At 42.3% G+C, this 144179-nt stretch overlaps 1 protein-coding gene and 1 pseudogene across 1 annotated transcript; both read left to right on the plus strand.

The window, feature by feature from the left end:
- Nucleotides 1-7178: 7178 nt before the first annotated feature.
- PARM1 (prostate androgen-regulated mucin-like protein 1) lies at nt 7179-110738 on the plus strand. The gene is made up of 4 exons (XM_066384559.1): nt 7179-7459; nt 71535-72230; nt 97290-97368; nt 109099-110738. Exons 1-4 carry the CDS (start codon nt 7417-7419, stop codon nt 109181-109183), a joined length of 903 nt encoding a protein of 300 aa, XP_066240656.1. The 5' UTR covers nt 7179-7416; the 3' UTR covers nt 109184-110738.
- LOC136405547 (histone chaperone ASF1A pseudogene) lies at nt 89259-89870 on the plus strand (annotated as a pseudogene).
- Nucleotides 110739-144179: the final 33441 nt, after the last annotated feature.

A 144179-nucleotide genomic window follows, 5' to 3' on the forward strand; every position in this document is an offset into this window, starting at 1 on the left:
TGGTATGGTTTTATTGTAATTTGTACAGCTCAGATCTGAGAATAAAATTTTTCTGAATGAGAAGACTTGTCCTCAGTGACTATCACTGAACACTGAATGACTGGAAATTAGCATTTGCTGCCCTTTGCACTGGCCAATTTCTTTGTGTTGCGAGTGACAGAAACCCAATTTGAACCAGCTTGACCAAAAGGGGAAATTTATCAAAATGCTCACAGAGTGGTGAAAAGGGCAAGGGTGCAGTTACACCTCAGACAAATGTGACTAGAGACTAGAATGCCACCAGCTCTCCCTCCTCTTTCTCTCTGAGAGTCAGGTTTCTATATTCTACTTGCAAGTAGTTTCTTTCATGTGCTGGAGGGGTCCACCAGTACAGCAAAATTCTACCACTTCATCTCCAGAGAGCAGTTATTAGGGGAATTATCTGGTCCCAAGAGTAAAAATCTTGGGAGCATACACACAGTAGGGCAGCATCTGATACCCACCCCCTACCAATCACTGTGTCAACAGAGGCCTGCTGCATGGGAAGGTGCAGCCACCACTGGAGCCACCTGCAGAGAGAAGCAAAGAGCTTTTCCTGGAAAAAAAAAAAGTCTGCTCTGGACAGATAAACAGTTGATGTCCTTAACGATCTTCTAAGATACTTCACTAAGCCAATGGTTCTCAACATAGGGGCCTCTGCCTCCTAGAGGCCTCCAGGACCCTTTCAGGTCTGCAAAGTCAAAACTATTTTCATAATAATACTAAGATGTTATTTACCTTATTTATTTTTCTTAATTTTTCTTTCTTTTTTTCTTAATTTTTTTATTGGCATGTTTACTTTTGCATTGATGGTGCAAAACTAATTGTGGGTAAAACATCTGGTACCTTCACATCCATGAAGGCAGTGGCACCAAATCATACTAGTCGTCATTATATTCTTCACCGCTATGCATATTCAGTTTAAAGGGGGAAATAAAGCAAGTTTTACTTTAAAAGGTCTTACTAAATCTTGATCTTGAATACACATTTTTAAAATATCTATGGAAATAAATAGGATGAATATATAAAGCCTGCTGGCTGCTCATCAGAATGAGATGAATGCCTCAAAGAAATGCACTAATGTGATGACTTCAGTTGCAATCTAAACTAACCAGTTTTTCATGGAATGCAATTTTTTACTTGAAAAATGACTAACAGACAAACGATGGTTATATAGACTTGGATATTGGTATGACATAGTCTCCATGAAATTAGCCTGTCACTTCAAGTAATACAATTGATGTTATTTGGTGCCAATGATAACATTCAAGCTTTCAAGTGAAAATTAGAATTTTGACAAAATTTTCTCATCCACCATTAACTTTACAGCTCCCAATGTTTAAAGGTTTTTCTGATTATATAGGTGGAAATATTAACAAGTGGAATTTTTTGATGTTGTATAATGAAATGTGTTAAAATTTGGAAGATCTGCATAACTTGGTAAACCAATATTTTCTGTATGACCAATGCATGAGGTTACAGAATCATACAGGGGTAAAGTGCAGGACAGATCAAAGGATTTTAATGGAAAGGAATATGAAAGTTTTATTGAGATGCTTTCACATTCCACATTGCTGCTAACTTTTAAGTAACAACTGCTTGTTGAGTTTTGGAGCAATACAAAAAAAAAAAAAACTACAATTATCTGAAAGCCCTTAAAATGCTCCTGCCACATAAACAAATGTTTTGGGGAGTCCTTAATCAATTTTAGGAGTATAAAGTTATCCTGAGACTAAAGTGTTTCAGAAATGCTCTCCAAACTATGCATACATAGACTTCTAGTGACACGTGATATTGTCAATGTCTGTGTAGTGAGGAATTTCTAATACCAGAATGACAACTGGAAGACCTTTCATCATCATCATAATAATAAGCATACATTGAGGTTCTGCTTTGTCTAGGGCAGGGGTCCCCAAACTACGGCCCCCGTATGCAGCCCCCTGAGGCCATTTATCCAGCCCCTGCTGCACTTTCGGAAGGGGCACCTCTTTCATTGGTGGTCAGTGAGAGGAGCACATTGACCATCTCATTAGCCAAAAGCAGGCCCATAGTTCCCATTGAAATACTGATCAGTTTGTTGATTTAAATTTACTTGTTCTTTATTTTAAATATTGTATCAGTTCCAGTTTTGTTTTTTTACTTTAAAATAAGATATGTGCAGTGTGCATAGGGATTTGTTCATAGTTTTTTTTTATAGTCTGGCCCTCCAATGGTCTGAGGGACAGTGAACTGGGCCTTGTGTAAAAAGTTTGGGGACCCCTGGTCTAGGGTCTGTTCTAAATGCTTTCCATGCATTTAATCCTTACAATAATCTTTTAAAGCAAGGTACTATTATTATAATCATCATGTCCATTTCAAAGAAGAAAAAACTGAGAGAGAGGTTAATGAGGGTTAGAAGCCATCCAATCAGCAGGTGTTAGTCTTCCAAGCACTCCATTGTCAGTCAAGAAAGTCCCACCATCACTGCTCTGTATTCTTACAGAACATATCCATGAGGCAAGCAACAGACTGCGCCAATGCTCTATAGCTGCACTGCCCATTATGATAGCAAGTAGCCACATCTGGCTACTGAGTATTCAAAATGTGCCAAGTGTGAATCAAGATGTCATGTAGGTATAAAATATGTACTGTATATCAAAGACTTAGAATGAGAAAAATAATGTAAAATATCTTATTAATACATTTATTTTTTATTTTTATTATATTTAAAATGATAAGTAGTTTAGATATACTGGACTATATAAAGCATATTGTTAAATACGCTTCAATCGATTAATTAAATTCACCTGTTCTTTTCCCCTTTTTTGTGACAGAGACAGGGAGAGTCAGAGAGAGAGACAGATAGGGACAGATAGACAGAAAGGAAGAGAGATAAGAAGCATCAATTCTTTGTTGCAGCTCTTTAGTTGTTCATTGATTGCTTTCTCATATGTGCCTTGACCAGGGGGGCTACAGCAGACCAAGTGACCCCTTGCTTGTGCCAATTACTTTGGGCTCAAGCTGGTGAACTTTGCTCAAACCAGATGAGCCCGCGTTCAAGCTGGTGACCTCGGGGTCTCGAACCTGGGTCCTCCGCATCCCAGTCTGATGTTCTATCCACTGTGCCACAGCCTGGTCAGACTTTTTCTCCTTTTTAAAAATAAGACTTCTAGGAAAGTTTAATTTACATATGTGATTTGTATGTTATTTCTATGTATAACACAGGTGTGCAGTATCAACTCAAGCAAGTTTTAGACTTCTTCAAATTAGAAGTTTTATTATGTGAATCACCTCCAAGAAGCCTGTTTCTTCCTTCCTGAAATATTTTAAGGGCTTTCTTCTTAATCAAAATAAAAATTAGTGACCTGCGGTTTAGAGTCCTCAAAGAGCTCATGCAGCTCCTCACAACTTTAACTGCTCTTGTTCAAGCAAATACTTCTTGGCAAAGTTCCTAATTTACCCTTTTGCACATATTGCATAACTGTTTTAATTTTTTTTTTGCCATTAATATTTCTAAAAAGAGGGAATCAGAGTTAAGAAGAAAAAAGCAAAGTAATGTGAGGAAGAGTAGCAAAACTCCTGGAGACATTTTTATTAGGCAGCTTGGGAAGAGGAATGAAACCAAGTCAAAATAAACCAGGGTCTGGAGGCTGTGCGCCCTCTGTTCCTGCTCCTGCCGCTGGGGGAGAAGGTGAGGTGGGGAAGAAACTGTCTGTCAGACAGCATGGAGCTCTCCACTGAAGCTTAGTTGTAGCAGGAGTGGAATTACTGAGGGCAGAGCCCAAGCCACAGAACTGTGTGTATGAAGAACACATTGTTTTTTCCTTGTATTTTAGATCCAAATAAAAAGTTTTAAATGTATCCCAAAGTTTCTCTTCTAATAATAACATGCCAACCTTTTCACATGTGTAATCTTTTTAATCTTCCCAATAACGTCAGGAGTAAACTGAGGCATAGAGGTGTCATGTAATTAGAGTCACTCAGTAAGTAGATGGCAAAGGGCAAATCAGGATCCAGCTATCAGGGGCCATGGGCTAGAGAGCAGAACCCAGGCTCTAACCACTGCACTGCTGCCCCTGACTCTCTCAACCACGACATTCTGGCTTTCTGAGGACACGATGAACCCCAGAGTCCAAAGCTAATGCTTCTATATTATCTAACATTAATATATTATGGCATTATCTAGAAATTATAATAAATTCAGAATGTCAAAACTTAGTCAACTGAGGGCAATTTTTTGTAAGGTGTTGAGAGTCTACAATACTAGAAATTCATTTTAATAGTAATTTTTTAAAAAGTAGAAGTCAGTAAAAGACAGATTTATTTTAGATTTTATCCCAGTGGAACATCATAAAAGAACAAAGAGAATTCTATAAAGACACTAGCTTTTGCTGTAGAGTTGCATGCAAATTTTTTCTTTACAAAGATTGCAAGTCACCCTGCTATCATATCTCATAGCATCTTTCAATTTTCTTCATACTTAAGCTCTTTAAGTATCTCTGTGTATGTTTGTTGTTTGTTTGCTTGCTGGGTGGCTGGCTGGGTGGCTGGCTTGCTTTTTTAATAAAATTGGAATAATTTTCTAGACTGTAAAATTTAAGCAGATTACATAAAATGCTTGGAATAATTCCTAACACATAGCAGAAACTCAATACATGGTTAGTGGGTATTATTATCTATAGCATTTAACAGAAATTATTGCATATTATTTTGTGATCATTCATTCAGTGTTCGACTCCCCACTACTAGGATATAAGTTTCCTAATGGCAGGGACAATCTATTACTGTGGCTCACATCACAACTGCCCCCTGCTACCTAGCCTTCTTCTCCATCTTAACACCCAAGGAAATCGTGCCTCCAGCTTTCGTGGTTTCTTGAAATTGAACATGGCTACTGACTTGCTTTAGCAAGTGACATATGAGCAGAAACTTCCAGATGGAATATTTAAATGTTGCACTGGCTCACCACTTCTCTCTTTCTCTTTCTCAGTGAGAGTGGAAGCAGGTTTTGATATAAAGGTACAATACTGAGTCCTGACATGGAGAACAGCTACTCTGGGAAGTAACCAGGATCCACAGCAGACTTTGATGAGGGAGAAATAAACCATTATTGCTTAACCTTCTGAGATTTCGGGGTGGTTTATTATATCAGGATAACCTAGCCTACCTGGGCTATTACAACCTATTATATTCCCACAGCTTAGCATAGTGTCTGGCACCTCATAAGTGATCAAATGTGTTTTCACTAAATGCATAACCTAAATGTTTTGTTACAAATGATTTTGTTAAAGACATTATTTCAACTTTATTCTGTGTACAATAAAAAACCTTGGAAATTTTAAGTGATTAGTATGTGGGCATCACCATCCTTTGAGTACCAAACAGTCATCTGAGATATCCAAGTCAGCATCACACATGCTTTGCACTCCAGAGGGACTTCATTAAAGTTTTGTTGAATTTCAATTGAATCATTTTTTCTATGAAGTGGTTTTGAAAAAAATCTTCATTTCTGTCACAGAACCACTTACCTAAATGGCCCTATTTAAAAAGAACCAGCTCCTTATAGAATGGCCCTGCAAAAATTCATCTGTGTGTGGTCCCTGCCTCCATGACAACCACAACCCAGATGCAGAAATTCTTCATAATCACATAGATTACACTAGAAGCCAGAAAGACCTCAGGTCAAAAGCACTCAGAGAACGTATTTAACAGATTGAATTTGCAGTTTCTCCGGCCAGGCAGGAGGGAAGGGGGATGGGCCCTGGTTGTACTAATATCTTTTACTTCTTATTCCAAAATGAATCAGTTTATTTACCAATGCAAAAGAAAAACAATAAGCCCAGTTTTTCTTTCAGGTTATAGGAGCATGACAAGTTCTACAAGTGATGGTGGTCAGGCAGAGGAATTGACCTTGTCACAGAGAAAAGGATGAGGTAGAAAGTGTGAAAAGGTAAGACCTGAGGCTCTGGTACGTGAGAAAGAAGTCACAGAAAACAAAACTGTTCTCCAGTGCTACTAACGGACCTGAACAAATCAATTCCTTTGGAAGGCTCATTACTTCCTGGAGCTTCCTAGCTCTAGTGACTAAGGGACCACCTGATAGTCACATTAGGCAATGATCTGACATTTGGTCTGCTAGAGGTGTGAGAAATAAGCAAGTCAAAGATAGTGGGGAGGGTAAAGGAAAGATCACCTTTGATCTGTGTGAATACACAGAACTTTTGGGCTTTGAAGGAGTAGAGTACAGAGATGCTTTGGCAGGCATTTTACCTGTACCTTTAGCTAGTACCACTGTACCATTAGTGTGACCTTGGACACGTAGTTAAACCTCTTTGTGCTTCCATTTCCTCCCCTGAAAATGAAGCTATAACAGTGCCCACCTCAAAGGATTGTTGTGAGAACCTGCCTTGGCCAAAATCTGTACATCACAGTTGTCCCGAATGCAGCAATTGCTCAGGAAATGCCTGCCTTGGCGAATACTGTCCTGGTCCCAACACTGTTCAGTTAGGGACCCAGCCTTTGCAAGCTATGCAACATAGAACACATTACTTCTCTGCACCTTAGTTTTCTCACATGTAAAATGAAATAGTAATAATTATTATGGCATAGTGTTGTTAGAAAGAGTCACGATACAACACCTAGTATGATGCGTTGCTCATAGTAATCCCATGATCAGTGTTACCTGACATTAGTACTATTTCTTCTAGTAAGAAGCTAAATAGGACAGCAGAAATCCTGGCTCCGGCACCACCAAGTGCAGCAGGATTGAATGCGTGTGAGGGTTTAATACGCAGTCAGGAATGTTTGGAGAAAGAAAGGGAAAGGTTCTCATACTTGCAAAGGAATGTATGATCTCTTATAATAGTGGGTTTAGATCTTCGAGGTAACACCTAAAATGTAAGCTCTCGTTTAAAAAAAAAATTGAGATGAATTTTTGAAGGCAGAAATCCGCTCACCTTCTTCGCGTCCCTAGTCCCCAGCACAGCTCTAGACACTCAGAATACTGTATTTGCTGAACCCAGTCAAACCACAGGGCTCGCGCCGTGACTGTCCAGCAGAGGCCGCCCTGGGCCGGGGCTCCGGGGACCCGAGCGCTTGGAGAGGGACGGCCAGGGGGTGGCCTTGTCGTCGCCGCGGGGCCCGGGTGGGAGGGGTTTGGCCGCGGCTGGCGAGGCGGTGGAGGCGGTCGGGGCTCCGGCTGCTGGGATGGAGCAGAAGCGCGCCGGGCGCCGGAGGACACGCAGCTGACGGAGCCGCGCCGCGCTCGCCGAGCTTCCCCGCCAGCGCCGGGTCCTCGCCGGCCTCCCGGCTCCGGCAGCAGTCCGCTGGGCAGAGGAGCCCTGCGCGCCCGTGCGCTCGCTCAGCCCGACAAACTCTCCGGCTGCCGGCGCCGCGCTCGGCACCCAGCGCCAGGATACCATGGTCTGCCAGACACTCTTCGCTCTCTGCGTCTTCACGGCAGGTACTTCGGGGCGCCGTCCGTGCGGAGGGCCAGGCGCAGGGTGGGCCCCAGCGGCTAGCGCGGGGCTATAGGGGCTGAAGCCGGGAGCCTGGGACGCAAGTCCCCGCGCGCGGGCGGCCCGAGCGGTGCGACCCCCCGAGGTAGCGCAAAGGGGTGCGCACTTTTGGGTTGGGGGTGATGCGCCCCTTTGGAGATCCTGAACCAGGCGGGACCGAGGGGGTGGCAGGGTCTTTCCTGCCGTGGCACGCGTCCGCACAAACTCCGGGCTGAGTTTGTAGAACAGGTGGCTGCGCCATGCGTTCGAGCCCCGGGTGGGCGACACCGACTGCGACTCGGGCTTCTCGGGTCTGCAAGCACACACTGCCGGCGTGGCACCACGCTTCTTGAGGTGGCTGGACCCGCGGGTCGGCGTTCGCACCCCGCGGGCTGGTTTGCGTTCACCGAGTCTTAGCGACCTTTCGTTCCCTGCGTTCCTTCCTGGGGACGATGATGCTGCATTCTAGTCCCACGAGCTCCCTGACTAGGTTCAAGCTTTCGACCACCGCTGGGTTTTGCAGTTTTATCCAGTGGTCTGGAGCCTCCCAAAATGCGTGCCATGCCAGGGACTGTTAACTTGGCTAAAAGCAGCATGCCCGGTTTTACCCACCGCCCTGGACACGCACGCGCCTCCGGGGACAGCTGCCCCGCGCGCGCCTCGCAGGTGTCGCGACCCCGACAGCAGGGGCTGGAGAGAGGGGAGAGGGGGGACTTGGCACGGCCTGGAAGGGGCCGGGAGAGATCCGGAACGAGGCTTGGATTCTGGAGCTGGGGCGCCCAGTTTGTGTAGAAAATACCTCCCGACAAGGGACAGCCGCGTACGGACCAGGCGCGGGGGAACCGCAGCTCCGGTGTGCGGACACCGGCCCGTTTAACGTCCCCAGTCAAATACACAGGCCAGCTCGGCGCCAGCTGGCGGTCCGTGTTCGTAGTCCGTGTATATGTTTCCTGTTGAATTGTCTGGGCTGCTGTCATTGTGGACACAAGTCGCTACAATCACTTGAAAAGAAGCTAGGGGTTTTCTGAAAATAATGCAGTTTTGAGGAAAAGTTTCCCAACTCTCGGTTACAGCGTGCCTGTTCCCTTTGCTCGCCGGACGCCTGAGAAGACTTTTCCCTCTGGCGTCCGCGCAGTTGGCAGACGCGTCGGTAGACGGTTCCGGAATGGTCTCGGGCGACTTGGGCTGCGCAGCCCAGGGCTGGGCCAGGAGCTCCGGACCCCGAGGTCCCAGCAGGTGTGACAGCTGCACCCAGCCCCGGGCTTGCCCTGCGTGGCAATGCTCGTAATCCTCCAAACGAGAGGTGTTTACGAAAGTGACATTCAGGTGCCTTTACTTTCTTCTCACAGGAAATCCTTTCATGAGGCTCGAGGGGGGCTGAGGAGGGGGCGGGGGCTGAAGGGGCATTTGCTTCTTTTCTGTTTTCTTCCCTTTGCCTTGAGCGAGACAGAAGAGCTAGTAGTCAGGTTTGTTCGCTTATTTCGTGGCTTCTCCCCCCCCCCCCCCGCCCTCTCCCCACACACACACCAGCTCTGGCAGTTGACAAAACCAGTATTAATCCTACTAGGCAGTGTACGGTGACATTTTTCCCCCCTAAGGAGCTCAAGATTTTTTTTTTTTTTTTTTTTTTCTTAGCCTGGTTGAGCGTGTAGCTCCGTCGTTGCCGGGGGACGGGAATAATGCCCTAGTTCACTGCCAGGGTGGGGAGGCTGGGGGCTTAGGGACCTGCAAGGAGCGTCATCTCCATCCCTGCACCCTGTGGAGGTCAGAGCCAGATTACAGCCTCCCCGTTCTGGGGCTTTCCTGACCCCTGACGACCTCGTTCTGTTTCTGTGTCCATCTCCCCGAGAGAGTGACGTATCTTCTTCCTTCTCTCCGAGTTTGTACTTCTGAAGGAATCTCTTTAGGGGTCAGTGCGGTGTTAGAGATCTTTGACATAAATATCTCATGAGGTTCTTTTGCATCCCAAAGTAAAGTGTTTACAGAAACAAAAAGAGCACTTTTTATAGAACAGATAGATAGGTTGATACAGGAAAGAGAGCTGAGGGTTCTTGAGAGTGGCAGGCATGTTTCAGGCGCTTACCCCAGAGCTGCCTTGGCGAAGCTCAGCGTTTCACCAGGGACTTGTTCCTTTTCTCTTTTCTTCCTCCACCTCACTCCATCTCCCATCCCAACTTTAGAGGCTTCAGGATTATTTCTGTAAAACTCTTAAGGTGATACTGTTTTGAGTCCGAAATGAGGTTTGGCAGAAGACTTTTTTTTAGCTTAATAAATCAATATATACACAGCATTTCCTCCAACCCACATAATGGACACTTGCAAATATGTCTGCATTGTCAACCTAGCAAAAGTAGTTTCCATATTTACCCACTTGTATTTAAAGAAGGAAGAGAGAAACCATGGGCTGCCTTCAGTGCTCTGAAGCTAATCGCGGTAGAAACCTAGCATGGCTGTTGTCCAAGCTGTTCCCCAGCACCTCTAACACATACAGGAGTCCTGCCTCCAAACTAAAATACACGTCAGAACCTGTGAGGTTTGGCAGCAGAACTTGGAGCGAGGGAGGATGCCTGGCCCTGGACCAGAGCTTCCGTCTTCACCCTTCTCCCTCTGCCCTCTCTATTCTCTTCCTTCATTCCTACCAACATCATTGTCGCCCTCCTGTGTTCTATGACCTAATTCATTTTTTTTTTAAAGTCCCTCACTGAGACATCTGAGACATACTGGAACTCTCAAAAAACCTTTCCCAAATACTCAAGAAGGACAAGGGGAAAAGAAGCATAGGTCAGAGGGACATAAACCTTAGGAATCCAACTTCCCCTGCCCTAGGTTCTGCCCTCTCTGTCCCTGGTCTCACCCCTTGTCCCCACCCCCAGAGAGGGGATTGAGTTTTAGCTCACTACCCAGGCCTACTTACTCACTTCTTGGTGACCAAGACCAGGAGCTATATTCCAGTCTGCCACCCAGCTAAAGATTCTGTTTGTGTTCTGGGCTTGTCATACTTCTTCTCCAAGTGACTAACATCTAGAATGTCCTTGTCCTTGAAGGATGACTCCACCCTACAACATTTATGGCTCTGTTCTTATAACAGATCCTACACCTGTCAGGTCCTTATCGTAAGCTCATTGAAGCCTTATCATAAATCTTATCATAAACATGTTAAAAATAAACCAAAAATATGCCCACACATTTATAGCAACCTTTTTATACCTACCGCCCACTTTTGTATCTCTGTTAGTAGTAAAATTTTCTAACCACCCACTGGTTCCACAGTAATAGTGATTTATAAAGTAGGGAAGTAACTTTACTTTATAAAATTTATAAAGCAGAGTTACAGCAAGTTAAAGCATATAATAATAATTACTTACCAAGTACCTTATGTCGGATTTTTGCTAAGTTTGGCAGAATAAATCTTTATAAAACAACTTACTATAGTTAAATCTATCTTTTTATTTATACTTTGGTTGCTCTGCTACTGCCCACCATGAAAGCTGGAATGCCCACTAGTGGGCGGTAGGGACCAGGTTGACTACCACTGAAATTATAGGAACAGCAGGGTTGCCTATGGTTGTTTGGGAGTGGGGGTGAAGGGTTACTTGCATTCCTTTAGTCTAGTTACCTCCTGTTCCCCTGAAGTCTGTGTCACAGTTCAAGAAGTGACACCTTCACCTGAGAAGGTGGAAGCTCTTCCCTGTTATCTGATACTTACTAAGGCAGAGTTGCAAAGTGGTAAGCACAGAGATTCTGCAGCTAGATTGCCTAGGCGCAAAGCTAAGTGTTACTGCTTACTAATTGTGTAATTTAGGGCAAGTAACTTAACCTTACTGAGTTTTCTTATTTACGAAGTTGGGGGATTAAACCTCATAAGGTTGCTGATAGTATTCAATGACTGAAGCTATTACAGTACCTGAGACATAGTAAGCGCTCAATAAATGTTAACTATTGTTGTTGATGTTATTTTTATTAATAAAGTTTACTGTCTTTGGTACCGATTCAGTCTTCCTCTCCAAGAGCACAGTTGATATGTTTGCTTTTGGACAATATAAATCGAAGGATCTCAACTAATATTCCAGCATAGTGCCAGCTGTTCTGCCAAACCCTAACATGCAAAGTAAGAAAAGATTCAGTTCAGCCTACTAAATACCTAATTTGAAAAGGTTAATAACATACCAGCTCAGATTTAGCACAACAGTCCCCCAAAATGTTCAGTGACATATAAAAGGAAAGTCTCGGCCCTGGCCGGTTGGCTCAGCGGTAGAGCGTCGGCCTGGCGTGCGGGGGACCAGGGTTCGATTCCGGGCCGGGGCACATAGGAGAAGCGCCCATTTGTTTCTCCACCCCCCCCCCTCCTTCCTCTCTGTCTCTCTCTTCCCCTCCCGCAGCCAAGGCTCCATTGGAGCAAAGATGGCCTGGGCGCTGGGGATGGCTCCTTGGCCTCTGCCCCAGGCGCTGGAGTGGCTCTGGTCTCGGCAGAGCGACGCCCCGGAGGGGCAGAGCATCGCCCCCTGGTGGGCAGAGCATCGCCCCTGGTGGGCGTGCCGGGTGGATCCCGGTCGGGCGCATGCGGGAGTCTGTCTGACTCTCTCTCCCCGTTTCCAGCTTCAGAAAAATACAAAGAAAAAAAAAAAAAAAAAAAAGGAAAGTCTCACCAAGGACATTATTTCTTCCACAAAGTCTTTTGCGAACTGGTATGTTTCAGAAGCCCAACTCAGTTAAACCTTAAGGTCAGGTTTCCAGAGACACAAATTTTGGATAATTCAGATCAAATAACTTAGAAAAAGATGGTTCATGTATCTGAATGACCCAGAATGGCTCCCTCCAGTACCCCAAATCATATTGGCCAGATCACTATTTTAACTTGAGCATTTGGACCTGATCTAATTATGCTTATGTTTTTATAAGAAAAATATTGGCCAAGTATTTTCATAGTTTGAGCAGACCTTTTTAAGCAATATTTTTCTGTGCGGTGGTGGTTGGGGGTGTTGTTGTAGGGGGTAAAGCATCCACTGGAGACATTTAAATGGAGATGTTTAAAAAAATATTTTCTAGAGGGATTGGCTGTCATTAGCACTCAAATGAAAGGAATCCTACCATAGTGTTTACAACAGTTGGCTTTCTCTTGGAAGTATCTATCACTGAAATTGGATATGTTAGTTTAGGAACCAAATATTTGCTTTGCTAATAAGAGATTGAATGAAACAGTTGCTTGGAAAAATTAATGTTTCCTTTAGAAGACAGAGGCAGTTTAAAAATAAAAGGTGGGCAAACAGTGAGCACATGTGCCTTATGCAGTGACTATGTTTTACTTAGAAATGCAGGACTAACAGGTTATTGTCCTGTTAACGTGCAAGCAGGGTGACTATAAAATAAGACTGATTTGTGTATGTAGGTCATGACAATACATGTTAGTCACAGTTTAAATTATTTAAATGACAAAGATTGACGTGGTGTCAGATTTTCAAATCTGGGGATCTTTAAATTTTTCTCATACTTCTTTACAACAGCATAGCTTATTTCTTTAACCTGTTTTAGTGTCATTTACAAACCTTGAGAACTTTGCCACTTTATAAGTAATAGCAGTTTAAATAAAATAGACAGTTATGTAACCCATTTCAATTATATAATGTTTTTTTGTTGGTGCACGGTGGTATAATGTCGATTGAAAATAAGCTGTTTTCATTTTCCTTTGGCTAGTGTTGCCAGATTTAGCAAATAAAAACACAAGTTGCCCAATACAATTTGAATTTCAAACAAACATTTAAAATTCTGAGTATATCCCATTCAATACATAGCACACACTTACACTAAATAATTCTTCATTGTTTACCTTAAATTCAAATTTAACTGAGCATCCTGGAATTTATCAAGAAACCCTCACATTGGCCTTCATCTCTGCTGTGGGTTTGATATTAAGAATAGCTTTATTCTGAGCCATCACCTAGCTTGAGTTGCCCTGCACCATTTCACTAGCAACAGTCTGTTCACGGGAAGATGCAGACTTCAGAGAGACTCTCTCTGAAATAGCAACTACGGGAATGAGGATTCAAAGGCAGCGTTCCAATGAAGTATTTTGAATCTGACTGCATATTTAGTAACAGTTCATGTTGTGTGTTTCTAAACCACTGGTGGGATTTCTGTGGCCTCCCTGAGGCTATATTACCAGACCTCCCCCTGCCCTTGTCATCTTTCCTTTTTACAAAACAGTATATTTTAAAGGGTTAGCAGTGTTCTTACATAGGAGCTGGAACTAGATACCTTCTAGAATCTAGCTGGCAGCTGATTAAAAAAGGAAGTTATAGACGAGCTTTGGATTTCAGTGATCTCTTCTGTGCCAGGTTTTAATACAGCTCAGAAATATTAATTAGATAAGGTTTATATCATTCCTGCAGGAGAGGTCTATTGGTATCACTTGAAAGCTGTGGCTATAAACCCTGAAGCAGCATATTAGACAGAATTCCAAGGAAGCTGTTTTAAAAATAACTTAAGCTGTTGGACTGTGGTGGGAATTTGCACCTTTTATACCCAAGGCAAAATCTATGAGTAGGTTACTATTAAGTGGAAAAAAAATTGTGAGAAGTTACCAGACGTGATATTGAGAAAACAGGTTTATTTGATACTAAAAAAGATGAATGATATAATACAACTTTTTTTTTTTTTTTAATTTTCTGAAGCTGGAAACGGGGAGAGACAGTCAGACAGACTCCCGCATGCGCCCGACCGGGATCCACCCGGCACGCCCACCAGGGGCGACGCTCTGCCCCTCCAGGGGGAGGCTCTGCCGCGACCAGAGCCACTCTAGCGCCTGGGGCAGAGGCCAAGGAGCCATCCCCAGTGCCCGGGCCATCTTTGCTCCAATGGAGCCTTGGCTGCGGGAGGGGAAGAGAGAGACAGAGAGGAAGGGGGCGGGGGGGGGGGGTGGAGAAGCAAATGGGCGCTTCTCCTATGTGCCCTGGCCGGGAATCGAACCCGGGTCCCCCCGCACGCCAGGCCGACGCTCTACCTCTGAGCCAACCGGCCAGGGCCTATAATACAACTTATATGATAATATCTTCCAGTTACAGCCCAAATTCTGACACCTGATTTTCTTTTCCATTTGTGAGGAAATAGGACACGAGAACTTTAATGCAGGTGTAGAATGTGAAAGAATTAGAAAGAAGGTTTTGTTTTATTTTGGTTGGTTGGTTGTTTAGCCATGGTTGTAAACTTTCAGTTATTATTCTGACTTCCCATTGGTTAGAACATCTATTTTTTTTATATGGGGTTATTAAAATATGTCATCTTTTAAATTATGATATTCTTGCCGGCTTTTTATGGTCCAGAAGCATACCCTCATCACTGATGGAGTGGATTCACCCACTGCTGTATCCATGATGGATGTTGTCTGCTCCTTATGAAACCTTTTCAGTTGCTATTGGAAAAGCTTTTGTGATTCCACAGATAGACATCAAAATGATACCACTATCCTGGCACTGAACTTTTATTTGATTCTTAAACACTTTATATTACATGATTCTTGCTTTGTACAGTGATTTAGACCCTTTAGAAAGAACAATAATAATTATTATGAGGATAAAAAGAAGCTCTTCTTATTCACCATACAAAAGGTACAATGCACTATCTCTCTGTATTTATGGAGATCTCTAAGACTTCAGTCATTCTATTGCATTCATGTCATGTGTCATATTATGAGAGAACTTTCGTATGATTCGAAATAGGTACTTGGACCCCCTCGTACAACATGAGGGGGTCCAAGTACCTATTTATACAACAGAAGGTCCTAAAGAAATCTCGTGGACTGAACACCTCTCTTTTATCCTGGAAAAAGAAGTAAGTTACTGGTAGATCACACATTCTGCTGGTATTGGCAGTTCTTGCTGTTGATGGATCTGCTAGGTGAGAGGCAGGATCAAGATGGATACGGCCATTATCCAGCCAATGAGGAACCCTGGGTGTTTTGTCTTAAAGGTTACAATTGTTGATGGAGATGGCATTCAAGAGAAGAGTCCTGGAAATCTCTTTTATAATTTTATAAAGAACTGTTCAGACAGGTCCGAGCAAGAGAAAAGATGATCAGTTTTTGAGGCTAAATGGTCGTTTATCATTTACATTCTAGGAGGCATTGGTGGGGAAGGAAGTGTGATATTACATTACATGTGGAAACTGGATAAGAAATGGACAGTAGGAAGGAGCTGCGGCTGTTTCAGAAACTCTGCAGAGGATACGTGGGAGAGGCCGGAGGCCGTCTGGCGTAGAAGATGGAGGGAATATCAGGATGAGGGAGCGGGGATCACTGAAAATCACTCAGGGCTGCTCAAGACCAAACCATCCCCTTCATGATGCTGCTGGGAATGGAAAACTCATCAAGTTTTGTTTGTAGCGAGCAAGATAAAAGATTCCTCCTCAAATGTATGTGAATATAGAACCTATTTTAGTACACCTTTTTAGTTTTGTGAAAGATTGCAAATGGAGCCTTTTACATTAAACAATGCAATAGCCCTTAATGGCAAGCAATGAAAGAAGCCTGACCATTGTGAAAGGGGGCAAAGTGGGAGAAAATGCCCTGAGATGGCAATGGGAATTGTTCTGCATGGTGTTGGTCCATTAAGGAGGGCAGCGTGGCCTGGCATCACTCACTTTCTAGCAGCCTTCCTAGAACTGCACATCAAAACGAGTCCTATTTTGAGCATTCTCTCCTTTAAATGCTTACAGGAAGAGAAGCACAGCCCTGACATTTATCAGGTGAAAATGGGATTTGTGTTACTTTCTATGAGAAGCAACATGGTATGGGAGAAGAGTCTTTTAGAGTTAAGACAGGCCTGGCATGGAGTGCCAACTTTGGATCTTCATTTCTTCCTTGTAGGGTTATACTATACATGGAGTGCCCTGCAAATAAACATTCAGTAAATGTCATTAAGCAGGTCTACGAACAGATAGAAGCTTTATTTCGTTTTATTTTATTGCTTGTCTGCCTCCCACTATTAGATTTTAAGGTGTATGAGAGCAGAATTTTAGCTATTTTGTCCCTGCACTGTCCTCAGCACATAGAACAGGGAAGACGTGTTACAATTGCTTAGCATGTTATACTACCTTTTCATTGAGAACCTATATGTGCTATCCAAGGCTCTGGAGATACAGCATTGAACAAAACAGACAAAACTGGACCCTCAAGGAACTCACATTCTTTGGGAATGCTTAATTTTGACTTGGTCAGAAGAAAATCAAAAGTCAAATATCTAATCTTCATCTCAAACTCAACATGTCCACATCTGAACTCCTGGACCGCCCTCCCCAGGGGCTCCACCTGAAGCCTTCCTCGTCTTAATCTGATTAATGGCAACTCCAACTTTCTAATTGCTCCGGCTGAAAAGCATGAGTCATCTTTGAGTCTCTTTCTCTGAACAGCCTTACCCAATCCTTCAAGAAAATCTGTCCTACTTTTTAAATATGGGTGAAATTCAAACACTTTTTGCCACGGCCATTGCTCTTCCTCTGGTGGAAGCCACCCCCGTCCTTCTGGAATAATGCAGTGGCCTCCTCTCGGGTCCACCAGTGTTTACTGTCCCCCCTCAGGTCCGTCCTCTGCATAGCAAAGGTAGATCCAGTGGAAATGTATCAGATGATGTCATTGCTCTGTTCACAGTCCCGCAGTAGCTTCTCATTGCACTCAGTACAATTCCAAGTCCTTAGAATGATCGTCCTGACCCGCTCCAGCGGCTGCCCCTTCCGGTCTTGGAGCTGGCCATCTCCCTCTCCATGCTCACCCTACAGCGGCCACACTGGCTTCCCGATCACAGCGGATTGAGCATTCTTCCATCTGGGGCACGCTTCCTCCAGATGTCCACAGGGCTCATTCCCTCACCTTCCTAAAACCTTTATCAGATGTCACCTTCTCAGTGGGACTTACCCTGACCAACAATTAAAAACCGCATTCTGTTTCACCTGCCAATACCGTGTCCCAGCGCCCTTTATCCGCCCCTTGCCTTTGCTTTTTCTTTAACGTGAACCCCTCTTCATCCCTCACCTCCCCCTGCCCCCTGCCCCCCACTCAGATGTTGTCTCTTGTTTACTCTGGTATCCCCAGCTAAACACTGTGTGGCCCTTAAGGGGTACCCCAAAAATACTTGTTGAACTAAATGATTAAAATACATTTTTGAGGGCTGGCGAAATGAAAATGGAATCCAAAATTTTCCTTAGATCACCCAAAAATGAGACATTGAAAAAGTTGCTTACTGTCAGGTACTTATGTCTAGTGTTTCCAAATAGCGCTTTTTTTTTTTTTTTTTTTTTTTGAAAAATGAGCCAGGCATTTCATTTTCCTTGAGGGTTACTAAACCTAAACTTTAAAATCAGCTCTTTTAGCAGCGACGCACATACAAAAACTTCTCTTTCAAATGTACACCTTTTTGCCATGAATATCACTGTATAAAATAGCTGAAACTTCTGAAACTCGCTGGCCAATTAAGAAAATGTCACCTTTGAGCTCAGCTGGAGAAGATAAAGAAATCTCCGCTATTTAAACACTTTTGAGCTTTCTGAGCTCAAAATATTTTCTGAGCTTAAAACGTATTTAAACTTTCTGAATACTGAAAATAGTCTGCTTCTGAAAAGCGACCCGAGTCTGAAGGAAGCAGCACCAGCAACTCCCAGTCGTGTTGGAGAAAGTGAAGTCAGAGGCTGGGAGTGGAGGGCGTCATCAGCCACTAGTAAGCTGAAGACTAGAATGGGAGTTTTCCTGGCCCTGCAGACTCTGCATTTTGCTTCCATTGGTGATTCTGATATATTGCATTTTAGTCCAAGTAATCAATAGAATCAATAGACGTGAAATCCTGACTAAATCAAAGCTGTATCCGCTGAGCACCGTTATCAACCCTGCAGGGCTGACACCCCTCAAACGGCTGCAATTAAAATCACCCAACGTCATCATCCAACAAATGCTCATGGTACTTTCTGGCTTAAATAAGAATATTTAATTATTTAACAACTGCCAAAAAGAATATGAGCTTAGAAAATAACAACATATTCATCTGGTAGCCCTTAGGGATCATGGTAACATTTTAGATGATATCAACTTGAAGAATACCTATTCACAAACCAAAGAAGGGAAAACATGATACTTTACATTAAAAGCATGTGCCTTTCTTGGTCATTGAGGTCCGCCTGTCTATTCTAGAAGTGGGAAGGCAGTCAGTCGTCTTGAACTACAGCAGCATTGACGGTAAGCAAAGGAGTGGCAGAGGAGAATAGCCCTGACCTTGGACTGGGGTACCGACAGAGAAACGTGTCTGGTGTTGTGGGTGTGACGCTGGAGAACAGGCGACCGTTCTTCTACTTCTCCTCCAGCGGAGGTATCATGTCCCCTAATTAAAGTGAAAAGCAGGGCCTAAGAAGGAAAAGGAGCATGCATTGGAAATAGAAGGCTTGGGGGTCCCAAGGAATCAAAAGTAAGTGTCGCTATTGAAGCAGAAAAAAATTACTACATTACGGACAGCAGTGTTAGTTTGAAAGGTTGTTATAGAAAAAAGGGAGATGTGGTTTTTTAGAGTTAAAAATTCACAGCCAATTTTTTTTGTTGTTAAAAACAAAATTAAATGTTATCAAGTGACAGTTGTCTCTTGTTTTATAACAGTTTTTAAAAGCTTCACTCAAGCACTGATATTTAAAAATTTTTTTTTTTACTATGGAAACTCTAAACATACATAGAAATTGACAAGAATATATGTATCCTCTGTCCAAACTGGATGTAAAGTCTTATTGTTTTGTTTTGTTTAAGAACTCTTACAAATATTAGTACATTGGAAACTGAGTAAATGTCTAACTATGAATTTTTAGTCAGATAAACTAGAATACATTCAATGTTTATTCAACTGGGCAACACTAAGCAACTGCTAAAAGAATGAGGTGGTTCATTTATGTACTGACAGGTAAAAATGGTTACAATATAATGAACTAATTTTGTAACCTGATATGTCACAATACATTGAAAGAAGTAAGTTATAGAATAAAATGTTCGTTGCAATGAAATATTTAGACATTGTGTTTGTGTGAAGGATACAGTGGTTTTCTTTGGATCCCTTTCACTTTTTATGCTCTTTTGTTTTGCTTGAATTTTTAAAATAGTTTGTATTGCCTTTGTAATTAAAAATAAATATACTATCAATATTTTAACCCCTCTTTATAGTTGGCTTTATAGCTGAGAGATGGCTATTTCCATTTTCAAAAACTTGATTTAAAAATCCTTCTGATGGAGCACTCAAAAATAAGATCTTAGAAAAGCAAATAATCTCAGAAAGGTTTACAGGATATCATTGATTTAATGGGCAAGGAAGGTTCTGGGAAGAAATTGACTTAAAGCAATATTATATTTTTAAAAACCAGAGTGCTGCATAAATCATTGATCAGGACAAGCATCTTGGATAGTATATTAAGAGGTTCTGAACTAACTGATCCGTATTTAAGGTGCTTTCTTACTTTTTAATATCTTCAACATTTGTCACTTATGGGAGCAATTTTAAATTAAAACATTATTCTAAGCCAGCGGTTCTCAACCTGTGGGTCGCGACCCCGGCGGGGGTGGAACAACCAAAACACAGGGGTTGCCTAAAGCCATCGGAAATACATATTTTACTTAATAAACCACTGTTAAGCTTTTTAAAAATGAAATCTGTCAACTAAGATACCAAATAAGAAAAACAACCCCCAGAAGAATAGATGGTTTGTTTTTCTTTTGGCAACATTAAATTTGTTATATCATCTTTTCAATAAAATAATAAGATGTGGTTTAGACAAATGCTGGAGGATCCATTATTAATACTCCATGGAATTCTCAGAGAACAATGCAGGTGTGACTAGAGAGAGGGTTAAAAGAGATAGGCCGGGAAGAGGCTTTGTGGTCTGGAACAACTCCTTCATATTACAGACAAAACTAGACATGTTGGAGAAAGTGTTGGGGAGGGGGGATTTAACGTTTTTATTTTTTAGTTGTACTAGGTATCGCACCTTATACTATGTTCATTTCATCTGCAACCTCATCTAATTCTCCCAACAGCCCCATGAGATAGGCAGTACTATTCCCACTTAGTAGCTCAGGCCACTGAGTCTCAGAAGTAAGGAGATACCGATGGGAAAGAGCGAGGCTTTGAATCGGGTCTGACATCTCTTACCCACCACAACCCCTACTACCTTGAACTCCAGATCAGTTGATAAATCCTTTCGTGTAAATTTGGTTTCTAGAATATCTCCCAACTCTGATCCTCTTCCCCCTCCCACACTACTGCTTTGGTTGGGAACCTTATCATCCCTTCTTCGACTGCCACAGTAACTCCTAAGCAGTCACTGGCCACCCTTTTGGTTCTCACAGTTTCTTGCTGCCCTTTTGGGGCTCATCAGGTGAGGCCAAGGTGCCTGCTCTCCTCCAGAGAAAAGGAAGCAGACCCAGATCTGCTGCAGGGTCTTCGAGTGCTTGGATTGTGGTTGCTGAATTCCATTTCCACTGAAGAAAAATGAAGGCTTCTTGGAAAAGTGGTTAATTCCATGTCTGGATTAAGAAGTACAGATGACAAGGCAGAAATATCTTGTTATAGCAAATAGCAAGGGTGCTTTTAAAGACTACCAAGCTTCTGTCAAAAGCTCAAAACAATTTAATGAGGCTCCCATTGACCAAAAATGAAATAATTTAAGCATCAATAAGGATAACTGCAATATTGAACTACATAGTTTAAATTTAGGGTTCATACTGATACCAGAAACAAAACAATGATAGCATGAAATTTCATTGATTTCCAGTGGAAGATGCTAATAAACCAATACATTATTCTGAAAAATAATAAATAGAGAAAAATCTCTTCTTATTAACTGATTGATTGATCTTGTTTTTGCCTTTGTGAGGTATACCACTGGGTGAGCAATTATTAAATGATGGTATGACTCGACTATCTCTATACAAGTATTCCAGTGAATAAATAAAGATGGCATAGTAAAAATAGTACGCCACCACACTGCATGACCTAATGATGTGGTAGATCTTGGCACTGACCGTAAGTGGCTATCAACATCATGTAGTATGAAACAACCATATGCTATATATATATATATCTTCTGGTAGAAGAACACACCATTCTCTATAAAATAAGGTTGCCACATTAGAAGGAAACTACATCTGATCAAGCCTCTACATCCAACAATCAAGTTATAGGAAATAGAGAGGACTAAGAAAGATGTTAACACCACAGGAATAAAGTCAGCAAACTCCAGACTACAGAGAACCCTACAGCACAAACAACCTGGTTTTGTCAACAAATAAATTGCAAGGAAACAGAAAGAACAAGAATGAGAGAAAGATTAGGGGAGGACATAAAGGACATAAAGACTAAATAGAGGCTTAAGAGACATTGCAGTTGTGGACCTCAATGGCGCTGAGTCAAACCTGAACTGTAAACATAAGTAATGGCATTTAAGAGATAGCTGTGAATTTAATCATTGAGCTAAATATTTGAAGGTATTACTGTATTTTTTTTTCAGCATAATAATGATGTAGCCCTTGTTTTCAATCAGCATCCTGATCTTTTAGAAATACATGTGGCTATATTTAGATAAGAAATGCAATCATGCCTAAGATTTGCTTCAAAATCATATCAGAATGAGACAGTAAGTAGGTGGGATAATTAGAGAAAAAAATTATTGTGTGTTAATTCTTGAAACTGAACAGAGGAACATAGGGATTTATTATACTATTCTCTCCCATTTTGTAGATAATTGAGTTTTTTTCTGATTAAAAAAAATTGTACAGGCCCTGGCTGGTGGGCTCAGTGGTACAGCATTGGCCCAGTGTGTGGAAGTCCCAGGTTCAATTCCAGGCCAGGGCACACAGGAGAAAAGCTTATCTCCTTCTCCCTCTTTTCCCTTCTCTTTTCTCTTTGTCTCTCTCTTCCACTCCTGCAGCCAAAGCTCCATTGGAGCAAAGTTGGTCTGGGCACTGAGGACGGCTCCATGGCCTCCGCCTCAGGTGCTAGAATGGCTCCAGTTGCAACAGAGCAATGCTCCAGATGGGCAGATCATTGCCTCCTGGTAGGCATGCCAGTGGATCCCGGTTGAGTGCATGAGGGAGTCTGTCTCTCTGCCTCCCTGCTTTTCAGTTCAGAAAAATACCCCCCCCCAAAAAAAAAATTGTAAAAAGAATCTTCCAAAACTCCCTGTTTCTTTCAGAAACAAGTCCAAACTCCTTAGCAAGTGGCTTAAGGTCTAAATTAGACACAGAACAAAAGAAAGAAGGTGCCAGTAGTCATGGCGTGAGAGGCTGGAGAAGCATATGGGTCATTCTTGTTGGGGAGGTCTTGCCCCGATGGAAACACCTGGCACAGAGCTCAGGATGTCGTTCATGCCAGTCCTCAGTCCGGAGCGCCATACTCCTCCACTCTCTGCCACCAAAACTCTCTTCATCCCCCATAGCAAGCTTGAATTCCCCCCATAGTTGTTTCCATATGTTATCCCCCAAAGACTGCTGGCTTTCCATATCCCTCCTGCCCACATATGAGGGTGAACGCCATGGTTGCTCAGTACTTGTTGAATTGGACTGAGGTAACTGAGGCTCAAAGATGTGGACCTGAGATCTCCCAGCTCATGAGTGGCTGAACTTGTACTAGAAATCTCACGTGCATGGGAGTATAAGTTTCAGACTTCAAATTCTCCAAAACCCCTTCAGCATTGCACCACACTCCTCCCCTTGAGAGTTAAGATATAAGATTCATGGTCTCTGAGGAAAACAACACATTAACTTGGAGTAGCTGGAAGTTATCTCTCGATTGCAAACACTGGCAGGAAGAGAGCTTAGAGATTTGGGGAAGTGGCCTAAGGACAAGTATGTACACAGTGGAAAGTGGCCTCTGAGCTGGGACACCACACGAAGTGATAAGGAGTTGCAATGGGCAAGGCATCATGAATTCCCAGGGCTCCCAAAGGCCCCCAGAGAAGCGCAGAAAGGAGAGGAGACCCACGTAGCCTCCTTCACACTGTCCCACATCAGCATGTGGAATCTGACAAGCAACTACAACCGCTTTCCGGACAGGCTTGCTCTCTTTGAGCAAACACCCTAACCTGTACATCTTTAGGAAATATTTCAGTCTACATACGTGAATCCAGTAGAGATTGTCTTTTAAAGGATCCACAGGTAGAGAGAACTTTAAAGGAAGTATGCCTGCCTGGATAGAAAGGAAAACTCTCCCGTCCTCTCAGTTACCCAGCAGCAGAGGCTGCCAGCAAGTTAGTCTTGTCCCCAAACTGTACTCTCCTCAAACTGCTGCCAACTGCTCCCCTTGAACTATGCCAACCTACAAAGCTTGGTATAAATATAGACTAGCTGTTGTCTTAGTTTCCTAGGATTGTAGTAAAAAATTACCACAAACTTGAATGGCTTAAAGCAACAGAGATTTACTCTCTCATTGTGGTGGGAGCTAGAAATTCGAAGCCCAGCTTTCAGCAGGGCCATGTTCCATTGAAAGCCAAAGGCTGGAGGGGAGGACCCTTCCTTCTTCCAGCTTCTGGAAGCCCCAGGCATTCCTTGGCTTGAGGAAGTATTAACTGGAATCTATACCTCCGTCTTCCAGTGGTCTTCCTCCCCCACATCTTTGTCCAGATTCTCTTCTTACAAGGACACCAGTCATCTAGTCATGTGGGATTAGAATTTACCCTAAATCAGTATGACCTCATTCTAACCTGATTATATCTGCCAACACCAGATTTCTATATAACGTCACATTCCCAGGCACTACAGGTTTTTTGTAGGGACACAATCAAATCAACTATATTATTTTCACATCTAAGTCATGTTTATGAAAGACCCTCCTCCCCCAGTGATAAAGGAAAATCAATAATGTAATCAATTAGAAGGCACTTTTTTATTCAAGATAACAATGGCTATCGTGTTTTTTGTTTACTTATTTACTTATTTATTTATTCTGAAATCAAGTGTTTCTCAACCAGAGTGCTGTGGGTGTTTGGAGGGATCATAACACGTGGAGACAGCGTCCCTTTTCCCTGAACCCTAAATAACAGTAGTACATGACAGGCATTGTGACAAGCAAGATAAAAGAGAAATAAAGAAAAGGAAAAAAAGAAAGGAGGGAAAGGAGGAGGGAGAAAATGCCTTCACGTGTTTCTGAATTTATCAGATTCATGAAGACAACAGTCTAAATGAAGAAGATCTGTTACGGCCCTCCTAGAGCCCCTCACAGGACGGGCTGTGCTGAGCAACAGCAGTTCTGAGCACTCAGCCAGCCTGCTCACCAGGAGAGGTCTGGAGACGCTTCGGGAGTGTTCTGATTTGGACATGGCTAGTAGCACGTGTACTGCTTGGGAGGCAGGTGGCAGATTTCAAGGTCATTGTTTCACTTCTTCTTTGTCATCTTTAATACTATATTGTTTCCAACATTGTACCTGAGGTAGAGTCAGAAAGAGAATCGAAAAAGCAAAGAGTTGCAGAGGTAAAAATAGCCTCTGCTCTTTTTCAGCCTAGCTCATTGCCCTGTAGATGCGCCGCCTCTCCTCTGTGCACAGGGAGGGAGTGGGCCACTCTGGGAAAGGTATCTTCTCTTCAGTTTTTTGAAATTAAATTCATTGGGATAACATTGAATAATAACATTTATAGGTTTCAAGTATATAGTTATTATTGGGCGTGGGACTTAGGCGATCACAGGCATCTTTCATGGAAAGATTTAGAAATCATAACATTCTAGAAGAACAGTAGATTTCTGTTTGCCAGTGTGTGTATATGTGTGAGTGTGTGATGTACACAGGGGTGGGCAAAAGGAGATTTGCTGTTGTGAGTACACAAAAAAGTTTATTTTTATTCTTGTATTATTATTTATTAATTATTGTATTACCTCTTTGTATTACAACTGCAAGCCTACTTTTGCCAACCCCTGTGTGTATATTTGTGGATGGGATGTGTATTTCCCTACTTTCTTACCTACTTCCTTCCTTACTAAAATAATTAGAAAAATATAAGAAGGGGAAGCCCAGTGGCACTAGAAAGAATGTCTTTTTCAGGGAAAATTAGTGGGTTTATACATTTTTCTGGAATATCTAAAATTCATCTCTCCCTTCTCATCAAAAAAACAGGGCATAATATACATTTAACAGCTATAATCTTATACATCCACAGTCTGATTAGTAAGTAGGGTATTTATTAAGTAGAATATAAATATTTATTTGGTTCTATTTAATATTTTCTTGGAATCATAGCTTTCCTTATAAGTTAGTGTGAAAATCATATTTAAAATTCTCTCCCCTAGAAAAAAAATACAATTTCACTTATTACAAGATTTAATTGCTAAAATAGTTTTGCTTATAAAAGCAAGAGAAATAATCCTAAGAAAAGTGAGAGGTGTATTGTCTAAAGCCTTTATTGATTTGGTTTATTCTTGAATAAAAAAATTTTAAGCTCTGATACTAAAAACAAAGCTGCCTGATGAGAACTGAGTGCATGCTGAGATAAAAAGTTACAAAGCAAGAGAACAGCCTCATTATATTTTTAAAATCCCAGGGAGGGCCATTGTTTTTGCCAGAGCAATGTGGTAAGACAGCCTGGGACCCAACATCAGTGCCCAGGAGAATAGGAGTCAAAAGCTTTAGAAGCTTTGAATTTTTTTTTTCTAAAACAATTAAGATTAAAGGAGTTAATCAGGAAATCTGAGGTTATATAAGGGTGAGCAGGTCAACCAGCTCATATATCTGGTTTGGGGCACATGCTTGCAACAACCAAACTTTTCCATGGAAGATTGTACTTTATGATAATTCTTCCAGAATGAAAGAAGTGACAAGAAACATTAAAGTTTGAAAAGTGATCCCCACCACCACGGACATCTGAGAACATCCTGGCGTCTCCAGAGACATCTGACTGAGGACAGCAGATGAGCCAGCTGGGTCTCGAACCCCGAAGGGATGGACAGGAAGAGGAAAGAAAGTGGGTCACATTTGGTGAAGCAGCTTGTCTGCCTTGGCAAGTCACACTGGCAAATTTGGAGGCTGCTGCCACCTCTACAGTAACTGGCTGGGCCACCCCGAGATCTCCTTTCTCAAGGTGACATGGCCACTACTTGAGACTGCGTGGCGCTGGAGGCAGAAACTAGACACAGAACTGGAATATACCCTCTGAAGCTCTAAGGTTCAATACCACAATAAATTCTCAAAATTGGTGGAAAGAAATCATTCACTATTTAAGCAAGAACCACTCAGGGAAGAAAACTAAAGCCTTCTGAGGTGGTGCATGAAGCGACAGGAGTTCTGGGGAAATAACCCAACTTCTTGACTTGATTGATTGGGGTTGGGTTCCCAGGAAGGTACATAAACTTGAGCTAGAGAGACTAAGTTCATTGACATGTACCATGTAATACCTCATTAAGTCTTTGCTAGTCAAAGTGACATCATTTATCTTCTTTCTTAAGCTGTGCTTATTCTGGTCAAACTTCACTGACAGTAGCAGCTTGGATTTGAAGGGCACCTGTGTTCTTTGCAGAGCACTAACTACAGTGTTCGCCCTGTGTTTGACTCATAATGACCAGTAACAACAACAAAATGCTGCTATTCTGACAGTCCACTGCAAGCATTGTATAGCTCGTACCTTGCTACAAACTTAATGGTTCAACCTGCTCATTTTCTTTTCTCTTGTGACGCTGGTAGCCCATTCTACCATGGTGCTCAGAAAACATAAACAAACCCCTCTACACCTGCAGGACAGTAATTTCTGCTGGTTGTGATGACCATGAAATGGTGACAGGCACCAAGTCCCCATCTGTGTTGGGAATGTGGGCCCTCATCACCTGGTTTCCTACATGTGAGAATTATAGTGTGTACACATATTCTTGATTTTGTTTTTATAAAAATACACTTTCCTTCACATCAGACAAGCAACGCTTGATTTTTCTTTTTGATGAGGAATTTGGCAGTACCTAGGCAATTAGCTAGGTGCCGTGTAAATTCAGGAAACCTGATTAACAGATCAAAATTCATCTAAGAATTTAGGTTTAAGTCTTGGTAATAAAGTATCCTTCCAAAAGCATTCACAGTTTGGCTTTAAATGGGATATTGGATTAATTTAGTCTGTGCCTCCTCACTGTACAGCATCATCTCAAGATATAAATTCAATTTACAGTATGGGAAATGGATACGATATGCATAAGCTTGTCTTGATTTAACAGGGGTGAAGAAGTCAATGTTCTGGTAAATAAAATATTCCAAATAACTAAGCTTTCTCTATATATCGTAGGTTGTCACCTTTTAAATATGAGAATAAAACAACCTATTTAAAATTATATTTAACATATATGGTAAGGTCACTTATAAGCTCCATGCCTCCATTTGTCATCTGTTAAATAAGAATATTAAATCAGATGTGCTTTAATATTGGCGTTTTATAATCTAAAACAGATTCTTTTTTTTTTTTTTTTTTTCTTTCCTCATTTTTCTGAAGCTGGAAACAGGGAGAGACAGTCAGACAGACTCCCGCATGCGCCCGACCGGGATCCTCCCGGCACGCCCACCATGGGGCGACGCTCTGCCCACCAGGGGGCGATGCTCTGCCCATCCTGGGCGTCGCCATATTGCGACCAGAGCCACTCTAGCGCCTGGGGCAGAGGCCACAGAGCCATCCCCAGCGCCCGGGCCATCTTTGCTCCAATGGAGCCTTGGCTGCGCGAGGGGAAGAGAGAGACAGAGAGGAAAGTGCGGCGGAGGGGTGGAGAAGCAAATGGGCGCTTCTCCTGTGTGCCCTGGCCGGGAATTGAACCCGGGTCCTCCGCACGCTTAAAACAGATTCTTAACATGAGATCACCTAAAACATAGACGACTCATAAATGAGCACCTGCAAAACACCTAAAATTTCAACCAATATTGCATGTATATACTTATGTGTCTTTTTTCCTTGGGAGAAAATGCCTAGGTTGTATCCAGTACTTGGACTCTGGGTCTCCAATACAGTTAAGAACATCTAACATTCATTCTGCAATGAATTTGACCCTTAAATGAATTACACATTCTTTGAAAATTCATAAGGCTCCTTGGGATGATCTCCTGCTTGTGGGGGTCCTCATGCTAACTTTATACTAACAGTAGTACTGGCCCAAGTACATTTGGGTCATAGATTTCAACCTACAGGTTTCTCTTGCAAAGAGCAAAGGTAAAGCGTGTTCTTTCAAGTTGTGGGTGAGGAAATGGGGTCGGGGTGGAAGGGCAGGGTGATTAAGGGAAGCGTCTCTGAGGTGGTCGGGGACAGCCCTGGGATGGGCAGTCATGGGTGTTTTTACTTCCTGGTCTGGTGTTCTTTCCATTATAGTCTGTTCTGTAGAAGCCCATAAAAGCTACATCTTAATGCACATGGCTCAGTATTTTGGAAGCCACCTTTGTTAGTTAAGGTCTTCAATCTCTAAGTCCCCCCCCAAAAATCATCCAAAATTAATCAGACTAGTGGCAAGTATGAATTTCCATTTTAAAATGAGAAATGCTACCTTGAGCATACATTTTTTAAGGGTCCTGCTCTTTAATTCTAATAAAAAAAATATTTGAGTAGCACCTTGCAGTTTCTACAGAGCTTTCAGGCGCAAAAAATGACCCTCATCCCTCACAAGCTATTGGCAGTTAGCTAGTACCACTTATTGTATAGATGAAGAAAATCAAGACTGCGAAAAGTGAGGGCGTATTTTCAAAACCACAGAGAAAGGGGCGGACCAGAGCTCAATGCCGATGCCTGTTCATTTCACCACAGCTGTCTCTAAGATTCTTAGGGCCCTGGGGGTAGAGAAAGGATGCACAGGCTAGGAGATACGTTGGTTGTCAGGTGAGACCATTTCTAGAGACTCATGCATTGGAGAGGGAGTGGTGTACTAAAGAAATTCTATGGTATAATAATAATGCATTTCCTGGAGTCTAGATTTGAAGGACAACTATATATCTGAATAGCTATGAGACTGCAAATCCTCCAGATTTCTGGAGGAACACCACTGAACCATGGAGACTGAAATCTTCCATGATTTTAAATGCAGCCCCCAACTTTTTACAGAAAACAAACAAACAAACAAACAAACTCCATTTTTTGTGGAATTGTATGTTTTTTCTTTCTAGAATACATAGTCTACTTCAAAGCAGGGAGACTATGAGAGAGTTTTAGGACAAGAAAGGCTATTGTTGCTCCCTATGTCTTACAGCTCTTTGCAAATTCTGTAAGAATCAAGACCCCGTAATTATCCTTTTATCTTTTGCCAACATTGGTCTTTTTCCTAAGCAGTTCTATGGCATTAAGTAGCTGGCAGAAATATTTATATGATCAGGCTGTGCTGAAGGCACATTATAATGCACTGGAAGATGCATGATTTATATATTTTGATTTTCATTTCTAAAAGATTTACAACCGGGCGCAGATATGTGAAATAATAGAGAGTGTTTTGCCAGTACGAAGGCAAAAACGACTCAAATTCAGCTAGTCAGATTGTATCACCACAGTGGTAGAGGAGCAACTCAAAGAACTTGGGTTTGGGGCCCATGACCCTGCTTTTGAATTTCAATTCTGCTATTTAGCAGACAAGGGAAAGGGTAACTAATGTGAAATCTAATAAGGTGCCACCCATGTGTTAGGCATTTTACAGACATTTTCTTATTCTACTCTATAGCAGCCCCGGAAGGTTGGTACTACTGGTCTGTATTTCCAAATGAGGAAACAGAGGCTTAAAAACGTCTGATTTGTCCAAACACGCAGAGCTAGTGGCATTCAAATTTGAACTCAGATCTCTTTAACATTAAACCCACGCTCTTGCTGGGCTTTAGTGTCTTAACCCGAAATATGTGATCATTCAACGTACCTTTTAGGATTGTTGGATTACAAAAGACTAACCTACCCAGAACAGTCTTTGAAGGTCTTGGATGAATAGTATTTCTCTTCCTACACTATGTTCTGGTAATAGTGCTGATATTGTTTGTTGATTTGTTTGTTAGGTGGGTTAATTCGAGCTTTGTTTTGTTTAGATTTGGACCTAGCTCAACTCTTTTTTAAACGCGGAAGCAAAAACATGCCTTCTAATACAGTGTGTCAGTAAAGTCATGGTGCACTTTTGACTGGTCACAGGAAAGCAACAAAAGATGATAGAAATGTGAAATCTGCACCAAATATTGATAAAAGAAAACTCTCCCAGTTCCATACCTATTTAGTGCAGTTCGATGTGGGCTCACGCACAGATTTTTTAGGGCTCCTTAGGTAGCTATCCCATATAGCCTCTACAGACTCATCACTGACTGATGGCCTACCAGAACGGGGTTTCTCCACCAAACTGCCGGTTTCCTTCAACTGCTTATCCCACCGAGTAATGTTATTCCTATGTGATGGTGCTTTGTTATAAATGTGCCTATATTCACGTTGCACTTTGGTCACGGATTTGAATTTAGCGAGCCACAGAACACACTGAACTTTCCTCTGTACCGTCCACATCTCGACTGGCATGGCCATGGGCTGCTCCGCTGTATACATGGTGTTACATCATCATCTGCACATGCGCACATGCTGCCACATCATCCTACAGAAACTGGGAGAGTTTTCCTTTTATTTGGTGCAGATTTCACATTTCTGTCATCTTTTGTGGCTTTCCTGTGACCGGTCAAAAGAGCACTATGACTTTACGGACACACTGTAGAGGTGCCTGTATGACTTTAGAGAACAAGGAAGAAAGGGATAACTTCTTGTACTTCCAATCTGTGTCTGGAGTGAAGAGCTGCAGGGAGTGGGGTGGTGGTATTCTGCTCCCAGTGTGAACGTGTGGAGCTTGCAGGTGTCTCTTTAACTGTGCACCTAGGCCTGGTGAGTAACTTTAACATCCCTTTATACAGCAGCTACAGTCCTGTGCTGTGGAAGGAATTGAGGCAAAGCGACAGCCAAGCTGCACCCTGACGGGCCTACAGTTTCCAAGGGGCCTCTGTCAAGGTGGGCAAGTAGCCCAGAGCACTGCATAGTGGAAGAGGCTGAAAAAACTTCACCAGAATTGGTAGAAAGCAATGGTATTTCCTTACCTATTAATGACAGCCTGCTTACATAAAGGCTTGGGAACAACTACTAGTCTCAGAAATAAAAATTAATTATGTATGTATGTATTTAACTTTGCTCCCTACCTGGAGGCCCTGGATCCATCTGCTTACAGATAATGAACTATCAAATGATAATGAACTATGTAAAGTTGCATTTAAACTGCAAGTTCCAGGGAAAATGCAGAGCACCCAGATAAGCCGTAGTGGTTGACAAAGGTGGTGACTCTTAATCTCAGAAAGGTTTTCTGACATTTTCATTCAACAAATAGCACCTTCTTTGAACTCGGGATATAAAAAAATAATTGAGGCATAGACTTCATCTTGAATGCACTCAAGGTCTGGCTGGTGGCAGATCCGACTTACAAACTGATACTCTAACACGACCTGGCAGGCTGTGTGTTTGAGGTCTGAATGGAGTGTAGTGGGAACCCAAGTAGCCAGGATAACTAGTGCGCCTGATGGAGAAGTGATATTTGAGTTAGTTTTTATAAGATAAATAGGAAGTTCTCAAGCGAAGAGCAAGTGGAGAGGGAGGGCTTCCTAAGACAATGCCCGGTATCGACAACCGAGGGATTGTGAGGAATCCATGAGGCATGGCAGTAAGACAGTGAGACCAGAAACCAAGCTTGGCACCAGGGTGAGAGTTCTGGGCTCTGGATCATGACAGTCAACGGGCTCAAGTCCTGGCTCTGCCACTTCTAGAATGTGACTCTGAATAACTCAGTCACTACTGCAGAGGGTTATTGTGAGCATTAAATCAAATAGTCCTTTGTCCAACTCTACCAATAGTAGTGCACGATAAATGTTAGCTCTTATTGGTAATTTGTGTCCATGATAATCAATTTTACAGTAAAGTCAATAACTAAGAAAATGAATAATGTTTACATTATACTTCTCAAGGGTCTTTTTTTTTTTTTAAGAAAACAATCTAGAACAGGGCTGTCCAATAAAACTGACTGTGAGGAGAGAAAGGTCCTCTGTTTGCGTCATCCAGTTCAGTAGCCATCGGCTACATCTGGCTATGGGGTATTTGAAATGTGACTAGTTCAACTGAGAAATTGCTATGTTAATTTTAATTAACTTAAATGACTACCTGTGCCTACTGGCTACTGTATTAGACCATGGAGGTCTAGAGTCATGAAATCATAAAATGTTTAACTTATAAGAGAAGTTAGAAGTTGATATAAACATTTCCCATTCTCCACCACCACCACTGCCATTTTACAAATGTAGAAATGGAGGCTCAGAGGGAAATTGACTTGCCCAGGGTCACACTATTAGGTATGAAAGACCTAGCACTAGAACCCAGCAGGTCTTCTGGTTCTGTGGCCAAGGTTCTTATTGTCCTGAAGTCTGGTTGAATTATCCTTTTCACTTTAGACAGTTCCCATTGCCCAAGCACCGTGGGTCCGTTTTGGGCCCCTCTCCTTTCTCTACCATCTCATTTCTGCTCTTTTGTTTCTAATACACAGACTGCATCCAGCAGGTACCCGAGATCCAAAACTCACTGACAGGTACTTTAGTGCTAAGGGGAACATTATCTATTGGCAGCAGCTCATTTAATACAACCATTGTTTTCATAACTATCACTTTTTTGTTGTTGTTATACTGTTATTTTTTGTTGATTTGCCTGGGTGTTAAACTGAAGTGCCAACAAAAGTGTGAACCTTCTTACACTATTTATAAAACATGAGCTCAAATTCTGTATTATTGGAATTTTGAGGTGATTAATCCACTTAATGGAGTCATTGGTTAAGGATGGCTGATCGAGTTCAGACATAATCCTTTGCAACAACCAATGCATTTAGTTATCCTTGAACTCAGAGGCAGACATGCTAAGTAAGGGGACTGTTGTGGTGCCCGATCTAAAAAGGATGCTCTTCCCTTCTTAGGAGAGAAGCTCTTGCCTTCTCTGTAGCAGGCCCTGGTCAGGAATGGCATGTGGTGCCCAGGAGCTGAGCGATGGGTTTGCTGCCTCATTTGCCTCCTTCCTGAGGCGTGGCTGTGGGTGTGGAAGGAGCAGGGTGACTAGCTAGGGAGGCAGGGACAGGTTTGGTAGTGTTTATTCACACAGTGCTCCTTACCAAGTGCAGAGGGAACTGAACTTGTGTCCTCCAGAGCACTTCTCACTGCAGCCTGCATGAAGGACAGCACTCACGATCTTGAACGTGGTCTTCACCTGGCTGTGCATGAAGGCTGAGGTCAGACAGGTCTCTGCTCCACACACACTGTCCTCTGCAGTTCCCAGAACATTCCAGCAGCCCCTCCTTTCAGCCTGGGATGTGCTTTTCATAGTTAGTTTAGATAACTCTTACTCATTCTTCAGATCACCTATAAATGTTAGTCCCTCTAATAAGCGTTTCCTAACCCCTACTGTCAAGGAGTGAATCAGCTCCTCTTAACACCCTGCAAAAGAGAAGAGAAGAGAGAGAAACACCCTGCCAATCACACACACATAAAGTAGGTCTCACTGCATCCTTTTTGTAGTTTTCATTAGGATTCTTGTCATACTGCTTGAAATAAGACCTTATTTTTATGATTATGTTTTTAATATCTATCTCCTTACATCAGCAATATTTAACCAATGTACCACAAGAATTTTAAAACATGCAATATTTGACTAGTCAGGGGCACTGACCTCTTTTCTCTTAGACTGTCAAATAAAAAATTACATCAGCCAACACAACAATAGCCGTCTGGCATAAATAAATCAAAATTATTATACCTATCTTTTTGTCCAGTGAGCAAAGTATTTTTTGGTGTACCACAGAAGTTTAGTAATTAGTTATCTATAGCATGAGATGAGAAAGTTTCACAATCACTGCCTTAAATTATACAGTCTGTGATTCTATGAGGGCAGGGATTTTGTGCATTTTATTTATCTTATTCCTAGAATCTAGTCCAGTTCCAGGCACTTAGTAGGAGCTCAGAAAATATCTGTTGAATTCAGACACAAATAGAGAAAACTGTATCATGGGTAAAAACTAGCTTATTTAGCAGTAAAACGCAAAGAAGATTTTTTTTTTGAGTGAGTAAATGAATGAATGAATGAATGAGCTGTCCGGAGATAGGTTAACTTCTACTCCTCTGAGGAGTTTAGGGCTAGTATTGCCTACAGATTGTTTGGGTCGTAGAAAGGGAGGAGTGAGTGGCAGACAACTAAAGCAGTGTGATGAGTGAATTTGTGTTTGCCTTGTAAACATGACTTGAAGCAAGCCAATATTGAACCTGAGGGCAAAATAAGTTCCTACTCATCCATCCTGCCCCCGCCCCCCCCAGATACTGGGGCCAAGACAATTTTCCTTAACTTTCTAATTTGTCTTGCATGGGTGGACACCGCGTTGAAGTCATTTCTCGCCTGATAGATTGTGGGTAGAAAAGATTTTAATAAACATTCTTTAATGTAAAAGAAAACGATTATTTGTGATTGAAAAAAAATTATTTCTTATTTATTTTTCCTAGATGACTTTTGTGTAGGTGGATCTTCAAAAGAGCCTTTGCTGAGCCAGATGGTGGGTGCAGAGATGCACAAGAGAATTGGGGGCTTGGGGTACAGATAGATTGGATTTGGTGGGTTCCAGAGGCTTTATAGGCAAGTGGAGGCTGCATGGGCCGACCTTCATGTGAAAGGAGGCAAAATACTGATACCAGTGGGGATTTCCCTAACTTGCGTTGTTTTACACCATGTAACTTTCTCCTCCCTACCCTCTCCTGCTTCCCACTATAAAATCCTCGGCAAAATCCTTTACTAATACCTTGGAGTGTCAGTTTCCCTTTCGTAGGGACAGAATGTGCAGGGTCTTGCTCTGAGGTTAACAAGCAAAAGCTGCCATATTTATAACACACAGCACAATCAAAATAATCCCTCAAATAGAATCACATGATAAAAAAGAATACTTCATTCTTTCCAAAACTACACAACTGCAGTCTAATCAAAAAAACATCAGACACACCTCACTTGGCGGACATTCTCCTGGACACCTGACGGGTGTTCCTCAAGACTACCAAGATGATTCAAACCTAGAGTGAGAAGCTGTCATAGATCAGAGGAGCCTCAGGGACATGAAAATGGAACGCAACCTGGTGCCTGAAGTGGATCCTGAGACAGACGGAGGAAATTCATAGAAAAACTGAGGAATTTCAGATCTAGTCTAATTAGTAATAATTTTAACTACATTTAAAAGTTTAATTAATAGTAGTGTAACAAATGGCAACTTCCTGGTTTTAAAAAAAGATATTTGATATTAATGGAGGACTAGGTGAGGGGTATATGGCAACTCTCTGGACTATCTCTGCAATTTTTCTGTAAATCTAAAACTAGTCCAAAATAAATAGTTTATTTAAAGGTAAAACCTCATTACTAAAAATAACCAGTGTTTTCTGTAAATGTAAAATTATTTCAAAATAAATAGTTTATTTAAAGATAAAACCTCAAAACTAAAATAGTGTTGGCTTTTTGTTAAACTACTGAGGAAGCAAGTAAAATAATGACTAAAAAATTTTTTTAAGTTTATTTTTTTAAAAAAGTAACCACAAAAAGGAAGACTTCAGCTTCCTGCTGAGCAGAGTGACATCTGCTGTCACCAACATGCCTTGACCTTTGGCTCTTTCTGCAGCACAGGCATCTCTGTTAAAGAAAAAGTTCTTCTGACATTTGTTAAAATGTATGGAAGACTTTATTTAAAACTCTGCAGTAGGTGTTGAGACCATCACAATAGAGGAGAGAGTGGGTCAACTCTGAATCGAGCAAGGGCCGATGGGGGTTCAGAGCCAAGGAATGGGGGGTGGTAGAGGGAAAATCACTAAGAGCAGACGTCAGGGGTAGGGGGATTCTTGCTGAAGCAACTGAACAGGTACCTTGCTGAAAGCAGGCCAAGGGTGTACATATCAAAGGTAGCAGATGAAAAAAACTGAAAGTAGAACTACCTTATGACCCAGCAATCCCTCTACTGGGTATATATCCCAAAAACTCAGAAACATTGATACATAAAGACACATGCAGCCCCATGTTTATTGCAGCATTGTTCACAGTGGCCAGGACATGGAAACAACCAAAAAGCCCATCAATAGATGACTGGATAAAGAAGACGTGGCACATATACACTATGGAATACTACTCAGCCATAAGAAATGATGACATCGGAACATTTACAGCAAAATGGTGGGATCTTGATAACATGATACGAAGCGAAATAAGTAAATCAGAAAAAACCAGGAACTGTATTATTCCATACGTAGGTGGGACATAATAGTGAAACTAAGAGACATTGATAAGAGTGTGGTGGTTACGGGGGGGAGGGGGGAATGGGAGAGGGAAAGGGGGTGGGGAGGGGCACAAAGAAAACAAGATAGAAGGTGACAGAGGACAATTTGACTTTGGGTGGTGGGTATGCAACATAATTGAACGACAAGATAACCTGGACTTGTTATCTTTGAATATATGTATCCTGATTTATTGATGTCACCCCATTAAAAAAATAAAATTATTATTAAAAAAAAAAACAAAAAACTGAGATGGAAACAAAGTAAAGGAAAAAAAAAAAGTAGGAGATGAGACACTTGGTCAGTTAGCAAAGGTGATCAGATATCAAGGGTGGGGGGATTCTGACTAAACCGACTTGGCAGAATTCTTGCTAACACCGGGCTGGGGAAGCCAGATACAGAATGGGGAGGGGCCTGAAGGTCAAGGCCTAGTCTAGAGGAAGGCTCACAGGAGCCCGACTGAAGTTTGGTTAAGAAGCGCCTCTATCATCACCAGTCACGCTGATACCCGCTGATGATGTCAGCTGGAGTGGCGCCTATGCCGCCAGCCTTGCTGGACTCTTACCCGGATGATTTGGTTGCGTCTGCGGTGACTGTTGGCATGAGGTAGCCTGAGAGCAGATTCCACCTGTGAGTTCATATCCAGCACCTGGATCTTGTCCACTGACATTGCCAGGTTAATGTTACATGAGTCACATTCTTCTAAACTGATTGTCTGGTGCATCGGGAGGCAGCAAGCTTCGAGGATTTGGCACGTACCTTTGCAGGTAGATCGGTACCTACAACCCACCAGGAAGTTTGTTCCGACAGCAGTTCTTTCTCCAATCAGAAGACCATTAGGCAGATGTAAAAGCCTTACATAGAGTGCGGACACAAGTCCCATAAATCTGCCAGGTTAGGTGAAGAAGATGAACTACACAAGAGCTTTATTTCCCCATCCATCACACCTGTCCACATGAACACACATCCAGGTGTACAGGGCTTGGCAAAAATTGAAAAGCTCCGTCCCCACTTGCAGTCCCCTTGGTGTGAAATATCTTGATTGTTTGTCATTCTGGGTAGGACCTGGAGTAGTGTCTCTCCGTGAAAAGCCAAGTGATAAAGTGAGAACAGCCAGGTCATTTCAAGCAGAACCAATTTGGGTTTTTGGCCTGTATTCTGACCTAAAATGATCTTCACAGTAGCCCCATTTCTCCAGCTGGCTTTGGCTACGGGCACCTTAATGATCCATCTGCAACAAGACAGACTGATCATGGGGGACATTCGAGGGGACAGTTTGTGGGGGATGGCTGTGGAGGTTGGCATGGAGGCTGAATTGGTGAAAACTTAAATTCAAAATTGTATCTTTTTTTCCTTTGGTTTCAGTCCCCCCCCCCCCCCAAAAAAAAAATCATGAGCTAACACATTTTGACTCTCTCAACTCCTTAAGTAAATTCTGAAGGACATAAAATCCAATCAAATACATGTCTACCTGCGAGGTCCTCTTGTTCTGTTTTTATTTGGCTTGTGGTTTCTTTTTCCTTCAGGGTATCTTAATATATGGAGAAAGTGAAACAGTTGCTAGAATACTGGGCAAAGCATAGCCATTATTAAGCAACACGCTGACACATTTTCAGCTAATACTCCAAAGCTTTGGTGGTTACTTAAGCATCCCACCAGCACAGCAAACACAGGATTCTGATTTCATGGAAGAGGCTGACAAGAAATGTAGGTGTTTCATTATTTTTGAAGTCTTTGTGGGGTTTCGTTTCTCCCTTCTTTCATTTTCCTTCTTTCAAAATTCTATAATTTTAACAACATCTCCTAGCCAGCTTTCAAAATAAAATTAATGTATATCTATAATTCACTTCTTTTCAGCTGTTTATAATATTTAAGGACAAGCCAACCATAATTTATTTATAGAACTCCATCTCATTTCTGTTCTCTACTTTGTCTCCTAGAAAGTATAGGAAAATAGATCTAAATATATCAGAGAAATTAGACATTGAACTTTACTTTCCCCCAAATGCTACAAATAAAATTAGAGCATTTGTCTCAAGAAAAATTAAGGAAAAGAACACTGCATCATTTGGAAATCAGATTACTAAAACATCAGGACTAGATAACTCAGTTTGTACAGGTCAGGAAATAAGAGAGTCGATTTATTCTGGGTTTTATGTCTTCCCCTTTATAATGGGTGCTGTATTCTGTGATAAGGCTTTTGTGCTTCCTGAATTCCATACCATCTAAACCTCGAGAGAGATTTTTATGTTTCTTACCATAATTATTTGTCAGTGTGCAGAGAAGAAGAAAAAGAAGGAAGAATAACATGACACTTAAGTGAACTGAAACAGTAATTAATTGTGAAACCAGCCTCCATCTAACAGGGTCCTGCTGCCAGCAGAGAGAAAAGACTGTCTTTTGCTAATTTTTCATCCACTTTTTTTCTAGAACAAAAGAAAGAATTTTTTTCCTTTTGATTACTTACTTCTGTCTCCCCATTACTCCAAGGTAGCAAAATATATGATGTAATTTCACTGGATACAATTAAACAAAGCTTAAGTTTGGGAAAGTGTCAAACTTGTATCTTAGAAACAGAGACAAACTGGTCATATCTTTAGTGTCTGTTCATTCTGAGAGTAGTGGTGTTTTTCCAATATTTATGAAATACTGTGATGCATTGAGAATGTTCCCAATTACATGACTGACCTTGTGTCATTCCAACGTCACTGCCCGACACCAGAGCTTATAAGCCTGAAACTCTGAAAATAGGGCTTGGATGTTGCTTAGTTTTATAACATCACCACATGGTTGTAATGCACAATCCAATCCAGGGTTGAAAACCACAGTTATAAAAATATTTCTATATAAAAGAAGAAAAAAAGAAATATAGTATAAGACAATAGCAGATTATGAACTGGCTTGCCAAAGCTGTTCATGTTCAAAAACAGAAATAACCTTCCAGACAGAGAACCAGACCTGCCTGGGTGCAGGCGCACAGTAAACCGTGTCTTGGCTGCCAGTCTCTCCTTGCAGGTAGACATCAGCAAGGCAGCCATGGTGTGTGTGCCCAGGGCTTCTCCCAATGACAGAGGGGAGGGTGAGGAAGAGCAGCTACTTCCTCCTGCTGTCTGTCTCCCTTTCAGAAGTGCCCAGAGGGAGCCCAGCTCACAGGCCCCTTTCCATTGTGGGGGCATCGAGAGCCCCTTCCTGGCTGTGCTAGGTCTCTTCAAGTGTCTCCGCAAGCCATTTAGGGGAAAGCACAAACCTGGCCTGGGACCTAACATACAAGAAGGGACTTGAATGCAGGGAGCATGGCACAGCACACTGAATAGTGAGTCATCCATGCTACTGACGTGCCAGCGCCAACTTCGAATGCAGTCACCCCCCCATTGCCCCAGGGCTGGCACGCCTGTCCTGGCCTCCAGGCTCCGCAGTGGTCCTCCACAGCCAGAGGGGGATGGAGAGGGCAAGCGGACCCACATCCCATCGCAAGAGCTGAAGAGCCCGGCTTGCTTGTGAACACACTCAGTGTCTCAGGAGGAACGATGCATTTTCTCAAGCAACTGTTCTGAAGGCACAGCTCTGAGAGTGCACGCGCACACACACACACACACACACACATGCACGCACACACACGCACGCGCGCGCCGCGCGCACACACAAATAGAGGCCAAAAGACTGGACGGTGGTGTGATGGAACCAGATACCTCGTGAGAAGGCACCGCCTTTGTTCCACCCCCAGCACGGGCCCCTGGCCACACCTTCTCTGTTGGGTGCTTCTCAGCACCTCGCTGTCAGGCCATTAAGAGACAAGAGAGTGACCGTGAGCAGCAGGTTTTGTTTCCCAGTTTATGAGATCATAGTGTTCCACACGGTCATCTTAAGGTCTGTGGGCTGAGCTCCCAGGGCTGCTAACAGGGGCCAAGTGAATGTGGAGACAACTTGATTTTATTGTCCTAGTCATTGGCATACTGAGAAAACAAGGCAGTTGGCAGCCAGATGCCCAGTGGCCACTCACCTGTAACCCAGGTGTTGGTGTGCTCTCAGTTTAAGGATGATTCTCTCCACATAGGAGTTCAAGGCCATGTCTCCCTAAGGTAGTAGTGACAGTATGAGGACATGGGGAACACAGGATCTGGGGTTCCTGGGGCACCAGCCAGATGAGACATTCCAAGCCTAACTTGTGCCTTGATGCCAACCTAGCCAAGGTGGGCACAGCAGAGAGGGCTGTCCACGTGGGTGGCCTTGTCCATATTCCCAAGACTGAGGGCTTTCTGGGCCCCCTGGGGCTGGGGAGTTCACATAACAGCACCATAGCTTTTAGTGACAGGTGGCACAGGAGGAGTGGAGGAATCTTAGCACGCTAGCTTTGGGGTGGCAGGAGGGCTAGGCCTGCAGGAAGTAAAACTGTCCTTACCCTCTCTCACTCTCCAGTAAGTCTGGGTGAAGTGAAACATCAAATCTGTTGCCATAAGTAGCTCTTTTTTGGCCAGGCATGTAGATTACCTACTTTATAGAATTTCCTGAGCATGTTTTGAATCCAGAGGCACCATCTCCCTGCTGGCAAACGCCTAGCCAGGCTGCTCCCAACCTGTCTGCATGTGTTCAAGGCAACAGTTCACTTTTTATATCATCACAAGCAAAGCCTAATCAGGAGCAAATGTTTTGCAGATGAATTCAGTCCTGTTTTCCAGAGCTAGAGATCAATACTGTAGAGAAAGAGGCCAGAGAGAGTAGTGGGAACCACCTTAGAGTCACAGGTCTCCTCTCTGGCCTCAGTTCCTTAGAAGCCCAAGGACTTCAGTAAGTCACCCAACCCCTGGACTGTAGGTTTCTCGTCTGTGGAATGAGGCAACTCAGTACAGCAGAGAACCAAAGATGTGTAAGGACTGAGTACAGAGCCTTTGGGGCAATTGCCTACTCCATCTCATCAATGCTCAGAACTGACTTCTTCTCTTTTTTTCTTTAAAGTTACCACCTCTGAAACTGGATGTGTCTCACAGCCAATGGCCTATTGTAGTTCACTGGCAGTATTTGCCTCTCTCTTCATGGTACACAAAATAGTGGTACGTCCGATCATCCCTACTTTTGAGGTCATGTTTCTGCGCCGGGTTTGCTTATCTTAACATGAAGCAGCAGCAGCAGCAGGGTGAGGCGAGCCTAAGGTGCTGGGCCCTGCTCTGCTGAGTAGCTCACTCCATGGCTTTCATGAGCTAGTGAGGAGCTGGCTTAACCTTTTAATAACTTTACTCCTGGCCCCAATTTTCTCCCAAGCTGGTCTAGACTCTTCTTTGAAGGAGAAAGTCCTTAAGTTTTCTGAGAATCCTGAGGTATCGGAACACATTCTTCCTTGCAGCACCGATTAGCTGGACGGTGCCAGTCAGCTGGGACTAGCGCACAGCCACAGGCATAGTGATTTTATATGACAAGTACTTACTTATTCACACATAGCTCCTCGAGGTCCCTGGTCGTGGCAGCCTGGCTGGGGTTGTACGAGGGTAACAGGGGTAGGAACAACATGAGTGTCCCTGTCTCTGAGCAGGGCAGGAGTGAAAACACTGATGTTCCGGAGTCACGCCCCGTGGAGCAGACCCGTCACACCACTTGCCTGAGGAGCTACCGAGACGGAGGGAGGACGGGCTGAAGGCGGTGCCGCTTGGCTCCGCCACGAATTTTCCTCGCTTCCGGTTTGTAGGTTCGGCCCTGGTGAGATTGCCGTTTTAACTACCACCAATGCCTGCTAATATGTGGATGCTGAATTATAGTTTGGTCTGGCTTCCCTCTGCCCCATTAACCCTTCACCTTCCTGTTCAGCAATCATCCAAGACCTATTTTGTTGTCTTTATTCTTTATGTCCGTGATGTCTTCCAGGCTGATTTGTTCATCTTTCTCTTCAAAGGCCATCTGGACCACTAAGAGCTAACCACTTAGTATGACATTGTTATCTCCCGTCCTGACCCGTTCCACGGTCACATGGGGTCAGAAGAGAGCCCTCAGAGCCCTGCTGAGTCCGATGCCTCCCATGCACTAGCTGGAAATAGTGGACTGAAAATGTAAAGTCTCCCTAGATTACACACCAAAGCTGGACTTTAAGAAAGAATAACTTAGTGACTTTAAGAAAGACTCAACAACTTTTGCCATGCCTTGGCACACACAGAAAATGATAATATTTTCATAAAACACTTGACAAAGTAGGATGTCCAGGACCAGTTGCTAGCTGCCTCAAAGACGAAAGGCTTCATTTATACACACACACACACACACACACACACACACACACACACCCCTGTAACCTACTCTTGGCATCGCACTGAGAAATCTGATATAAAGAATTGTCCTGTCACCAGATAAGCAGAACTCACTTGTAAGAGTAGAAAGAAGCAGTCGCTGTGAATTATGTGTACCAGAAAGTTCTCCATTATTTGGGAGCATTATTTTGAGTACTAACAGGATTTCCTTAGGTTTAGAGAATAACAAAACAAAAACCATGAAGTGTGATAATAGCCAACGTTTTTTGAATGTTCACTGATCTACTAAATAGGCTTTACATCCGTGGTTTTCAACTTCTGGTCTATGGACTGATAGACTTTATAATCTTCATACAACCTCAGGGTGGTTAACTCTTCCATGGACAAAAATTTTGGCAGACCAGCACTGGTCCATGGACTGGCGGTTGAAAAATACTGCTTTCCATAATTATCAGGGAAGAACCCCTGCCTCATAAGAGTGGGGGTCTTATCTGCCCCTCAACCTATTTTTTGTTCAACTTGTGAATAAAAATGGTTTTTATATTTCTCAAAGGTTGTTAAAGAACCTCAACCTATTTTTGTTCAACTTGTGAATTAAAGTAGTTTTTATATTTTTGAAAGATTGTTAAAGAAAAAAAAGAACCAAAAAGAAGATTATGCTGAAAACCTGAACCACTATCAGGTTCCCTACTGAAAGAGTTTGCCAATTCTTGTCGTAGATGATGGCAAGAGGTAATAAGACTCCACAAAACATCCAAAAGACACTAGTAAGCCGCACAAGCCGACTGGCTTGCCGGAACTCCATCGGCGCTGAAAGTTGATGATAAGACTCAATGGCTAAGGGCAAGATGATGTTTATTTACAGCCCAGCCACCAGCCAGAACATCACATGGTCGGGCTGGGTCCTCTGCCACTAAATCCTACACGACCTGACGGGACCAGGTGATGCCCGGGTAGGCACTCGTGCTGCAGCTGAGGAATCTAGGACCAAAGACTCAGTACCTTTTATGGCAAGTACTGAGCAAGCCAGGCTCCCTCTGGGGAGCTAGTGGTCAGATGGTAGTCACTCTGTATCACTTTGACCTACTTATTTGGCTGTGTGACCCGCTAAGAAGTGGCTCGGTGTCAAAGGATCATTAGGCCTTGCAGTTTGGCACCTCAGCAAGGAAGGAGACAGATGCTGGGGCCTGAGGCAGACTGCCTTTCCTAACAATGGATTGTCCCTTTCATCCTCACCACAGTCCTGTGCAGTAGATGTGACACCTATCAGTCTACAGTTGAAGAAACCGAGGCTCAGAGAGAGAAAAGTAACAAAGTGACTTGCTCAATGTTGCATAGCAACTAGGTGGTGAGCACCAATTTAACCCTGAGCAGTCTAAATGCAGAGCCCAAACAAAATGCAATTGCTTCGTTTCAATCACCAAGAAGCCAAGACCACAAGGACTAGACTTAAATTATACACTGATAAAGTAATTCATTGTTTTGCCTTCTTCCTTTAATAACCATAATGCTAAAAGATAGCATTTTAACAATGCATAGGGCCTGCCATGCATAATCCATTTAAAGATTTACATACGTTTAGACACCAGCAAAAGTTTGCCAGAAACTTTACTGGTAAAAAATGGATTTGGCTAGGTTTTATATTTCCCAGTTGTTTTGAAAGTTTCCCTTTGTAATATGAAAGGCAAAACACAGACTTAATTACCCTTCTCCAGCTAATGTTCGAACTGCCTAATTACACTAAAAGCATTAATTGCAGATATTATGAAGAGCAACTCACAATAAAATATTTCATCATAATTTAACCAGGCCCATCAATTAAACAAAATCCCAGACATCTTCTTCCAAACCCTTGGCATGCTTCTCTTCACATTTCCTCAAATAAGTGGCTGATTTGTATGTATAGCACAGCAGAAGCAGGTGCAAAGACATGCTGTGTGTGTGTGCCTGTATGTAGAGGCAGTGTGGGAATGGGAACATTTGCACGTGAACTTGGATGATAAAGCGATGTCAGACACGGGGTGTAAGTGAAGGGAGCAGGGCACTTGTACGTGACTTTTGGGCTGCAGGTAACTGAAACGCCTAAATTTTTTTAAGCAAAGGGGGAAAATTTAATGAAAACAAAATTGGTCTTCCTTATAATATCCCAAGGCAGAAAGTCTCAGGCAAAATGAGGACATCTCCAGATAAGGAAGCCCCCTCTCTGCTCTCTGAGTCACAAGGTCCCACCCTGCCCTGCTGTCCCAGGGCAGAGTAATGTCCCGTGAACAGGCTGGGTTCTGGACTCAGACTTCTGGGCTCACGGGCCTGCTCTACCGCTTCGAGCAATCTCTCTTTGCCTCTTGACTGTCAGCCCTTGAGTTTTGCACTCTAAGAAGACGGAGTGAGGTAGTGCCAGACACACACTAAACTCTCAGTGTTGTTTGTGCCTCTCTCTCACATTTGCCTCATTTTCATTCATCTGTACACCGGCTTCCCCTTCTTTTTCCCACACATGGGAGGATGCCTTCCTGATTTAAACATTAATTCTAACAGGTTACCTGGTGTCCCAATCCCAAACACAGTCTCCTGGAGGAAGGTGTCTGATTGGGCCAGCTTGGGCCAATGGGTCAAGTGTTTGCCCCAGTCAGCTGGGGTTAGAGGACAGGAACACAGTGTTTGGATGTAACTAGGTGGGCCTGTTCCTTTGACATGACAAAGAATTTTCAGCCCTGGCCGGTTGGTTTAGCGGTAGAGCGTCGGCCTGGCATGAAGGGGACCCGGGTTCGATTCCTGGCCAGGGCACATAGGAGAAGCGCCTATTTGCTTCTCCACCCCCCCTCCTTCCTCTCTGTCTCTCTCTTCCCCTCCCGCAGCCAAGGCTCCATTGGAGCAAAGATGGCCCGGGCGCTGGGGATGGCTCCTTGGCCTCTGCCCCAGGCGCTAGAGTGGCTCTGGTCACGGCAGAGCTTCGCCCCTGGTGGACATGCCGGGTGGATCCCGGTCGGGCGCATGCGGGAGTCTGTCTGACTGTCTCTCCCCGTTTCTAGCTTCAGAAAAATACAAAAAGAAAAAAAAAATTTTCATAACACTTTTGCATCTACAGTAAATATCCATAGTTATAAATGAGAGAGAGTGAATGTTCTAGTAGTTGTATTTAAAAATAGTAATTATATTCAGAAGAGATGTATGGAAATCAAATCCTATTTTAAGTAGTAAATGGGAAGATAATGAAGTAAGATTACTTGTAAAGACTCCTTTTAAATTTGAAATAATAGCTACAGCAAATATTCATTTTGCACATTAAAAAATAAAATATTTGAAGTGTTATTTAAGCCAGGTTATGCCAAGGTCAGCAGATAAAATTGTGCCGTTTTAAAGTCTGCTGCTCAGTTAGCTCGATTAGCTTTTGAAGAAACTAAACTTGACAGATTTTATGTTGTTTCTGGTATTCTCTTATGGTTGATCAATAAGAACAGAGTTCTGTTTCTGAAAGGGATTAAAGTCAGATACAAAGAAGCAAGTCAGCACCTACTTCCTCCAGGGGTATTAAAAGATCTCTGTCCTCCTTTCAATTTTTTGAGACATAAACAGATTGTAAGGATCCTGACTCTTGTCTGAGCTGCATTTATTTCATTAATTCAGGGGGGAAAAAATCCATTTCTATTCAATTAAGCATTTACTATGTGTCATGCAAGGCTCCGTGGGTGAAGCCAGGAGGAATACGATGTGGTTGTTCCCTTGGAAACCTCACTGTGGAAGGAAACAGCCATGTATACAGTGGACACATTAACACTGCCATGAGAGAGATGCCCGTGTATACACTGAACACATTAACACTGACTTGGGAGAGATGACCATGATTCAGTTAACTCTGTAGCGTGGGGCCTTTGCATATCATGGGTGGTCAGTCACTTCTTGTTGAATAAATTAACTAATGGGTGCACCAAGGCAGGATGATAAGAGTACTATCGAACAACTACCAAATGTTATGAAAGTGTAAAAGAGAAAGAGTCGTTCATTCATCAAATAAACACTTCTCGCCTGCCAGGCACTATTCTAAGCATAAGCACATGGTTATTACTTCTGGCTAGAAACTGAGAAAATGACATAAAGGAGTTGGCATGTGTGCTGGACCTGAAAGATCAGATTCATAGGTGAAAACAGGCGTAAATGGGCCTGAGAGAATGCCAGGAGAAGGTAGAAGTTCAGTTTGGCTAGAGATGACAGGTGTGGGTGAGGTGAGATGGCTAAGATTACAAAGGTAGTAGAGGCCAAAATCACTGAAGAAAGGGCCTTTAGTTTTGGAGGATTGGCTTGGACTTAGTTTTGTAGACAGTGGGGAGCTACCGAAACTTTGGAAGAGGAAATTCACATAAGCAGGCCATCCTTAGGGGAGCTTTACCTAGCCATACCGTGTGGGATAGACTGGTGATGCTAGAGGCAAAGGAATCAGAAGTGAGCAAGGGAGTGATAATGGGAATGTAGAGGAAAAAATGAGTAAGAGAAACATTAGGGTATCAGAATTCATTAGCATTACGGGAGATATCATGCTTGTAAAACTGTTGGGACTAGAAAACCAATCAGGTGAAAAGAATAAGAAGCCAAGGTGTTGAAGATGACTCCTGAGCTTCAAGCTTATCTAATCGGGAGACTGACGCTACCACTAATGAAAATAGGGACCATGGGGGAAGGATCAGGCTGGCAGGGAAAATGAGAAGGTGAATATGTTGGGCTTGAGGTGAAATATGAATGGAAATGAATAGCATATTCATTGATAGGATTTTTAATTCACCCAAACAAGATGTGGGAGCCACAGCCACTGGTCCTGAAGGGAGTGACTTTCACATGTGAGATATTAATTTTACTGATATCTTCATTTATAAAACCAGTTTTTCCAGATGAAAGAGAAAAGAATTTTGTAACTACAATGTGAATAGGGATTAGTGAGCTCCTGCAGAATACTCTTGGCCTCAGCCCAACACAGACCTGACCAGAGAAGAAACAAAGATATGTAGGAGCAGTACTAGAAACAGCAAATGGATCTCAGGCTCTGTCTGTGATCCAAGAAACGGGGACTCAGGATCATCCAAGAAAGTCTTGGAAAGTGACAAGTTGCTACCAGCCGACTTGAGAAGACAATGAAAATCACAGCAGAGAGTGGGAGCTTAGAATCAGAAGGTAGGGAGATAGACAACATAATGGGTGTCAATCAAGCATAGTAATTAGGATAATCAAACTAATTTTGCCAGATGGTAGTTTTTCACCTCTGTTCACCTTTACAATATTTGGCACATAAATTCCAATTTGAGGCCCTCTGGTGCTGTTGTCAATTTGCCACTAAGTATTTAACAAAGATGATAGCTAAAACTATCAGATTAGGTGATATTGTGAAGAAGAGCTCCTATATTTACAGAGCAGGAAAGAGAACAAAGTAAGGAGAAAACAGAGATAAAAGAAGGACCAAAACGATGCATTATTATGGAAGCAAAGTGAAGACACTTCACTGCCAACCCTTCCAAAAGGCCGTGTAAAGAGAAATGTACTCATCAACACATGCACAGCACTCTGCTAAGGGCAAAAGAAGTAAAAAAGAAAAAAAGAAAAAAAAAAAAGATGGGTTCTGTCCTCTGGGAGCATTTTTTTCATGAGCGTAATGGATATGTGAAACTTTGGGTGGGAGTAAACTGTACTATGGGTTACTAAAGCATATGAAGCAGATTTCCACTTCTGAACGTGATGGAATAACAGAGACCAGGTTTACTTTCTGGTCAACGAAATGAAAAAGAAAAAAATCATGTGAACCAAAGTTTTTCTAATATTGAACCACAGGCAAATAATGTCTAGGAGAAGGGAAACAAACACAGTGAGCCCTACAATTTCCTCAGCTTGATATCCAGACAGAGGTTCCAGGCTGGGTGCAAAGAAAACGTACTTAGGCAGAACCATGCAGTCACTCTGAGTTGAGGAGACAGAGTTGAACATTTTACGGCAGAACAAAGCAGCTAGAATATCGAAGGCAAAGTACCAGAACCAGAGAGAGGAGAGAGAGACAGAGACAGAGACGCAGAACTTGAAGAGGACTCCTTTCAAGTCCTCAATTGAGAACTGATTAGTATACCTTTGCATGGAAACTTCTTGAAATTGGAGGGAGGGGGAAATCACCAGAAAAGATTTGAAAGAAAAACTGTTCACACTTATTTAAGAGTGAAAATAACTCATTCATGTTTCCAGCAGCCAGAGGAGGAAAACATGCTAATACATGGGGACTCAGGTTGAGTGCTGGGAAGGATATTAAGTATAGGAAACAGATTAACTGTAGTATAAAGGTTCCTAGGAGCATCACCCAATCTGATGGCTCTTATCTTTGTCAAATAGTTATTGGCAAATTGATAGCACTAGGGGACCACAACTTGGAATTATGTGGCAAATATTTAAAGGTGATCTCATTTAACAAAGATTAAATGCAAGTCATGAAAGGATCAAAATGTTTCCAAGTAACTTGACCATGTCCCAGAACAAAGTTTAAAAATAGTTAAAATAACAAAAATCAACACTCAACAACATAAGAAGTTGCAGTGTCTATCGCCTAATCAAAAATTACCAAGTATGGAGCCTGATGAGGTGGTAGCGCAGTAGATGGAGTGTTGAACTGGGACTCGGAGGAACCAGTTTCAAAACCCTGAGGTAGCCGGCTTGAGCGCAGGCTCATCTGGCTTAAGCATGAGGTTGCTGGCTTGATCATGGGATTATAGACATGAACCTATGGTCACTGGCTTGAATCCAAAGGTTACTGGCTTGAAGCTCAAGGTCACTGGCTTCAGTCCAAGGTCTCTGTCTTGAGCAAGGATTCACTTGCTCTGCTGTAGCCCCTCACCCCATCAAGGTACATATGAGAAAGTAATCAATGAGTAACTAAGGTGCTGCAACAAAGAATTGATGCTTCTCATCTCTCCCTTTCTGTCTGTCTATCCCTATCTGTTCCTCTCTCTGATTCTCTCTCTGTTTCTGTCCAAAAAAAGAAAAATTACCAAGTATGTAAAGAAGCAATAAAATGCAACTTATAATGAGGAAAAAAGCAATTAATAGGTCCAGACTTAGAAATGATACAGATGATAGAATTAGTAGGAAAGAACATTAAAATAATGATAATAAATATACCTCGTATGATTAAGAAGATAGAGGAATGAATGAGCATTCTAAGGAGAGATGTCAGAGATTTTTTTTTTAAAGAGCCAAACAGAATCTATGGAGAAGAAAATCACAGTGCCTAGTATGAAAAACACACTGAATGCAACTAACAGAACCTTCTATGACATTAAGAAAAAATTAGTAAACTTGAAGACAAAGCAATAGAAATTTTCCTAAATGAGATAGTGAAACAAAAGACTTAAAAAATTAAATGAACAAAGCAGCAATCAGTTGTGGGACAACTTCAGTTGGCCTAATATACATAGGTATTCTCAAAAAAGAAAATAATACACTGTCAGCAAAGAAGCAATATAAAAAATATTAAAGGAAAATGATGCCAGATAGAAATCAAGTTTTAAACAAAGGAATGAAGAACTCAAGGATTTGTAAAAATAAGTTCAAAAAATTTAAATATATATATATATATATTTATATAATGGTGTGTTGTGCATATATAATGTGTGGTACACATATAATATATGCACCACAAAAGACCATAGTACATAATAGTAATCTTCTAAAATGGTTCCCAGTGATTCCCACTTCCTGGTGTATTTCACTTTCCTGTGTATGAGATGGAGCTAGAGACTTGCCTCTAATGAATGGAATGCAGCAAAAGTGCTGGGATGTCACTTCCAAGATTAGGTTATAAAAGACTGTGACTTCCATCTCGCTGGCACTCGCACTGTCTGTTCTGGCTTGCTCATTCAGATGAAGCAATCCACCACATTGTGTGCTGCACTGTAGAGAAGCCCATGTGGCAAGAACTGAGAGTGGCCTCTAGCCAAGAGCCAAGAAGAAACTGAAGTCTTCAATGCAAAAAAACTCACCAGGACCTGAATCCTGCCAACCACCATATGGATGAACTTAGAAGCAGATCCTTCCTCTTGAGCCACATGAATCTCTGGATACCTTTTTTGCAGCTTTGCAGCGATCTGGAGACGGAGGACCCAGCTAAGCTGCACCCTAGCTTCTGACCCACAAAAACTGTGAAATAATACGTTGTTTTAAACCGTTTCAGTTCTGGGATAATTTGTTATGCAGTATATGCAGCAATATATAACTGATATACTATAAGGAAAATAGAATGTATATGGGGATAAACAAAGTATTTTGTCCCTTTTTACATATCTTTACATGATAATTGCGTGGTTAAGACAAAAAATAGGCCCTGGCCGGTTGGCTCAGCGGTAGAGCGTCGGCCTGGTGTGCGGGGGCCCCCGGTTTGATTCCCGGCCAGGGCACATAGGAGAAGCATCCATTTGCTTCTCCACCCCCACCCCTCCTTCCTCTCTGTCTCTCTCTTCTCCTCCCTCAGCCAAGGCTCCATTGGAGCAAAGATGGCCCGGGCGCTGGAAATGGCTCCTTGGCCTCTGCCCCAGGCGCTAGAGTGGCTCTGGTCGCAACAGAGCGACGCCCCAGAGGGGCAGAGCATCGCCCCCTGGTGGGCAGAGCGTCGCCCCCGGTGGGCGTGCCGGGTGGATCCCGGTCGGGCGCATGTGGGAGGCTGTCTGACTGTCTCTCCCCGTTTCCAGCTTCAGAAAAATACAAAAAATAAAATAAAATAAAATAAGACAAAAAATAATTTTATAACAAATGAAGAGAAATGCATGACAATTTTTGACTTTTTGGTGACAGAAGGCAGATCAGTGGTTGTCTGGGAACAGGGCTGGGTGTAAGGAAGGATAAGATAACAAAAAGAAAATTCTCTTGATTGAGGAGATAGTTTCATAGGAGTATACATATGTCAAGTTGCATCAGTTTTGTATACTTTACGTTCTGTTTTTTGAACCCTATTTACATAGTCAAAAAAAGATATAAATAAAAGAATAAGAAACAGACAATAGAAAGCAAATGTCATTGTGTGTTGTAATTATTATAGAGATATCATAGAAGGCAGAGGCCCTAACAACGGAGTCAGGCTTTGGCAAAATGGTAAGAGAGAACAGAGTACCAGCAACACCAAGAGGCAGGAGTCAGTATGGTGCGTGGAGGAGAAGAATAGCCGATGCCCAACACCGAGCACAGTCTGCTTTGGAAGACAGCAGTCTTCATCAGTCTTTCAAGGGTAATGTCTTCCTGAAAACCTCCATAAGGCAAATTTCTATGTCTAAAGCATAATTACTACTAATTTCAAGAGATGTGGATGCTTCTTGAGCCCTGAAATTAAGCCATTTATATCAAAACACTACCAAATCCCTTTCCAGTGGATACTACCACTTCAGTAAATGACATTAGTTGTCATGGCATGGCCTCCAACGCAATCTCCCTTCATTAATTACTCGATGATGAAGCTAAATGCCTTTGTTTGGCTCATTTATGGCTACTGGATAACATACACTTAAACCTTTACTGCCCTTTCCTTTTTTAGCCCACAAAAGACAAAATAAATCAATAAAAGCAAAACAAATGGTGCATGAGATTGTCACTATTATAGACTTGCTAACCAAAAATACAGGAATACTTCGCCACTGGGGAGATGACCTCATAGGGGCTCTTCCTGGCATTCAGCTACTTAGGACGTACACACCATCCAAAACAGTTCTCATAAATGTGAATAAATGCATCAGCATAAGCCAAAGCAGATATTACATGAAACTCCTTGCAAATTTAAATTCTTGTAAACCAAAACGGTATTATCTGGGGTGTAAGCATAATGGGACACACGCTTAGAGCAGAATAAATAAGACCAGGTTAAGGAAGGGTTTTCATTGTTAGATTAAGAATTTTGGACTTAATTGGAAGCCATGTGAGATCTGGAAAAGGGGAGTGACGTGATGAAGGATGTCTTGAAGTTTAATCAGGAAGTCATGTGCAGAGTTGAATCAGGCAAGGAACTAATAAGGTGGGAAGGCTATTTGAAATGCCACCATGAGATTGACAAAGTAATGTGTGACAAGGCTGTGAATAAAAGAAATGGCAATGCAATCAATACCAAACACATATAATAATAATAGTATTTATTAAGTGCTTCTGATGTGCATGGCACTGTTGTGCTTACATATATTAGCTAAGCATTTATTGTGTATTTCCTGTGGGATGTATACTGTTATTATCCCTACTTCACATTTGAGAAAACTAATGCACCACGAGATTAAGTATATAAATTGCTCTTGGTCACAGAGCTAATGAGGAGCAGAGTTGGGCTGGAACAGTGCAGTTTGGACCCAGAATTCCCTGCGTGCTCCGCAGACCCTCAGGTGTTCACTGTGCGCAGGCTCCAGGAGGTACTAAAAGTGACATTAAAGGAGTCCCATCCAAGAGAGACCCGGAATACTCTCACTTCTCTCATGTCCATGGCCACTACCTTCATCAGGACAGTGGCTTCTCTCCTGTGAGCCAGTCTCGGGAGCTTTCCCAGGATGCAGACTTGCCAGCCTCCAATCAGGCATCTGCCCTCACCAGAGTCATATTCCAAGTCTAGAAGCTGATCACGTAACTCCTCTGTTCAAAATCATTGGGATAAAGTCCAAAGCTCATCCATGCCCTATAAGGCTTGACATGATCTGGTTTTGGATCATATGTATTCTGGGTTCCAGACATAAAACTTCATGCTCTCTCATTTCAGGCATTTTTACATGATGCTCCTTCAGTTTAAAATGCTGCTCTGTTCCCTCTTCTTCCCACCCCCCTTTTCTTCCAGAATACCTTCTTCTCACTCTCCACATCCAGTCTGGGAGATCACTTCCCTCAGGAAGTCTACTGGAACACCCTGACCCACACGTGCCTTCGGCCCTTTTAATGTGCTTGCACAGAACCCTATACCATCAATAACTCTACGGCGTTCTAACCTCGTGCTTAATTGTTGGCTCACTACACTGAATATTAAGCTCTGTGAGGGCGATGACCTTGTTCATTATTTTATGCCAAGACTTAGCATGGTACCTAGTACATACTGGGCTCTGAAATTTTTTTTAATTGGAGGATAAACGAGGATTGAGTTCAACAGGGTATAGAAAACAAAAGTGAGAAAGAAATCAAACTTTCTTCTAATACATTAAACCTAACTTGCACTATCAAGAGAGAATTTCGGGAGTTGTGTTGGAATTGCTCAGTTTAGATTGGGACCTAATGAAAATTGTACAAAAGTTCTTACGAGAAGAAATGCCCTGTGCACAGCTGAAGCAATGGACGCAAGGCGCTCTGGGGAGGCTGGCGGTTCAGAGTTGCTGATTTCTGGACAGTTTACCACTTTTTCTTCAAGAAAATTTTGCTTTTCTCCTTTTTTTCTTGATAGTATTTACCTAGACTGATTGTGGCTTTATAGCAGTAAAACAAATCAAAATTAACCAAGTAGTTAAATTAATTACCATTAATTATCACCCAAATTGCCTTTATACATAGAAAGGAGAATTAGTATTCTCTGTATGGCTCAGATATTTTCTTGCTTCTTTTTTATTTTACTGTTGCTTGCCTAGGTTGTGAATAAAAGGGTGGATTTTGGAGAGAAAAGCCAAAGCTGAAATGCTCTTAATTACACAGCCAACAAAAATGCTATTTCTGATCTTGCAAAGAATAATTTTGGCTTTTCTATGTATCATTATTTGCTAAGGATTTAGGAAAAGGTAGATTTTCTGGATGAAGCCTTGTGAGTGCAATTACAGCCCCATCGCCAGACTAAGCCAAGTGCTTCCGCTTTGTTCCTCAGAGACCTAACAATTGGTGAATGCTTTTAGGGTGAGATGTGCATCTGTTATGCTAAAAGCAGCCACTGAGCTAGAGGTTAGTGTCAGTAGTCTGGCTGTCAGATAGTTCCTTCCAAAGGACACACAGGCATCAGTCCTATGGCCTGAAGAATGACCCACCCATTTCCCAGCTATGACGAACTTCTCTGTTTGACTGGGCAAGCAAAGCAAAAGTTCTTCCTCTCTGATGGCTCATTTAGAAGAGTGTGTGTGTGTATGCACACACACACCTTTGTGTGTTCATAGGTAGCTTGATATTTCACTGCAAACAAAGTGCTTCCCTTGGTAGCCTCTCTATCTACAGGAAAAAAATCATCCTTGCAAAATGACCTGAAGGCTTACTGGATAGTCAGATATATCTGAGCCCAAATCCCTGCTTTGCTTCTTGTGAGTGATGTGACTTTGGATGAATGGGTAAAGAAATTGTGATATACAGAGCTATATATAAAATTGTAATATAGAGAGATACATATATAGAATTGTGTACATGTACATATATATTTTCATATATATAAGTAATTACACATATATACATATAATGTAATTCATTATATATGTGTGTATGTATATATATAATGTATATATATGTGTGTGTATATATATATATATATGTAATTCAGCTTCAAAAAAAGAAAAGAATTCTGCCATTTGCAGAAACATGGATGAACCTAGAGGACATGGTGCTAAGTAAAATGATCCAGATAACAGAAAGAAAAGGCTGCATGACCTCACTGATCTCACTTATATGTGTGTAGAAGAGTGGTTACCAAGGATGGGGAAGTAGGGGAAATGAGGAGATTCTGGTCACAGGGGAGAAAGTTGCAGTTGTGTAGAAGGAATGAGTTCTAAAGGTCTAATGAACAGCGTGATCAGTATCGTTTACAATACTATAAATATATTGTTTACTGAAAGCTAGTTAAGAGTAGATTTCAGGAACTGTCATACCAAAAACAAATGGTAAATTTGGGAGGAGATGCCATGTTAATTAGCTTGACTAGTAATTATTTCACTATCTATGTATCATATCATATATCAAATAATCATATTCTACATCTTAAATATATATGATTTTATTATTATGTAAGTTTCAGGTATACAACATTACAGTTCAAATCTGCATATACCACAGTGATCAACCCCAAAAGTCTAGTTACCATCCATCACCATACAATGGATGCTCCCTCCTCTCTTTCGCCCACTCCCAATCCTCTTCCCCTCCAGTAACCATCCATCTGTACCTGTGATATTTGTTTTTGTTTGTTTTAGATCCTATACATGAGTGAAATCATATGGTATTTTATTTCTCTTTCTGACTTGACTTAATTTTATACCCTCTGAGTTCATCTACGTTGTTGGAAATGACAAGATTTCATTTCTTTTTACAAATGAATTGTATACCATTGTATTATATATAGCAGATACTACATCTTTTTATCCATTCATCCACTGATGGACACTTAAGTTGTTTCCATATTTTGCATGTTGTGAATAATGCTGTAATGAACATAGAAATGCTTATATCTTTTCAAATTAGTGTTTTTGTATTCTTCATATAAATATACAGATGTGGAATAGCTGGGTCATAAGGTCATTCTATTTTTAATATTTTCAAGAATCTCCATTCTGTTTTCCATAGTGGCTGCATCAATTTATAGTCCCACCAATGGGGCACTAGGGTTCCTGCTTTCCCATATCTTTTCTAACACATTATTTTTTGTCTTTTTGGTAATAGTCATTTAATAGGTATGAGGTGATATCTCATCATGGTTTTATTTTCATCTACCTTACAATTAGTATTGCTGAAGATCTTTTCATATATCTGTTGGTCCTCTGTATGTCTTTGGAAAAATGTTTATTCAGGTCATCTGCCCATTTTTTAATTGAGTGTGTGTGTGTGTGTATTGATTTGTATGAATTCTTTATGTATTTTGGATATTAACCCCTTATTGGATGTATGATTTGCAAATATCTTCTCTCGTTCAGTAGATTGCCTTTTCATTTTAATGACGGTGTCCCTTGCATTTGGAATCAGATCCACAAAAACATTGCTAAGACCAATCAATGTCAAGGGCCTTAGTGCCTATGTTTTGTGTTAGAAATTCTGTTGGTTCAGGTCTTATATTCAAATCTTTATTTTTAATTTTTGTGCATGGTGTAAGACAGCGGTCTAGTTTCATTCTTTTGCATCAACTTTAATTTATAACAATAAAATAAAGAGAACTTGGATAAGTAAAAGGGTGACGACAGGAATGAGGGGAGCCCAGAGGAGCAGGCTTGATGGAGAAAAATAAACCAGGTTCTAGACTTACTGGCTTTGAGTGCAAAGTCTAAAAATCATCCAGAGATAGAAGTCTGCAACCCAGGAGAGGACACAAGTCCGGATATTTAAACCTGGGAATCCCATTTAAAATGAAGTCATGCAGTAGAGCTGCCTTTGCCTCAAATTAAGTATGTGTGCATCCAGGGTGTCACCACATATAATCCACCTCAGCATTGCCAGAGAGAATGTGGGATGTTTTAAAGAAGTGGTTTATAAGGTATAGAATGGGCAGAGTTACTTTTGAATAATTTCTTTCTAAGTAGCAACATTTATAAAGCTATTCTAAATTATCCTTCAAGTTGAGCTACCAGCAGAGCCAATTTTTATACAGCATCCGTAATTCACCCAAGTTAGCTCACGCTGCCAGATTCTGTCCTTCCAGATTGATGTGTTTAATAGCATCTTCCAGCAGTGGCTGTGGAGCAGCATTTTAATGGATCCCAAAGATTTTCATCAGAGTATGCTGTACTTCTCTAACAGTGCCCGTGGTGCCTGCCCAGTGGGAGTTGCTGACACTTTCCACAGCGGAGGTGGCCGTGCTGCAGGCATTTGAGTGATACAGAGAGTAGCCACAGTTGGAGGTTGGTTCACAAATGAAACCCGGAAAACCAAGTAGTGATTTACAGTTTTTTAAGCCAAGATGTGAACTCCTTGAGTAAGGCGAGCAAGCGGCTTCCTTCTGGAGTAGCGGAAGTGTTAGGGAACAAGAGCATAAGAGAGTCCAGAGTTTTAGGCAAATTAAAAATCAGAATGCTACTCACACTGGTGACAAATTAGGAGGTAGTTAATCACATAATATGAGGATTCACTATGGAATTTCTTCAAACAGCCAGTTCCTCTCATAATATCACACATTTGGTGAAAATTCATTGCCCACAACATCTTTACATAAAGCCCAGTTCCTCGTGTTGATTTCAACTGATTTAGTTCATTATGAGGAACATTCTGGCAGAGGGGATTTACTCATATGAAATGAACAGTTTACCCTAATATCACATAAACTTGAAATAAGATTTGTTCTCTCCTTAGCCTCTGTTCTTCAAACCTTCGAGGACCTACAAGTTTGTCCATGTAAGTGAGCCTCCTAATGACTCAGCGCCATAATAGACTCCCGTTGGCTAGCCCCTTCTCCTTACTCAGGGAAAGAGTGGGTCTGCAGTTCCCTTCTTCCCCAGGACGCTCTGCCTATCCTTGACAACTGTTAGGACTTGGAGCACATGCCATAAGAAAACAAAGCACGAAGTCTTCTCCTGGAATCCCTGGTGATGAACTTGCTGTCCAGACTGGTTACATCCACAGCCCCCATCTTCCAACCAGTCTTCATTCTGAAAGTGACTCCTCTGCTGAGAAGCCAAGAACAGCACTGAGGGTCCCTTATGGGGAAAAACAAATGTTCATAATCAGGGTAACTGGGTCTCAAAGAGGAGAAGCAGCTTGTCCAAGAAATTATGGCCTCGACTCCCACAAAACCAGACAGAGACTTCAGGGCTCCAGACTCTGCCTCAGTACTTCCCGCCTAAGACACTCAAGTGGGCAACAACACCTGTTCTCATTCAGATGTCTGTAGAGGACAAAAAGAGCTAAAGGGCAGAAATTACAGTTAATCAATACGTTCCTTTTGTGTGTTAGTTAATAACCTACCCACTCATTTATCCCCATCTGTCTTAGTGAGTGTGGGTCACTGGGACAAAATTCCACTGACTGGGTGGCTTGTCGACAACAGACAGAATTTCTCACAGTGCTGGAGGCTGGGGAGGCCAAGGTCAAGGCACCACGTGCTTCTCATTCTGTTGAAGGCAGCACCTCTCTCTGTGTCCTCCCCTGGAGGAAGATTGCTAGGGAGCTCACTGGGGCCTCTTTTATAAGGGCTCTGATCCCATACACAAGGGCTCTAGTTGCATGACCTAATCACCTCCCAAAGACTCCATCTTCAAGTACCATCTCAGTAGGAATTAGGTTTGAACATATGAGTTTGGGGTGGTGGAGAGAGGGGGAGTGACACAAGTATTCAGACCATACTTGACAAAAACAGACGCCTGTGTGCAGGAAAGTGAGTAGATGAGGGAATGTGACTGTGCCAATATCAGAGGTCATTATTCAGAAAGGTCAAATACAGAAGGCATTAAGCCTCAACATACAGGAGGGGGAAAATAAAGCCGAATTGCATCTGTCAATGAAAAGGCTATATGAAATATAAAACAAATTCCTTTGTCTTCTGGCGTGTCTTCCTCCATGTCACTTGGATACCCGGGGGCCTTGCTCATAGCAGGTATTCGATATGTATTGGTTGAATTGGACCTAAACAAACAAAAATCTAATAAAAATTTTAAAATGTAAACTCCTAAGTGATACTTAATATTTAAAAATAATAGTAAGATGTCATTCCAGTGAAAGTGCTCTTGCTGGTACCTCATACACTGATACAGGTGGGCTAGCTTGTCTAACAATGACAAGGTTCAGGTCCCGACTGCTGCTGAGCACAATGTCCTCGTCTTCCTCAGCCTACTGATGCCATTCAATCTCATGCATGTCATATCAAGACTCATGGTGAAAACTGTGTCAGACATTTTTGAATCATTTTTTTAATAAAGTAGAAAAATACAACTCATAATTACTGGGTTTCCAACCCCTCCCCCTTTCCAACGCCTTCTGTGGGTTTGAGGCAGCTCAGCTTTCATAAGCATCAGCCTAAAGACTACCTCTAGGTATGCTGATAGGTCCAGATACCTATTGCTTTTTTGAAGAGTGCTGAAAGCACTCTATACCTGAGACTCAGAGCTGGTACCATTGTCTCCCTCTGATGATGTCTAAAAGTACCTTTTGAAAATCAGTAGCTGATTAAAGGAGCTCAGAGGTCAAAAGAATTGCCTAATATTTATTGAACTCTTAGTTTGTGCCAGGCATTGTGATAAGTAAGCTTTTTACATGTTCTATCATCTATACTGTAAGAGAAAGAAAACCCAACCATCAGTGCCTTAATCACCAAAGGCATTTAGTGTTTATTTATTAGGAAGCCTGGAGACAAGCATCTCAGGCCTAGCTTAGCAAAATCAACAGTATCAGCACGGAGGAAACTCTTTCTCTTTTTTATTTTTGTGATCCTTAGTGGATTGACTTTCTTCCTGGGCTTCACAATATGGCTGCCACACTGTGCCAGTCTTAACAGGTACATTAAAGACAGGAAGAAGGGGGGGAAAGTGTGCACCAAGAGAAGTTCTCTTTCTTCTATACTCCTCTAATAGGGAAGCAAAATTTTCCAGAGGTTCCTTAGCCTACATCCCATCAATTTCAGCTATATAGATATATATATAGCAAGATGGTTAAGAAGGCAAGTATTGAAATAGACTGCCTTCTTGACTTTGAATCCAGACTGTACTACTTTCTATTTATGTCATGATAAATTATTTAATCTCTTTCTGCTTCAGTTTGCTTACTTTTAAAATGGGGACTATGTAATAATACTTGCCCCAGGTTGATTGTGGAGATCGACTTAGTACTTACAGCAGTGGTCCCCAAACTTTTTACACAGGGGGCCAGTTCACTGTCCCTCAGACCGTTGGAGGGCCAGACTGTAAAAAAAACTATGAACAAATCCCCATGCACACTGCACATATCTTATTTTAAAGTAAAAAACAAAACGGGAACAAATACAATATTTAAAATAAAGAACAAGTAAATTTAAATCAACAAACTGACCAGTATTTCAATGGGAACTATGCTCCTCTCACTGACCATCAATGAAAGAGGTGCCCCTTCCGGAAGTGCTGCGAGGGCCGGATAAATGGCCTCAGGGGGCTGCATGTGGCCCGCGGGCCATAGTTTGAGGACCCCTGACTTACAGCATACCCAGAGCTTGACATTAGAAAAGTAATAACTAAGATGTTATAAAGCAAGCAGCTTCATTTATCTGATTGCATCTTATGGGCATTATCCTGTGATTAGTCAAACTGCCTTCTAATTCCACAGTAAGAATGCCAGGATGCATCAGCACGGGGTGTCCTTGCGAACTGTCCTTCCAGAGGCAGTTTGCCATGAAACGGACCACCTGAGGATCTACAGCTCATTATAGAACAAGGAGCCAAGCACAGGGCATGGAGCTGAGCAGAAGACACTGCAGGGGAAGAAGGGGCAGGGGCATTTAGGCTGAGAAGGCAGTGGAACAACTGCACCGGGGTTGCCTCAGCCATTTGGGCAATTCTAAGAAAAGATCCTTTGTAGTAAGAGGTCATGCCAATACCATGAGCTTTCTCAAGTTCTAACAGTGTCCAGGGGCTACAGGATGAGAAGGGCCTTGATCGTGTGATTTGGGCCTGTAGGAGGTAGAGTGGAAGAAAGGGTATGTTGCCTACCTCAACCAGGCAAGAGACTACTGCATTTTACAAGCACCCAAGTACAAAGCCTTTTTTTTTTTCTTTTCAATGCCATGAGAAGTTTTTTGAAATTTAAGTAACTGATTAAACAAAAAGGAGAGGCCACTGGAGCTGAATTGGGGCCCCAGGCCAGAGGGTGTAGCCGTAAGCATAGGAGTGTGAGGAGGAGAATCCTGGCTTCAGCTCTGGGTCACCAGAGGAGCAGCTGCCTTTGTTTAAAGTTGGTCACCACAAGTCACCCAAGGTGTTAGTTGTACTCCCTCCCTGCCTGGGAATGCCTGAAAATCCTGCCAGGAAATGAGGTTCTGGAGAAGGGGAGTCTGCCCACCAGAGCTGCCAGGGAACCGGGTCAGGGCCAGTCTCCACCCTGGGTTTGCTGGCTGGTACTTCCCCAGAAGATTCCTGCTCCTGTTAGTCCTAAGGTCGCGCGAGGGATCTCTGGGCTGCAGGGCCTGGATGGAAAAGCTAGTCACGGACACATCTTAATTTATAGTCGTTCCATATTTAGACATTCTTCACGTGGGCCTTTGTGTGTTCTCTTGCCCTGGGCCCCACCAATATTGGAACTGGGTTCATGGAAGTGGAACCTGAGGACCAGAGACCTTGTTATTAAGAAATCTCCTGCTCCCTGAGGAGGTGAGCAGTCTTCTTATCCCGTTCCACTACCTAAGGCACTCATCCATGTTCTCCTCCAAGCAGAAGCAGTTGAAGAGAAGACACTAGCCCTCCTTACGTGGTCTCTCTTTCTCTCCACTGCTCACCCTGCGGACCCTTAAGGTGGTACCTTTTGGACTTCAGGCATCTGTTGGCATCCTTGCTCAGCACGGCTTCCTCCCAAGGTGGCTACCACCGTCCCACCAAGCTAACAATAATGATGGGGTGCACTTACTGACAAAGACAGATGTTGCTCCTGGGGAGAAAAAAGAAAATGGTATTTTTTCCCCAGGAAGTACATTTTTCGCAAACATTATTCTTTTTTTTTTTTTTTTTTTTTTTATTTTTCCGAAGCTGGAAACGGGGAGGCAGTCAGACAGACTCCTGCATGCGCCTGACCGGGATCCACCCTGCATGCCCACTAGGGGGCGATGCTCTGCCCATCTGGGGCATCGCTCTGTTGCATCCAGAGCCATTCTAGCGCCTGAAGCAGAGGCCACAGAGCCATCCCCAGCGCCCGGGCCATCTTTGCTCCAATGGAGCCTTGGCTGCGGGAGGGGAAGAGAGAGACAGAGAGGAAGGAGGGGTGGGGTGGAGAAGCAGATGGGCACTTCTCCTGTGTGCCCTGGCCGGGAATCGAACCCGGGACTCCTGCATGCCAGGCCGACGCTACCGCTGAACCAACCGGCCAGGGCCAAAACATTATTCTTTTATTACCCTTTGCAGCACCCACAGGAGCCTGGCACTACCGTTAGTCCTGGTTTTATGGGCAGAGAAACTGAGCCATACAGCAGGCCTGCAGGTTCTGATTTAGCAGCTGGAACCCAGAGCACTTTTCCTCTTTTTGGACTAGAATTGTATCTCATTACCATGAACAAAATACTCGGGAGAATATGGCTTTTCTACATCAAACAAGTATCCTCTGAAACACAGTTTGATGGCTTTGGGGCATACATACTCTGTCTAGACACATGATAGCTTTCAAATACCTTATGGCTGGACCAGACTGATTAGTAATGGTTTTGCAGATGTTAGATAAACCTTCTGGAGTGTTGGGGACCCTTAGCAGTCCCAACCCAACCAAAGGCAACATCGGGGATTTTTATAAGTGTTGGGGTCCAAACATATCTTCACTCAACCTAAAGACTACTAAGACCTAGCTTTGATATTAAAATATATATATTATTTTAAGATTATTTTTTAACTCTCTTTCTCTCTCATAAATTCTTGCTGAATTATTGCAGGGATAGAAAATTCAGCCTATGTTCGAGACAACTGGTTGATAGTCAGCATTTTAAGAGGTGGTGACTCTGGTCTGTATCATGCGCAGAAGTAGGAAATCCCTGTAGTCTCCAAAGCAGAAACGAGCAAGCAAACATAGCAATAGTTTGTTTAGAGACTCGTCCCAAATTTTACATTAGCTGGTGGTTTTTACGGGACTTCCTAACAAAGAAAGGGAAGGTGCACTTCTGCCATCACTCCCCAGCATGTAAACCAGAGAACAGTTTTGTTTCCCAAAGGGTAGAACATCTATGTTTTTACTTGATGAAAAAGTTATTGAGTAACTTCTCTGTGCCAGGGATTAAGACACACAAAAAAATCCAGATACAGTTCCTATTGTTAGGGCTCCCAGCCAAATAGGAGACAAGCATGGAGAGAAATTACGGCTCAGCGTAATGCCTGCTACTTGATATGAAGGGTTGTGGCCACACCAAGGAGAATTCTGTGTCAAGTCGCAGAATACTCGTAGAGGAGGTAAGGCTCTAGCGTTCTCATGAGTGCGGTGGCGAGAGGGGAGTCGGTAGCAAGAACAGCAGGTGCAAAGGCAAGGAATATTAGAACAGACACAGACAGGAACACACAGTGACTCGGATCACTAAGACTGCAAAGCTCAAGAGGGGATGGGGTCAAGAGGTATAGCAAAGTGTTATGTGCTATGACAGGCACCTCAAGATTTATTCATAGGACATTAGGGAGCCTGTTGCCAGATTAAAGGGAAATAAAGGGGTTCGATAGAGTCAGATAACTTTTTTAAAAAATCACTAGTGGTCCACACTAGAGAATGTATTAGGGCAGATTGAGAAAAACTGGTGATTGCTTTAGAAGCATGGGGCCTAGGCTTCAAAAACACCTTTGCATTTTCCAGTACAATATAATAGAGTGCTGAACAGGTTAGCCTGGAACTAGACAGTTTCAGGTTCAAGCCTCAGCTATGCCATATAGTAGCTGTGTGATCTTAGGAGAGTTACTTAACTTTTCTGAGCCTGTTTCATCCTGTGAAACCAAGATAGTAATGATTATTATGATTAAATGAGACAATGCTGGTAAAGTGCTCAGCACTGCGCCCTACATAAAGCACTTGGCACTTAGCAATAAGAATCCATGCTGAGCAGATTCCTAGGCCCTGTTCCACACGACCCCTAGAGCCTTCAGAGGGAGGCATGCATTAAACCAGGGGTCCCCAAACTTTTTACACAAGGGGCCAGTTCACTGTCCCTCAGACCGTTAGAGGGCCGGACTATAAAAAAAAAAAACTAGGAACAAATCCCTATGCACAATGCACATATCTTATTTTAAAGTAAAAAAACAAAACGGGAACAAATACAATATTTAAAATAAAGAACAAGTAAATTTAAATCAACAAACTGACCAGTATTTCAATGGGAACTATGCTTCTCTCACTGACCACCAATGAAAGAGGTGTTCCTTCCAGAAGTGCAGTGGGGGCCGGATAAATGGCCTCAGGGGGCCACATGCGGCCCGCGGGCCATAGTTTGAGGACCCCTACATTAAACAAAGCTTCCCTTAAGCAGTTACATAGCTATATGTCAGTTTTAGTGCTGCGGAGTTGCACAGTGTGCTTTAAGCACAGAAGGGGCTGAGGGCAAGGGGAGTGGACTTAGCAGGAATATCAGCAAAGGCCCTTAAGCTAACACTGGAAGGATAACCAGAAATAACTCGGGCAGAGAGAAGAGAGGGTTGTTTAGGCAGAAGGAATAAAGGAAAGAGCCTGGCGTGTTAGAGGACCTGATTGGGAGCAAGGCTAGGCATGCAGACTGGGGATGGATTACAGGGGCCTGCTAAACTTTGGTGAGGACTGTGATCTTATCCTCAGTGCAGGGAGAAGCCAGGACAGGCCTCCTTTCCTCCCACAGCCCTCACAGGGGAGTGATACGGTCCAGTTGGCCTTTCAAGAAGCACCCGGGGGTGGCTGTGTGGAGTAACCGTTAGTAATTACTTAGCACGCAGACATTCAGCAGCCATGGGCCTCTGCCAGGCTGGCCTGGCATGATCCGCTGAGACCACGGGCAACACTCTGGCTGACTTGGCAGCAACAGAGGAGGCCTTGACTGCGTTTTGATCGAGTTTCAGTGAATTTGCCAAAGCTTTGTCACATGTTTTTTCAGGTACTTGACAAGCCAAGGACAGGAAAGGACGCTGGAGGTGGGGAGGAAGAGGGAGAGAACAGATGAGACCAGCACAGGTAATCAGGCTGCCCGGGACTCAGGCCCATGCTGCTGCTCATGAAACCCAGGGAAAGGTGACAGTTCAGGGCACTCGCGGTCCACTGGCTTTCCATGTTGCAGACTCATATTCCTGACAGCCATTCAGTCCAAGAACACATGTGCAAAATGCAGAGCTGCTACCTGAGGACGCCTGTAACTCCTCTCGGGACTGGGAGCACTCCCCTGCCCGTCTCAGCCACCCCCACCCCTGAGCCCTCCTCCTAGCAGGCAAGAGTACAGGGATCAAGCCAGACACAGTTTTCGTATTTCAGAGAGATGTAAGCTATGATATTGGTTCCCCCCTTAAAGGACCATATACAGGAGAGTGAATAATTTTCTCTACAACTACAAATCTGCTTTTCTTCAGAACAACAAACAGTCTGTCAGCTGTTCTTGTCATGTAAAAGCTGACCAAACTTCAGGAAAGACAGTCATTTGTAAACTTACAGGGAGGAATTTCAGATTTAGTTGGCCATCATGCCCCTTGACCTCTCATTTGGCCCACATCTAAGAGATTTCTTTCCTTGAGTCAGTCTATTTCAGGACTACGAGCCTGTCACTGCCCAGACAGGGCCAGCCATATCTGGCAACACCTCTCTGTTTTGGAACAATGCTCATTCACCTTTAATTTAGAGGTGAATGAGTTCAATTCCTTCATTTTATTTCTACTATGATTTCCTCAAGGAAATATTAGAACTAATTTTTTTCTTCAAAGGAAAGTGACTACACTTTGGGTGGGAAGGTGTATGGTGTACTACGTTATTTTAACTTCAGTGGCCCAGACTCATGAGAGCTCCTCTTTGCTCACTCGATGATGATAATTGCCATAGTATGTTCTACCAGCCTTCGCAAGCCCAGGGCATGGTGTGGGGGCGGGGTCAGAGGATGGGAGTTCTAGTTCTGACCCTGTTCCAACACACTTTTTTCCAGCTAATATCATCCAGTTCTTCCTCTTAGATGCATAAGTTCAATCACAGCACCTCCCCTTTCTTTATCGGTCTCCTCATTTATCCAATGAGGAGCTGTACTCACTCATCACTTAGGCCCTCTTTAGCTCTAATTTTTTTTTTAATCCTTAAGCAATATATACATCCTTAGCTGTTTGACTTACTCAGTTTGGTATTCCTGTAAAAATGCAAGTCCTACATATGAGAAAGCAGAAATATTTCTTCAGTGACTCTGAATGTTGAAACTCTAATCCCCAATATGCTGGCATTTGGAGATGGGGCTTTAGGGAAATAATTAGGGTTATATGAAGTTATGAGGGTGGGTCCCTCATGACAAGATCAGTGTCCTTATAAGAATAGACACCAGAGAGCCTGCACACTCTCTTTCCCTCTCTCCCTTCCTCCCTCTCCAAACACACACAAGGAAAGGCGGTTCCACATGAGAACACAGCTAGAAGGCAACCAGAAGGTACCCAACCACCTACAAGGAAGGAAGAGAGCTCTCACCAAAAACTGAATTGGCCCATACTTTGCTTGGACTGCCAGCCTCCAAACTGTGAGAAGTAAATTTCTGATGTTAAAACCACCCAGTCTACAGTATTTTATTCTAGTGACCTGAGGAACAGCAAGCATTCTCTAGGATAGTTGTGATGCCTGAGCCTTGGATATTTTCATGCTAAAAGAAGACCACCCTAAGGTCCTGGCCAGTTGGCTCAGTGGTAGAGCGTTGGCCTGGTGTGCAGGAGTTCTGGGTTCAATTCCCGGCCAGGGCATACAGGAGAAGCGCCCATCTGCTTCTCTACCCCTCCCCCTCTCCTTCCTCTCTGTCTCTCTCTTCCCCTCCTGCAACCAAGGCTTCATTGGAGCAAAGTTGGCCCAGGCGCTGAGGATGGCTCTGTGGCCTCTGCCTCAGGTGCTAGAATGGCTCTGGTTGCAACAGAGTGACGCCCCAGATGGGAAGAGCTTCATCCCCTGGTGGGCATGCCGGGAGGATCCCGGTCGGGCGCATGCGGGAGTCTGTCTGACTGCCTCCCCGTTTCCAGCTTCAGAAAAATACAAAAAAAAAAGAAGACTACCCTCATGCAGGCAGAACAACATGGAAGGTACCATCAAATAAGGCAAAGCAGAAGCTTTTATGTTTTTAACATTTAATCAAACATTAAGGTTTAATGTTAATTGTTCAAGTGAAGATAACTAGTATCGTTACATGATTTCATGGATGGTTGTTTTGTTAGGTATAGGGATTGTCTGAACTACTTATGTAAAGTATTTTAAATAAGTACTCAGTAGGTAGCCATGGGCACTGAATGCCCTCTCCCAGTCCTCTTTGGGGTAGGAAGGGTAGGAGTTATACAAGTGTATCAGTCAGAATTAAACAAGAAAATGAGTGTCCTCTGCAACAAAACCAATTCCTCAAGCATGTCGTTTTTAGCACTATCATAATTTCCATGGTGTAGCTTTTAGCTCCACTGGAAATGACAATGCAAGTGTCACTCTGAATATGATATATCTGAAGTGGCATATAGTGTGTTCTCATTCTTTTAGAACCACCTCAAATGTATTCTCTTCTGTGACTTTTCTGAATGTCATTAGAAAATAACATTTGTATATGTTTATGTTCCGAGGTCCTCATACAGAATATATTCACCTTTCCTCTGAGCTTCCATTGCAACTTACTTTGACTTCCATCAGAATTTATCATATTATATTATAGGAAGATGGTGTCCTTTCTGTCCTGTTAGATAGTGAACTCTTTGAGGGCAAGGTCATGGACATAGAAGCTACTCAATAAAAATGGAAAGAATGAATAAATGAATGTTTCTTTGTGTATACTCATTCCTCATTTATCCCAGACTTCCAAAGATGGACTCAGCTCCCAGACTGAGGCTCTCTCCGCCTCTATCTGCCCATAATTATATGATACTATGAACAATAGTAAACATTGTCATTTTGTTTTTCTGGCCTCAGAATCTTAAGTGAGCCACGAAAGCTACTGAGATACAGAGCCAGTAACTTCTAAAGGTCACATGTAAAGATATATGTGACCTTATTATTTAAAAAATATTTGTCCCACTGTTGTTTTGTCCATATTTTAAAAAGCTCTTGATCTATATTCATCCTGAGATCGTTGACATCATAGCAACATGTCTATTATGACATCATAGCAACATTAGGCTATCATGTGGCCTAATGTGAGAGAACTACTCTCATGTTTACTAGAGATTGACTCTCTTCTGGTTATGGTCTTGATCAATTCTTTTTAAATAAAAGAAAACCAATTATTTTTATAACAATCCAAATGCTAAATTTAGTTAAATAATGAGAAAACTATGATTTCAAGATAGAGTCTGTAGCAGAACTTTCCATCAGCTACTGGATCTATTGTGTGGCAGAATGAAGAAGGAAACAGTTTTATCCCAAGTGCCTGAATGCCCCCAGTACATTTTTTCTCCCTTCTGTGCTGGAATCTAGCCCATGTTGTTTTATTCCTTATAAATCTTGATCATGGCTGGCCATGCCCTGTGTGCTACCCCCATGGAAATCTCTTCAGAATATGGAGAATTAAATAGCCGAAGACCTAATAAAACAGCAAGCATAGGGATATATGTCATGGTAGAATGTCACAGAATGAGGTTGACATTTTAAGCAAGGTTCTTAACCTCAGATAACACCAGGTAGGCAGCTGAGGCATGTGTGATGGATGTGACCATGCTAAGCAGTACATAGAAGAGACTAGAGACATTCTAGTGTTTTTTAATAAAGTTCTTAATTTATTTTTCTTACTTCCCTTCTTCCCTTCCTTCCTTCTTTACTTCCTTTTTTCCTTCTTTCCTTTTTTCCTGCCACAGTACTTACAGAGTACTTGCTCTGATCTAGGTACTGCCCTAGGCTTGGGGGAAACAGCAGTGAATAAAACAGGTCCCTGCACCCTATGGAGCTTACCCTCTGGTAGAAAAAAGAGATAATACACAAGTAAATAAATAAATTGTGATTTCATAAATAAACTATTTTATGAAAAAAACAAAAATGAGCAAAGAGTATGGCAGTACTTTAAAAAAGTAAACATAGAATTAGCATATAATCCACCACTTCCACTGCTGGGTGTATACCCAAAAGAATTGAAAACAGAGTCTCAAATCAATATCTGCACACTCAGATTCCTATCAGCAATTATTCATAATAGCCCAAAGGTAGGAGCAACCCATCAAAATCCATCAATGAATGAATGGATAAACAAAATGTGGTCTATACATACAATAGAATATTATTCAACTTTAAAAAGGAAGGAAATTCTGACACATGCTATACCATGGATAAACCTTGAAGACATTAGGCTAAGTGAAATAAGCCAGTCACTAAAGGGCAAATGCTGTATGAATCTATTTACATGGTTGCTTGGAGCAGTCACAGTCAGAGAGACAGAAAGCAGAACAGTGGTTTTCAGGGAGTGTGGAAAAGGAAGAATGGTTTTGTTTAATGGGTACAGAGTTTTTTGGGAGGATGAAGAGGTTCTGGAGAGGGATGGTGGTGATGGTTGAACAATAATATGAAGATAATTATGTCACTGAACTGTACACTTAACAATGGTTAAAATGGTAAACATGTATACTTTAACATGAGACAACACAGAGGATAACTTTGGGATTTGGTCTAACTGCAACAGAACGCCTTTGAGGGATTTGGGGCAGTTAAAGAATATGATCTTATTTACCAGTTTGAAAGATTGTACTGGCTGCTAGGTGAAAAGGAGGCTGAAAGTATGGAAATCTGAAAGCCAGAAGACCGATTCAGAGACTACGGCAATTGTGTAGGCGAGTGACTGGTGGCTCAGGCGATGCAGAGATGAGGGGGCAGTGATGAAAAGTATTTGCAGATGGATTCGATGTGGGGTGTGAGAGCTGATGTCTCAGATTTTAACTAAGCAGCAGAGTGAACTGAGATGGAAATGACGAGGGGGAAAGCTTGATGGGGAATGGGAAGGGGCATGAGGAGCAATCAAAAGATGTTTTACATAAAAAAAATGAAATTATAAACCCCGTATCTAGCACAGTGCTAGCACATACAAGCCATTTATTAAATACCTGAATGAATGAGTGAAACTGATTGGGTAAATGGAGGGAAGGAGGAAGGAAAAAAGAAAACTAATTCTAAATTTTACAAAATATGGAGGACATTTTGCAAAATGATATGACCCTAAAGATCCCAGGCTAAAATTTGGAAGAAATGGGTTCCGGTTTCAGAAAACATATCTATACCTCAGAGCCTCCTCTCAGCTTTTTTTCTGGAACCTCCTGCCTGTTCTCCTCTGCAGGGAATATGCTCACATCTGTATTCATCCCAGCCAGCAAGCCTATAGGCCTTGTATCCCTATTTATAAAAACAGAGCTCACAACCCCGGGCAAGGAAACAGCCAATCAGGAAGCTCCTCCAGCTTTCCACTCACCAACCCTGCCTTCCCCAACCCAGCACACACCCTAGGCATCCCTCTGACATGCGGACCAAGGCCCTCAGCAGACCAGACTAATTCCCATAGAGTCAGTCCCTCAGAGCGTCTCACTTTTTAAGGGCAAGGTTTGAAGCAAGCAGGAGACAAGATTAGTTCATTCTACAGATGGGCCAAATTTGCTTTGACTGACCCACTAATTGCTCTCACTAAGCCTCCAGGCTGGTTTCTACTGATAGGAAGGAAGGGGAGAGCAATTAGTGGGAAGAAAATATTTAAAAGTCACCCTCACAATTGAGGAGACACAATGCTCAATGAGAAAGACCTATAAAAATACTGCTGAACCAGCCTTGTCTCTGGGGTTTCCACACACTAACCACTTCTGTGCTGGCTCTTCCACAGGACTGAGGGTGCAGAGCGTGCCTACATCAGCCCCCCTGCCTGTTTCTCTTCCGGAAAAGATTATCTCGCCAACGACCTCCTGGACGCGCTCTCCACAAAGCCCTTCTGCCTCCGCTATCAGTGGCACGCCCAGCAACTCGGTGCCCCCAGTCACAGTGTCATCTGTGCAGACATCTATACTCCCTAAGAATGTTTCCACAGAGCCCAGAGATCAGGAGACCACCTTGACTTGGGAAAGCAAAAACACAGAGATCTCATCAACAAGCAGCGGGGTCCACTTAACAGCCACGCCCACAGAGCTCAGCTCAGTCACTCCAGCCGCAAGTGTGCCAGCGACAGGGTCGAAGTTCGCCACCGAGTCTCCTGCATTCACCTCCCCACAGGCTCCAACTTCTTCACCCCCAACCCCATCAACCTCACCGCCAGAGGTTTCTTCTGTCTCTGACAGCACCAACCACAACTCCACGGAGACCAGCACCGAAACCACAGGGCCCCCAACCACACCGGAGTCCCCAGCACAGGAGCCCAGCTCTGGCCAGACCCCCACTTCACATGTCACGTCGGAACTGGTTCCTATGGAAACAACGCCCCAAACAACTGTGCCAGCCAAAGTGACCTGTATTCTGGTAGATATTGAAACCACCACTGCCTCCCCCAGGGTCATCATGCAGGAAGTGGAGCACGCGCTAAGTTCAGGTGAGTTTCGGCTAGAACGCTGCTAGCATCTTGACTACATGCAGACGTTAAGAAAGCAGTTCAGTTCACCAAACACAATTAATCGACTTCGAATTCTGAAGTGTAACACCTGAGCTGGAGTATAATTCACAAGAATTTCACAAGAGTGCAAACTTTATTGATAGTCACTCAGTAATTTCTTTATAATATTTCATTCATGTGGCCAATTGCCAACTTGATGATTTGTCTTTACATAGGTCACAGGAATGTAAATGAATGAGATTATGTAAATAAAGGAATCAGGAGCATGGCTTTTGATCCTACTTCCCATGTTTCAATTCTGGCTCCTGACCTTGGGCAAGTTACTTCATCTCTTTGTGCCCTATCCTCCTCCTCTGTGACGTGGGAATGCAATAGGTCCTCTGGCCTATGGTTCTTACAGAGGTTCAATGAGATGACATATAAAGTGCTTAGAACAGTTCCTGACAGGGAGTAAGTGCTCAGGAGATGTCAGTTGTTATTGTAATTTTGCTTAGTGTACTAAGGAAGTGTTTTTAGAAACCAGTCAAAAAAAAAAAAGTAGGGTGGAGGTATAAGAGATCTTGTTTATTCTTTACAGTCATTGACATGTTTTATGGGAAAGACAGTAAATTTTACATTTGTTTTTATTTTCCCAGCAACCCTATGAAGTTAATATTTTTATCTTGATTTTGCAATCTTGGAAGTTATGATGGAGAGATTAAGGGTCTTCTTTGAGGTCACATGCTTCTGGCGCTAGCATGGAGACTGTAAACTTAAGAGCACCGAGCAGGAAAAGGATTTAGTGGGAACATTTGGAACCTTGACTAAGAAATTGTGAGGTGAGAACAGCCAGAAGGAGAGGGGGACTTGGGACTGTAGCCCTGGGTAGTCCTGCCTGGGGGGTGTGGGGGACTGAGAGGGGAGTATTGGAGACAGACCACCTGGGATCAAAGGCATGGCTGTGAGAGAAAGTAACGTCTTTTAACAAACAGTAAACAATCACTACGGTAGAAACTGTTGGACAAGGTAGGTGGGGAGAGAGATAGCTAAGATGAACAAAACTTGATTCCTCATGGAAGACTTCGCCATTTACTAGGGAATAAAGTCCCAAAGAATTGCAAATTCTTATTTCAAAGACCCAGTGTATCAGTGAAAGTCCCAACCAAAAAGGGAGGTGCAATCAAACCAGGATAAAGGAATTAATTACAAAGGTTTGGCTAGGTACTCACAGGGGGTCATAATGGCAGAGCTGTGATGCATCAGGCCTAGGAAGAGAGAAGAGTAACCAGAACCCAGAGGAGGGAGTCTGGGAGAACAGACCACTTTGAGAGGAGCAACTAGGCGAGGTTAACCTCCTGAGAGGGACGGGAATCAGTACTGCATCCTCACTCTCCCCTTCCCTCTGACGTGCATCCGGAAGCCAGGGACAAGGAAACCCCTTGATGTGGACTGTACAGGTCAGTCCCCTGCCAGCCCAGTCAGAGGACAAGTGGAGAAGGCCGAGGAGCGGGTCTGGACAGGAGAAAAGAAAAAATCTAGCACAACAGATTCAAATGTGGTTTCCTCTGCACAACCCCCTCCCCCACTGGCACCCTGTCTCTATCTCCAGCCAGCATTTATGATGCTGCATTTTGATGTGTGCTTTCCGTCTCTGTCTCTGCCCCAACCCCACTCGCCCAACCTCTGCCTGATACTTTGGGGGATCCCAGCATGCAGGTAATGTCTCCAACATAGTCTAGGGACCTGGAGCAGAGTTGGTGTTGACTTGACTCAGTGTCTAAAGGACTGTCCCTAACAAAGGACAGGCTCGCAGGCAGTGTCCCCATCTGTTCTCTTCCTAGTTCAGGCCTTCCTAGCACACCACCTGCGTGCACCCCTCTTCGGATGTCTAACCCATATCCATCTCTCTTTCATCGCTCTCTGCCCACTCCAGTCTATTATTCCAGGTGGGGTGGATCCGCAGATTCTGAGCCTGGCATGCACACATCTCCATACTGATAGATCACACTGCTTCCCACAAGTGTCCTAGTTTCATGGGCTAGAGTATCCAAAACAGTCCTGTTCCAATGTTCTGGCTCGTTTTAGACCAGGTGTCTTGATTTCCTCAGCTCTAAGCCAGCAGGGTCACGAGGCACAAAATTAGTGTCAGAGCTGGGTCATTACCCTTTATAGTTCTAGGGACTATTGCAGACAGTAGGAACTCCAGAGTAAATGAATGGAGGAATGATGAATGACTAGAGAAAGATAAGTGAGGCATGCTGGAAGATCGCTGAGAATGGACCAGACTCCCATTTCATGGGCCAGAGAGGATTTATCCCATATGCTCTAGTAAAAAAAAAAAAAAAAAAAAAAAAAAAGTGTGTGTGTGAGTGAGTGTGTATGTGTGTGTGTGTGTGTGTGTGGCATATTTATCGTGCATCTCTCAGGACCCTGTACTTGATGCAAAAAAGCATGAGAAGTAGAAGACCTGTCCTTTGAGGTTGCATAGTTGCAGTAGAGAGAAAGGACCAAATCACTCTTGTATGAATGAGAAGGAACCAAGCTGGTTAGAGGAATTTTTGAACAGATGTGATACAATCTATTCATTTCAAAAGCGAAGACATTATTGTCCCAGAAGTCCAGAGTTCCTCACCAAGATCACACCACTCAATGGCAGAGCCAGGCCCAGAGCCAGGTCCTCAAAACCACAATCATTGCAGGCCCGCTGCCCTGCTCCTTGCTCAACACGCCAGGCCGCAACACAGGCTACTATTGGGGGACTTTTTTTTAGAGATTTTTGTGGTGCCTTTTGGTGGCAATAATAACACACTGTTGTCTAGCATCTTGTTTTATTCTTTGTGAGTTCACATAGCATATTTCTATTAATTCAAGAACACATTCATTCATAGTCACCAGTGAGTAATTCTAAACCAAGGTTAATGCTATTGGAGTTGAATTTGACTAGAGAAATTGGAGAAGGTTCCGTGATGGTGTTGAGTTCTAGATGAAGGAAATTCAAGCATATCGAGGTGAGTAACCAGTGGCATGGCCGTCAGCACTGCGCACACTTGGCGTCAGAATGCCCCTGGCGGTCGTAAGCACCAACACTGCTCTTGTCAAGGTATCCAGTGCCCCGCAACTTTGCCAAGTTTGAGGTTAATTCTTAGGCCTGGCTTGACCTGATGTATAAACAGTGTTTGACACAGATGGTCACTTTCCCTCATCTTTAAAGCACTGTCTCCACTTGACCTCCCGGACACATTCTCTCTTGGTTCTTCACCTACCTGTCTGACAGCTCCTTCTTCATCTCTGTTGCCTTACTCCACTCTTCATCTTTGTACACCAGAGCACCCCAGGCTGGCACTGCCCCCCTCTCTCCCTGACCTCCCTTGTACACATGCTTTCTCCTCTCTCCACACTCACTCCTGAGATGATCTCATCCTGTCTCATGACTTCAAATGCGTTCCATATGCTGATAACTTTGACAAGTAAAACTTGACCCCTGTTTTGTTTCATTGACTAAAGACATGGATATCCTGCTGTCCGCTAACTCACCCTCCCCACGTGGGTGGCTCATAGACGTCACACACTTAATAGAAGATGAATGACTGACTTCCTCACCCCTCAGTCTGCTCCTCCCTTAGCTTTCCCTCTCTTCTTTCAATTCCTCAGGCCAAAGACCTTGGGCTAATCCTAGACTCCTTTCTTTCTCATCCTCCACATCCAGTCCATCAGAACCCATTCTCCTCTCTCCCCTCCATCACCTTTCACATGTGTGACTTTAATATTCCTGCAACTGATCTCACTACTCATCACACCCTTGCCAGAGACATCCTTTTCCAACCCGGACAGATCTATCACTTCTCAGCTCTGACACGACAGTGCCTCCCCTGAGTCAGAGCAAAGCCCAAGTCTAGGTCATGCCTACAGGGCTCTGCACAACCTAGACCCACACAGACTCTTTGCTCTCACTCCTTTCTTGTTTACCTGCAAACACACCAACAGCCTTACCGACTCTTGAACAGACCAAGGACACCCTTGTTTCGGGGGCTTTGTGCTTACCATTTCCTGTGCCTTTTTCCCCTTCAGGTCTTTAAGGGCTGTCCTTTTCATGAGTCAAGACTTTGGTTCACTGTCCTGATCCATGAAAAGGGAGCCTTTACTCACACTCCGGTCTGAAATAATACTGTCGTCACCGTCTATCCCTTTACACTGCTTTACTTTCCTTCTATGGAAATGAGTGACATGGATATTGTCACATGCCGCGTGCTGCCAGCCGGGTCTCTCGAGAGCAGGGCTGCCCTGGGGGAGGATAAGCAGGTGGGAGCAGCAGTCATCCCAAAGCAGCTATCTGGAAAAACAAAGCTTTGATATTCAGTTTTCAGTTTTTGTTTTGCTTTTAAAGGAAGAGAAAGAACTGTGATGTGTTAAATGTGAGTTGTCTTATGTTATTAAATCAGGGCTCTCCATGGATGGAAACTATGAGTACGGAATGTTTCCAACTCCATGCACTAAATTGAATGGTGCTGTGCACAACTAGGTGCTCAGCAGATGCTTCAGGGATCAACTGATGTTGCACATCAAGTTGTATTCAAAAACTTCATCAATTCTTGCACATGTAAACTTTAAATTATAGTCACTCCACTTGTTGCAAAGTGGATATTCTCTTTCGTCTCTAAAATCCAAGTGTCTGCTGGCCCTTTTTTAAAAATTATTTTTATTTATTTATTCATTTTAGAGAAAAGAGAAGAGAGAGAGAGAGAAAGGGGGGAGGAGCAGGAAGCATCAACTGCCACATGTGCCTTGACTGGGCAAGCCCAGGGTTTTGAACCTGTGACCTTAGCATTCCAGGTCGACGCTTGATCCACTGCGCCACCACATGTCAGGCACTGTCTGCTGGTCTTATGCTATTCTATACTTTCCATTACAAAAAGGACACACAATTGTGAAAATCGGTAAAGGCCTTTGAATTTGAAATTGCTAATCGAGCCTGACCTGTGTTGGCGCAGTGGATAGAGCATCGACCTGGAAAACTGAGGTCACCGGCTCGAAACCCTGGGCTTGCCTTGTCAAGGCACATATGAGAGTTGATGCTTCTTGCTCCTCCCCCTTCTCTCTCTCTCTCTCTCTCTCTCTCCTTCCTTCCCTCTCTCTCTCTCTCCTCTATGAAAATTGAATAAATAAAGTTTTAAAAAAGTAAAAAATAAATAAATTGCTAATCGAGGCCCAGTAGTAATTCAGCATGAGTTGTTCTAATAAATCCATTTATATAAAGGACACAAACAGGCATCTAGACATCTTTGTGTTCACAACTGCGAGAGACTTCCAGCGCCACATGACATTTCTTTATTCCATATTAACTCTTGAAAATGAATATAAATTTGGAAAAAGAATTAACTCCTAGAAAAGGTGAAAATAACTTTTAAAGCAGGCATAGAAAAATTTTAGGAGTAAAAATGTGTATTATAGTACATTAATGACAATCATATTAGATGACATACTAAAAGTATGCTAAAGGTGAAAATGATTTAATTAAAAAACCATAGATGAGAAGACCATGTTAAAGAATATCAATAAACATTTACTGATCAGAATCTCTTGGAATGCCCAGGATATATCAGGAAACAATAGCCTTAAAAATATTAAATCTATATTAGGCTCAGTTTTACAAATATAATATCATTACACCTGCCCAGGTCTGGCCTCTTATGGTAAAAGGTGCCACTGCCTTTTCAGTTCACTGTCCTTCGCCCCCTGTGTCCTCTCCGCTGCTGAGCACTATTGATTTTGAACTCTCAGTAGTTCTCAATTCATATACTTCTCCTCAGTTTTGTCCTCATGTCAAAGCTCCAAAATCCCATAATCTCACCATGATAACTTCCTAATGCGCCCTTCATTTCCTCCCCTGCACCCATCTCCCATCTTGTCCATACTCCACATAGCAGCCAGAATGACAAACACAAATCTGATTGGGCCATGTATAACCCCACTACCACCAACATCCCAGCAGCTCTGGGGCATCCTAACCTCACTACCACCAGCATCCCAGCCCCTATGGGGGCATCCTAACTTCAGTACTACCAGCATCCCAGCCCCTCGGGGGCATCCTAACCCCACTACCACCAGCATCCCAGCCCCTATGGAGCATCCTAACTTCAGTACTACCAGCATCCCAGCCCCTATGGGGGCATCCTAACCCCACTACCGCCAGCATCCCAGCCCCTCGGGGGCATCCTAACCCCACTACTGCCAGTATCCCAGCCCCTATGGGGCATCCTAACCCCACTACCACCAGCATCCCAGCCCCTATGGGGCATCCTAACCCCACTACTGCCAGTATCCCAGCCCCTATGGGGCATCCTAACCCCACTACCACCAGCATCCCAGCCCCTCGGGGGCATCCTAACCCCACTACTACCAGCATCCCAGCCCTTATGGGGCATCCTAACTTCAGTACCACCAGCATCCCAGCCCCTTGGGGGCATCCTAACCCCACTACTGCCAGCATCCCAGCCCCTATGGGGGCATCCTAACCCCACTACCACCAGCATCCCAGCCCCTATGGGGCATCCTAACCCCACTACCGCCAGCATCCCAGCCCCTCGGAGGCATCCTAACCCCACTACTACCAGCATCCCAGCCCTTATGGGGCATCCTAACTTCAGTACCACCAGCATCCCAGCCCCTATGGGGGCATCCTAACCCCACTACCACCAGCATCCCAGCCCCTATGGGGCATCCTAACCCCACTACCGCCAGCATCCCAGCCCCTCTGGGGCATCCTAACCCCACTACTACCAGCATCCCAGCCCTTATGGGGCATCCTAACTTCAGTACCACCAGCATCCCAGCCCCTATGGGGCATCCTAACCCCACTACTGCCAGTACCCCAGCTGCTCTGGGGCATCCGCATTTCTCTTAGGATGAAATACACCAACTCACAGGGCGGAGCCTCGGCCTGCCATCCTTGTCTCATCTTGCCTGAGCACCCCTCATGGTGGCTGTCTCCCAGTTCCGTGAACCAGCTGAGCTCCCTCTTGACACAAGGCATTTCCTCATTCAGCTGCTTCTACCTACAGCCCACAACATACCACTTTACCTGGTTAATTCCAATTCATTCCTCAGGTCTCAGCTCAAACATCATCTGCTCAGGAAGTCTGTGCTGGGCCTTCAGTCCAGCTCTGGTTTCCCAGTTCCAACCCGTCACGATTCAGTGGCATCTCTTCTTCACAGTGTGTGATTATTGATCTGCTTGTGTGGTAGCTTGTTTCATTGCTCTCTCTGCCTTTCCACGTACCTGAAGTGAGGCCTTGTCTGTTTGGGCTTACAAATATATTCCCAGTAACTAACACTGTCTAGCTCAGAGTAGGTGCTCAATAAATGTTTGATGATTAGTAAATGAATGACTTTTAATGACTAAACATCATTAGAAAACTGATTAGAATATGCCTGATTCCATATCCAGACTATCATAGACCATAAATTCACATATTTCCTTAGCTCCATAAATCCTGACCTTTGAATTAAGAATGAAGAAAAATTGAACACCTTCACCTGTTGTGTTAATATGTTTAGGCTGTTATAACAAAAATATAATAGACGGGTGATTTAAACAATAGAAACTTCTTTCTCCCAGTTCTGGAGGCTGGGAAGTTCAAGTTCAAGGAACTGCAGATTTGGTGAGGGCTTGCTTCCTGGTTCACACAAAGCCATGTTCGCTCTGTGTCCTCACGTGGCAAAAGGGGAAAGAGAGTTCTCTGGGATCTCTCCTATAAGGGCACTAATCCCATTCATAAGGGCTCCACCCTTATGACCTATCACCACCCAAAGCCCGCCTCCCCATACAACCACATTGGGGGGTTAGAATTTCAACAAATGAATTTGAGAGGACACGAACATTTAGTCTATAATAATACCTGTGCACACAAAGACTCTGCTCTGATATATATCATCATCGTTACAAACTGTCTAAAGGGCTCTCTGCTGCCATTTAGGTTTCTGCCCAACCCCGTTTCCTTCACATCTCTCTTTTCCCACCATGCTGATGCCTGTCTTTGGTCTCCATGGACTTAAGGGCAGACAAGTTATAAATTGTTATAAACTCTCACTCCCATTTTTTTTCTTTTCTGCCTAATTCTTTAAACTTAGACTAAACCTCAAAGCTTGCTGATGCCAAGTAAACTCCTATAAGCAGCTCCAACTGTCAGATTTTATTTTAGATAAAAATTATTCTGAATTATTTTCTCCACTACTTCTTCTTTGATTTACTCTTTCTACTTAAATCTTAATATGGTTTTAAAGTAGTTCCAAAATATCCTTTGAAAAATATCTGTCAAGGTAATAAAATCAGCTAGTTACCATGCATGTGGTCTTCTAGAATATAATTCCCTCCAACGTATTTACAACATAAATACAGTGGAGTTTATTTGTTTCAATGTCACCTTTTATTACATTTGGAGAGTTTCTGTCTGGTAGAAGAATTTCTTTTTTCTGCTTCAAATACTCTCACCAGTTATATATGACTAAAATGATTTTGGAATGCTTCACGGAAAAAGTGAGAGTTAGCTTATAAGCACAACTAATATCATAAATGACTCTATGGCTTTTTGGCTCATTGAGAAAACTGATTAGAATATGCCTGATTCCATATCCAGACTAAATCCTAACTGTACTGTTCTGACTCAAGAGCATGTCTTCTTAGTTACAAAATAATAACAGGAAAGTGAGAATGAATCAGCACCAACCCATTGTCTTTATCAGAAAAGGATCTAAAAATTCCAGCCCAGCCAGGAGCATTGTACTCAGAGAACACATAAGGGATACTACATTGATATTTTCCTCAATATCCCTTGTTTCTCGGGTCCCAGAAAAGAAAACTTTTAGTCAATAAGAGACATTTTATTTAACGGTCTTTTGCTTTTATTATTAGACTCGTGGCCATCAGGGGTAGATCAGAGACTCAAAAATGAAGATGAACTTAGGTGAAAATTCTATAATCTTAATAAGTCCATGGAAGTGGGGCCATCAAAAACACATTGCCATATTTCTGTTTGGAAAAATTATGGGGTCTTTCAAAGCCAGGCTCTAGGAAATCAAGAATGTTACTAATAGTATGAACTTGAGCATCAGACTGCCTGATTCAGATCTCATAGATGCCATGCCGGAGGGAGACTTGGGCCATTTCATTCATCACTGGGAGTCACATTTTCCTTATCCATAAAGTAAGGGTAATAATAGTACTGTGCTTGCCTTATAGGATTCTTACTAGGATTAAGTGAGACAAGTATATAAAGTGTCTCATATATAAAGCACTAAATAATTATTACCTGTTATTATTATTACAATTGGGTCCCAAATTCTCAGAGTGGATACTAACAACAGTTGACTCTTATAGACATTGACCTTCTTAACTTGAAAAAAAAAATAGAACGTTTGTACTTTTAAGACTCCCAAAAGAATTATTACTATAAGTACTCAGTAACAAAGATCCATTTAAGCACCCTCCTAGAACACAAAGCAGAAAAGGATAGCCCAAAAATTGTGAAAGAGAAAAATAACTACGTTCATATGTGAAATAGTAATGCTCTCATGAGACTTGGGAAATCCAAAGCAAAGGGTTCAAGAGTGCTAGAGATTTCTAGCTTGAAGAAAAGAAGTCTCGGTGGAGGGCGGATGCAAAGGCTGAGCTCTGGGACTTGGCCGAGGCCCCGCGTGCCCCTGAGAGTGCCCGTTAAGAGCTGGAAGTTGCCCTCTTCCCTTAACTGCCATCAAAGTTTGGGAATCGTTTTCTTTTCAGTTTTTAACTCTAAAACCATGGGGGCCTGAGTCTGAAAGAAATTAAAACTTGGTAAAATACAATATCTAGAAGCAGGTTCCTACCTGGCCTTAGTGATTAAGTACATGGAGGCAAAGCTAAATGAACTAATGGTTCCACAGAGATCCCTGAGTCCTTGGGCTGCAGTAATTACATTGATGTCGCTGCCCTTCGCCAAGGTGTTGGGACAGGTGATCTGAAACTGTGATTCTCTGCTCCACACACATATTCCATAAGTAAAATGATAAATTTGCACTCTGTTTAGCAAACAGCACAAGGACTCTGTCTCGGACTCTAGGAAGTTCGCCCTTCCTGCTTGCTTATGTCCTCCACACAAGGAAGCACCAGTGTGGAAGGGCTTACTTGCTAAGCCTGGTGAACCCTGACTAAATCTGAGCCTTCACTTGTAGACTAGATGAGTCTCACCAAGGGTATATGCCAATTTGTCCCCTCAGTATTGACTGATCCATGCCCATGCTTCATTTTCATCATTGAAATACTAAAAAGATAGAGGAGGAGGTAACAACAAAGACCAAAACCTTTTCATTGTTCATGAAGGTGAATGGCAGCTCTTAAGGAAAGCAGTGCATGCTTTTGTGATGCATTATTCGCCCCTCAATGTGTCAGTCACCAAGCGATGACCAGATTTGAGATCCCCAATCTGGCTCTTAGTGCTAAAAGCCAGAGGCTACAAAAGACTGGCTTCTCACCTCCTTCTGCCCACTGCCATGGAACTAGTTGTTTTAAACTGAAAACACCCCAGGGGATTTTTTATATTATATATCATTTCAATACTGATTGCATTAAGGGTACTCAGAGAGCAGAGATGTAGGGATCTTTTCCCTCTTTCTGACCTGACTCCTGAATAGAAATATTGATATCCTCCAACCAAGGAATTTAGATGACCTATCTTGCCACAGCCGACCCACTCATGCTGTAGATAAGAAATGCAGAGCAGGAGAGTTCTCCTCATTCAGGACAAACAATGGAGGGAAGTCTCAGTTCTTTTTTTTTTTTTTTTTTCAATTATTCTCCAGAAATCTCTCCAATCCTGCCCTCCTCTCCATCCCCCGGAGATCTGGGCTGATACAGAGTTGAGATTCCCACCCGTGTCAACGTGTGCTTCTCTTAGCCCAGTGGAAGTTATCATTCAGCACAGGCTGAATTATATTCAATATATAAAGTAATTTTTAAATGGTTATGATAGGCTTACAATGGCAGGCACTGTGGTTCTGTCCTACCGGAGAGAGAAGAGAAGGGCAGAAACTGATGTGGAGCATGTTGAAGTACAGACTTTTAACATCATGAATCTAGAAATGAAGTCTTTGTTTATGTCTGCTCTGCTACTCCTGGGAATGGCTGAATCAGAACAGCTGTCCCTCCTGCACCACACTTCCTCCAGCTTTGGCCTCCATCGAGAAGCAGGACTCAAGAAGCAGCCACATTCCCTGGAGCAGTGGCAGGTGTTGACACCGGTGCTGTTGTTCCAACTCCTGCCCTCTGATCTTCCTCGCCTCTTCCAAGGGCTCTGAGGGGAGCTGACTTACCCCAGCCCAGCTTCTCACCGCCACCCTGTACCCCAGGGGTCCCCAAACTTTTTACACAGGGGGCCAGCTCACTGTCCCTCAGACCATTGGAGGGCCGGACTATAAAAAAAACTATGAACAAATCCCTATGCACACTGCACATATCTTATTTTAAAGTAAAAAAAACAAAACGGGAACAAATACAATATTTAAAATAAAGAACAAGTAAATTTAAATCAACAAACTGACCAGTATTTCAATGGGAACTATGCTTCTCTCACTGACCACCAATGAAAGAGGTGCCCCTTCCAGAAGTGCGGCAGGGGCCAGATAAATGGCCTCAGGGGGCCGCATGTGGCCTGCGGGCTGTAGTTTGGGGACCCCTGCTGTACCCTGTGTGAATCTGGTTTTCCCGGTAATGGTATTGTCAGAAGTATGGTTTAAGTCCCTACATGGGTTGTACGCAAGATGATTAATCTTGTTTATGCTAATAAAAATAGTTTTATTTTCACGTGAATTTGAGAAAAGAATGAAAAAACACAGTGACTTCATGATTTCATAGTTTAGGGTGAAGCTATATGTAGTAATTATCTAAAGGAAAAAAAATGATTTGATTTAAAGACAGACATTAAGAAAATGAGAGCTCTGGCCAGTTGGCTCAGCAGTAGAGTGTTGGCCCAGCATGCGGAAGTCCCAGGTTCGATTCCCGGTAAGGGCACACAGAGGAAGTGACCATCTGTTTCTCTACCCTTCTCTCCCCCTTCTTTCTCTCTCTCTTTCCCCCTTCTGAAGCCATGGATCAAATGGTTCAAGCAGGTTGGCCCTGGGCACTGAGGATGGCTCCATGGCCTCGCCTCAGGTGCTGAAGTGGCTTGGTTGCTGAGCAGTGGAGCAATGGCCCCAGATGGGCAAAGCATCACCCTGTAAGGGGCTTAACAGGTGGATCCCGGTCAGGGCCCTTGTTGGAGTCTCTCTCTCTACCTCCCTGCCTCTCACTTAATAAAGGAAGGAACAGAGGAAGGAAGGAAGGAAGGAAGGAAGGAAGGAAGGAAGGAAGGAAGGAAGGAAGGAAGGAAGGAAGGAAGGAAGGAAGGAAGGAAATAAGAGTATAGGTGGTGTGGACATGACAAAAACCATAAGTGATATGAAGATGTTGGGACTTTGGAAACATTGCCTTGACGTTGAGGTGAGCATCTTGTCCTTGTTTAATTGCCTCAGCTACCAAGGTTTTAAGGATTTTACTTGGAATGAGACCAAGGGCTAGAGAATTTAAAAAGATGCAAACCAGGTATCAAAAGGTCTGAGTTTTTGTCCCAGCTCTGTCACTAATAAACTCTGATCTCAACCAAATATTTTGATTTCTATAGGCTTCCATTTTATCATCTGTAAAATGAAGAGGTTAGATTCAATGAACCTTCTTAGAATTTTCTTTCAACAATAAAATTACATTATTCCATTGGTTATAATCTTGCCAAAAGCGAAACTTGAACTTGAGATCCTCATTCATTTCTAATACCCAGGTTGGCTCAAATCTCCTGTGGATTCAAGGTTCTTTCCTGACTCCAGAGTTTTTATGGGTAAGAGGCACCCAGAGCTTAAGTAGGGCCTTTATATGACACTCATGATGCAAAGCATTTTAAATACATTTGTAAAAGCACTGTACGAGGAAGCAAGTGTTTCATCAAGTTCAGCACACAGTAAACGTCAGCTCTGTAAATGATTGAATAAATCCCCATTTACAGGTGGAGATAGGGACCCAGATGAGGCCATGGAGGCCAGGAAGTACAGAGTGACTTTCCCAAGACTCTTCCATTAGTGTGTTTATTAGGCCAGTTCTTCCTGCCAGCCAGGTCTTCTCATCACAGAAAGTAGAAAAACATAGGTTTGGGGAATCCAGCTCCCATGGCTGTATCCCATTTCTGTCACTTACCAGGTGAGCAGATTTTTTTAATTGCTTTATTTTCTAAACTTTTAATCAGCTCTGCCTAGCTCCATGCCTGGCACACAGTAGAGGCAGTAACAATGGCTTTTATGATGTTTATGACCAGAACTGTTTTTCTTAATGTATCCATTAATGTCCGTGGCAAATACTACAGATGTCCCCGGAGAACTGTTGTTAAGCCCAGACTGAATTTGGAGCAGTCTTTGAGGAGAGTCTGTTAATAGCATGCAGATGGAGGGGTCACCCATGTTCCAGGAGGAATTCTCATTCCCGGCAGGCTCCCTTTGGTCTGGGCAGCACCTTTAGGCCAACTGAGTGAGAGGAATGCTCCCTGACATTGAACTGGGGCTACTGTGTGGTCATGGCTTTGTCCTAATGCTATGGGAAAGCGCATGAGGCGGCCCCTTTGCTATCCTTAGAAATATAGTCTAGTTCACACATTACAGTTGTCAAGGGAGATCTGGGATTGGGTGACCTAAACAGGAGTGATCTTAAATTCCAGGAGGGAAAGAAGCCTCATCTGTGTTGGAAAAGATTGTAATTGTAAGGGAAGTGAGGAAACTTTAAATCCATGATAACAGGGTCTGTGTTGGCTTGTGTGCCTGGGTTGTGTTCATTGCAAACCTGAGCTCCCTGCATCCTTAAAGTACAGCGGATGTGCCACGTGAGAGAAAAGTGCAGGGAGAGGAAGTGTGCATTTGCTTGGGCAAGTACGGAGACTTCTATTTCTGTATATATTTTTAACTATATGCTGCCTGTGTAGGCAAAATGATCTTATAGAAAAGTAAAGCCAGACCACAAACCAAAATTCCCAATTACAGGAAGTGAATAAGTATAGATATTGGGGATCCTGCCCCAAAGTTTGAATCTCAAGTCTGTTCATTGACCAAGTCTTCCCACTAACTGGCTTTTAGGTAAGAGTTTAAACATGAGGGAAAAGATTCCAGTTGTAATAGTATTTGACTCATTTTGATAAAGTTTACCTCTGTCACTCTGTGTGAAGAAATGACTAAGCAATACTTCAATGATTTAAAGATTTGGGGAGACGGAAGTGGGAGGACACATTTACTGAAGCAAACTTAGATTATCTTAGTTAAAAAACATTTCTGTAGCATATTTGCATGCATGCAAGTTGTATACCTTATAAAGAAGTTTTACTTTTGCATCCTTACTAAAAATATGTCCAATAAAAAAGTAGCTACACTTTCAGAAGAAATTGGTTATTTTATGGATTGCTTATGGTGTGCCTAGACAAAGAAAGAGGTATAGTTGGTATTCCTTGCTTTACGGCCTTGATATTCAAAGGGCAGGTAAAGCATGTTCACATAAAACCATGAGTATCATAGTGTATTTCATACATCTTGATTTTGATATATGTATATGCATAACTACACACAGCAACATATGTCAGTGTTAGTGATATACTCGACTAAGTTAACTAAACTCTGCCATACAAAGTAAAAGGGCAAACATCTAGAGAAATAGTACTCAAAATAAGCAGATATGATTGGTATGATCTCCAAGAGGAAACTGGACTTCAGAAGGTTCTTGCAAATCATCCCTCTGCCCAAACACTTCTATGGTCCCCGGTCCCCATATTATTAAGCCCAAACACCATTTTTAGCTTTCAGAATTCTCCATGATTGGTTGTGAGTACCCAACCATTTTACGGTCCTTATTAATTTTCATTACACCATCTTCTGTGGCCTATGGCCTTAGTTTTGTCCCCTCTGTAAATTGTGCAACCTTGGGTAAGTCACTCAGTTAATCCCTGAGTGTCACAGTCTCTTATTCCATATGGAGAATAGGCTGGGCTGGGCAAAGACCCCAACAGTTCCCTTCATTTGTGCAAATTCACAAAGCCCTGCATCTCCCTGGACCCTCCCACAGCCCTATGAAGTAGAGAAGACAGGGGTTAGCCCATTCTCTAGGTAAGGACACCAGGTGATGGGTTCTGTCTCCAAGCTCACTGCTAACCTCCTCAGTCTTGAAAATGTAGATGCCTGTGCTCCAGCTGGCTGGCTGCCTCCAACCTTCACTGTTGCCTGTTCAAGTCCTGCTCATCCTCCAGAGAACAGCTTCATTCCCACCTCTTTCCAAGACTGCTCCAGCTTGTATAGACACAAACACACTCCTAGATGCAAAATGCCCCCCTCCTCCCACCTTACCTATCTGCCTGTCCATCCCATCCGACACTGCCCTGTATGATTCCTGGGACCTGCCACAAGTCTCTGCAGCTGGCTGGTGAACCCTCAACACTCTGGCCTGTTGCCTCTCTATGCCCCACACTGTCTTAGCTGCCTGAGAGCCTTGGAAGCTCACTCAGGAGAAGCTTACAGCACTGATGTGGTCAGAGAGATAAGCTTGGCTTCTGCTGGTGAGAGGGACAGTAGGAGGAAAGCAGGAGTAAAATTTAAGCAGAAGTTAAGGCCAGAAGTCAAAGCAACCTTCACTAATGGTAAAACTAGGATCCACCTAAGTGGTATATCCAAAAACAAAGGTTTTCTTTTTCACTTTTTCTCCCTCGTATCACAACCTACACACACGTGTGTGCATACACAATCCAAAGGGGGGGGGGAAAGTATTTATTTAATATACTGTAATGCACAGCATTTGGCAGTGCCCTTGGCAGTAATTCTGGACCACAGTAATGCTGAAAACCAGTGACATGGACCACCTTAGGTCACTGCTGTGTGACTGTTACCTGCTTCTAAATAGCCCTCCTTCCAATTAATCTAAAATTATTGAGTTTTGGTTCCTCCTCCCCTTTATCAATACGCCAGAGCGGCAGGTCCCGCCCATGAGCAGACGCAGAGTATCACAGGAGTCCAGGGTGCAGGAGAGCCTCGGAGTAGCAGCGTGGATTCTGGAGCCTTCCTTGTGTCTCCGTTCTTCTCATTTCCAATCATGTGGTTCTGGGCCCTTAGGGTCTCTCTGCCTCAGTTTCCTCATTTGTAAAATGGACATAAGCAGAGAACCTACCTTCTCAAGAATTACATGAATTGAAATAACTGAAGCTCCCAAAGCAGTTCCTGGCATGGAGTAAGTAACAAGAAAGTGCCCCTGGCTATCATTTTTGTTGTAGCTGTCTGTTACTACTATTGTGGTTGCTGTTTGGAGGAAGGAGTTGCGGTGTGAGACTATTGCTGTAAAGATGGAAGAGCCTTTTCCTAGCACAATAAAGAGATTCGGGCATATGCAGAGCTCTAACATTCAAGCCCCATTCCTCGCCAGTCACCACCTCCCTCCTGCAGCACATGCACAGATCTGCTTTTAAGAAAAAAAAAAGTTCCTTTGAGACAAAATGTTCTTTTCCTCTTGGTGACCTCAAGTGAAGGAGCTGCCACACACTTTGCAATGGCCACCTGCTTCTATTCTCCACTTCTTCCCTACTTTCTGGACAGGAAAGAGGAAAGAAAAGGCAAGAATATTGAAAATCAGTCAAGAGGGTTGTTAAAGACTCTCCTCAAAATAGATCGGATGCACACAGACCCAGGAACTTGGTCAGAGTACTTACACATGCATTCTAAATAAGCTGACTGTTGGATTTCCAAAGAGAATGTTGTGCAGGAGTCATCTACAGATAGGAGCAAGACACCTACCTTGCTGTCACTCCTGGAAACTCCCCACCATTAATCCTCTGCCCCCGGCTCTCTCAGAGCAATAACAACTTTTTAAAAGAACATAGGATCACAGCAGGCTGTGCGCTGAACTTGACTGTACTGCATGCAGTAAGCCCCGTACCCATTGTTGTGTTTTACCACACTATGGCAAAGGTTCAAGTGGACAGTGTAGTGGTGCTGCATAACCCTTCTCCTTACAACAGCCCGTTCCGGTTCGTGATCACCTTGGAGTGAACGGAGGACCTGTCTAGAGACTTGGAATGGAAAATTATCTCTGTGGGCTCTGAAGAAAGTCAAGAATACAATCAAGTCTTAGTCTCATTTAGTGGGCCTCGTGCCTGCAGGAAGGCAGATGTTTGCATTTCAGGCAGATGCACGCAATTCAGGACTCATTCCAGGTGCAGATGCCGTAGGTGTGACAGTTGTGCTAATCACATACACCTATTGAGGTCAAGAATTTTTTAAAGTTGGCAGATATGTAAATATAAATATACTGAGACAGAGTAAAGGGGAAAGCCACCAGTAAAACCAGACTTTTCTAAGCTTCAAAGGAACATTTTGGCATCTAATCCTAGAATCAGCAGATTCCACATTAACTGGGGAGCTGACACAGACAAACGGGAAGATGCAGAGAGCAGTAATCCAAATCTGCACTCACATCTTTCACCAGGTGCATTACCTTCAGCATCAAAGGGATGGGCCACGTCAGAGAACTCACAAAATGTCATGTTTGAATCCCACACAGACTGCACATGACCACCTGCCATCTCTTTAGTACAAAGTAAGCTGTAAAAACACACAGAACTATTTCTCTGAAATTCCATAAATTATAGTCACTGAGACACAATGTGAAGACCTTGTTTTAAAAACATCGTGTAGAAGGTTTGTAAGAAATCCAGTATTTGAGCATATTGTGGAATATAAATACAACTATTTTTAAGTAATCTTTTTCTCTGTTATTTGTTCTAAAACAGTCTGATAAACTATATATATTATTTTATCCTCTATATGTAATCAAAGTACTTGTAAAGAAATATAAGAAATATGGCCTGACCAGGTGGTGGCGCAGTGAATAGAGCGTGGGACTAGGATGCAGAGGGCCCAGGTTTGAGACCCCGAGGTCGCCAGCTTGAGTGCGGGCTCATCTGGTTTGAGGAAAAGCCCACCAGCTTGAACCCAAGGTTGCTGGCTCCAGCAAGGGTTTACTCGGTCTGCTGAAGGCCCGCGGTCAGGGCACATGTGAGAAAGCAATCAATGAACCACTAAGGTGTTGCAATGTGCAATGAAAAACTAATGATTGATGCTTCTCATCTCTCTCCATTCCTGTCTGTCCCTCTGTCTGATTCATTCTCTGTCTCTATAAAAAATTAATTAATTAATTAATTAAAAAATGTTTAGAAAAAAGAAATATAAGAAATATGAAAGATTAGACTAGGTTATAAGGATATCTTAGCCTCCTGGACAATAGTCTTTATACCCCTATTTTATTAGCTTTCAAAAGAACAAAGTTCACTTCAATTAAAAATGTTTCTTTCTGCAATAACATATAGTTTGGTTTAATTTAAGGGGAAAAGTTCCATTATATTTTGGCATGTCCTTAAAGAAGGGATCTGAAGTCAGCACTATGCTACCAAGAACTTCAGGATCTGATTTTCCTGGCCATCTTAAGGACTCCTATGGCATAGTAGGATCTTAAGGATACTATAACACTTCACATAATGTTAGATAGCATTCATTTTGGTTCCTAATATAATAACGAATGTGGTTCATTGTTTATAAAGTCCTCTGGCTATGGTTCTTGTTTCATAACAGCTTATGACTTCAGAACATTCCCTGAATCATACATCATTATTCCCCAGTGAATTCAACATGTCAAGAGCAGATACAAACTCCCTGAGTTTAAGAATAGGAGAGTATAATGACTTGGAGCTGTTCGTTAGATTTCTAAAAATACACTTAACTCTTTAAAATTGTTTTCATAGATCATCTGTTGGCAGCATTTATATAAAAACAGTGGACTTGGGCCTTGGCCGGTTAGCTCAGTCAGTTAGAGCCTTGTCCCAAAAAGATGAGGTTGCGGGTTGGATCCACCATCAGGGCATAAGAAAAGCAACCAATGAGTGCACAACCAAGTGGAATAACAAATGAATGCTTCTCTGTGTGTGTGTGTGTCTCTCTCTCTTTCCCTCTTTCTATCTCTCTCTCTCTGTCTCTCTCATTCTCCCTCTCTCTGTCCTTCTAAAATCAATTTTAGAAAACTGGATTTGGGAAGGTATATTTAGCCTTATCATAACAGATAAGTTACTATTTAGGAAGTATATATATTTTCACACATGTAGTAATCTTCTCCACATCCCCTGACACTCCTGCAGAATAAGATTAGATATATTTGTAGTAGACACATTCTAGATAGCTTGTCCAGATAAGCTTTTTAAAAGCAATCTTGGAAAGGAATACATTAACTAAATGGTCCAAAAACTTATTTTTCTTTGAGGAGAGCTAGGTTCTTCCTCAAAAAGGTTCTTATGCTCCATTCCATTAAATTAAGTGTGGAATATGGTCATTACTCTTGCTGCTAAAGCAAGACATTGGCCTCTGATGCAGAGTCATTCAGTGCCTTCATACCTAAAACTTTTATGCTGCACCATTTAAAGCTTTTATTGTGTGGAATGGAAAAGGGCATTTGTCTGAATATGGAGTCTAAGTTGTACATATTTCCTGCCATTCTGAAAGAGTGAATTTGTGAAGCAAAGTTTTGCTAAACGTTAAACTTTGAAATTTAATAAACCAGATTATTAAAATACTGTCTAGTAACTAGTTTATATTTTAAAAATATACCCTACTATTAAAATTAATAAATAAACCCTAAAAGAGAATATAAAGGCTCTTTTCTTTTAGAGGTTGTTTGAGTATACCCATCACAGCAGGATATTGTCACTGTGTCATTTTAGATATGATTGGCAAGTGTCCTGCCAAAGAGGTCAGATGAAATATTTCTTTTATGTTTGAAGTGAGGAAAATAGAAAATACCTCAATGCGAAGAGTCCCGCAGGCTTCCCCAAACTACAGCCCCGCGGGCCACATGCGGCCCCCTGAGGCCATTTATCCGGCCCCCCACCACACTTCCAGAAGGGGCACCTCTTTCATTGGTGGTCAGTGAGAGGAGCACTGTATGTGGCGGCCCTCCAATGGTCTGAGGGACAGTGAACTGGTCCCCTGTGTAAAAAGTTTGGGGAACCCTGTGAGAGGAACATATGAAGAATTGGTAGTGTTGCTAAGCCCAGGAAAACAGAAGGGTACCTTTAGCTCAAGTGAAGGACAGGAAGTTTGGATGGGAGAGATCCTCTGAGCGTGGAGGACTTCCTGTGTCTGTAAAGGACCAATAGGAGTGTGACAAAGAGTGAGAGTGTATCTGTGGTAGGAGAGGCACATGAGGGGTGAAAGACCCCTACAAATAATACCACAGTTTGTTCTAGGACTGCACAGGGCACAGAACAGAGTCAAAGCAAGTCAAGTGATGACCTCCCGGGCAGCCTCCTTCCTGGACGAGTGTCACCAGGTCTGACCAGAAGCACGATCTCCTGAGAGTTTGCTCCGGCTCCCTCGAGGACATCATCTGACTCTCTTCAGACAGTTGTTCCTAAAATAACTCCTCAGCCCCTCCGCCCGTGGAGATGGAAAAGCACGTGCTGCAGTGGCTGGACCGTAGCTGCAGCATCATGGGAATAGATTCTCAGGTAAGGCCCAGAGAAGGGGACTCCTGATGGATAGGTGAGGAGCTTGCTGCTTTGGGGACATTTTTAGCACAGCGAGCTCAAAAACTGCCAGTTATCTTTTTTTTTCTTTTTTTATTAGTATTACATTTATTTATTTGACATTAAATGAACGAGTTAAGTACCCACTGTGGGCTAGAGACTGGGGCTAGGGCTAAGGGTTTGGTAGGCAGGGGAAAGAGATGGAAGATGAATAGGATTAGAATCTGCCTGGGGAAGCTCAACACAGAGCATTTTGAAAGGAGCAGACACACAACAACCCTGTAATTTGCCTGGAGGTGTCAGGAAAGTTTCAAGGAGGGGTTGATATTTAGTTGTCATGAATAGAGTAGGAGTTGGCCAAGCTGAGAAGAGAGCCAGGGAAGTAAGCAGTGTACCAATGATTAGAAATGCAAACCCTACAATGAAGTAGTCCTGGGTTCAACTGTTAGCTGAATCATTCATCAGATAATGAAACCTGAATCAAGTCCTTAACCTCTCTGAGCCTTAACTTTCTCATCCATAAAATGGGAATAAGGCTACTTAGCTCCTAAAAAGAATGAAACGAGATGGTAGATGTCAAGTTCTCGGTGCAGTGCCCCAGCAGAGTAACCACCTGCAAATGCAGGAAAGGTTATTTTGAAGTCCGTTCTGGGTTGCTGTGAAGTGGGAAAATGGCACCCTGAGAAATCCCAGGCTTCAGAGAGGCCCAAAATTCAAGGAGGCTTTGGCCCCTGGGTCTTCAACAGCCCTCTGGTCAGGCAGAACAGGTTGGCTTGGTGGAATGTGCAGCACAGTGCAATATTCTTGTATCTTGGCTTATGAAATATACAGATAAGTTTCCTCCAGTTTTCTCTTAACTTCTTCTGGCTCCCGGGCTTTGCAGTGTGAGCCCCACACAGTCTATAACTTCAGACCACCCTCGCTCCCCAGGCACTGCCCACTGAGTGTCTACACCTTCCTCCATAGGGAAGAGCTGCCCTGTCCCAGCTACACCTCCTCACCTTCTCTCTCCCTGCCCCGCCTTGACAAAAGAAAGAGTAGGAGGAGAAGGGGAATTCCAGTTTAGTTTGAACAGAACCTAGTAGGAAATGACATTTGTTTTCATAAGGAGGAAATTAAGCCTTTTCAGTTACCATAAAAAGTTGTGCTAATGTTGGCTCAGACACCCTCTCATATGTTCAAACTCTAGTGCCCTGAGGTGTGGAACTTCCCAGGGGGAGGTTCCCAGCCACTTCTGAAAGTAGCAGCTGCTGTGGAGGTGACAGGGAGCTCAGGACACAAGGCATCGGAAGCTAGGGGCCTGATAAAGTCCTAGTTCCAGAGGACACTTGTTACCAAGGCTGGCGCCCTCTGAGAAGGGCTGCTGGGTGGCAGAATCATTAATTAGATGGTCCAAAGCACAATGTATTTTATGTGACATGGTTTGGCCTCACATTGAGCAGTACCAACCCTCAGGAGTGCCCCTTCCTTCAGCTGCCTGCAAGGACCCATCAAGTGGAAAGTCACCTGCTGATCCCAGCTCTGCTCACACAGGTCGTCTGTGAACACGGAAAGGTGGCCTCCGGGAATCCCACTGGAAGACTGGGGTTACTCTGAGAGCTGGACAGTCACCAGTGACATCGAGAAGAAGCAGGTCACTCTTTCTCTTGCTGTTTTTTAAGAGAAAGAACAGCACTTGAGTTGGGGAACTGCCTGGTTTATCTTTAGAAAGAGGTGGTGTATAAATAAATTCAGTAAATCACAGAATTGGAGGAGCTCCAACTTCTCAGAGTTAGGGAAGAAACATTGAAAAAGGTCAAACTTACAATTTCCTATATTAAACTATCCCTGGGGTAAGAAAGAAGGGTTATAAAAAAATCAACTATATCCCTTTCCTTTTTTAAGGGGAATTAAATTTAAAAGGTCAGTTTTTTAAATTGCTCTTAATTGCAACCACTGTATCTTTTTGAATCTTGAAATACTCCCAACATCTTACCTTGTAATATTACTTCGTCTCACAAACTCTTAAAAAAGCTGTCAGCCCTGACCAGGTAGCTCAGTTGGTTAGAGCATTATCCTGATATGCCAAGGTTGAAATTTCAATTCCCAGTCAAGACACATATAAGAATCAACCAAGGAATGCATAAATAAGTGGAACAGAAAATTGTTGTTTCTCTCACTCACTCTCTTTCTTTCCTTCTCTCCCTCTCTCCCATCAATCAGCAAATAAAATTTTTTAAAAAAAATAGAAGATCTAGACTGACCAGGCAGTGGCACAGTGGATAGAGTGTCAGACTGGGACACGGAGGACCCAGGTTCAAAACCCCAAGGTCACTAGCTTGAGCACGGGCTCACCAGCTTGAGCCCAAGGTCACTGGCTTGAGCAAGGGGTCACTCACTCTGCTGGAGCCCTCCAGTCAAGGCACATGAGAAAGCAGTCAATGAACAACTAAGGTGCTGCAACAAAGAATTGATATTTCTCACTTCTCTCCCTTCTTGTCTGTCTATCGCTGTCTGTCCCTCTCTCTGACTGTCTCTCTGTCTCTGTAAAGAAAATGACCTATCAACAGTCTTCCGTGAACTTTGAATTGTTCTAATTTTATCACAGTTTTGAGGCCAAGAAGCTAAGTGCAGCCTTTCAAAGGAGTGGAGACAAGGCTTTTCATGAGGGAATCTGACCTCAAACTTCTGTCTTTGATCTGGGCTGCACGTTTGAGCATTGGTGCCATATCCGTCTTTGTATTATTAGTAAAGAAGGGAAGAGAAATGCACTGCTAATCATGCTAATCATGTTCTAAAGAAGTCCAGGAGCAAGGTGATGAGCACAGGAGAGTCCAGAAGTTTGGCGGCTCTGAAATGGTGCAGCTCAGGCCATCTGTGCAGGAACATCAAGCTCCGGTCTCAGTCTTGGTTAGCTGTGACCTCCTCTGCTCTTTTAGAAATGACAGCCAGTAGGGGCATGAATATCCGACACGGCCTTCTTTCACCCAGAACTTTTGGGGAGCTACTAACGAGTTAATTACTAGATTGATTTGCTTCTTAGCTCTATTCTTAATTCCTTCAGTGGAAGGGCCATTAAAAACAATATACAAAAGATGGGATAAATAAAAGGAGAAATGGAAAAATAATCTACAATAATAAATCTCCAAAACTGTGGGGCAGATCCATCCCCTTTGAGACCTAGCCCAGTCCAGCATGGTCCATTTGGAGAGGGCTTCAGCATGGTGCACATGGCCTCTCGTGTAATCCTCTGAAATTGTGGGAGAGAACAAAGCAGCTCTTCTTTCTCTGTCACTGCAGGTGAACAGTATACGAGTGGACAGGGTTAAATAGCTCATGGCCACACAGCTAATCATGATGGAACCACACTTGAATTCACATATTCAGACTCCAGACCTCTGATGCTCTTTCCAATGTGTCTCAGAGTCTTACTCATGTGTTGAAGTAGTAAATAATTTCCCAGTGGTCTAAAAGAGTAAATGGGGTCCCTAACACCAGCGTTAGTGCCAAAAAGTCACTTTAACTATAGGGGACAAAAGCTCAATTGATTCTTGGCATTTCTAGGGTGGAATAAAACTGAAGTATATACATTATTAGTCCAAAGCTCACACAAAAAGAGTGTTGTGCTTCAAAATAGTAATCTTTGGGAGCAGTATGGTTATTCTTCCAAGGCTACAGGCTCAAGGGTTGGTTTTTCTTAAACTGCTCATTAGTCGTTGCCTTTGGAACCAGATTGCAGACTACACAATAAAGCATTCATGACACTTTGTAATTGCACCAGGTTAATTCTACAAACTAAAAATACTGTTACCTACCAGACTTGACCTTATTTTCATGCCAAATTTGACTTCATTCTCTACAAAATCAACTTTACCTTTCAAGGATGAAAACTGGACACACTTCCCAAAGTGGAATTTTTTAAAAAAAAAATGCTTTAATTTAATGACATCATTAAGATTAGTGCATCTCCTACCAAGATGATCCTTTTGAAATAGACACTACTGATATAGCTATGTGATTCTGGTTTATTTAAAAAACCAACCCCATTGCTTTGTAGTAACCCTTGAATAAAACATCCTAAGTCCCCCGATATTTTGCAAATGATAGAAAGAGGAGTCAGAGCTTGTAGAAGAAGAAAATGGGATTTCAGGAGACTTTCAAATCCCCTACCCCTGTAAACAGCAGCAGCAGCAACAACAGCAACAGATTGGTGTCATTATTAAAAAGATAATCAAACATAACTGTGAACTGTTCTCTGATCTCAAGGCCAAAAGGTCTTAAGAAAAATTGGCCATTTCCCAAAACCTCACCTAGCAGGAAAAGCATTTTGATAATAGAACTAACTCTGGGTTCTGTTCTAGCTCTGACTTTTCTGTGGAAGGATCTAGAATGAAGGACTCCCCTTTCTCATCTTCTTTCCTGTGCATTTTGTCTTTCCCAGGTAGCATCGCTGCCATTACGGTGACCGTCATTGCCGTGGTGTTGTTGGTGTTTGGTGTCGCAGCGTATCTGAAGATCAGGTGAGAGGCTCCTTACTCTTCTTTCTGAAGAAAAGGATTCCATTGTGTCGGGCTCCGGGCTGAGAGTTGTTTTGCTGAATGTTTGTTTCTTAATAAGTGTCTTAGCTCTCAGATATATTGGCAGGGAAGTGAAAATGGCCAGCGTACCCCACAGTGGACAGGAATAGATGGTACAGTGTCTGCACCTTGGCAAAGCAGAAGAAATTAGCTGAAATACACAGCATGATGATGTAATGGAACAAGAATGAACCTGGAGTCAGGAGACTGAGGCCTGGCCACTGTGCCCTTAGCTCACCTCGTCACCACGGGGAGGAGCCACGTGGCCCTCAGGTTGTCTCCTCTGTGCGCTGGGGGACAAGGAGGGGCCCAGTGCCTCCTAGATACTGAGGTTCTGCACACTGATGTGTGGAGGTGTACTCAGTCTAAAAGGACGTTTTCACTGGTACTAAAGCAAAATGCTGAAAATAGAAGGAAAGTGTAATGTTTTCTATAAAATTGGTTTCTCCCTCCTGAGATTAAATCCTCATGTTTTCGGTTTTAAAATATCTTTTGTTATGAAATGAAGGTAATCACAGATGGTAGCAGAGTTTTTACTTTTTTTAGCCAAAGTGAAATTTGCAGAACTCTGTGAGCCCCCACTTTTGTTGTCTACTGCTCTGTGAAATCCCCAAGTCTCAAAACCACGCTACTCACACACAGTCCTTCCAGCTACAAAATGCCAAATGGCAAGTGACAGTCTCATCTGCCATCTGTGCAGTGCCTGTAGAAAGGCGCAGAAGGACGCGTGCCGCCATGATGAACACAGCCACTCCCTGACTCTCGTCTTCCAACAGCCAGAGCCATCTTTACAGAAGCTCCTGACCCTGCCACTCCCCCCCTAAAGACCCCAGTGGCCTCCCCAGTACGGGGAATGAAATCCGGACCCCTCAGGCTGGCCCTCAAGCTCATTCATGGACCCACCCTGCCTACCTCCCCTCATCACGTCCGCCTCTCCTCCCATCGCTGCCCTGCAGGCCCGCTGGCTTCCTGTCCAGTGCTTTCAGCCTGCCAGGCTCTTTGTCTCTCTGGGTCTCTCCCTGAAATCCTTCTCTTCTAACTCTTCCTCCTGCGTGGCTTCCATGTCACATCCTCCAGGAGACTTCCCTATCCCTACCTGGGGCTGGTTCCTGTTTTTTATTTTTATTCTGGTTCTCATCACTATCTGTAATTTCCCTGGGGTTTCTTTTTATATATATAGATTTCTGTATTTGTTGTCTCTTTTTCTCAACAAACATGCAAGCGCCACGAGGACCCACATTTTATCTGTGAGGAAGTGCTGGGCACAAAGACGATGCTTGAAAAACTGATCTTGGACAACTAAACATGATGATAGACAGTCACTGGGCATTGGCGTGTGCACACAGCTGTCGTGTACACTCCTAACTGACTCTCTTCCCCACAGCTGTGCTTCTTCCATGAGAGGTGGCACACCCTGTCCTCCCCTCCTGTCCTGCTTCCCCCCGTGGAGCTCGTGTGTGTAATTTCTCATCCCCGAGCACATGTCACCTCTGCTGCCTTTTCTCCTGGCCCTCTCTCGTCAGCTCTGCTCACCCTGCCCAGACCAGCATGCACTAGAGAACTCCCCCCTCCTCCTTCCCTTTTACCTCCCTCCACCTTTTGTTCTAAATGCATGCCAAATCAGTCTAATGATGGTGTCCTGTAATATCACCTGTACCTAAGGTACAAAGAACAGGAAAGCCAGGTTTGGAAAAGAAATTAGAATTAAAGGGCCAGCACTATTTTTGTTTAAAAGCCTTTATAAAAACCATCTGAAAGTCTCCTTCATATTAGGCCCTGGTTGGTTGGCTCAAAAGTAGAGCATTGGCCCTAAATGTGGATGTCCCGGGTTCAATTCCCATTCAGGGCAGACAGGAGAAGAAGCAACCATCTGCTTCTCCATCTTTCCCCTCTTCCTTCTCTCTCTCTATCTCTCTCTTCCCCTCCTACAGCCATGGCTCCCTTGGAGCAAGTTGGCCCCATGGCCTTGCCTTAGGCAGTAAAATAGCTCTCTGCCTGCCTCCCTGCTTCTCACTTAAGGGTAAAAAAAAAATACTCTTCATATTAAAAATAAATAAGACTTTTCTCTTCATTAAGTATGTATTCCTTGAGCAGCAAACTTAATTTTATGAATTATACCTTATTGAATGGCACTCTTTTTCATCTGGTTTAATTACTTGTTTATTACTGCAGATACACTGTATTTTAATTATGAGTTAAATTGGCTTTTTTGAACTAGTCTAGGAATTCATTCCTACTTTATTACAAAGTTTCTCTTTGTGTTGGGCAGTGCTTAAAAAAAGGGACCTATGACTAATTTAGAGTCATTCTGTAATCACCACTGGTGAGTTTCTGAAGGAATATGTTACCAAAAATATGACCTCCACTGGCAGGTGGCTTGAAATAGAAAGTCTTCCCTCTTGCCACACACTAGTCAAAAATGATGTTGAAATAACCTAAGGACTCTTCTTCTTTTTTTTTTTAAATTTATTATTTTTTAATTTTATTTATTTTATTTTTAGAAAGGAGAGAGAGACAGAGAGGGAGAAAGAGGAGAGAGAGAGAGAGAGAGAGAGAAGGGGGGAAGAGCAGGAAGCATCAACTCCCATATGTGCCTTGACCAGGCAAGCCCAGGGTTTCGAACTGGCAACCTCAGCATTTCCAGGTCGATGCTTTATCCACTGCACCACCACAGGTCAGGCAGGACTCTTCTTCTTGACTTTAGGCAAGAATTCAAATTTACCATCTCAACCATACCACCAACTACACACAGGCAGTCTAGAACAGTGATTAAGAATTCAGACTGGCCCCTGGTCAGTTAGCTCCGTGGACAGAGCATCAGCCCAGCATATAGACATCCCTGATTCAGTTCCTGGTTAGGGAACACAAGAGAAGCAACCACCTACCTCTCTCATCCAACTCCTCTCTCCTCTTTCCCCTCCCCCTCCCTCTTCCACTTCCCTCCTGTAGCCAGTGGCTCGACTGGTTCCAGTGTCAGCCCCAGGTGCTGAAGATAGCTTGGTTGATTGGAGCATCAGCCTCAGACGGGGGTTGAAGGATGGATCCCAGTCAAGGAACATGTGAGAGTCTGTCACTCTATCTCCCTTCCTCTCTCTTTAAAAAGAAAAAAAAAATCAGACTCCACAAGAGGGAGACTTGGATGTGAATCCCGGCCCTACCATCTGGAACAGGTTCTAGTGTGACCCAAGCATGTTATGCAGCTTCACTCACCATCACTTTCCTCCCTTGTAAAACAAGGGCCATAATTTTAACTCCCTGATAGCCTTGCTGGGAGGACTGTTGGATATTGCTTCCCAAGTATATGGCTCTGCCATCATCATCATTATTATCATCCTCATCCTCAAAGTGGTCTACTTGGAGGAACCCCAACAATAGGATGGTTGGCTGATGACAGTTACTAGGTATTAGCCTTTGCCAGACATACTTCTGAGCACGGGAGCAGGGTTGGTGGAGAGGGAGAATAGCATCAGTAATGAGACAGTCCTGCCATCACAGAACTTACTGTGTTTGGAAACTTTTGTTAGCAGACCATTTTAATTGGTTCTAATGAGTACTGATTAAAATTGTATAACATTTTATTTTAAAATTTTTAAATATATTTTCTCAAGGCATTCTCAACAATAGATAAATGTGGTGAGTGATTCAATTGAATTAGTCATGATTCCTTTCCCACATATGGGTCCTCTCTCTAAAATATAGAAAACCCACCTCCCCGATGGTACAAGGTTGCTATTCATCCTTGGCACTACAGACATAAGGATGAATGGTGATCATATCTCTGTTTAGAAAGCCCCTAAGGAAAACCCCATTCCGTTGCTCTGTTATTTTGGCAAAGTGATAACGTAAGAAGGTTAATAACTATCATGAATCTTAAGGCTATGCTAAAACCCTTTCAAGTGTTGTTTTGCCAGATTCTTGGAAAGCCCAGCTAATCATTCATCAAAAGTACATTTGCTCAGTTGACAAATGTGTGCGTGTGTGCGTGTATGAGCATGGTTATGCATCTGTGCGTGTGCACGTGTGTGTGTGTACCTAAGGCTGGGTTTTGCCTTGGCTGGAAATTTATTTTTATCACTCTCATCCCAGATTTCTGAGAACAATAACATGCCAAGAGGTCTATTGTCTGTGGTCATTTAGCTCACTTGGCTGGAGTAGCAAGCGACTGAAATCACAACCCATGAGGGAACCATTAGCTTCTGGCCTGAAGATCGGGCTATGTCCCTGCAAATGCAAGAGTCCACTTAGAGGGCAGCCTCACAACCAGAAAAAGGCACACCTTGCAAGCTCTGCTAACAGTATCTTACTAGTTGCACCCTTTTCCCCTGAGTTCTACGTGGGCATCGGTACACTCATTACCCATCCGTTTTCACATTCTTATTCTTTGGGGACCATGACCCCAGTTTTTTCACAGTGTCCGCTGCTTGGAAAACCACATATCTCTGAGACCTAAGCCACTTTTGGATGTGGCTTCTAGAAATGAAGTCCCCTGAACCTTCTGGGGCTCTTCTCCACATTTTAGCCAGCTGCAGTGTGGCAGGTATGGAGGCAGAAACCTGGGCTTTGGGATCGGGGTCTACTTACCATTTAGGCATGTTATAATCTCCCTATGAATATTTTCATCTACAAAAATAAAGCTAATAATACCTATCCTTCTAGCCTGTTTTGAAGATGAAGTAATAAATGGAAAGTACCCAGAGAGACCAGAGAGCACAGTGGTTAAGGAGATGCACCCTGGGCAAGTTTTTTTTTTTTTTTTTTTTTTTGTATTTTTCTGAAGCTGGAAACGGGGAGAGACAGTCAGACAGACTCCTGCATGTGCCCGACCAGGATCCACCCGGCACGCCCACCAAGGGCGACGCTCTGCCCACCAGGGGGCGATGCTCTGCCCCACCGGGGCGTCACTTTTGCCGCGACCAGAGCCACTCTAGTGCCTGGGGCAGAGGCCAAAGAGCCATCCCCAGCGCCCGGGCCATCTTTGCTCCAATGGAGCCTTGGCTGTGGGAGGGTAAGAGAGAGACAGAGAGGAAGGAGGGGGGAGAGAGTGGAGAAGCAGATGGGCGCCTCTCCTGTGTGCCCTGGCCGGAATTCGAACCCGGGACTTCTGCACGCCAGGCCGACGCTCTACCGCTGAGCCAACTGGCCAGGGCCCTGGGCAAGTTTATTAATCATTCTGTGTGCAGTTTCTTCTTTTGCAAAATGGGACTATACTCACACCTAATTCAGGATTATTGAAAGGATTATATTATGATACAGATAAACATACGGTGCCAGTTGAGATTAGGACGATGGAAGAGCTAACTCATGTAATTGTTGTTAAAACAATGCTTACCGTCCAGATGCTTAGTAAAATAGTACCTGCCAGCAGTCCCATTCAGTAGCCATCGGGGAATCAAAGGAGAGGGGAGTCCAGCGAGGAAGAGAAAGACGGCACCGCAGCTCACTGGTCTGATGTTCCATTCTGGCAGTTTCAATTGTGTTTTTTCTAAATGCCCAGGAAGTTGCATCCTTGTCATACATTCATAAATAGAAACTGTCTCCGAACAGTCCTTATTCCAGGGCTTCTTTGCAACTTTAAAAGAAAGCAAAGGCCTTGCCTGCCTCTTGCAAAAGGGTGTCTTTAATTAGTGATGATTGAAGAATGAGGTAAGTCGGTTTTGTTCTGTTTAAATTGGCTCAAAACTGTTTAGCCACAAGATAATCCCCTGCGCAGGAGACCGTATCTGCTATCCCAGCAATGTGGATGCTGCTATAATTAGGTGTGCTGGTAACCCTAACAGACACTACGGCTGTTCCCTTCACAAAAATAAATGTGATATTGATTTATAGACACAACAGGGCCTGGATCTGAAGGCATCTTGTTAAAAGTCACCTGTTTTGCTTTAAGTCTTCTGGTGATTATATTTTATACAACCGGATTCTTTCTGGTTGTTGTTAGGTTTAAAGAGTAGACCCAGCCAGTCATAAATGCTAAGATATTGTAGAATTTGTGATCTACAGATTGCCTTTTTCAGGTCATCTTTGGCATTCTGGAAGTCTAGGTGACTCGATTCTCTACCTCAACCTTTAATGTGCATAGGAATCAATGGAAGAGCTTATTAAAAACGTAGTGTTCTGGGTCTCACCAGAAAGATATAAAGCCCCTGGCAGTACCTGGCATGTACTAGTTGCTTTATAAACACTGTTGTTGCCTGAGTGTGTGACTCTAGGTTGGAAAGTTTAGGGAAGGCAGTGCTTGTTTTCTCCAAATCAGGAGAAACTAGGTTTAGAGAAGGGGAAGCCATGGGAATCGGTTCAGCCACACACTTGCACTAGTTACTTCATGACTCTGAACGTGTTTACAGATAGACAGGTGTTCCAGTGGGCGGGCCTCTTTGTCATGAGTGTTTGCCAGTATATACTATTTGGAAGATAATTTTAAAATATAAAATAAACAAATTTTATTTGTCCCTTCAAAGTCAATGTGGTTATTTAATGATTAATTTGAAAGTAATTGCTTTTTCAAAGAAACCCAGACTATATAAAGAACATTTAGTAAATGATATTTAGAAATGTTTGCATCATTGCGATTTTGGTCATAATAAGAAGAAACTGATAGAATTCCTGAATTATGATACTCATTCTGTCACAAACTTGGTATGGTAAACATGGACAAACAAAACCACCCCAAATGGTCAGTTTTCTTGGCTTCAAAATTCTAGCTCACAATTCTTAGTTTTGACAAATGCACCATGATTCTGTAAGATGTTAACATCTAGGGAAGCTGGGTGAAGGGTATATGGGAATTTACCTCTGTATTTTTTCTAGAAATCTAAAAGCATTTCAATATAAGAAATTTGTGGAGTTTTTTAAATTATAGTTCTATAGCTACCACACAGATGTGTGGTCTGCTGCAGCCCCAGGGCCTTTGCACTTGCTGTTTTCTCTGTCTATAGGGTTTGTATCTTAGGCATCTGTGTGACTCATCCACATCTCCTTAATGTATCTGCTCAGATTTCATCTTAGTGAGACTTTCCCTAATCACCATATTCAAAATTATAATTCCCACCTCCCATTTGGAATTCCTACTTCCTCTTCCCTGCTTTATTTTCTTCTGGTGCATTTATTACCATGTGCCATATTATTTTTCATGTCTACACTAGAATGTAAGCTCCCTTAGCACAAGAATGTTGCTCTTTTAATTAATGGAAGTATTCCTCCCAGCCCCAGAATAGAGCCTGATAGATGGTAAGTCGTCAGTGAATAGTGAGATGAAAGGGGCCAGGCAGGGACATGGCAATCAGAAAAAGAAAGCCACCAATGGAAACAAAAAAAGGAGACGGTGACAGCTGCACCCATCTAGCTTTGCTAATGGACGATAAGAGTCTAAGGCTTCATTACGAGGGACTAAAGCACTAAGCCATGTCTTCTTCATCTTTCTATCCCTCCCTCTCAGCACACAATAAGCACTAGTGGGTGAAAGGCAAGACTTGCTCGACTAAAGAGGAGAGGAAAGGTAATAAAGTTGGAGCCCTGGTGGGGATCTGGGGTTGACCTTTATGAGGAGAAGGTGTTTTCTAAAATACATTTGTTTCAACCCAAGAAAAGTAAAGTAAAACCTCATTTATTTTCAGAAAAAATGGAATTATTTGAGTTCCATTAAGTATTGATGCTACAGTTATTCTAAAATAGGTACCATTTTGTAGTTGTGGAGAAGGCCTCAAACCACAGTGTCACCACCACATGTACCAGTTGTCAACAACAAGGATTCAACTATTGGGAGGGGGGTGAGTGGGGAGGACTGCTTCCTGTAAGAGCAAAGCCACTTGAGAAGGAAGCAGTGAAGCAAGAACTTAACATAAATCACTCCCTATTTGGTCCCCTCAGGTGTGCCCCTAGCTAACTGAACCATACGGTGCAAGAGAGCAACACTGACCATGAGCACAGAGACATTGGTCAACTGGGACTGAGCACTGGCCAAGTGCTTCAAAGCCACATGATCACATGGGAGAAATTTAGCTCTAATTCTCTTTCCTCTTCCGATAGCTAAGTTCAGAATGGTGGCTTTTGTGTTCTTTAATAAGATGTTTTCACTTTGCCACAGTTATATTGCACAATGGATTGCCACAGGCCATACTACTCCCTACTGGCGTTAACCAAGCAAACTCCGTATATACCACTTATATGCTACCGAATGTACACAGTTATCATCAAATATTTACAAAAGAATCACGGCATCAAGAGAAATATATTAGATGTTCAGAAAATAAAAAAAACATTATAACACAGTCTGTCCCCAAGAAGTTTCCCATCTAAGGGGAGCCGAGGCACAGCAAGTAGAAATAGAGCTATATTGATCGAATGCCAGTCTTCACTAAGAAATTGAATAAACAAAACTGCCTTGACCTGACAATGGTGTCATTTGTACAGATTGCTATTCAGACTGAAATTAGATGAAGCAGTGTTGCATTACAGAACGGGAGACCTAGGTTTTAGAACCAGCCGTACCATTAAATCACACGATAAAGTCATCTGGGTTCTTTGAGCCCCACCTTCCTAATGTTGGGAATGGGAGTCTTTTCACCTCTTAGGCTCCACAAATGACAGTCTGAAAACCTCTACCATTTCCATATTTTATATGGAAATGGTTTAAGAAGTTTTGACCTAGATAACGTAGTTTAAAGTGATCATTAATTATTCTCCACTTCTCTCTCTCTCTCTCTCTCTCTCTCTCTCTCTCTCTCTCACACACACACACACAAACACACACACACACACACACACACACACAGATGTGTTTTCCTATATATGGTAGGATTCAAACAAACCTGGCTTGGATCCCAGCACATATAATTCTTCTTGTTTATGCTTATTAATATATTAAACAAGCCCTCTGAGTTCAGAACATTGCCAAATACGGTTTATCTGTGTGTCTTGCTTTGCTCTCCTCATTTATCAGTATTTTGTTCAACTCACTGTTCAATCAAATGAGAAGACTAAGAAAAACGAAAGGTCCCTCTTTTTCCTTTACTTTACAACTGTCTGCACAGGAGTCTCTTCTAGAGCCACAGATTGCGGCACAGTTCTGATCAGATAGTCTTACCTGAATTAATCATAATCAGTAAAACCTGATGACCAAAATATTTTTAATCCTCTGTCTTCTCTTCAGCATGATGATAATATTTAAAAATTCAGATAACAATAATATAGGAAGCTGGTTTCATAACTGTGCCTGGGGTACCTGGTGGGAGGGGGGCTCACTTTTTACTCAATGTCTTTTTTAATACTTACAGATTTGCCATGTGTTTGTGTAAGTTTCATTATAATAAAATTTTAAAAAGCAATATTGGCCAGCACTTATTGTGCATTTACTATGTGCCAGGACTTTTATATGCATTACCTCACTTAATCCTCCCAACAACCCTAACGCAATATTTTTTAAGTTTCTCCATTCCCTAGATGAAGAAGCAGGGAGTTAAAAACACATTTAAGGATATACATCAATTGGCCCTACAGACCTCTTAAGGAAATAAAATTATATGATAGAAATAAAAATGGTGTGAGAAGTTAAACTGCCATACAAAGATGAGGCAGGAATGCCCTATCGATAAAGGAGCATGTTTATTAGGTAGATGTTGGCCGGGCTTGCAACACTCAGTCATGCTGACATTTAGGCTCGGCTCCAGTCTTGTAATCCCCAGGTCTTCACTCATCTATTCTACAGCTTTCATTTCTCAACCATCCTGTTAAAGGATTTGATTGGAATTGGAGGTTTTAAACTTGGGAGGGGGAGGATGTTGGCAATGGATAGCTAGTGACCTCATTTACCGAAAACTGGCCTCTCTGTTCCTGTCCGTCTGAAGATCGGTGGTGTGTTATTTGTGATTTCTTCTCTTCTCACACTCAGAGAAATGAATGTGGGCCTTTAGAGAGCACAAAACATATTGTGGAACACTCTCGAGTTTCCAGGTGTACAGACTGGGTCAGCTGAGTCAGCTTCTGGAACAGAAATCAAGATTTTTGCAGGCTGCATTTGAAAACTAGCACATCAAGGATCTGGTTCTTTTCAACAGATCATCTTTACTAATATGTGGCAGATGGAAATAAGCTTCAGAGAGTAGCAACAATTATTTTAGCAACAACTATAAGTACAGAAAATGCTTTCTGTGCCTCTCAGATTATACTTTTCATTTTGTTTAAGTTTTATATCTAGTTAAGATAAAAATCAGGGGGACTGGGCTGATTTCCAGCGGCAGGTGTGAAAGTTCACATGCCAGCACGAAACTGGGAGCCACACGTGTTCATGGTGTGATGTTTTCCCAGTCTTGTCATTAGTTTTAGTCTTAAAATGACCATTATCCTTTCCAGGAAGCTCCCGATTTGTTGGGCTTTCAGGATGTATATTTCTCCAATCACTTTCTTCCACCAACGTTTATTGAGGACGTTGTACCAGACATTGTTCTGTAGACAGAGCAAAGAACAAAGAAAACAGGCCCATAATCCATACTTACCGTCTAGTTAGAGGAGGCAGGCAATAACAGAACAGATAAGCACATTTTATAGTGCGTTAGAAGGTGATGAGAACTATGAGGAAATAAAGCAGGGAGTGCTTGGAGGGTGGTGTGGGCTGGGCTGAGAGTTGCACGTTTAAATGGAGTTCTTTAAGGAAGGCTTCCCTGAGTAGGTGACTTCTGTCGGAGACTTAAAGAAGGTGAGTGCACGAGCCAGGTGGTGATGTGGAGGACAATTGTTCCAAGCTGAGGGAACCAGTAGGTGCTCAGGCCTGGAGGCAGGAGTATGCCAGGCCCGAGGGGGGAGAGCAAGGGGTCCAGGTGGGGAGCAGAGGGAGCAGTGGCTGATGTGCTCAGAAAAGTAACAAGGGCCAGACTCTTCAGGGCTTTACAGACCTTTGCAGGGACCTTGGCTGACTTCTGTTTCTCGTAGACATAATATCATATTAATTGTGGGACAGGTTCCCAGAATGGCCCACCAAAGACTGCTAAACCTGCACTGCCATTGAACTGAGGTGCTAATCAGCCTCCTGGAAGCTGAGCTTGGAGCCCTGGGCTTAGATCCAGGAGGTAGTGGCGTGACTCACAGCTCAGCTGGGTGACTTTGGGCATGTCAGTTTAACATCAATGGGCCTCCTATGCCTCACTGGAGAAATAAAGATAAACAATACCTGCTCCATGGCTTTATTTTGAGACTAAAGTAAAAACAAAATATAGATACACTTTGTAGATTATGAAACACTATATACACGTTAGGAGTGGTGATAACAGCAACAGTGGCTGTGGTTGTATCATTCTTATTGCAGGGTAAATTGAGTCCAGGACCTAAGTCAAAATGCCAAGAACATGCCCTTCTCTTTTTCCCATTACTTCTTTTTAAATAGCCATGGAGGTGGGCCTCTCCTTCTCCAGCACTGGAGGTCAAGGAGAGAGACAGGACCCTGCTGATCTCAACAGAAGGCACCCGCCATCTGGGCCCCCAGCTGATCAGCTGTAACTCAAAGGGTGTTTGTAGACTGGGGCCCCCTGGTTGGTAGGTCTGTTGCCAAGGGGTTCTCTAGTGAAGAAGCATGGCTTCCCTCTTGTGGGCCCTGTGAGCCTCCCCAGTTCAGGCCGCAGGGCATGAGGCTGTTCTCGGATGGGCAATTTCTCCAAATAACCACAACCGTCTTCTCCTTCCCACCAGGCATTCCTCCTACGGAAGGCTTCTGGATGATCATGACTACGGATCCTGGGGAAACTACAACAACCCTCTGTACGACGACTCCTAACACAGGAACCACGTGGCCTGGGATGAGGGATAACTGCTCTTTATTTATAAGTGCTTATCCAGTAGAATTAATAACAAATACCTGATGCACATTGAGCGACAATCTTAAGCCCCATTTTCTTGGTTTGGTTGTTTCATTTTTCTCCCTCTCCTTTGGCTGCTACAAAGTCCCCTTTCTGGTACAAAAGAACCATTATGTGAAGGTGTGTGGAGGCTGATTTGTAGCTGAAACGGGCCAGCCCGGCGGCCGGGCCAGACCACTACGATGGCGGCTTCCATATCCACCGCACCACAGGACCCACTGTGAGGAGGACTGAGGAAGACTCCAGTTGTTGTGTTTTTTTTTTGAGGGGGGGGTACTTTTAAGGGGAACTTTTTGTTTGTGGTATTTCTTAAACTTTTATTTAGGATATTACATTAAATCTCAATCAATGGAAAGGAAATGAGTACTGGGAGGCTTTCACCCCACAGGTAAGAAAGCAGGGATTTCTCTTTGTAATGTCTGTTTATCTGGTTGTATCTGACAGGACCCCTGCTTGGCTCTACAAGCTGCATCCCAGCTTCTTAGCTGCCTAATTAATGCTAGAGGAAACTGGCGAGTGCCCCGGAGGAGGCCAGCAGGTGGAGGCGCAGAATTGCACATAGCTGTCAGATCTCAGCATACATTCTACCTGTTCTGCCCTCCGGGCCACCTGTCTCTGCTGAGGATGCCTGTCTCCTAGTCAGCAGCAGCTGGGCTCCCAGCCCCCAAGCTGTCAGTGGAGTTGCTACTCCACAGGCGAAGGCTCTGAGATGAGCTCGGTTAGAGAAGAGAAAGCGAGAGGCTGCGAGTGGCAGTGGGAGAGTAGAGTGGGGGGCGTGGAGGAGGGAGGAAACTGACATGCACTGAGTACCTCATTAGGTAAAATGGGAATCAGCTCTCAACAACTGTCAGAGGCACCCACTGCTCGGAGGAGCCCTCAGATTCCTTGCTTTGTACCCACAGAGCAACTGTTTCGCTGCCTTACTGCCTGTTGGATAATGGCTGTAAACTGTTTTTTTGGGGAAAAAAAATGTTTAAGACACTAGTCTAATCTGCAATTGCTCAGTGAGGCATTACCATAGGAAACAGACACAGTGATTAATCCACTTATTACTCCCATACATTTATCTTACTAATTCTGCCATTTAATAAATCAAAACCCCTGGGTATATAGTCTTGAAACCCTGCATAACAAATTTTGCGGGAAAAACTGGTTCTGCAGATACCCATTTATTGCAGTGGTTTTCAACCATCAGGCAGGCAGTTTTGCACCACCCTTGGGGAGGAGGGGGGACATATAAAAATATCTGGTGACATCTTTGATTGTCACAACTTGGGGGTGCTATTAGTGAATAGAGGCCATGGAGGCATTAGACGTCCTACAAGACACAGAATAGCCCACTGCAACAGAGAATTAAATGGCCCAAAGTGTCAACAGTGCTGAGTTTGAAAATCCCTAACTTATTGCCATGCCCACTGTGACAGAACAAGACACTCCAGATTTTGAATTAAATAAAATGATTTTTTAAATGTTTATCTTGAAAGTGTTTAATTTGTTAGCTGGTGGGTTGTTTTGGGCATGCACAGTTGCCTATTTCTTTGTGTGTTCTAGAGAGCTTATTTCATGGCTGTATCTCTGTCCTCCTGTAACACCTGATACTTGCAACCAGCATCTGATGTCCTGATTTTGTGGAAGAGAAAGGATGCATTGGGTCCTGTTTTAAAATGTGTGATGTTGTCTAACAGTGTCATAAAGAACTTGACACTGGTCAATTTTTATTTCTAACCTTGGACCAGCTGCCACGACTCTGTTAGTTTCCAGAAACTTGACCCTCAGAGCATCTGGTCACTCACTGTGGCCCAGCAAAGCACTGGCCCATAAACCACCATTACTGTGCTGTCCTATACCCCTCTGATGTCAGAGACACCAGGATCTGGGCCATTTCCACCAACCTGTCATCCCACATTATGAAAAGAATTGATTCCTAAACTCCTTAGATACCAGAGGAGAATGAGCAACCTCCAGAGGTATTTTACAAAAAGAGCGGGTACTCACGAGTAGAATTCTAATATATCTGATTATTTAAAACAAAACAAAACAAAAAAATTGAGTGGACATTTCTCAGAAAAATGTCCAAGAATGGCCAACGATGCCCCCTCTGGCCAAGCGTGGCCTGAATAATTGCCCCCCTTCCCTACCTTCACTCCACGCACAGGCTTTCAGTTTGTCATACGGCGACTCAGTAAAAACAGGACGTGCCCTATCGTTTTTCTCCCTTAGTCAATGACATTTTGACAAAGTGTCCATGGAACCCCTTTGCAGAGGTGCGCTTCTGGGTAACACTTCTGTCATAACTACTGGATCAGAAAAACCAACCTCTTCCCAAGGGATTCTGACCAATCAGAATCCCTTGGCAAGAGGTTGGTTCATGGACTCAGCCAGCATCTTTCCTGACTGAAGGCTGTGACTGCACAAGAGCATTGTCTGTTGCCCTTATTAATCTCCAAATCCTTATGGAAAAGAGGGATCTGGACCTAACGCAGATCCCAACCAGCAGGCAGTTGACACCTCCCCCCAAAGCAACAGCTTCCTATAAAAAACAATCACACACTTTGTTATGCTAGTATAATATACCAATGGGTTGAATCTTATTTTGCTAAATAAATTTTTTTTCTTATTTTTGAATTGGCCAAAGGATTTTAGCAACTGAATGCAACAAACTTTCTATACACACACATGTGCACGCACACACACATGAAACATGTGCATAATTGATGACCTTTAACCTCAGAGAGAGTCTATCCAGCTCTGCCCAAGGGAAGCGACTCTAGTGGGCCTAACAACCACAGACCATCCAGGGACGGGACTAGCCAAAGCATCGGAGGAGTGTCCGAGCAGCAGGGGGGCGAGCAGCCTCTTCTAGACTGTAACTTGCAAATGACGAATTAGAGAGATTGAACTTTGTTTTCTTTTCCTGTGATCCCAATGAACTCTCCTGCCCTCTTTGGATGTCTGTGTCTTTATTTCTTAAATGAGGATGATGCTTTCATGTCGACTTCACCCCGTGCTACCTCACAAACGTGTTGTGAGGACAAATGAAATCATGTCTACAGTGTTTTCAGTTTCTGCAGGAGAATATTTATAGACACTTTAAGTATTTTAAGTATTACATAGATATATAAGTGGTCCCAGTTTCTTGTTTGTTGTTATACTGGTGTGTTGTTTTTACTTAAATCTATACAATGACAGCTGTGTTGTAGCCACATCAGATGGCTGCTACAGCTCCAGGCAACCCCCCAGTGCAGCTGACTGGCTGCGGGTTAACCATGCAGCCTGGAATCACGAAGGTCAGTTTCCATCTCCAGATGAAGGATGGCCGGAAACAAAGGTCTGTCTCATGGACTCTTGAGTTAGGATCCAAGGGGTTAGGGTAGCACAGTAGGGATAACTGAGCTCTAAGAGAAATAGACCTCTGGTCTTTACCATCTTGGGGTCTTCTGGGTTCTTTGTGTAGTTGATTTTGATCTGATATCATCTGTTTGCCCTTCATCTTACTTGCAAGAATGCATTATGGTTCAATCCCTTGCATATGGAAAATGAATTTTGCAAGTGGGCCAGATGCTAATTTGCACGTCGATTCACCTTCTTTGCCTTTAAACTCCTTGTGGCAAATTAATATACCATGTTAGCTTTGATTTTAAAAGTGTTAGTTGATATTGGTAATAATGCTAACCAAGAGACCAACACCAGCTTGCTTTCTTGGAGTGGGTTAGCTGACATCATTTAAAGATGGAAAGACCTGCAACTTCTTTGGTATTTGATGTAACTGTATCTACATTTGTTGTAAGACGTGTTGCATACCAATTATATCAATTAAAGTTGTTAAAAGCTTGCGTCTGACAGTGGTGATTCACATTTTGATATGTTTTATTACCCAAGCCACTTAGTTAATACCTCAATATTGCTTATATTAATCAGCGATGGCTTGTTCTTATAGAAAATTTAGCCCACATCAGTAAATAATATTTTCTGCAGAGCAAGGAAGTATCACTGATCTTGAAAAATAATTGAAGAGTATCATAAATGAAGAAACTTTCCAAGCAGTGATTTTACTCTTAACTATATACTGTGCCATATAAAATAGATTTTAAAAAATCCCTTGATTCAATAAATAGAGGGTGATGCATAATCAAGTCATATAAAAGCATATTGGCATTAGCAGTACTTTTGACAGTACTTGGTTAATTCTCTTCAAAAAATTACACTCGGCATACCCATCTTTATCTGACAGTTAAATGGCAAGCAATATCAATCATCTGAAACATATAAATAATTTCAACCCCTAGAAGCTAACCAAAGATTATGCTGGTCCTGAAGAAAAAAGCAACACCAAAGCCCTTGCATTTTGCAATAAAGGAGAGAAATTAAACCATCTGCAAACTAGAGCTCATTGATTTCACAATGCATGTAAACTTCAGGTCATATTTAATAAATTCAGGTACCTGGCTTACAGGAGTTTAGCATGGAGGATTAACTGGGAAGAGTCAAGACAAGGAAAGGAAAAAAGCATGGAACAAGCCCTTTTCCACCAATTATTTGGTATTTCTAGAGGGCTTACTATGGGCACAAAAATTCCATTATCCCAAGCTTCCCTGAACAGGATTTGTCAGAAAGCATTTTAAATGTACATAAAAAGTAAGAGCTTAATAATAATATATAGTGTTTGTATAGTATGTATTATTGAGTGCAAATCAATATTTTTCCCAGTATTACCACTGTGTGTGTGTGTGTGTGAGACAGACAGAGAGAGAAGCAGAAAGATAGACAGATAGAGACAGGAAGGGAAAGAGATGAGAAATATCAATTCTTCCTTACACACTTAGTTATTCACTGATCGCTTTCTCATAAGTGCCTTGACAGGGAGTGGGGGGAGCTACAGCAGAGCAAGTGACCTCAGCTCAAACCAGTGACCTTGAACTCAAGGCAGTGACCTTGGGCTTCAAACCAGCGACCTTTGGGCTCAAGCCAGTGACCACGGGGTCATGTTTATGATCCCATACTCAAGCCAAAGACCCCATGCTCAAGCCACATGATCCTGCACTCAAGCCAGTGACCTTGGGGTTTCGGACCTGGGTCCACTGTGTCCCAGTCCTATGCTCTATCCAATGCACCACCACATGGTCAGGCCAGTAAAACTGCTTTTTTGAGTCAGATCCTAATCTGTTTGGATTAGTTAATAACCTATCTACAGTCTTTAATTCTCCTGAAATTCAGTAGTATTAACCAATTGCTAGCTATATTTGGATTATTGTCAGAAAGCATTGAGTCATAAATGACACCTGAAAAGCACTGATCAAATTGGGTGTGTGGGATGGGGTTAGGGAGGAGCCTGTAAGAGATACAATCTCTTCTCTTAAAGGATTTAGTCTTTCACATGTAGCCCCATGTTCATTGCAGCACTGTTCACAGTGGCCAAGACATGGAAACAACCAAAAAGCCCTTCAATAGAAGACTGGATAAAGAAGATGTGGCACATATACACTATGGAATACTACTCAGCCATAAGAAACGATGACATCAGATCATTTACAGCAAAATGGTGGGATCTTGATAACATTATAAGGAGTGAAATAAGTAAATCAGAAAAAAACAAGAACTACATGATTCCATACATTGGTGGAACATAAAAATGAGACTAAGAGACATGGACAAGAGTGTGGTGGTTACCAGGGGTGGGGGGAGGGAGGACAGGGGGAGAGTTAGGGGGAGGGGGAGGGGCACAGAGAACTAGATAGAGGGTGGCGAAGGACAATCTGACTTTGGGCGAGGGGTATGCAACATAATTTAATGACAAAATAACCTAGACATGTTTTCTTTAAATATATGTACCCTGATTTATTAATGTCATCCCATTACCATTAATAAAAATTTATTTAAAAAAAAAAAAAAAAAAAGGATTTAGTCTTTGACAAATGCAGAATGGACTACATTTACCACACTAAAGCAGCATTAAAAAATTTGAGTCACCAAATGTATTGTGTTTCTGTTTTAAGCAACACACCGAATATTTACTATAAAAAAAGAAGAAATCAAATTAATATTCATTATGGACTTTAGGTATTTGTGGGCATTGTCTGATGAAATCCTTGTATCAGCTACAGTGCTCATTATACTCTCTTCATGGGGAAGCTGGAGTTCCAGTATATAAACTTATTTATGCATATACTGAATCCTCTGTACTTCATAATAAATCAGATGGCTTCTGTTCTCACGTATTTACAGTTTAGTAAGTGTCAGAGGTGGGATTCGAACCAGGTTCTTCTGTCACCAGAGCCCTTGATCTTTTTTCACCCAAAGGACTGGTATCTGACGTAAGTATAACCCAGTTCTTAAGACTCACACCTCTTGCTAAAATAGGACTGTCTACTCTTTCAGAGTCCCCCTAAGCTATTTTGGGCAGTCTTGAAGGTGTCTGGCAGGAAGCCCGTAGCAAGCCCAGTCAAATCCCAAGCATATGTCTGCTGATTTCTGCTGTCTTGTTGGGCTGTGCTCTCTGCCAAGGGGGAGACAGCATGCCCCTTCCCTGTTCTAATAGGGCACCAACACAGGGCCTCTCTGTCTCCCGGAGTATTACTGAACACCTCCCTCTTAATTTCCACTTGTGTCCTTCCTGTTATCCACAGGAGTTAGATGTGAGTCCAGCAGCCTGGTCTAAGGATGCTGCCCTTGGAATCCTTCACCCTCTTACCTGAAACCTCCATCATCATGCCAACTTGTCTGTCCTTGGCATCATAGTAATAATGATGATAGCTTTCTCTTACATGGCACTTACTCTGAGCCAGATACTGCACTAAGCACTTTACATGAATTATCTTCCCTCTGAGGTAGCTGTTATTAAAATCCTCATTGTACAGATGAGAAAATCAAGGGCCAAAAGGATGTATAAACTTGCCCAAGATCACATAGTAAGTGATAGTACAGAATTCAAATGCCAATGGTTGGCCTCCAGAGTCCACGCTCTGACCATTTCCACAAAGCCCTCCCCATGCCAGACATGCCTGACTTACACACTCGCCAGCCATCAGACCCATACTGATGCCTGAACCCATGCTCTGACCATTTCCACAAAGCCCTCCCCTATGCCAGACATGCCTGACTTACACACTCGCCAGCCATCAGACCCATACTGATGCCTGAACCCACGCTCTGACCATTTCCACAAAGCCCTCCCTATGCCAGACATGCCTGACTTACACACTCGCCAGCCATCAGACCCATACTGATGCCTGAACCCACGCTCTGACCATTTCCACAAAGCCCTCCCTATGCCAGACATGCCTGACTTACACACTCGCCAGCCATCAGACCCATACTGATGCCTGAACCCACGCTCTGACCATTTCCACAAAGCCCTCCCTATGCCAGACATGCCTGACTTACACACTCGCCAGCCATCAGACCCATACTGATGCCTGAACCCACGTGGTGGAACAACCTGAGGCCAAGGCTGGCCACCCACCAGAAGCAAGACCCAGAAGTGAAAAGGTGTCTAGAGTGGCCAAAAAGGGATGGAGGGTGAGGCTTGTAGGGCACCCGACCTGGCAGACGTTAGTTGCCTCTGTCTAGAGTCTGGCACTTCCAGCCCAGGTTACCCACTCGACATCCACCAGCTCAGCAGCAGGGGCTCCCGGGATGACCCTTCCCTTGTGATCAGACCCGCACAGCAGTGTGGGGAAACAGTCCAGACCATGTGGGGAAACAGTCCAGTGTCTTGTTCTCCCACTGGCCATCTCTCCCTTGGCAGCTGGACAGAATTCACTGCAACAAACACTTCTGGGCAGAGTGTTGAAAAGTTCAAGTCAGTCAGAAGCCAGGTGTTATCAGGTGGTGTTGAGAGACAAATGCCTAGCCCACCCTCTGTGTCAGGACACTTAGCTCTGTAAGAGCCTTCGTCAGAAAAAGCAAACACACAAACACCTCTTCTCTGGGTATTCCTGGGATAGATATCAGATACTTAATACAAAGTTAAGAATTTCATATAGAAATTATTCTCACATAAACTTTGCAAGAGGAGGAAAAGAAAAGGTGAAGAAAGCCACTAGCTGGTAACTGCTGCACGTCCTGCGTCCCTGGAGCCGCCACCATCCCCGGCTGCAGCAGTGAGGTGGGGGTCCTCCTGAGCTCCCTGGGAAGTTGCAGCTACCTCCATGCCTGATGGCTTTGCCTTTTACGGGTCTCACCTGAGAAGCTCTCATGGACAAACTGTAGCCAGAGCCATACAGGAAAGAGAACTGCAAGAAATGTGGCTCCTGGTACCTCCTCTGTACTGCAGAGGAGGCCTTAGAAAAGGGTAGCAATGATGCTGAGCTGAAAATGTGTCACTGAGCACAGCCTGCCTTTCTTATCCCAGTTGAAGACTTCCCAAAAAAGACAATAAGACATCATGCCATCCCTAACGTGATGTGACTGTCTCTTGCACAACTCAGGGTTCATTCCTTGCCACCTAAAATGGAAGTGTCCCACATGTCACTTTCATTCTGGGAATATTCACTCTTAGTTCAAATGCAATCTTCCTTTGATAGCCTATTACTTAAATGCCAAATTATGAGGTTAACCACTTTATATTGGAATTGGGGGGATGAGAAAGGAGAAAAAATATATATGTTAAAAATAAACATATATATACACACACACATGTACGCACGAACACACACATATATATCAAAGCAAGAATAAGAAGAAGCAGTTACAAAAGACTTCTTTTCTTCAACTAGTCATGTGACTACATTGGTATTTACAACTTTCTTCTTCTGCTCGCCATAGTATGGTCCTTTTGTCCTTAGCCAACATCTCATCTGGTCATGGCTCTTTATGTAGTTGGTGACTTAACCTTCTATAGAAATGTAAATTTTAGGGACTAAAAAAGAGAAAGTGAACTACTGAATTGGATACTCTATTATTTCAAAATTTTAAAACAGAGGGGAAGGAAGGAAAGAAGAGAGGTAGAGAAGGACTTACGTTGTATACAATGTGCCAAATACTCTCCCCTCCCTGCTTTCATCCTCTCTTTTCTCCTTCCCCATCCCTCTAGCCCACCTCATTCACCAACACAAACAGAAAAAAAGGTGGGAGGAAGAAAATAGAGAAGGCGTTCAAAACCATTCTCGGCACTTAGCTTGTGGCATGCAGAACCCACACCTCTATCCACCCATCAAGTCCTCCCAGTTCCCCCCTCTCTGCTTGGGGTCTTCTTCAGAAAGCCAGAACTTGATAAAAGACCTACTAGGAAGAGTGAGGGAGAGTAAGAGCAGGGTTTTCTTTAATTTATTCACTTTCAACATAGAAGTTCCATGGACCCATCCTCCCTTCGTATCCCACTTCCCTATCCCACCCCACGTGAGGAGACTCCAGGCTGCAGATGGTTTGCTGAGTCGTGATAGCAAGCTCTCAAGCTCATATGCAATGAAATGAAATATATTTAACTGCTACAAGATAAGTAATCTCCAACAGTAAGGGATCTCAGGACCTGAGGCCCAGGAGTTATTGGAGGGTATATGCCCTCTCCTCCAAAACAGACATTTCTGGGAAGCAGCCAAACCCCCTGAGCAACCCTACGCAAAGGGGCATGGCCTCGAGGACTTTACCTATCCCCTTCCAAGAGTTCCCAGCATAATCTCTAGAGTGGAGAGGCTGAATTTATGTTTGTCTCCCATAGACCAGTTTTAATGTTCCCTGAGCTAACTGCTTGAGCTAGCACCCAAGGGACTGACATGTGACTCTTCAATAAAGTCACAATCATTCCTTCCTACACCCACTGAGGCCCTGAAAACTGAAGCATCTTGTTCCCTGCAAAGTAACAGGCTCTCAAGCCAACCACAGTAAAAATCATAAGCAAAGGAGAACTTGTAGGCTAGAGGTTCTGCCAACTTTCTAGTCCTCCTCCCTTGGCTCCCTCTCTAAGCTTAGGGCACTACCTGTAAGAAGAGAAGGAGCAGTGGAAAACCCAGGCTGTTACCAGTAGAATCTTGTTGGATTTGAGGCCAACATGGATTCATCTGCTCTAGGAAAGGCCCCATGATGGACTGTGATGGAATCATAGCATTGAACACAAAAGTTATATTCACTCATTCAGCATTCAAGAAACAGTATTCATTCATTATGCATTCCAGATGTACAAGCAAGAAAAGCAAAACCTAATACCTAAGAAAATATCCATCTGCAAAATTCTTACAATTGTATAAGAAAACAGTCAAAGCTGTGATTTCATATAGAAGATGGTACCCTGGTAATACGCAGGGTGCACGGGAGGACAGAAAGGGATGTTTTGAAAGGATCTGAAAATGGTCTGACAAGTAGTTTATTTTCATCTCCTTTATTTTAGATGCTTCTCTGAATCTCATTCCCCCACTGTCTTCCTCATCAACTTTCTGGACTTGAACTAGCCCTGGGCTCTTCCTTTGAAGCTCCATCCTTTGCCATAGGTTGGAGAGTTTATTTTGGAAATCTGTTTTTTCTAACTGAGCCTTTGGAACTAGAGAGACTGACCTCTTCCAACCTTAGTCACACTCAGATCAGCCCTTTTTTTCATCATGCCCCAGTGATGTCCCAACTAGAACTTAAATAAATATTGTGTCTCCAACTGCAGAAACAAGAGAGTGAAGAGAGAGAAAGGAGGTGAAACAAGAGGAGGGGAGGGCCCTGGCCGGTTGGCTCAGTGGTAGAGCGTTGGCCTGGCGTGCGGGGGACCCGGGTTCAATTCCTGGCCAGGGCACATAGGAGAAGCGCCCATTTGCTTCTCCACCCCCCTCCTTCCTCTCTGTCTCTCTCTTCCCCTCCCGCAGCCAAGGCTCTATTGGAGCAAAGATGGCCCGGGCACTGGGGATGGCTCCTTGGCCTCTGCCCCAGGCACTAGAGTGGCTCTGGTCGCGGCAGAGCGAGGCCCGGGAGGGGCAGAGCATCACCCCCTGGTGGGCAGAGCGTCGCCCCTGGTGGGCGTGCCGGGTGGATCCCTGTCAGGCGCATGCGGGAGTCTGTCTGACTGTCTCTCCCCGCTTCCAGCTTCAGAAAAATACAAAAAAAAAAAAAAAAAAGGGGGGGGGGGAGAAGGAGAGGGGAAATCATCTTTTTTTTTATCTTGCCAAAATTTTATAATGATCACCAAAGAGCCAGACTGGTTTTCCTGACTGTGTCCTCCCATGGAAGGGAGAAAGGGAGAAGAGAAATGACATTTATTAAACAACTGAAGTATGTCTATATCATGAGATGACAGTAATAACTTTTAGAGATCAAGAAACTGAAGCTCAGAAAGGTTAAGTGACCTTCACAGGGTCACATAACTAGTAAGAAGCAGTTTCTATTTTACCTGTGAACCTTCTTACTCCAAAGTCCATGCTTTATCTAGCATGGCAGTACTTCTCAAACATTAGTGTGTCTGTGAGTCGCTGGGGATCTTGTTAAAATGCAGATTCAGGTTTATAGGTCTGAGAACGTGCCCAAGATTCTGCATTTGTAATAATCTCCCAGGAGGTACCTGGCTGTTTTGATTTTGAGCAGCCATGTAAGATGCAGCCTTCTTTTTATAACCCTAGGTAAAGCCAAGAGCCTGATGGGAAAAAGTTTTCGATAGGCATGATAATACCATCTCTTACCCCAGGGCAGCATATTTTGGGTTTGGTTTTTAGTTGTCACTATGACAGGTAGAATGACTGACATTTGGTATCTGGAAGTCAAGGATACTACAAATCCTTTGATGTATGACAATCCAGGTTGACTTGCTAGGGACAATACTCCACAGCACAGAATTATCCCACCTAAAATTCTTACAACATTCTCAGCAAGGAACCCTGAACAACAACGTGGGGTGGTGCCCACCACTGTCACATTGATCCCTTCCACTGTCTTATCTTTATTACCTCTTCTGTCATTCCAAATGTCAGCTCTGCCTCTAGCCGCCCTGCTCCAGACTGTCACCACTGACAGCTGCTCTCCAGGATGTCACTGCACACGGGAGGGCAGGCTGCTCCTGGAACTCCAATGTGTCAACAGACAAATGATCCAAGATGGTCCTAATCAGAGAGATTTGATCCAAGATAAGCCTAATCAGAGATCACATATTTCTGGGTGCCCCCAAAGGGCACAGAGATGCTGCTCTCACACAAACTTGGACATTTTAGGAAAGCACATAGACCAGCTGACAAATTCATTCCACAAGAATCTCAAAAGGTGTTTACTGAGAAGATAGTGGAAGAGCTGACATCATCTAAGCTCCTTCGATGTGTCAGGAACTGGACAGATGCTTTTTAAATATCGTTTCACCACATCCATAGCATGGAATAGGCTCTGGAGCTAGGGCATTTAAATTTCACTTTAGTTAATTACTAGTTGTCTTACCTTGAAAATAATATTTAGCCTTTCAGTTCCTCATTTGCTTCATCTGTAAAATGGGAATCAAAATGGTACCTGCCTCTTTAGGCTGCTATGAAAGTTAAAACAAACTAATGCCTGTAGAATGCATAGAGCAGTAGCTAGCACAGATCATAAGCACAGATTATAAGAAGGCTATGCTTGCTAAATAAGATAGCCATGCAATTATTTTCCCATATTTTACAGGTGAGAAAACTGAGTCTTCCCCAAGTTCAAGTAGCTATAATGAGGAGGAATGTGTCTGATTAACCACAATAAAAACTAATACTTACTCAGAACTTATTATGTGCCAGATATTATTCTAAGTGATTGCCTAACATCAATTCAATTACTCTTCACAATTACCCTAAAAGATACATTTTATTATCCTTATTTTACCAACTGAGGAGACTAATTGCCTGAGAGTACAGATTTGGTGAGTCGTGAGTCCAGAAACTGGGCTAGGAGTGGGGGGCGGTGTCGGCTCTGGGGCCCTGATGATAGATACAGTTCCAAGTTTCATGCTTTACTCATCCTCCCACCTACCCCTGTCAGTCATCTACTGTGCGCCCAGCACTGAGCTAGGCATAGTTCAGAGTAAAAAAATATAAAAGTCACAATGGTTACTTTCAAGTTAATAAGATAATGTCATATCTTCGTCTTCTTGTAGGATAGCTTATTGGAAAGCAGCATATGAAAATAAACCTGCAGTTAAGTCTCAGTTCTTCTAATTACTAACTTTAATGACTCTGGGGCACATTACTAAATCTCTCTGCACCTCAAAGACCTAATATAAAATGTAGATGATGATAGTTGACCATGGTGTTTATAAAGACAAAATAAGAACCTTTATGCATAGTACTCAGTAACTATTAAGCATACCTCTTCTTTTCCTTTCTCCATACTTCAGAAGAAATGACAAAACTGGAATTAGAAATATAGATGTTATGACACATGATTTACAATAAAATTTCTGTAAATTGTACAATAAAGTCACCATAAAAAGGAGTGGGGACGGCGGGGCAAAGAGGGACAATTATAAGGTGATAGAAAATGATTTGACTTTGGGTGATGAGTATACAACATAATCAACAGTTCAAATGCTATAGAAATATTTACCTGAAACTTATGTACTCTTATGGATCAATGTCACCTCATTAAATTTAATTTCTCAATAAATAATAAAAAACAGTAAAGTTTCTGGATAATAGCTAAATGAGTTCCAGTTTACTTTTGAATTGGAGTTTTGTTTTTGAAAATTTATTTTACATAATTAAAATGCCAAATAATCATGGGGGGAAAAAAAACCATGCTTTGGATACACAATGAAAAATCTATTTAATATGAAAAACCAAACACATAACATAAATCTGTATTTGAAAGTACAGTATTTCCCTATGTATAAGACACTTTTTTTCCCAAAAAATTTGGGATCTAAAAACCGGGTGCATTTTATACAGTGGTTGTAGATTTTTTTTACTTGCATTTCCCGTTTTTTCGTGCTTGTTTTTGAGCTCAGTGTTGAAGACAGTAATTCATCATCAGACACAGATGAGGACAAGCTAATGGATGAGAGTTTTGACAGTGATGAAGAGTTGTGTGAATTTTATGATGAATAAAACTTGAGTTTAATAACTTTATATAATACACTTTTTTTTTCAAATTTTGGGCCCCAAAATTAAGGTGTGTCTTATACATGGAATCGTCTTATACATGGGGAAATATGGTATCTGGAGAACGGGGAAGGGTGAGCATAGGCTAATTGGTTCCTAAAGAATGTGAGTCCCATGAAATGTGAACTGAAAATGACTTCCTGCTAGATTTCTTTTGTAGTCAGAATCAGCAGTTTTCATTGTTCTAGAGACCCTAGAAATGTTCAATATTGGTTCACTGGGGACAAAATTTTTTATTGATGAGTTAATGAGTGTGGATAGTCAATTCTAAGGAAGGATTTTCAAAGGTAACTTCTCTTACAGTGATCTCCTGCTGTTTTTTCAAAACTATGAAACATCTATCGTGAACAATAGTAACCTTCATCTTTTAAGACTTCAACCAACTTCCCCAGAGTAGTTGTCCATGTCTTTATAACAGCCCTTCCAGCTTCCATTGAAATCTGAGAATTTTCACTAATTCTCTTCCTGAATGTTTAAACCATTCTTCTTAATACTATTTAGAAAATTAACTTTAACAGGATGACATTGATCAATAAGACTACATAAATTTCAGGTAAACATTTCTATAACATTTGAACTGTTGATTATGTTGTATACCCATCACCCAAATTCAAATCATTTTCTGTCACCTTATATTTATCCCTCTTTACTGCCTACCCCTCCCCCTCTACCCCTGGTAACCACTTCACTTTTATCTGTGTCCATGAGTCTCAATTTTATATCCCACTATGTGTGAAATCATACAGTTCTTAGCTTTTTCTGATTTACTTATTTCTCTCAGTATAATGTTCTCAAGGCCCATCCATGTTGTTGTAGATGGCAATATGTCATCATTTCTTATGTCTGAGTATTAAACCATTCTTTACCTCACTTATCACATGTTTTCATAACAAATGACAATCAATGTGCTTTTGCCAGAATTGGACATGCCCCTCAGCCAATCCTGAATCTACATAATTAAGTTTTTTTCATCTCTCAAGTCAACACACCACATTGTCTTATTATTATTTGAATTGACTTTATTCTAAGAATACATCTACTTCAGCTCTTAGCTAATCATACATACAAGTTTGTTCATTATGGTAAAGGGCTGCTTATGATAGCACTTAAGACTGAACTTCTCAAACTAAGCCATTCTAAGTCAGGTGGTGCCCATTTCCAAATATTCTATTAATAACATATGATATGTTTGCTCAAAATGAGGATTCTAGTCTCTTAACTAATCCTACTAACATCACTTCTCTCAGAGCTAGAAACAGATTCCAGGTCTCAATTGAGTTATTTTTGGCAGTAGGTAATTCCATGTTCCAGAGATGAAGTTCTTTGCATAATCAAGTTTTAAAATGTCAGTAACAGTGTGGAGGGCATTAAAGTATTTCTAACTTTTGAAAAAGCTTCCAAAAATCCTTAAGTTTGTTTAACTTGCCTAATGAAGTCAGATAAAACCTACAGTTTTTGTCAGTCTGAAGGGATTCCAATACAGAGCCATGGATGCTGAGAGCTATGTCTGCACATTTAGACCTAAAATATGTTGCCCTTCATCCAGAAAAAATAGCCCAGCCTTGGAAAAATTGAAGTCACAAGTTTAAAAAGCTTAAACAAACAAAGAGAAGTCATGAAGTATGTTTATAGTGTTTTAATTAAAATCCTATTTATATTTAGCATATGTCCAACCCAATTCTCCACCCATTTTTACTAATTGACCCTTCTAGGAATGTGGGAGGTTAGAGGACAGAATAGTGTCTTATTTATGGTAAACAATACTAGCATAGAAAAATCTCCTGCTGTGCACCATGTGAAAACAGTAGAAAAAGTGGAAAAGAAATGGCCATTGGTCTGGATGACATATAAAGACCAGGTCCAACAGTGTTCATGCCTACAGAAATTTTACAAATGAACATATAAGAATATTTTAACCCTGATGGCAATTTTTAAAATTCTAAATAAAACTAATACACTATTTTGTGCAATACATTTTGACAACATAGAATAAATTTCCAACTTTAAAAACCAAGGTATTTGATCCCAGAAATTCTGGGATGAAACTATTACCGTATTTCATATATTTCTGATGGACTAGAATTTGACACAAACCTTCTGTCACAGGTCATAAACCACACAATGCTGGCAATCTTGTGTGTCACTCAGCAAATGAAATGAATCAATATTCTCATATGTTCAATAAACACGCTGCCTACAGAAACCAGAGATACTTACCAGTAATTGTATTCCTCCTGGTGATAGGAAAGATGCAAAAAGTGCAAAAATCTACCCTTAACTTCAGAGAGAATGCTCCAGCATGCTTCAGACCATTAGACTAAAAATTGATTAATGCTGTGGGCCCCTGAATTTTCCTAGGGCTTATTACCCATTCTCTGGAACACAATGTATTGATTTGCTGTTGTTACATAAAAAATTACCACAAGCAACAGCTTAAAACAACACCTGTATATTAGATCAGAAGACTAGTCAACCTCAACTGGATTTCCTGCTTAGGGTTTCACAAGGCCCAAGTCAAGGTGTTGTTTGCACATCATCTCAGTTCAGCACTGTTAGAATATTTCAACATTTCCAAGGGCACCACATGCCACAGGCTATCTGTGTTCTACCTGCCATCATCAAATTCTACTTGCTGCCCAATTTTTTGCATAATACACTGAACATAATGCACTAAGTAACCACTGTCTGTATTTACAACTTTCACTATTCCCTCTAAAATTAAAGCCTGTGGCCCACTTTACCATCTACCATTCTATGTGAATAAAGCAGTCAGTGATTTCACATTTTGATGAAATCTCTTTCACCTACTGCAAATATGGCTGGTTCACCTTCAGAGCTAATTTCAATGTATGTTTTCCTATCTACATAATGAGTTATAATGTTATTATTAACTAAGTAAACAAAATCTCCTATATAGAGAGGTTTTTTTTAGGAATAAATAGTACAAAAAATTGTAAAGCAGTTTTCCTTCAGATATAATGTGACAAATGTCAGCGGCTAATTGAAACTCAGAAAGTGTGGTTGTATAGAACTTCGAAGCAAAATATTTACTATTTTATGTATTTGCAAGAGTAATCACATTTTATTTCAGTGATATTGAGCAATGCACAATAGAGCCATTTCATAAATGAGTTTTACCAACAACCCTCAAATGTTATATTTATCATTAATGTGAATAATTTTATAAGATTCTTATTATTTGTATAATAAGTCTCATTTTTGTCACGAGCTGTACAACTTTACATGACTTGTCTTCCATTTTATTCTCTTTGCCTTTAGCAACAAAACTTATTGGTATTATACTAGAAAACATCATTTTGTACTTAGTCTTGGAAATTGATTCTTTTTCTCTGAGGCCATTTGTAAAAGAAAGTGCTATGCAATTAATGTCCATTCTCCTCTTCCCTTAGTATCAGAACCTCAAATTTTAGACAGACACCATGCTGCTCAGATGGAGGCCTACCTGCCCACCTCCTTGCAGTTAGCATAGTCATGTGATTAAGTTGAGATCTAAATCGATGTGTTTGTGTAGGACTCTTGGGAAATCTCCTTGAGAGGGAATAGGTGTGCCTATCCTTACTTCTTCCTATCGGTTAGAGTGGGATTGTGATCTGAACGCAGACTTGGCAGATATTAAGATCCATAAAGCAAACAGCGACTAGTGCTTCTTCATCCCAGCCAAAACAGGCTACCAAGTGTGGAAAGCCTGGGTTGAGTGGTCCAACTGATTGATAGGCGCTGAACAGTCACCTTGACAACAATTGACTCCCAACCCCACCTGATTACGCTGGAGGCTCTGACTGCCAAAGCCTTACCCAGAGCCTTGCGCTGAGTGAGGATAGAGTGGGGATTTCCCAGCTCTTTGAGCCTCTTACTCCCCAGACAGAAGCAGTGGCAGCCTCATAGCTGGATCATCAGGCTGCTAATTCAGGAAGGGGAGACTAGGAAAGAGACTCCAGGAAAGCAAACTCTCTCATTGTTGGACTCTGCAAACGCCAACAAGCCTTGACTACCAGTGAGACTAAAGCCAATTATATGACATTGCCATAGAATCCCATCAACTGCAAATTCCTACCTAAGAGTGACATAGGGGCAGAACCTGGGGTATAGAGTCACCGACCAGAAAGAGGGAGAGAAAAGAAAAAAGGAAGAAGTTAACCTCTCAAAATCAAGAAAAATCCACAGACTTTATAACTTGTTCCACTAATTCTTTGTTGTTGTTGTTTCTTTCTTCTATTTTGTTGCCTTTGTTGTTGTTTCTATTTCTTCCACCTCGGTCCTTTTGCTCTCTGCCCATCTTATGCTACCCTTTTCTTGAACTACACTGCCCATGAGTGTTACATTTTGTTTCTTTTCTTCATCCTAGCTCTCCTTTGGGGTTGCACTCCGGGGCCCTTGACTCTCACTCTCTCCCCTTTTGTTTTTTGTTTTTTTTTTCCTTTCCTTTTTTTCTTCCTTCGTTTCTCTCTTACTCTTATTTTTTCCTTTCTATTCATTTCTTCTTTTCTCCTTTTGCTTTTCCTCCCATTTAGGCCTCAATCGCGAACAGATGGTTTGATTTGGGACTCAAGTTTTTGTGGGGGTTTTTTTGGTGTTGTTGTTCTTTTTTTTCTTCTTCTGCTTTTGTTCTTGGTTTTTCTTTATTTGTTTGTTTTTGTGGCATTTTGGGCACTTTTTGCATTGCTTTTTGGCTCACTGGCATTCCTCCCAACCCAAAGTCTCCATTGTATTTAGTCTTCGCTCCACTTAATACAACAGATTTTTGCTTATTGTTTTTATTTTTGTTTTTTTCTTCTTTAATTATAGTTTTTCTCTCCTTTTTTCTGTTTCCCTCTCATCCCTATCATTATATCTCTTGGTCGACCATCACTTACAGGCAAATCATTTTATGCTTGTCTAAGATTTTCTCCCTTTTTTTTTTTTGTATTTAGTGGGTCCCTAATCCCTTTTTTGCCCCTTGAACTCTTCACCCCAAATCAGGCCCTCCATTATAGGCAGTTTTTGTTCCTTTTGGCATAGTATAATTCACAGGTCATCACGATATTTCCCTAAGGAGGTGAGAGGAGGGGAAGAGAAGAGAGAAAAAAGGGGGAAATAATAAATTATTACTTTTTTTTGTGGAGTGTTTTCCTTTTCTTTTTTTCTTTTTTTCTTTTTTTTTTTTCCTTTTTATTTTTTATTAATTCTAATTAACACTATCATCAAGACCACCTTCAGATGCCAATAAGAAAAAGGAAATCGAACATTATGGATACAAAAGACAGAGAGGTAACGCAAATTGATGTGGAAAAATCTATGGAGAAAAGATTTAACATATTGGAAGACTTGGAGCCAAATGAAAGAGAATTTAAAATAGAAATCTTAAAAATACTCAGAGATATACAAGAAAACACAGAAAGGCAATTTAGGGAAATCAGAAAACAACTCAATGATCACAAAGAATATATTACCAAGGAAATTGAAACTATAAAAACAAATCAAACAGAAATGAAAAACTCAATTCAACAGATGAAAAACGAGGTAGCAAGCTTAGCTAATAGAACAGCCCAGATAGAAGACAGGATCAGTGAAATAGAAAACAAGCAACTTGAGGCACAACAGAGAGAAGAAGAAAGAGACTTAAAAATAATAAAAAACGAGAAAGCCCTACAGGAATTGTCTGACTCCATCAGAAAGAATAACATAAGAATAATAGGTATATCAGAGGGAGAAGAGAAAGAAAATGGAATGGAGAATATACTCAAACAAATAATAGATGAGAACTTCCCAAGCCTGTGGAAAGAATTAAAGCCTCAAATTCAAGAAGCAAACAGAACACCGAGTTTTCTTAACCACAACAAACCCACTCCAAGGCACATCATAATGAAGATGACACAAACCAATGACAAAGAAAAAATTCTCAAGGCAGCCAGGGAAAAGAAGAATACAACGTATAAAGGAAGGCCTATTAGATTATCATCAGATTTCTCAGCAGAAACTCTACAAGCTAGAAGAGAGTGGACCCCAATATTTAAAGCCCTGAAAGAGAGGAACTTTCAGCCAAGAATACTATACCCATCAAAGCTATCCTTCAAGTACGAAGGAGATATAAAAATATTCACAAATACAGAAAAGATAAGAGAATTTATCATCAGAAAGCCCCCACTCCAGGAAATACTAAAGGGGGTTTTCCAACCAGATTCAAAGAACAAAAGAAAACATAACCACAAGTAACAGCTCCACGAAGAAAACAATAAAACCAAACTTAAACTGTGACAACAAAAGAAAAAAAAAGGGGGAGAAAGGATGAAGATTAACAGTAGCAAAGGACGATGAAGGGCAGAAATACTCATAAGAAAGGGTACTACAATGAATATGGTAGGTACCCTTTTCATTACTTAATGGTAACCACCCTTGAAAAAACCACCACAAAAACACTTGACTTAAAAAAGGTAGCAACAGAGGAAAGAAGTATGGAATACAAACAAACAAAAACAAATGATAGAAAAACAAAAGAGAAGAATCAAACAAGATACAAAACTAACAGAAAGCAATTTATAAAATGGCAATAGGGAACCCACAAGTGTCAATAATTACACTAAATGTAAATGGATTAAACTTACCAATAAAAAGACACAGAGTAGCAGAATGGATTAAAAAAGAAAATCCAACTATATGCTGCCTACAAGAAACACATCTAAGCAACAAGGATAAAAACAAATTCAAAGTGAAAGGCTGGAAAACAATACTCCAAGCAAACAACACCCAAAAAAAAGCAGGTGTAGCAATACTCATATCTAATAATGCTGACTACAAGACAGAAAAAGTACTCAGAGACAAAAACGGTCATTTCATAATGATTAAGGGGACACTGAATCAAGAAGACATAACAATCCTTAATATATATGCACCAAACCAAGGAGCACCAAAATATATAAGACAGCTACTTATTGACCTTAAAACAAAAACTGACAAAAATACAATCATACTTGGAGACCTCAATACACCGCTGACAGCTCTAGATCGGTCATCCAAACAGAGAATCAATAAAGATATAGTGGCCTTAAATGAAATACTAGAACAACTGGATATGATAGACATCTACAGGACACTTCATCCCAAAGCAACAGAGTATACATTTTTCTCTAGTGTACATGGAACATTCTCAAGAATTGACCATATGTTAGGCCACAAAGACAATATCAGCAAATTTAAAAAAATTGAAATTGTGCCAAGCATATTCTCTGATCATAAAGCCTTGAAACTAGAATTCAACTGTAAAAAAGAGGGGGGAAAACCCACAAAATTGTGGAAATTAAACAACATACTTTTAAAAAATGAATGGGTCAAAGAAGAAATAAGCGCAGAGATCAAAAGATATATACAAACAAATGAAAATGAAAATACGACATATCAGAATCTCTGGGATGCAGCAAAAGCAGTAATAAGAGGAAAGTTCATATCACTTCAGGCCTATATGAACAAACAAGAGAGAGCCGAAGTAAACCACTTAACTTCACACCTTAAGGAACTAGAAAAAGAAGAACAAAGACAACCCAAAACCAGCCGAAGAAAGGAGATAATAAAAATCAGAGCAGAAATAAACGAAATAGAGAACAGAAAAAGTATAGAAAAAATCAATAAAACAAGGAGCTGGTTCTTTGAAAAGATCAACAAAATCGACAAACCCTTGGCAAGACTCACCAAGGAAAAAAGACACAGGACTCAAATAAATAAAATCCAAAATGAAAGAGGAGAGATCACCACAGACATCATAGATATACAAAGAATTATTGTAGAATACTATGAAAAACTATATGCCTCCAAATACAACAATCTAGAAGAAATGGATAAATTCCTAGAACAATACAACCTTCCTAAACTGAGTCATGAAGAAGCAGAAAGCCTAAACAGACCAATCAGCAGGGAGGAAATAGAAAAAACTATTAAAAACCTCCCCAAAAATAAAAGTCCAGGTCCAGATGGTTATACTAGTGAATTCTATCAAACATTCAAAGAAGACTTGGTTCCTATTCTACTCAAAGTCTTCCAAAAAATTGAAGAAGAAGCAATACTTCCAAACACATTTTATGAGGCCAACATAACCCTCATACCAAAACCTGGCAAGGATGGCACAAAAAAAGAAAACTACAGACCAATATCTCTAATGAATACAGATGCTAAAATACTAAACAAAATACTGGCAAATCGAATACAACAACATATTAAAAATATAATACATCATGATCAAGTGGGATTCATCCCAGAATCTCAAGGATGGTTCAACATACGTAAAACAGTTAACGTAATACATCATATCAACAAAACAAAGAACAAAAACCACATGATCTTATCAATAGATGCAGAAAAGGCTTTTGATAAAATACAACACAATTTTATGTTTAAGACTCTCAACAAAATGGGTATAGAAGGAAAATATCTCAACATAATAAAGGCCATATATGATAAACCATCAGCCAACATCATATTAAATGGCATAAAACTGAGGACTTTCCACCTTAAATCAGGAACACGACAGGGGTGTCCACTCTCTCCACTCTTATTTAACGTGGTGCTAGAAGTTCTGGCCAGAGCAATCAGACAAGACAAAGAAATAAAAGGCATCCATATCGGAAAAGAAGAAGTAAAGGTATCACTTTTTGCTGATGATATGATCCTATACATCAAAAACCCAAAGGACTCCACAAAAAGATTACTACAAACAATAAACCAATACAGTAAGGTCGCAGGATACAAAATTAACATAAAGAAGTCCATAGCCTTTCTATATGCCAACAATGAAATATTAGAAAACGAACTCAAAAGAATAATCCCCTTCACGATTGCAACAAAAAAAATAAAATACCTAGGAATAAACATAACAAAGAATGTAAAGGACCTATATAAAGAAAACTACAAGGCATTGCTAAGAGAAATAGAAAAAGACACAATGAGATGGAAAAATATTCCTTGTTCTTGGATAGGAAGAATAAATATAATTAAAATGGCCATATTACCCAAAGTAATATATAAATTTAATGCAATTCCCATCAAAATTCCTATGACATTTTTTAAAGAAATGGAACAAAAAATCATCAGATTTATATGGAACTATAAAAAACCCCGAATAGCCAAAGCAATCCTAAGGAAAAAGAATGAAGCTGGGGGCATTACAATACCTGACTTTAAACTATATTATAGGGCCATAATAATCAAAACTGCATGGTATTGGCAGAAAAATAGACACTCAGACCAATGGAACAGAATAGAAAGCCCAGAAATAAAACCACATATATATGGTCAAATAATCTTTGATAAAGGGGCCAACAACACAAAATGAGAAAAGAAAGCCTCTTCAACAAATGGTGTTGGGAAAACTGGAGAGCCACATGCAAAAGAATGAAACTCGACTACAGCCTGTCCCCGTGTACTAAAATTAATTCAAAATGGATCAAAGACCTAAATATAAGATCTGAAACAATAAAGTACATAGAAGAAGACATAGGTACTAAACTCATGGATCTGGGTTTTAAAGAACATTTTATGAACTTGACTCCAATGGCAAGAGAAGTGAAGGCAAAGATAAATGAATGGGACTACATCAGAATTAAAAGTTTTTGCTCAGCAAGAGAAACTGATAACAAAATAAACAGACAGCCAACTAAATGGGAACTGATATTTTCAAATGACAGCTCAGATAAGGGCCTAATATCCAAAATTTACAAAGAACTCATAAAACTCAACAACAAACAAACAAACAATCCAATAAAAAAATGGGAAGAGGACATGAACAGACACTTCTCCCAGGAAGAAATACAAATGGCCAACAGATATATGAAAAGATGCTCAGCTTCATTAGTTATTAGAGAAATGCAAATCAAAACTACAATGAGATACCACCTCACCCCTGTTAGATTAGCTATTATCAACAAGTCGGGTAATAACAAATGTTGGAGAGGATGTGGAGAAAAAGGAACCCTCATACACTGTTGGTGGGAATGTAAAGTAGTACAACCACTATGGAGGAAAGTATGGTGGTTCCTCAAAAAACTGCAAATAGAACTACCTTATGACCCAGCAATCCCTCTACTGGGTATATACCCCAAAACCTCAGAATCATTGATACGTAAAGACACATGTAGCCCCATGCTCATAGCAGCATTGTTCACAGTGGCCAAGACATGGAAACAACCAAAAAGCCCTTCAATAGAGGATTGGTTAAAGAAGATGTGGCACATATACACTGTGGAATACTACTCAGCCATAAGAAATGATGACATTAGATCATTTATAGCAAAATGGTGGGATCTTGATAACATTATACGGAGTGAAATAAGTAAATCAGAAAAAAACAAGAACTACATGATTCCATACATTGGTGGAACATAAAAACGAGACTAAGAGACATGGACAAGAGTGTGGTGGTTACCAGGGGTGGGGGGAGGGAGGATGCAGGAGGGAGGGAGGGAGAGATTTAGGGGGAGGGGGAGGGGCACAGAGAAAACTAGATAGAGGGTGACGGAGGACAATCTGACTCTGGGCGAGGGGTATGCAACATAATTTAATGACAAGATAACCTAGACATGTTTTTCTTTGAATATATGTACCCTGAATTATTAATGTCATCCCATTAACATTAATAAAAATTTATTAAAAAAAAAAATCAAATGCTTCTTTATCACTTCATATTCATTTTGAAATATCCCCTAATTTTTGTAAGCATTTTATATATATATATATCAGTCTTTGTTTTAAAGTCTATTTTGTTTGATGTAAGTATTGCTACCCAGATTTTTTTTATTTCCATTTTTATGAAATGTCTTTTTCCACCTTTTTACTTTCAGTCTGTGTGTATCTAAATCTAAATTGAGTTTCTTTTAGGCAACATATATAAGGGTCTTGTTTTCTTATTCATTCAGCCACTCTATGTCTTTTAACCCAAGCATTTGATCCATTTGCATTTAAAGTAATTGTTGATAGACATGTATTTTTGCCATTTTATTGTTCCTAGTTTTTATCTCTTTTTCTTCCTTTTTTATTGACTTTATTGAAGTGACACTGGTTAACAAAATTATACAAGTTTCAGGTGCACAATTCTACAACACATTATCTGTACACCATATTGTGTGTTCACCACCCCAAGTCAGTCTGCGTCATCACCACTTATTCCTTCTATACCCTCCTTAACCTCTCCCATGCCCCTTCCCCCCAGCAATCACTATACTGTTGTCCATGTCCATGAGTTTTTTCTCTTCATTTTCTTTTTTGCTCAATCTCTCCACCCCCTCCAGATCCCTATTGACAGCTATTAGCCTGCTCTCTATCTACAATTTTGTCTTTATTTTGCTTGTTTGTTTTGTTCATTAGATTCCACATATGAGTGAAATCATATGAAACTTGTCTTTCTCTGACTGGCTTATTTCCTTTAGCATTATGTTCTTTTGGTATATCCATGCAGTTGCAAAGGGTAAGACTTCCTTCTTTTTTACGGCTGAATAGTATTACATTGTGTAAATGTACCACAGATTTTTTTTTATCCACTCATCTATTGATAGACACTTGAGCTGCTTTCAAACCTTGGCTATTATATATGTTCTTTCGAATCTGTCTTTTGGGTTTCTTTGAATAAATTTCTAGAAGCAGAATTGCTGGGTCAAAAGGCTGTTCCATTTTTAATTTTTTGAGGTAACTCCATACTGCTTTTCACAATGGCTGCACCAATCTGCATTCCCATCAATAGTACACGAGGGTTCTCTATTCCACATACTAGCCAACACTGTTTTTGTTGATTTATTGATGATAGCCATTCCAACAGGTGTGAGGTGATATCTCATTGTGGTTTATATTGAATTTCTTGATAATTAGTGACATTGAGCATCTTTTCATATGTCTTTTAGCTCTCTGAATGTCCTCTTTGAAAAAGTTTCTATTCAAGTCCTTTGTGCATTTCTTTTTTTTTTTTCATTTTTCTGAAGCTGGAAACAGGGAGAGACAGTCAGACAGACTCCCGCATGCGCCCGACCGGGATCCACCCGGCACGCCCACCAGGGGCGACGCTCTGCCCACCAGGGGGCGATGCTCTGCCCATCCTGGGCGTCGCCATGTTGCGACCAGAGCCACTCTAGCGCCTGGGGCAGAGGCCACAGAGCCATCCCCAGCGCCCGGGCCATCTTTGCTCCAATGGAGCCTTGGCTGCGGGAGGGGAAGAGAGAGACAGAGAGGAAAGTGCGGCGGAGGGGTGGAGAAGCAAATAGGCGCTTCTCCTGTGTGCCCTGGCCGGGAATCGAACCCGGGCCTTTGTGCATTTCTTAATTGGGTTGTTTGTTTATTCTTCTCGAAGAAATACCTTTAACATTTTATATAATACTGGTTTGGTGATGATAAACTCCTTTACCTATTTCTTGTCTAGGAAGCTCTTTATCTGTCCTTCAAGTCTAAATAATAGCTTCTGTGGGTTGAGTAATCTTGGTTGTAGGTCCTTGCTTTTCATCACTTTCAATATTGCATGACAATACCTTCTGGCCTACAAAGTTTCTTGAGAAATTAACTGACAGTCTTATGGGAGCTCACTTGAGGGTAACTAACTGCTTTTCTCTTGCTGCTTTTAAGATTCTTTGTGATTAACCTTTGGCATTTTAATCATTATGTGTCTTGGTGTGGACCTCTTTGGGTTCATCTTGTTTGAGACTCTCTGTGCTTCCTGGACTTTCCTTTGCCAGGTTAAGAAACTTTTCTGTCATTATTTTTTAAATTTTTTATTAATTTTAATTTATTGTGCTAACATAAATTCAAGTGTCCAACTCAATATAACTTCCTCACCCCCACTCTTTTCCCCCTTGTCTCCTATTGTCATTATTTTTAAAATAGGTTTTCAATTTCTCTCTCTCTTCTTCTTCCAGCACTTGTCCCAGAGTCCCCTTAAACTATAATCATTTCATAAAATGATTAAGTATTTTAGTGTTAATATGCAGCTGAAATTACTCCTATTAAACTTTGTTTAAAAAAATCCAAAAGCTCTAATGTCTTCATGCTCCTATTAGACAATATTTTTCAAAGGACAATATACTAAGTATTAAGGAAAATTAAGCTATCGGTCCAGTAATATTCAAATTTTATATATTTAATGCTGTTTCCTTAAAATACTTTTTTTCTTATGCAAAATTATTCTCATTATTTTCTAGTTTCAGCTGATGGAAATTCAGTGTACATTCATTATATTCAAATTCTACATTGAGAAAATCTATTCATACATCTGAGTTATAGTATTTATGTGAGTATTATCATCATTATAGTTTCACTTTGATAAATACATTTTTAAGCCTTTGAATCATTTGTATAAAATCAAGATATCATACAGCAACCAAAATAAAAAATAACAAATATAAACAATAACACCAAATAAAATAGAACAGTAAGAAGGAACTGAGGGAAAATACTGAACTTGCCAGACTTTCTGTGCACAATAGTTTATAATGGGCTCACCTCCAGGTTATTTATGAGATGGTCAGGGAGCTTCTAACTATGACAGCTGTAAAGTACAAAGTTATTAGTGTGAGAGCACAGATGGATGCACATGTATGTCATATAAGCTCCTCTGTACACTACCTAAGATGATGACAAAGAGTGACATTAATCAAGATGTTGGACATAAGTTGGAAGCTACTGTAACATCTACATATTTTTAAATCTGTAATATTAAGTCAAAAACCACTTGTTATGTTTTGGGTGAAACTGAATGTGAGAGTACAGTTCAAAGAATGTAGCTGTGAACAAATGGACAAGGACAAAATTTCCATTCCAGCCTAGGCTATGGCAGCTGGGATTGCAGGTTAGGCTCATACATCCCCAGATCCTACTCCCTTCTGCCTTTACAACTGGTAGAATTCATGGGAGTCTGAAAAGACCAGTGTAACAGGCTTTATTGAAAAGAAGAAAAGAACCCTGCCGGGCTGACTCGTAAGGGAGAGTTGTGTGCCAGGCACAGACTGGGACCAGGCTTTAAGAGTTTGGGGGAGGGGGAGTAGGAAGGGTCGTGGGCATTTAGCTGATTGGCTGCTTGACAAAGGAGGGTCTTTTATGGAAGTTTGCCAGGACTTTTCGGCTTGTGACGTCAGACTCCTTTGTGGTTGGTCATCTGCTGCGAGCCCTGAAATGAGACTTACTGGCAGAGTTAAAGAAATGAAACCTAAGATTCCCAACTATTTGATATATGTATTTTAAAAAGGAAAGAGAGTGGTTCCTAGAGAGGCCTCAAGGGAAAAGGGATGAAGGTCATTATCTTCTGTAACTTCTTCCTGCTGAGTAGGGGCAGTGAGGAGTTATGACCTCTTTAAGGATTACTCTCAGTGAAGGGTAGATAGATGCAGTGATGGCTTCTTGTTGAGTAGGAGTGTATTTATAGGGTTCCAGATTTTTCTGTTTCACGAGGACAGGTTTCAGGGTTGGTGTGTAGGGTTAGGTAGATATTTCCAATTTTTTGATTGTCAAAGGTCTGCATGCATTTCTGTAAGAAACTAGTGAACAAACTTAAGAGGTAGGGTCCAAAAGTTAGAAAAATAAATAGGAGAGTGAGTGGACTAATAAAAGGCAATAGTCAAGACACCCAGTTTGTGTGAAACCACTGATTCTATGACTCAGTTTGTTTTTTATGAATTTGCTGGGCTTCAGAGAGAGAGCAAGTGGAAATAAGACAGGGCAGTGGCCTGTCCCCCTGCCCCTAGACTTATTTGTATAGAAATTCTTAAAGCAACAAGAAGAGGAATTACCTGTATAGCTTGTTTGGTCCTTAGATTGACGAGTACTAAACTAGAAACTGGAAGAGGCTCATGGGGTGGGATTAGGTTGATATTTGGGGTGAGATAGATAAAGGTACAGGTTTCTGTCTAATTAGTAGAAAGACACATATAGGTGTTGGTCCCACACAAGTAGAAAGCCCCTGATTGGGTGAGGCAGGTTGAGAGGTGAATAGAGAATAGAAGGACAAGGGGTTAGTTTTGTTTCTCTGTTTCTGATCTCCAGATGGTCAGAGTGGAGGAAAGAGCTGCCCCAATAAGTGGGGAGAGTAGAGGATTGTTAGCTAGGGCAACTAATTAAACATTCTTCAAAAACCAGTTTTCTGACTGTTCAAATTCTTTTTTCTCTGTACAAACCTCCTACAACCTGCACAAACCTTCTACAACTTACATAAACTCTGAGCTTTCATGAACTTTCTTATCCAGAAATAACTGGCTTTCATAACAACTTGCTTTTTCCTTTTTTTTTTTCAAAAGTATTTCCACACCTTATACCTTTTATTATCAAAACCATACAATTCCTTTCTAGTCAGAATTCTTGATTTAAAATCTTTAACCTTTAGTGACAATTAAGTTGACTTTCTTTTTATCCTAGTTTCCCTTTTCTCAAAGTCTGATTAAAAGAGTCCTTAGTTTCTTTCACCATACATAGTAAACCAACCAGCTTCCAGATTGTGGTTGGAGTAAGGCATGTTGTTTTTCTATTTTAGCAGCAGTGGGAGTTGTCAGGATCATTGTGTGTGGACCTGTCCATGCAAAAGTCAGCCCTTGGGTGGTGTACTGCTGGAAGCACCTTTCGGACAGTCTTTGAACAGTTTGCTGAGTAACCTGTAAATCCTGCAAGTACTTAGGGGAAGGGTGGTTACATTTATACACTTTGCAGCTAGAGTTTAAGTCCTAGTGACCACTGCTTCTAGCTGGAATTAGCAGCAGGTCCTAGTCTACAATAGGCATGGGGCATTGAGACAAGAGGAATAAAAGAAACACCATACATTAAATAAAGTTACAAAATCAGACTGTCTATACCCACAGTAGAGATCTTCAAGGGATAAATAAAACTCAAATATTCAGGCAAGGCATAGTAGATGGCTCTTTTGTTCACAAGAAATGAGATCAGTTTATCTGCTACTTGGAAGAAATACCTTAGGTTCATGAATTGCCTTGGACCTTCAGTGGCAATTCCCAGCATGCTGGGGAAGGTCAGGTCACAGGTAACTGGAGCAGGTCTAGAAGAGACTGAACCTTCCCTCCATGGAGCAAGGGGGCTGTTTACTTTCTCGTGTCCCTCTTTCCACAGCAAAGATGTGTCCCTTGGTGGGGCCGAGAAGCCTTGCAGGCTTCAGTTTAATGACCTTTCCACTCTTAAAGCAGGGCCCTGATGGAATCCTATGAAGCCCTTTAGGGCACTGAATCCTTTAAGAGCATATGCCAAAAGCTGGTATTTCCTGACCTCTTTTGGGCCTTATTTGCCTTTTCTGTTACTCCCTTGGCCGTTATAGACCTTAAAAGCCATGCTCAGAAGATCTCGCTGAAGGGCTTGACTAAGAGAGCAAAATTGGGAATCCAGTGTCTAAAGAAGCCTATTAGACCAAGGAAAGAAAGGATTTTATCTGCAGTAGTAGGTGTTTGGAGACTGCAGAGGGTCTGAGTTCGATTTAGGTTGAGACCTCAGGTGGTGGGGGTTAAGGCGATGCCCAGATAGACTATGGACTAAGAGTGAAGTTGAGCCTTAGCAGAGAAGACATGCTATCCCTTCATGGTAAGGAAGAAGGGTGGTGGTGTGTCTCCTTGAGGCAGACAGAAAGGGGCTGCAGAGGAGTAGGTCACCTACACATTGTAAGAGAGTACTAGTTTTGAGATTGCATGCTGCTAAATCCTGAGCTAGTGCCTGCCCAAACAGGTGTGGGCTGTTTCTGAACCCCTGGAGTAAGACAATCCATGTAAATTGCTGGGCTGTATTAGTGTCCGGGTCAGTCCAAGTAAAGGCAAACAGAAAGTAAGAGTCAGGGATAGAGGAATGGTAAAGAAGGCATTCTTGAGGTCTAGGACCGTGAAGTGAGTGGTGTTTGAGGGAATGTGTAGCAGTAACCGGTAGAGATTAGGGACTACTGGATGGAGGGGAATTACCACCTCATTGATTAGGTGTAAGTTTTGTACAGGGTGATAAGCCCCTGAAGGTTTTTGAACAGGAAGGATGGGGGTATTGCAGGGAGAGTCCATGGGGATGAGTAAGCCTTGATTTAAGAGGTGGGTAATTATTGGTTTAAGGCCTTAGAAACAGACAGTTACACATTAAACAAAGATTTTACATATAAATCAAGATGGCAGGGAGTTGTCAGCATAGAGGAGAGGAAGAGAGGAAGCAGATGGATGGACAGTGTGGACAGCTAGATGAAAAGAAGGAGGGTCAGAATCTGCAGGAGGAGAAGGAGAAGGTTGAAGTGCTGGTGGTGGTGCCACATGGTCAGAGGAGTCAGAAAGATTAGAGCCTGTGAGGAGAGGGGAGGGGACGAGGGGTAGTAGAAGGAACAGTCAGTCTCTGAGGAGGGGGAAGGGTGTTGAAGAGGAGAGAGGCAGAGCTGCAGTCTGTAAAGAGGGGGGAGAGGTCAGAGAGGAGAAAGGCACAGCCCGTGAGGAGGGGGTTGGGCTGAGGAGAAGGGCAGCGCTAGAAACACAGAGCAAAAGGCGAGAGTGAAGGTAGAAGAAAGCCTGCACTTTCTGAGAAATTTCTGAGGCTTTCCCAGTCTGGTGGCAGAAATTATCTAGGTCCTGGAGGATGTTAATATCAAAAGTTCCATTTTCAGGCCAGTGGGAGCCATTATCTAGTCTGTACTGAGGCCATGCCATGTTACAGAAGAAGATTAATTTTTTTGGTCTGAGATCTGAGAGACCGAGTTTGGTGAGGTTTTTTAAGAGGCATCCCAGAGGAGTAGTCTCTGAGGGTCGGGACTGGGAGGAGCCCATGTGGGTGGAGAATAGAGAAAGAGAAGAGCGTCCTCTGACTCTTTCAACTATTCTTTATACTGAATATGGAAAACAAGAAGGCCAATCATCACCGGGAATCTCGCTTTCAAAAGAGAGTGGAGCAACCTGGCTAGACGCTTAGACTTTCAGGAAAGTCCGGTTACAGGCTGCCCGGAGTAGAGATCTCCCAATTAGCGACCCCGAGAGGAGAGAGTGTGGGGGTGAGCGATGAATAGGGGCCTACTGGAGATGGGAAAGAGCAGAAATTTTACCTTCTGGTCCGGTGGGGGGGGGGGTGTTGAAACAGGGTCAGGGTCGGGTAGCCAGCCAACCAACCTATGTTCATACAGCCAAACAGAATCAGGGACTAAGTCCAAGACGAGCTGCCACTTCCCACTGCTTCCCTGGTAGTAAGTTTGGCTGGTGAAGGGGATCATCCAGGCTTTCAGTACCCTGTCCCAGGTTTGAGCACCAAATGTTAGAATCCATGGGAGTCCGAAAAGACCAGTGTAACAGGCTTATTGAAAGGGAGAAAGGAACCTGCCAGGCTGACTCATAAGGGAGAGTCGCACGCCAGGCACAGACCGAGACCAGGCTTTAAGGGTTTGGGGAGGGGGAGTAGGAAGGGTCGTGGGGCATTTTGCTGATTGGCTGCTTGACAAAGGGGGGTCTTTTATGGAAGTTTTCCAGGACTTTTCGGCTTGTGACATCAGACATTCCTTTGTGGTTGGTCATCTGCTGCGAGCCCTGAAATGAGACTTACTGGCAGGGTTAAAGAAATGAAACCTAAGAACAACTACCCTCAAATAAGATGGCATTCTCAGGAGCTTCCAGGTAAGTATTTGTGAGGAGCATCTGCTGCTTATACCTTCATTTGCTATAAGCTCTATGGCTGCTCAGACCTATCACATTATTTCTGTGGATCTCTGCACTTCCAGCCAAGCAAAAATAAGAAAAGATCATCTTCCTCTGCATCCCTTACCTGAGCCAAAATAAGTAGGGAAGGAAAAAATGCCTAAATGTGAAAAGAAATCTTGCTCCTGCCATTTATACTTGCCCCCTGTAGCCTAGAATAAAAATCTGTCAGCATCTGGAGAAGTGATTGAAAATTTAAAATTCACAGCCAAGCCTGACCAGGCAGTGGCACAGTGGATAGAGCGTCGGACTGGGATGCAGAGGACCCAGGTTCGAGACCCCAGTTTGAGCACGGGCTCATCTGGTTTGAACACAAGCTCACCAGCTTGGACCCAAGGTCACTGGCTTGAGCAAGGGGTTACTCAGTCTGCTGAAGGCCCGTGGTCAAGGCACATATAAGAAAGCAATCAATGAACAATTAAAGTGTTGCAATGAAAAAACTAATGATTGATGCTTCTCATCTCTCTCTGTTCCTGTCTCTCTATCCCTCTCTCTTACTTTCTCTGTCTCTGTAAATAAATAAATAAATAAATAAAATTTACACCCAACACAAACACAGTAATGGAGCTGAACTGAATGGTAGCAAGGACAGCTGACCCACATGTCCTTCAAACACAAGCAACACTTTTAGAATATTTTGGTTTGTTAGGGATGGAACAATATTTCAGTGAAGCCTATAATTAATTGTATATTAAATAAATATAATATAAAAAATAAACATATATTAACAAAATAATTATTGCTCTTTTTTTCCTATAAAATTATCACACTTTCTGAAAACTTCTTGATAAACTGCTGGGCTAACCAGTGGTCTTGGGACCCCATTCAGCCTCCTGGACCTCTGAAGCAGAAATGTCACAGTGAAAGCCCAGGCTGGTTAGCTCAGTTGGTTTGAGCATCCTTTGATATACCAAGGTTGTGGGTTCAATCCCTGGTCAGGGTATATACAAGAGTCAACCAATGAATGCATAAATAAGTAGAAAAAATTGATGTTTCTATCTCCACCCCACTCTTCTTTCCTCTCTTTCAAATCAATAAAAATTTAAAAATTGCCCTGGCCAGTTGGCTCAGCTGTAGAGCGTCAGCCTGGCGTGCAGGAATCCCGGGTTCGATTCCCGGCCAGGGCACACAGGAGAAGCGCCCATCTGCTTCTCCACCCCTCCCCCTCTCCTTCCTCTCTGTCTCTCTCTTCCCCTCCCGCAGCCGAGGCTCCATTGGAGCAAAGATTGCCTGGGCGCTGAGGATGGCTCTGTGGCCTCTGCCTCAGGCGCTAGAATGGCTCTGGATGCAACAGAGAGATGCCCCAGAGGGGCAGAGCATCGCCCCCTGGTGGGCATGCCGGGTGGATCCCGGTCAGGCGCATGCAGGAGTCTGTCTGACTGCCTCCCCGTTTCCAGCTTCGGAAAAATGAAAATAAATAAATAAATAAATAAAAATTTAAAAAAATTTAAAAATTAAAAAACATTTTAGAAAAATAAATATCATAGTGAGAAGAATTCATAGTGGAAGAACCAGGGAACCCTGAAAAAGACATTTTGTATAAAAGATTGATAAGCAGGGTCCCTGACAGCCACTACACAGCACTGAAACAAACCATTTCTAAAACTGAAGTACCTTCTGAATTCATCAGGGAAGCTGAAAATCACAGCAGCCCTTCTGCAGCTCCTTGGCAACGTGAGCATACTCACTGAGCTGAATGGCAGCTGCCTAGGGGAGGGAGTTGTATACTAAAAGGAAGGAAATCCTGTTGTGTTTTATATGCTTTTATAATCTCTGAACACTAATCATAACTCCAAGCAAGTTTGCTCTGAGCATTGAAAGAAAAATATATCTGCCAAGCACAGTTTTATGACTGCCCCTGGACTTGTAGAAGGGTGCGTTGTGGCTTTATCTATTCTATCCTGGGAAGTACTGAGTTAAGATCCTCTCTGCACAACCCCTTCATAGTCCTTACAGACTAGCAGATGTAAGCCATCTTCTTGGGCAACAGCAGAGCAACCATAAGGATGAATTAAAGACCACAAACAGAGTTGCTGCACCTGGCTGCTCATAAGTGGTGTCCTGCACAGTGGCAGAGGTACCATTTCCAGGCTCCATAATGTCAGTGGCACCCCTTGGGTTGCACAGTGTTGTGACTCTGGCCCCAGAAGACATCTTTAGATATCTTCTATTCTAGTCTACCCTAATGCTCAATTATTATTACTCTAGAACTTCTTCAAAATCAGATGTAAAAACACTTTACAAAAGAT

The sequence above is a fragment of the Saccopteryx leptura genome, chromosome 5, assembly GCF_036850995.1.
Source record: "Saccopteryx leptura isolate mSacLep1 chromosome 5, mSacLep1_pri_phased_curated, whole genome shotgun sequence".
NCBI lineage: Eukaryota > Metazoa > Chordata > Mammalia > Chiroptera > Emballonuridae > Saccopteryx > Saccopteryx leptura.

Bases quoted from the DNA above. Each gene is read 5' to 3' on its own strand.
- PARM1 (XM_066384559.1), top strand. From the start codon at position 7,417: ATGGTCTGCCAGACACTCTTCGCTCTCTGCGTCTTCACGGCAG. The intron at 72,231-97,289 runs GTGAGTTTCGGC...TGTCTTTCCCAG, and splicing joins GGAGCACGCGCTAAGTTCAG to GTAGCATCGCTGCCATTACG. The intron at 97,369-109,098 runs GTGAGAGGCTCC...CCTTCCCACCAG, and splicing joins GCAGCGTATCTGAAGATCAG to GCATTCCTCCTACGGAAGGC.